The sequence below is a fragment of the Ixodes scapularis genome, unplaced genomic scaffold (genome assembly GCF_016920785.2).
Source record: "Ixodes scapularis isolate PalLabHiFi unplaced genomic scaffold, ASM1692078v2 PGA_scaffold0__279_contigs__length_252992795, whole genome shotgun sequence".
Classification (NCBI taxonomy): domain Eukaryota; kingdom Metazoa; phylum Arthropoda; class Arachnida; order Ixodida; family Ixodidae; genus Ixodes; species Ixodes scapularis.
The window spans coordinates 170776638-170920816 of record NW_024609835.1 but is presented as its reverse complement, the minus strand read 5'-3'; the positions used below and the strand labels follow the sequence as shown (position 1 = coordinate 170920816).

Genomic DNA, 144179 nt, shown 5'->3' with positions numbered 1-144179 from the left:
GTGCCAACGTTTCGGGGGTCACGCTGGGAACCTGTAGATATCAAATTTGTGGGTGTGGACCCAGAATTTTTGATTTTGTGAGGACATTGCTTCTGGACGCGGCCGAGGGCCGCTAAGTCTAACCGACCGGGCCCGCCGACCGGGGAACGTTGACGTCGGAAGATGATCGCCAACGTGAGTACAAGTTCTGGAAACACTATCGTGGAGGTTCCCGGCATGGAAGTCGAGCCTGAGGAGTGCGCAGGATGGCTGAATGTTAAAATCGGCAAGAAAAACGAGGTTCAGGAAGCTAAGGCGAGCACGAGGGCCGTTCAGCGAACGATGGCGGCGTCGACTAGGGCGGCCAGGATGCCGGGGATATTACCAAAGGAGGAGAACAAGATTATCGTCAGGCCTCGCGGGGGCCTAAACCTCGCCAAGAAGTCGGCTATTACGGTCACGACGGCAATTAGAATGGCGGCGAGCCTCACGCGAGCCGAGACCATGTACGACACCCAATGCCCGAACGTACAGCAAAACATCATGGTAATCAGTACGCCCGACGACTTGCGAGCAAGGAAATACGCCGGGGTGAAGGAAATCAAGATCGAAGACCGAACCTACGAAGTGAGTGCCTACGCGGCCGCACCAGACGGAGCCTTGAAGGGCGTCGTGAGGGGAATCCCCGTGGAAGACTCGGCGGAAACGATAACGGACAACATTCTGAACGCAAGAAACCCCAAGGCAAGAGCGGCGCAGAGAATCGGGTCATAGACTACCATCATCGTGGTCTTCGAAGGTCCGAAGGTGCCAAACTACGTGTACTACGGAGGCGGGCTGCTCAGGTGTACCCTATACCGCAAGCACTATGAGGTACGCAGGGGCTGCGGAAAGATCGGACACCGGGTAGATGTTTGCCCGACGCCGGAGACCAAGGTGTGCATCGGTTGCGTAGAAAAGACGGACCGGGACCACCAGTGTACGCCGAAATGTAAGCTATGCGGGAGTCCACACGTTACCGGGAACGGAGAATGCAAGAACAAGTTCAAAACGCCGTACATCGTGAAGCGAAGACAATGGGAACGCAGGGAACTAGGACTAACGGCCGAAAAGGCGGGAACGGGGAATCCCCCTCCGAAGAAGACGGCGGAGGACTTCCCGCAGCTGCGCCTCCGAGACTCGCGATCGCGGACGCCGAAGCGAACCGCGTTTCGCTCGAGAAGCAGGAGCGTAGGCAGCAAGGCGAAGACGTCATGGGCACAGGTGGCCGAGCAGTCATCAGGGAGCAAGGAAATGAAAGCGCTCAAGGAGGCGAACAAGCAGCAGGCGAGGAAGATCGCCGAGCTCGAAGAAACAATAAAGAGAATGGCGGCAGATATGGCGGCGATGAAGGAAAGAAAACAGAAGACGGAAGGAAAGGCTCCGGCAAAGGAGGATGAGGTTTCCGTGCAAATGGTCGAAGAACCACCGGCTAAGCGAAAAATCCCGGATGGGAGCAGATTCCGAAGACTGGAAGAAAACCAAGACCTTAGGCAATAGTTCAGTCCATGTCAGCGCGGGTAGACAGACTTGAAGGGAAAGTGGATAGCCTAGACAATCGCCTCACGTCCATGGAGAACCGGTTCATGGCCATGTTCACCAAGATCACAGAACGACTGGACACCCTAGCAAGTCTCATACCGGCCCAACAATGGCAGCAACGCTAAAGGTGTGGATATGAAACCGCAGGGACCTAGAAAACAAGAAATCGACGCTGCAACAATACGTCCGCAACCAGACCCGCAACCGGACGTCATCATGGTGCAAGAAACCATTAACCAAGAGCCGAAGCTGTCGGGGTACCGGGTCCACGCCAAGAGTCCAGAGCAAGGCCAGCGAGGCATATGCACCTTCATGAAGAGGGGCGTAAACTCGCTGGAGCACGACTGCAAAGGGAATCCCAAGCTCGAGAAGTAGACGGTGGAGATAATCGTCGGGAAAGAAAGCATATTCCTAACGAATGTCTACAGCAACCCGAAGCAGAACAGGCAAAGTTTCAAGCACCTATTCCAGGAGAACTTGAGACGGGCCGGGGAAAGCACCCTGGTAGTAGCAGGGGACTTCAACGCCCCGCACACGTACTGGGTCCACAAGGCGGTAACAGTGAAGGGAAGAAACCTGCTGCAAGACGCGACCGAAGCGGACCTACAACTGATCACGGATCCTCAGCAACCCACCCTAATGGGAAGGAAGTAGACGGACCGAGACACTACGCCCGACCTGGTCTTCACCAACGAGGGGGAAACCACCTGGATCAACACGAAAGAAGACCTAGGAAGCGACCACTTTATCGTGGAGATTCAGATCCCGCTAAAAGGCAAAGCGGGAACCCGCAGGAAGCTAACCTTTACAGACTGGGAGGTATTCAGAGAGGCGGCACCGAAGGGGGAAATCACCGACATCGAGGCCTGGACGAAGAAACTGCAGCGAGCGGCCACGGACGCCACGCGGGAAATAGAGACGACCGAAGACACCGACGGGAAGATGGACAGCAGGCTAGCACACCTGATCGAAGCCAATCAGTCTATCACCAACCAGTGGCGGCAACAGAGGCTCAACAGAAGGCTTCGCAAGAAGATAGCGGAGCTCAATAAGAAGATCCAAGAGCACTGCACGAAACTCTCGTCGCAGCAAGGGGACGACATGTGCCATAAGGCGGACAAGCAGATGCACAACGGGGCGACGTGGCGGCTGCGCAGGCACCTGAAAGACCAAGGGTTACCAACATAACAGAATGGCCGGCATCGTCCAAACAGCTATCAGGGAGCTGAGAGAGGAAGAAACCAAGAAGAAGCTGCGAGAGAAATACCTTTCAGAAACCGAAAAAGTGGTACACGGGAACTACACAGGAACGGAGAACGAGAAGCTAGACAGAGATCTGGAGCCCTGGGAGGTCCGAAATGCCCTCCAGAGGGTGAACGGCAAGTCGGCGGCAGGATAAGACAAGGTAAACAACAAGACTCTCAGAAACCTAAGCGGTGAGGCGGTGGAGGCTCTCACGGAATACTTCAACGAGTGCTGGAGAGCCGGGAAGCTTCCGAAGCAATGGAAAACAGCAAAAATGATCCTGATTCCGAAGCCAGGGAAGCCACCGGGCATCGAGCACCTAAGACCCATCTCGCTGACGTCTTGCGTGGGCAAGGTGCTAGAGCACGTACTCATGAACAGATGGCAACGATACCTGGAAGACGAGGGGCTCTTCCCGAACACCATGTATGGGTTTAGGGAGATGCTCTGCACGCAAGATGTGATGGCGTGAATCAGGAAAGAGGTGGTCGATGCGAAGAACAGGCGACGAGCACTGCTAGGCCTAGACCTGCAGAGCGCCTTTGACAAGGTGAAGCACTCGGCCATCCCCCAAAGGGTAGCAGAGCTAGGCTTTGGCCGGCGAAGCTATGACTACTTTAGAGACTTCCTGACGGGCCGGACGGCAAAGCTACAAGTCGGAGAGCTAGACATCGAGGGGAGATAGCTGGGGAATGTGGGGACGCCGCGGGGATCCGTCATTTCTCCGCTCATCTTCAACCTGGTCATGAAGAAGATTGCGAGGCGACTCGAAACCCAATCGGTCCTCCACACGATCTACGCCGACGACATCACGCTGTGGTCCTTGAGGGACGAAGAACAACAAGCGCAAGACGAGCTGCAAGAAGCGGTGTTATCCATCGAAGAAGAACCGGAGGGCACGGGCCTGGCCTGCTCTTCGAGCAAATCGGAGCTACTCATGATCAACCCGAAGAAAAAGACCTGGGACCAGCTAACCGTCCAAACAGGAACGGGACAGGTAATCCCTGGAGTCAAGAAGATCAGGATCCTGGGCCTGATAGTAGACGAGATCAGGAAGAACTTGGAGACGGTACACAAGCTAGAACACAAGACAAATGCGGCAATACAGCTCGTCAAGCGGGTGGCGAATCGCAAGGGGGGCATGCGGGAGAATAGTCTCATGCGCATGGTCCAATCCTTTGTGATCAGCCACTTGGCCTACATCACAGTCTTCCACAACTGGAAGTACAACGAAAAGAAGAGACTGAACTGCATGATCAGAAAGGCCTACAATAATGCACTGGGGCTCTACGCCAGCACGAACACGGAGAAGATGGAATCGCTGGGGGTTCACAATAGGCTGGAAGAGGTCATCGTGGCTCAGCGAACGGCTCAGGTCGCCAGGCTAGAAAAAACGAGAACGGGAAGGGAAACGCTAAGACAACTGAAGATATAGGCCCAAACAGGCCCAGAAGATCGACAGGTGGACTCGACGGCGATGGGGAGGCTGGATATTCGGCCAATACCGAGTCACATGCATCCGGTACACGACGAAGGCAGACGCAAGGCGAGGGCCCAGGCCCTCACCAGGGGACACGGGGAAGACAGCGGCACGGTCCACGTCGACGCAGCAAGACACGGCGACCACTTCGTGGCGGCAGTGGTGCGTGCGAAGGACGGTGGACTAGTGACAGCGGCAAGCATCAGAACTCAAGAAGTGCGCGTAGTGGAGGAAGTGGCCATCGCACTAGCGGCCTCCCTGCCAACAGTGAAAGTGGTGCTCAGTGACACTATGAGGGCGCTAAGAAACTTCATGGCAGGACGAATTACTCAGGCCTCAGCGAGGACACTGGACAATAAGAGTTGCGGGAAAGTAACACTTAAATGGTACACTGCTCACGAGGAGGGAAATGCGGTGGCGGACGCCATGGCTCGCGCGTTGGGAGACCTAGCCGGCAGCCAGTCATCACATTACGAACCTCGTGAGTATGGAGAAATGCTTAGGACATTCAGGCTAGATAGGCAGCCTACTACCGGCACCACACCCCAACCTCACGAGGAAAGAGGCGGTGGTGTTTCGACAATTACAAACAAGATGCATGTTAACCCCAGTAATAGAGAAGCATATTCTCCCAGACCTATTCCAGGACGACGTGTGTAAGTTATGTAAAAGCGACAGGGCAACGCTTCCGCATATCGCGTGGGACTGCACCAAAAGAAGACGGGAAGCAAGCCAAGAGGCGGACCTTCCACCGGAACTCAAAGACGCCACCGAAAGCGACAACTACGAGGTACAACTACAGGCCGTCCAGCAGATCGCGGCACTCCTAGAGAGGCAAAGTCCTCGGAGGGTGCTAGCGACGACGTGAGGCCGCGTCCGGTAGTCTAGGGCTACTGCTGCAGGCTCATTTTTGAGCCTGCAGCAGTAGCCCTAGACTACCGGAGTTTTACACACACACAGGACGCCATCGGACGTGTGTCTCTCCGAGCGGGTTCTGTGAGTGAAGTCGCCATCAAGGTGGACCTTAAACCAAAACCACAAGTGACATGCCAAACAGCTAATCCAAGAAAATATAAGAACAGCGGGCCTGGGAACCGTCCGAGAAATTAGATATAGCGGAAGAGACGTGCCCAGGATGTTTTGGAAGTATCTTAGATTGCTCGAGGGAAAAGACCAGAGTGACGATCCTTCAAGAACGTGGACGAAGGGGGCCAAAGCACCCGCCGAGAAGAGACGACACGCAGCCTGGTTGTGAGGGTGGACGATGACTGACCGGGGCGGCGTGCGCTCCATGGTGTTTATTGCCGCGAGTGACCAATGTTGCCCGCCGAGCCTGGCGGCCGTAAACGGGTGGACTGGAGGGGGCGCTATATACTTGACACATTCTCTCCCCCCCCCCCCCCCAAGTTTGTTTTTCTAAAAAAATAAATAAATAACAATGCACACGGCCGACCGATTTTATGACTGATCGTGCCAAGTCCTGGCCGGTCGACGGCGAAGGTTACCCCGGCGACTAACCGTCAGGTGGCCTATTCTGCCATGTGCTCCGCCTGGTCACTGGTGTCGACGGGCCAGGTGTGGCAACACCGGGCGCTGCCTGAACCGGTCGCGCTCCATCCGGTGGAGCCACAGCGACCGGATTTGTGAGTGGCACCGGTCCAACTGGTGCCGAAGGACTGGCGACGCTTGTCGCCTCCGTGGTGGGTGGCGCTCCACTGGCCAAGTCTGGTGCTGTCGTTGGTCCCCCTGCGGGCTGGTCTTCCGAAGCGACGGTCGAGGGTGCAAGCCAGGTCCCGGAGTGAGGCTTGGCATGGGCGGGGTGCCGGTACCAAGTGGTCAGGCATGCGGACAAGTAGCGACGAGGCGCTCGCTGGAGAGACAACATGTCCGGCGGACCAGGGCGGGCCAGGACGGAAGTTCCCGGCGTAGAGCGACGCTTCCGGCTCCGGCAAAGGCCCGGGACGGCACCCTCGGTCAGCAGCCAGCGTCTGCTTCAGCTGCTTCAGGAGCGCCATGGACCGGAGGTCTGGATGCAAGACGTCCAAGGGGGTCTTGACCATCCGGCCCAGCAGAAGTTCGCAGGGAGCACGGCCAGTGACCTCATGGGGTGTGTTCCGGTACTGGAACAGTACCCGGGCCACCAGCGTCCGGAAATCCCCGGGCTGGCTCTTCTTGTGCTTGTTGTTGATTGTCTGTACCACCCGCGCTCGGCTGCACCATGGGAAGCAGGATGGTACGACAGAACCAGCATCCGGAGAACCAGCATCCGGCGGATGCCATTCTTCTGCAGCCAGTCCAAGTACTCGGCGCTGGCAAAAGCGGGACCATTGTCAGACAGAACAATCTCCAGCAATCCCTGCGCCGTGCAGACCTGCCGCAGGGCCGCAATGGTCGCGCTTGCTGATGGAGTGTTGACTGGCAGTGCCTCCACCCACTTTGAGAAGGCGTCCACTAACACCAGGAAGTAGTGACCCTTGAAGGGTCCCGAAAAATCTACGTGCAGGCGGGACCAGGGTCTCTGTGGGAACGGCCAGGGGGTGATATCCACGTGACGCGAGTCTCGCCGCTGCTCCTGGCAGATCTGGCAGGTTTGCACCATGTAAGCGATGTCCTGGTCCAGACCAGTCCACTAAACGAGCGACCGTGCCACCATCTTGGTGTTTTCCACGCCAGGCTGCCCCGCACGGAGCAACTGCAGAACCCTGGCCCGGAGACTTTGCGGAATTACCACCCTGGAACCCCACAGCAGGCAGCCCTGCTCCAAGCTCAGCTCAGCGGCCTTGTGGCTGTAGGTTTGGTGACGCAGCTCCTCCCCTCGGGACATCGCCCTTACCACCTGAGACAGGACTGGGTCCCGGCTGGTCGCCTGCGCCACCGCAGTCCTGGTAAGTACCCCGGGCTAGGCCCGCTCCAGCAGGAAAACCTCAGCTGGCTCTGGAAGGGCAGCAGGCACCTCCGGCAGGGGCAGGAGGCTCAGGGCATCGGCAGGTGCTAGGTCCTTCCCCGGGCGGTAGACCAGCTTATAGTTGTAGGCCGCCAGCGTCAAGGCCCAGCGTACCACACGAGGTGAGGCTTGCACTGGAACTGCCTTGTCAGGCCCCAGCAGCCCCAACAGTGGCTTGTGGTCCGTGACTGCGTCGAATTTCCGGCCCCACAGGTACTGGTGGAAGCGCTCGATTCCGAACATGAGGGCCAGGCCTTCCTTGTCCAGCTGGCTGTAGCGTTGCTCTGACGCATGAAGCAAACGAGAAGCAAACGCCACAGGGCGTTCCTGACCATCCTGACCCCGGTGCGATAGGACGGTTCCAACCCCGTACGGTGACGCATCCACGGTGAGGACTACGGGATTGGCCGGATAGAAGTGTACCAGCACTGGAGCCTTGATGATTAACTCCTTGCTGTGCTGGAAGGCCAAGTCCTGTTTCTTCTTCCAGGCCCACTGCTGACCATCACAAAGCAGACGATGCAGCGGCTCTAGATGCGTCGACAGGTTGGGCAGGCCTCCTCCTGTAGAAGTTGATGAGGCCGAGGTAGCTCTGAAGCTCCTTCTTGTTCTTGGGCTTCGGCGCCTTGAGCACGGCCTCAATCTTGCAGGGTGCCGGGGCCAGCCCGGCCTGGGAGATGATGTGTCCCAGGTAGTCCACACTGGGGGTCAGTAACACGCACTTGTCCAACCTCAGCTTGAGACCGGCGTCCTGTAATCGTGTCAGGACTTTGCGCAGGTTCTGCAGGCGGCCCCCCTCGTCTGTACCGGTAACCAGGATGTCGTCCAAGTACAGCGCCACGTGCCTCATGCTCCTGAAGAGGTTGCCCATCTCCCTCTGAAAGATGGCTGGGGCTGAGGCCACGGCAAACGGTAGGCGCGTGTACTGAAAGAGCCCCATGGTAGTCGAAATGGTGACATACTTTCGGGTGACATCCTGGTATGCATCTCGAAGGTCGAGCTTGGTGAACTTCCGTTCCCCGGACAAAGCCGACCAGAGATCTATCCGAGGCAGCGGATACTTCTCGACGGTAGCGACGGGTTTGATGGTGACCTTGAAGTCCCCGCAGATCCTGACATTGGCGACGAGGAACCGTGGCACTGGAGGCGAACAACGTGCACGGTTCGGCCCACGCCGCCGAGAGTCCGAACACCACCCCCCACTCCTGTCGCCATGCCGCTGTACGGGAGGCTCGAACCGTTTGAGGGAGATGGGTCCGCCTGTCCAGTCTCCAAAGAATAAGTCCATGTGTTCTTCCGGGAAAACGACACGCCCGAGGCGAAACAGCGGAACATCTTGGCCAGCTGCGGGACCCGCGTCTACAGTCTCCTGCTCGACCTCCTCAAGCCGGCCACACCGCACGTGAAAACGGTGGGTGAGCTGCTCGCCACGCTGCGCTCGCACTTCAGCCCGGCGCCATCCACGCTTATGGAATGGTTCCGCTTCAACAACCGGAGCCACCGGGACGGGGAGACCCTCGGGCAGTTCGTCGCTGCGCTACAAGGGTTAGCGAGTACCAGCGCCTTCGGCGGCCAGTTGGACTCGCTACTCCGGGACCGTTTCGTCTGCGGCATCAACAACCCCGCCATGCAGACGCGACTCCTGAACCTCCCCGCCCCCTCGCTGGACGACGCGGTGAAGGCAACGCAGGCGATAGAAGCCGCAGCAAAGGACGCCAGCGAGATTGCCCGTGCGGCCGGCTTTCCGCCGACGGAAGCAGCGCAAGCGGCGGTGAACAAGATGGCGGCCAGGAGCGGTGCCTGCAGCCGCTGCGGTGCTGCCCACTCCTCCTCACAGTGCCAGTTCGCCCAAGCAGTTTCACGTGCGGGAGAACCGGGCACCTCGTACGTGTCTGCCGAGGGGGGAGGACGAGCGGCGGCCAGCAGCAGCAGCAGCATGGTTTAAGCCCGGGTTCCAGCCAAGCCCGCGGCCAGGGTGGCCGTCGCAAGAGAACGCGGCGCGGACGAGCGGCACCAGGCCCGGGTTCCTCTTCAGCCAGGGTCCACGTCGTGGCCGAGGAGCCGCAGATTTTCAACGTGGGGCACACCAATAAAATTTCATCGTCTGTGCCACCTTACTTGGTGTCTGTCGAAGTCCGCGGCCACCGCATCACCATGGAGCTGGACAAAGGGGCCAGCGTGTCGGTCATGACCGGGAAGCTGTTCAAGCGAACCAGGCAGGTGACCAATGTTGCCCGCCAAGCCTGGCGGCCACAGACGGGTGGACTGGAGGGGGTGCTATGTACTTGTCACACCCAGGAAGTGACTATAGTAGACGGCAACGCGTGCAAGCCACCAGAAAACCTTGGCAAACACCTAGCAGCGCATCTGACGGTGATCTTTGCCCCTGAAGAGTTGCCCACACCACGACAGCACTGGCTTGCTCAGAAACAACCGGACCCCAACGAAGAGGGGGACATCGGCAGGGTGATGGTTGTTCGAGCGCTGGCTCACCTGGAAGGTTCTACCTCCAAAAGACTAGAGGGGATCCCGGCTAGTGTCCGCAAGTTCTTGGGAAAGGATGCGATGATGATACATGTTCAGAGCGATCCTCTGGGGATAAAACACTGTGAGTGAAGACCGGCGGCTTGGTCGCGTCTTGCTGATCCCTAAGAGAGAAGGCGACAAACAGTACCTTAAAGATTATCGGCCCCTGACCGTGACCTCTACGGTCTACAAGACATTTTCCCACATAATTAAGGAATTTGGACCCCCCAGCATGGGCAGAGAAGAACGAACTGCTCACCGAACTCCAAGGTGGGTTCCGTAGGGGACGATGACTGGAGGACAATCTGTTCATTTTCACGCAATGCGTCGCAGTCGCCAGAAAGAAGGAAAGAAGATTATTCTGCTGCTTTCTGGATGTGGCCAAGGCCTATGACAGCGTACTGCACACAGGACTTATGAAACGCTTGGAAGTGCTTGGTTGTACTCGTCAGCGGCTACCTCTTATACGGTGTTTCTACTGGGGAAATCAAGCAAAGACGCAGTTCAACGGGGCCGAATCAGTGCTGGTACTGTAACAAGAGGCTTTTGACAGGGGTGACCGCTTTCCCCGCTTTTACACGTGCTCTATGTGTCGAGATGGGAGGAACGCCTGTTCAAGACGAACCTAAAGGGTTCTCAATGAAAGACCTGGAAGACGTCTCCAAGGTGGAGTGGGTGCTGCCGCGGGCTTCACTTATGCGGAGGATACTGTATTGGTTGCATAAAGAGTGGAGGACCTGCAGAGACTGCTAAGTATATGTGAGAATACGCTGGGCTTTAAGTTAAACACCAGGAAATCATCAGTGCTTCAGTTAGCCGAGCCAGAAGAGGCTTTACGGAACAGTATGGTACGGAATGGTGAAACTGTACAGGTACAGGAATCGTACGAATTTCTGGGCGTTCCGCTGACTAACAAGCAGGAATACCTGGCCGAACATCACACACATCTCAAACAAGTAGCCATGCGAGAAAGGAACGTCCTCCGAAAGCGTAATTTGTGGAGCTGCGATTGTTTCTTGGTTACTCGCGAATTTTCGGAAGGGGGTGGTGGTGCCTGGATTCACCTTTGCTAACGCAGTTCTCTGCATTCCTGGCACCGTCTGGGAAGTCCTGGAACGTCGACAGCTAGAGGTTGGGCACCAGGCCTTGGACAGTCTTGGAATGGTAGCCAACGAGGCAGTGCAAGGGGATCTTGGGTGGTCGTCCTCTGAGGCCAGGAAAGCAACCAGCGAGATTACCAATGACAGCCGTCTCCGCCTCATTAATCGCAGCCGATGGGCCAAAGAACTCCTTGTCTACACATGTATAACAGGGGTGCAGACCTGCTGGAGGAGGCGGTTGTACCAGCTGGAAAAGTACGGTCTCTTCGCAGCCTCTGTGACCACCACACCCGATAACTTGGAGCGGGATATACGGACGAAGGTGAAAGAAAAGGAGGCGCTTCGGTGGGCAGAGACGGCGCAGTCAAAATTGACGCTGCCTGTTTACCATCAACGGAAGAAAATTTCTGCGTAATCTGCACTCTATGACAACAGCTTGGGCAGCCGCGGGCTCTCTGAGGCGCTTGCAGGAGCGCTACGAACGCTGGAGTACCGTCAGCGCTACGACCACATGACAGTATCCCCAGTGTGGCGAGTGTGTGGTGAAGCAGAGGAAACGTTTGAACATGTCGTACTACTGTACGCCGGACTGCAACCGGCATCGTCAGCGGACGCAGGCAGACAACCCGGGAGTGATCCATAGTGGGGGCGCTGGGCTTAGAGCCTATTCCGGAGCCTGTGAAATTTGCATGTAGAAACGTCAACAGAGTTGACGCTACGCCGAACACAGATCAAGGGTGGGGCACCAAATAGCGACTATTGAACTGGTGGCTAAGGATTGAGAAAAGGGGCCACGTAAACCCCACAAGCTAGGTCCCAGACACCATGGGACCGTCCGATTTCAAAGTAAGAGTTGCAAATCATCATCATCCTTACCATCATTACATCATCGGTCATAGCCTGCCCTTTATTGTGCGACGGCGCCCTCTGATGTCTGCGATAGGTCTAACATAATAAAACTTTGTACCGATTTTAAAAGGCAAATCGGATCCGCATAAATGCAAAGTTTGTTTTTCTTTTTGTTATGCTTGGAGCTCATGGATTAGGTTAGGACCATAAATATACTATCACAGAACGTGGTCTAGTCTCTCTTTACAAAATGCAAGCCGTGGCGAGTCTCAGTCATCTTATTATCACTTCGCAGCTAATGAGGTTGTCGCACTAGCCTATAAGAACGTCGACGTACGAACCATGAAGCAACGAGCGCAAACACAATAACCCACGCCCTGTTTTTTGTTTTTTTTCCCCACCTTGTCAAAGACTATAGTACTTGTCCGCTAAGACCATCAGGACCGTTCTTTTCGCAAAACTTAATGTTGCAAACTGAAGTAGGTTGTACTGTTCTTCGGAAGAAGGGTAATTGACTATAGCCAACTGCAAAACAAAATGGAATAAGAATTCGGCCGGCTTTTAACGTCGCATTTCCTTTTGCTTCAGCGCGAAGCTATTTTCCGTACACCTTCGATTCCCTTATTCTTTACATAGAGCAAAAAAACACACACTAAAGATAGTGCGAACGTGACCGTCGCGTGCTACCAGCTACTGACACGACTATATTTTACCGGGCTCAATATTTCGCAAATTTCGCAACATGGTGGTTTCGAGAATGTTTCGCCGGCGCGAAATTTCGATTGTATGCGTTGCAATTAGAAGAAATGTTTGCAAAATAAGCTTTTTGAATGTTTTTTTTTTTTTTTTAAGTCGCGAAAAGAAGAAAATTAGGTTATTGCGAAAAAGTTGTTTACAGTACATAGAAGGCTGAAAACAAGGATGCATGCATGTTTTTTACGTGTTTTATTTGTCATCATCATAAAACCAGTACTCATCTAAAATATTTGTAGGAAAATATCACTAACTTTACGCAGCTCTGTTGTTTTCTGCACTTGCTTTTGTCTATTTTTGAGACACGGTTGTAAATGCTACCCACCCGGTCTGCCGAATTAAGTGGAAGGTTGAAGTCACTCGACGCCAAGTGTGTTCAAGAGCGCAATACATTAAATGCTGCCTCGCAACTGAGCACAAACGACCCCACTGGTAAATTCTGGTGGTCAATGTTCGTCAATATTTTGCCAGCTACCCGAAAATAGCGTTTCCGTGATCAGAGTCAAGCAAGCGCAGCGTTTGTTGTGAAGTTTTCAGGCAATCGCCGGCAACATACAGGAGCTTCTTTTTTTAAGAGCTCTAAACGACCGGGCCAGCGGTCAACATCTATAGGCCGGTTTGCTAGAAACAGCATCTCAGCTGAGACTGGTTGAAAGAAAGCACCGCCAAAGCAGCGCACGAGCTCAGCGGAACTCAAACCGCGTCCCAAGACGCTCGCGCGCCCCAGCCTTTGCAGAGCTTTTCAGCCTTCGCAGTGTTTTCTTTCACCCAGTCTCAGCTGAGACGCTGTTCTAGCAAGCTGGCCCTGGTGTCGTCTCGTTGGATTTCTTTTTAAAGGAGTACAGGGGAAAGCCAAGCTGTTATGAATCATGCGTGGAGTTAGTGGACATATAATGCTTGACCCAAGCCAATCTGTTGAACCAGTCTCTAGAGTGGTGAAGTGGTGAAGGTCCTAAAGTGGAAAGTAAAATAAAAAACGGTAGATGGCAACTCCCTCCCAATTACCATCGCTGATATTAGCGTTTCTAAACAACTAGGAAAAGCATAGTCGATTATTTTATTTTCAGTTGGCTAGAATTTCAGGTTACCACCAGAACTGCAGAAAGGTGCCAATCTACAAGAAGGAAAATGTGGATGATAATAGAAAAATAACGTGGGAGCTTCGAGGCTGGATGCAAAGACTTAAGAAGAAAAAGCACCCGCTCTAACTCCTTCTATGATCGGCCTATGTAACGGTTCTTAATTATGGTCATTAGGCTCCTAATTCATAACTACAGCGTCTGTTGTTGTTGATTTTACTACTTAATAAGTTATTCGTGGGAATTTAAACAAAAGAGTAATTATTCTAAATTATGTCTGCCTAAATATTAGCCTATAGGTAGGTATCTGTGTTTTCGGATAAATCCGAAAAAGTCCAAAAAAACACTTGCCGGTAAAATTTCCTCAGATTCGGGTTTATCCGAAAAACTTAGGATGTCGAGGTTCCGATGGCAAAATAAAAAGCAAGAAAAGGGAGTGTTTTACAAATACAATTTACAAGCGCACATGGTCAGTGGCGCTGGGAAGAGGCCAATTTAGATTCCTTTGAAATCTCGGGACCACTGAAAAATGGGGGTTTACTTTTTAGCCCGTCAAGGTTCGTTAAGGACAACGGGTCATGGCACCTCTGGGTCACGACCAGAGTTGTACGGTACTGAATAGAACTAATCAAATTACTGGTAATCGATAACTTTTTGAAGTTATTTTTCATTCGGTTGATTACTTTTATTACGTAGTAATCAAAGGAGAAAACTCTTTACTTTTGGAAGCAATAAAATTACTTGCATCCCTTACCACTTTTCCTACACTCCCCCCCCCCCCCCCTCCACCCTCCCCCTTATCTCCGCTTTGCGGGTTTACGACGACTGGAAAAGTCACCACATTTCGAGCTAAAAATTCTGCATTATGTTTGCTTTATCAGCTTCTAAACGCTGAGGATCACAAAGAATAAAACCATTGTTACCGAGCTCTACGAATGGAAGTCAGGCTTTTTGTCTGGGTAATTCACAAAGTAGTTTGTTTGGTTCCGAGCTGAGACAGTCAAGTTCCGCGTTCTCTACAATAACTTTTCAGTGGGAAGTTCGATGGTTAAAGAGAATACTTGTCTTAAGAAGAATCTTTGTCAACTGTTCAATCCAAATCTGGCTCAAAGCATATCTACACCAGTCTGCCCCCAAGATAACTAAATCCAGATAATGTTTATAATTACGTTTATAATTACGTTTATAATTACGTTTATAATTACGTTTATAATTACGTTGACAAAGCACGTAAGCTATTTATCACACCCGTGTCAAAGGGATTGTCCGGTCAAATTTTGTATTCGAGAAAACAATTTAATATCCTTGTTATTGCCTCGAGACGCATCGTACGTGCAATATCTGAATTCTATATGCCCCTCTGCATGATTAATTGAATTTATACTGCTCCAATCGCACTCTAGCGTAAACGCTGCTTTTGGTGGCAACATTGGAGCTCTGACGTCACACAACACAAAGCGAGCATTTCTGTCTCGTCGTTTGCCTGCAAGTGAACCCCTCAACGTGCTTCGTTTTTGTGGTTGTGTTCGACTTGTTTTGTGGTTGGGTGAGATTTTTGTTGCGCGGTTGGGTGCCACAACCACGATAGCAGAGAGTCGCGACAGCAGAGCGAACGACAGGAGAGCGCAGCAACACGAGAGCGCATGTCATTAAAGCGCGCGTCACAAGAGCGCTCAACAACAGCTGCAGTCACTATACTCCGTTCATCCTTAAGCCGAGACTGCAGACCAACTAGAGTCACTAAATGAACTGCGCTTAGAGTATTGGCACTCTGTTCCTCCGGTATTGTTTTGGACGCCGCCATACTGGTGCTTAGTAAAGAGCAGACTCAACTGCCAATCCTCATAATTCAAAACTTTAACTACCTCAGCCTTAGATTTGGTGTTAGGAAGCCCATATAATCTTGCTTTGCTCGATCGCCAACTCTCGAAACGTTTGCGGGTGACGGAAAAGCGTTTTCTGTGATTTCAGGTAAAGCGTCAGATACTTGGCAACCCTAATTTTAAACCGCAAGATGGATAAGTGTCGTTACTCTGAAGCGTAACTCATTTAGTGGCACTACAGCCAATGCCACAAGCACGAGAGCTCGAGGTCGCTGTTTTGAAATGTTCTTCCGTAGAACGAGCACTCGCGATAGAAATGCACGTCTCAAAGCCAGGCGCGCTTGTTAGCTTGCGCTCGTAGCTTTGGCCGCAACCTCAGAATATAAGCTGCCTTTCCCCATGGCAGAACGTCCAAGTATTGAATCCCCTTCTGTAGTAACATGGGTTGTTATACATTGGATTATCTGCTACGCGACAGTCAGCACTGCAGAATATGAGTGCAGATTCACATTTCGTCATTATTCAAAAGAGCGAACGGAATGATCTCTAGCGCGTTCCAAATTCGACGTTTTCCCGACGTTTGCCAGAATTAAACATTATAATGATGTAACACTTGCGCGGACGGTGGTACTCTCCTGTAGCATTACTTTTCATAAAAAACTCTAATGTGTTTAATCCGTGACAAATAGAATTTTATTGGGAACGAAAGTAGAGATCGAGTTCAAAAGGAGCACTCTATAAGTGGCAGTGATGACAACCACGTGGTAATATATTGCGTTAGGATAGACAAACAACAGAATCAATTATCTGAAATAGTGTGACTGCATTCCGCTGCGTTCTACGTGCTTGTGCCACCTCGCCCGGCTTAATTTGAGAACTCAGTCATTTAAATGACATCAAGCGTTCGAAATGCGACTCCCATTGGTGTCGAAAGCTCAGCTCCGTGAAGAAAATGTGTTTGAAGAACCCGATATCGATCATTACCAAAGCGTGCACATCCGCTCTCGTGACGCACGCTTTATTAAAACGCGTTCTCATGTCGTGCGTTCTGGTGTCGCGGCGCTCTGCTGTCGAGCGCTCTGTTGTCACGAAGTTCTGCTGTTGTGCGCTCCCCCGTCGGCGCTCTAGTGTCGTGCGCTCTCGTGTAATACAGCCGGCGGCTAGCCCCTTGCATCTACCCATTATACTTCTAATTAAAGTTAGACCCTCTGACGCCCCCTCCCCCTCTCGCCGTCTCCTCTTTCTCAGTTTTTTTACCTATGCTTTCCCATTAGGTATCACCTGCTCTGTTTGTTTGTTTTTCATTATTACAGGAATATTCCAAGGACATGATCCAGGCTTAAAATAAAAGACGAGCTCTTGAATTCCAGAATCTGTAAACACAGACATTATACCCCAAGCAAGGCGGTGGAACTACCGTTCTTACTAGTATAACAGTTCGTACGATGCTGAAGTGAACAAACCATAATAACTTACTAAACTTCAATGTTTGGTCCAGGCGAAAGATTAGCACGCTTATTGTTTTCATGCCTCCTTCTCACGCGTCCGGGTGAACACCGAGGGTGAATTTGCGTGAACAAAATGTGTGCACCCACGTCATCCCCTTGTTAATAAGATATAATAAATCACCTCAAAATAATTACAGTTTAGTTTTAAAATGTGTAAAATTAACAGTTTTACATAATATTGTAAAAACTTCATCTCTGGATACGCTGTCCCGTGCAAAAACATTGAACTCTCAGACTTCCAATGCCTCTGTTCATGCCTGATACTAGTCTGAATGATTTGCAGGCGTAGAGGTGCCTCTTATGTCTACACAATATACCTAACAAATGAAAATGTACTAGAACCATACTGCAAGACTGCCTAAACTTTTAACTGCGATACCAAACAAACGCCTAGAAACTCGGCCATGAATCTACCAATACGTTCGCAGCTATGAATGTACGTTATTTAGTGGCATATTTATAACCCGTATTAACGTTTCTCAACAAACCACATTAATCGCCATATATCTAAGTAAATTTAGCACTGTAATATATTTGAAATATATCAATACGCTCTGAAAGTTCCTACTTTATTGAAGCCTTAAATCTTGCCCATACAATATACAACGACTGAATATTATTATTCTTTACCTTTTTTGGTGTGTGTGTGAGTGTTTGTCTTCCAGGTTAGGAAATTAAAGTTTAAGCTACGCTCCCGTTTCCGACATACCGATTATAAAAAAAGAATTAAAAAGTTGCTATAAAGGATTGCCAAAATTAAATGTACAAAAACAATTGAACGCAAACCATTATAGTGATTCACAAGATAAGAACGGCGGAGAGGAGTTTGAGTTGTCCCGCCTCCAGCGCGAGCATCTCCTACCTTCGACAGCGCTTCGATGTCTCGTGCACCTCGAGCACGCGCGCGCAACCACAGCACGACGGAAGGCACGGCACGCATGCTAGAAGCCGGGCGTGCGAAAGACACACGCCCTGCCATTCTCAATATGTCAGTGACTACGCAGTATCTGATGCTCTTTCACGTGTATCTCTGAACAGCAGAGAAGAGCAAGGACTCAGAAATAGCGATATTGTCACGAATCAATGCGACGAGGAGACGAAGAGTGAACTGAAAATAAAGGTTTAATGGACGAACTTGTGCCAACCAAAAATAAGTAACGAAAAAGAGTCGAGGCAGTAGAAGAGCAGGCGGCGAATCGGCGGCGAAACAGAGAGCGCGAGCAAGACTGACTCGACAAGGTCGCGGGCAGCTGCTTATCTACCGTGCGTCACTATCTCGAAAGTTCGGCAAAGAAAGTTCAAACGTCGCGCGCTCGGGGCGAGGATGAACTGGCACTTTCAAGAACAAGCAAGCAGGAGCAAAGTTACGTCTGGTGCGAGAATGAACGCGAATCCTCTAGAAGTCCGTGACCGAGCGTTTCTTTATCGACCACTGCGGGCGGAATTATCTCACCTTTTAAAAGTGCAACAAAACAGAAATGGCTAAAACAATTTACGGTGAAACAAAATAAACATGCGGTGTCACAATCCTAACGCGCGTAGAACTGCTTGAGTCGAACTATGTGGACGACTTCGGGTCGTGGCTGGCGACGTCCTGATGGTCGGGTTCGGTCGGGGAGAACCTCGTAGTTAAAGTCCCCAAGGCGGCGAATGACCGTGTAGGGTCCAAAGTAGCGTTTTAGCAGTTTCTCGCCGAGTCCGCGGCGGCGAATGGGTGTCCACACCCACACCCTGTCTCCGGGCTGGAACTCCACGTCGCGGCGACGAAGGTTGTACCGGCCAGCGTCGACACGTTGCTGGTCCTTTATGCGAAGGCGGGCCAGCTGGCGTAAATCTTCTGCTCGTTGGGTGACCAGCTGGGCGTCGTTGGTGCCGTCGTCTGTCGGTTCGTGGGGCAGCATGGAGTCGAGCATCGTCGTCACATTCCTGCCGTGCACCAGCTGAAAAGGCGTAATCACAGTGGTTTCTTGAACCAACGTGTTGTACGCAAACGTGACGTAGGGCAACACCTCATCCCACGTCTTGTGTTCCACGTCCACGTACAACGAGATCATGTCGGCGATTGTCTTGTTTAGTCGCTCCGTCAGCTCGTTGGCCTGTGCGTGGTACGCCGTGGTCCGGCGGTGGTCGGTGTGGCTCAAGCGGAGTATCTCTTGTGTCAGTTGCGCCATGAACGAGGATCCTCGGTCCGTAATCAGGACTTGGGGAGCGCCGTGCCGGAGGACGATAGACTCAACGAAGAACTTGGCTATTTCATTCCTAACGAGCGTGTTGGTACGATGTACTAGATAACAGAAAGTATAAAACAGAGAGAGGACGAAACACAGACGAGTACATTCTTTCATGAAAGAATGTACTCGTCTGTGTTTCGTCCTCTCTCTGTTTTATACTTTCTGTTATCTTGGCTATTTCCACGGCGGTCCCCGACGGGAGTGCTTTTGTCTCAGCGTACCTGGTGAGATAATCAGTTGCCACGATTGTCCAACGGTTTCCCTGCGTTGACAGCGGGAAAGGTTCAAAAAGATCCATTCCAATCTGCTGGAATGGTGCAGTCGGGGGAGCGATCGGTGGCAGGAGACCTGCCGGCTTCGTCGGTGGTTTCTTGCGTCGTTGGTATTCGCGACACGAACGGACGTAAAGGTGTACGGTCTTCGGGCGCTTGGGCCAGTAGTATTTTTCTCGTATCGGTGCAAGCGTCCTGCTGTAGCCAAGGTGACCAGATGTCGGGTCGTCGTGGCAGGCTTGGAAGACCTCGTCTTGAAGACTAGTAGGAATCACCAGGAGCCACGTCGAGTTGCTATCCCCGAAGTTCTCTTTGTAGAGGATACCTCTCCGGACGGCGAATCTTGGCAGGCCACGTGAGAAGACTCGGGGAATCGTACTCCCTAGGCCCTCCAAGTGGTCCATCAGTGCGCGCAGCTCAGGATCGTCCCGCTGGAGCGCTGCTATACCATGAACGCTCACTGCGCCAAGAAAGTGATCGTCGTCGTCTTTGGCACAGCCGGTAGCTGACTCGACGGGAGCTCTGGACAGGCACTCGGCGTCGCTGTGTTTTCGGCCCGACTTGTAGACCACGGTCACGTCGTACTCTTGCAGTCGTAAGCTCCACCGAGCGAGGCGTCCCGATGGGTCCTTCAGGCTCGCTAACCAACACAGCGAATGGTGGTCGGTGATCACCCGAAAAGGAGTCCCGTACAAGTATGGGCGGAATTTCGTGATGGCCCAGACGACGGCCCGACATTCCTTCTCGGTCGTCGAGTAATTGCGTTCCGCGTTCGACAGCGTCCGGCTAGCGTGCGATCACGCGCTCTGCACCCTCTTGTCGTCGGACCAGTACTGCTCCGAGTCCTGTATTGCTGGCATCCGTGTGAACCTCCGTTTCGGCAGATTGGTCGAACTCGCCGTGAATCGGTAGTGACTGAAGCCGTCGCTTTAGTTCGTCCAATTCCCTGTTGTTCTCCACCCCGTTCGTAATAAGTAACGAAAGAGAGTCGAGGCAGTAGAAGAGCAGGTGGCGATTCGGCGGCGAAACAGAGAGCGCGAGCTAGACTGACTCCACAAGATCGCGGGCAGCAGCTTATCTGCCGTGCGTCACTATCTCGAAAGTTCGGCAAAGAAAATTCCAGTGTCGCGCGCTCGGGGTGAGGATAAACTGGCACTTTCGAGAATTTGGAGAACAAGCAAGCAGGGGGAAAGTTACGTCTGGTGCGAGAATGAACGCGAATCCTCTAGAAGTCCGAGACCGAGCGTTTCTTTATCGACCCTGCAAGCCGCCCGCAGGGTCGATAAAGAAACGCTCGGTCACAGACTTCTAAAGGATTCGCGTTCATTCTCGCACCAGACGTAACTTTCCGCCTGCTTGCTTTTTCTCTAATGTGCCAGTGCATCCTCCCCAAAAAAAATAATGCCGCTCGCAGGGTCGATAAAGAAACGCTCGGTCACGGACTTCTAGAGCATTCGCGTTCATTCTCGCACCAGACGTAACTTTCCTCGTGCTTGCTTGTTCTCGAAAGTGCCAGTTCATCCTTTGCCGAACTTTCGAGATAGTGACGCACGGTAGATAAGCAGCTGCCCGCGACCTTGTCGATTCAGTCTCGCTCGCACTCTCTGTTTCGGCGCCCAATCGCCGCCAGCTCTTCTACTGCCTCGACTCTATTTCGTTACCTATTTTTGGTTGGCACAAGTTCGCACATTAAACCTTTATTTTCAGTTCACTCTTCGTCTTCTCGTCGCCTTAATTCGTGACATTTTTCTGGTGGAGGTGCGGGGTATGAAACCCGTGCAGCGTACCCCTACAAGAACTCGGTCAGCAAGCCCCATTCCCGGACGACCTTCCGTAGAAGACTCGGAGCATCGTGCCAGCCGCCGTTTTCAAGGGCAAGCTCCTGAACTCGGGCCACTCCCGGCGAGGACAAGGCAAGCGATAACGACGATGGCTTCCTCGATGGCGCCGACCACAGTAGCACCCCCCGTAGTTTACCTGCCCGTCGCCCCTCGGCCTCCGACGCCTTTCCACGAGGAGATCCACGAGAACGTCGAGGACTGGATCCAACACTACGAGCGCGTGGCACGCCATAACGGAAGGACCGCCGAGCAGTACCTGCAGAACCTCTACTTTTCGTTGGAGGGTACTGCGAGGATGAACTGGCACTTTCGAGAACAAGCAAGCAGGAGGAAAGTTACGTCTGGTGCGAGAATGAACGCGAATCCTCTAGAAGTCCGTGACCGAGCGTTTCTTCATCGACCCTGCGGGCGGCAATATCCCAAAAAGAAGATCCCTCGAAAGTGACGGAGGAATGACAACGAAGAAAAATTAAACAATAAAATAAAACGTGTTTTGAGTCATGTTGATTAGAAACCGGCCGACGGTACTTCGAAAGACCCCTTAGCAAGAACACAGGGTCGGCGCGTTTGTCAAATGCGTTGATCAAATGATCCTGCACCTCCCCCCTCCCCCCCCCCCTCCCCTTTTCTCCCATCTCAAAAAAAGGTTACAATAAAAAGTAGGTTTACACACTAACTTCAGCGGGTATACGTTAGCTAAAATATTTCCTGATTTCACGTGACCTATAGTTTATATTAGTGCAAAATATATTATTCTTAACTATGAGTGCTACCTTGTTCCTAACCTAGTGAAAGCGGAGGCTTGAGAGACGAGTGCGCGCCCAGTGCCCCTTGAAAGTTGGCTTCCCCTCTACAGGAGTGGTAGCAAGGAGCAGCAATCTTCGAGAACATCTACGCGGAAATAATGACATTGAAATAAACATTTATATGCCCTTCGTTTCAGGACCTTAGTCCCAGGTAAAAAGTAGCCTTACTTTAGATCACTATTTTTAATGTGATTTCGGTATACAATCTATATCCTGGATAAGGGCCCATCTGAGTGCGCGCGAGCAGTTTGTTGAAATTGGTGGAAAGTGTTCATCCTCTCGCAGTTTGTATTCTGGTGTACCACAGGGCTTAGTGCTCGGGCCCTATATGTTTCTCATTTATGTGAATGACATAGGCAATAATGTTCACCCATCAATAAAGGTCAGACTTTTCGCGGGCGACTGCGTTTTATACTCTAATGCAGTGGTTCTCAAATGGGGTTCCGCGGACCCTTTCGGGTCCGCGACGGCTTTTTAGGGGTCCGCGAAGCCCTGCCTCATCAGTCAAGCCCGGCAACTAAGATTTATTTTTTCAGGTATAGAAGAAATGTTTAGTCTTCGGGCGAGTTTCCTCGTGTGTATATCAATGAGAGAGTTCTACTTCACACTATCCCTTAGTCATATCAATTTATGAAATCATTATCATAATTAACCTATACTTTCCCCTGCCCCTCATCACGAATGGGGTGCTCAATGATTTCCGCCGATCCAAAAGGGGTCCGCGAAACATCGATGGTTGAGAACCACTGGTCTAATGTAACTGAGCAGAACGATCAAGAAAATTTGAATTCGTCATTACATGCTTTATAAAAATGGTGTCTGGAATGGGGACTGAATATTAATTACCAGAAATCAGTAGCAATGACAATAACCCACAAAAAAAGAAATTCTTAAATTTCAGTATGAGATTTGTTCCACCCCCCTAATTAAAACAGACCAAGTTAAATACCTAAGAGTTCAAATAACACGGGACTTAAAATGGGACGCGCATGTTAATTAAGTGTACAATATTGCTCGCCGAAAAATGGGCTTTCTGAGGAGACAGTAAAAAAGTACAACACTAGAATACAAATTAACCGCCTATAAGACATTAATTCGGCCTACGTTAGAATACGCAAGCATCATGTGGGACCCTCACCAAGTATATCTTTCGTACGGTATAGAAAAAATTCAAAACTGGGGCTTAAGATTTTTTTTTTCAAAATAGAGGCGCGCGGAGAGCATTGGGGGGTGGGGGGGGGGGGGGGGGGGTCCGATTTGCTTGTACAATCGAAAATGCAAAGTCTTGGTGTTAGACGGATCATTGCGCGCTTAAAGTTGATACATTAACTTTATCATGGTCACCTTAAAATGAGAGCACATAATTATTCGAGGAAACCACAGTCACTCTAATCGAACTAACCACAGTAAAATTGTCAAACTGTACATCAGCCATAATGACACGGTCAAGCATTCGTTCTTTGTTCATAGCACTGAAGATTGCAATTTGTTGCCGGAGGAATTAATCAAAATTTGCGAAACGCAGTCGTTCGCAGATGGCTTGACTAAGCACTTCTAGGAAATCTTATAGCCAAAATGTAATTGATTTTAACATGTAGGATATCCTAAAAATTCATCTTTTTGTGTATCAGCATTCGTTGAATGTAATCTGATGAAATCATGTATTTCTGTACAGTACCCTTTGCTGAATGAGATGAAACATTACTTGGTTAGATTTTTAATGTACTATGTTCTCCGTCGTAATGTATTTATGTATTGTCGTCTTTTTTTCTTTTTAGCGTTGTATATGGTACTACTATATATTGTTGCCTGTAACCTGCCAGGGCCTGAGAAAGGCCTGCAGTATTTTCAAATAAATAAATAAATAAAATTTTAACACTGTATGGTTTTGTAACAACTGCGTTTTGTAAATCGTATAAAAAAACTTATGTTTTAGATGTTTTTTTATAGGATGTACCACCTTCAAAACTTAAATCCCGTGTGTGCTTTAGTTTTTATAATGGAACTATGAGCCAGACTAAAAGATATCGGTAATAATGAAAAAACGTCAAATTGTATGACTATTCAAAATCCGTTCTCAAGTCAGTAGCTGTATGTTTGTTCCTACTTCACAAACAACTTTTTTTTTTCTAAACTCTTAGGCGCGTTGAACCGCTATGTTATATTGCACTCGCTGTTACATAAACTGTGCTTGTTTGTTGTCGCTGTTTTTTTTTGTTTTTTTTGCTGTTGTTGTTGCTTTTTTTTAGAGAAACAGAACAGTAACTACATAGAAAGTACCCAGTATCAGGAAATGGCCGGCAGTGGAAACCCTTCCTCTGACACTCGGAAACTCCTGAGGAAACCAGCGACTTCCTCTGGAGATGTAAGGTCACAATACCAACGACATTTCTTTTCTTTTTTTTTTTTCCCGGAACAAACATTTACTTCTGTAACTCTCCGATTTACTTCTCCCGCGACCTTTCGTTGTATAAGTATAGATCTGCAGAACGCGTCCGTAGTTTTTGTCTGTCCGCGTGCAAAAAAGAAACTTAATATTTTTTTTTTTACGAAAACAAAAATGAAAGAAGCTGAGTTATAAGAAGCGTCAGTTATGGAAAGAAATCTGGAAGAAGTTGGACAAAAGGGGAAAAAAAACAAAATCGAAATCATCCCAGCAAAAATTTTGATCGCAAGAAAGCGTCCTTTCGTTTAGCCCCCCAGGGGGCCCTAATGGAACTACAACTGGAACATTCACCAAAAAAGAATTCAAACTTTTCGTACTTTTATTTTTCCCCTTCCACTGCACCTCTACTACTACTGCCAGCACCACCGCCACCCGAGTATTCTTTCTGCGTTTCCAGCGTCCCCTTTCTGCTCGCCTTTCCCTCTTTTCCCCCACTGCGATGCAGACCTCTTCCCCTCGAGCTCCCTCCTTTTGTCAGCGGAATCCCTCCTCGTCAGACGCAAAACTTCCCTATAACAGAACGCTTTCGAGACACCGGAAGAGAAAGAAACCGGCGAAGGAACGAACCGAACGTATTTCAGAAATAAAATAGCACAAACCCGGTGGAGAAAAGGAAAAATCAACTTTAGAAATAAACCATGGAAGAAGTTGGAGGGCACGTTGTGCCCTCTGGTAAGGAAAGGAGGAAAGCGCTCCGGAATCCATTATGTCGGCCATTCTGGGCGACGGGTCGAGCCAAGTCGAGCCAAGCTCGAACGTTAGGCGGCTCGCCCTTGGCGCGCGGTGCTGCAGGCAGCGCAGCACGCGTCAAAAAATTGAAGGAGAATGGCTAGTCGGATGGTTGACACACGGCCTCGGAGCGAGAGCAAAAAGGGGTCGAAGCGAAAACATGGCGGGAGGAAAAACGATGAGCGACACAGTATACCCAGGCAGCGGAGAGAGGCCGGCCTGATTGATGGCCCATCGTGATGAATCGTAACGGCCCCGCGTGGAAACGGACGAAAAGCGATGGAAGACGACAACGGGAGAGGCTTCGCGACCGTCGCGAACGATTGGGGAGCTGTCTGTCACGATTAGTCCTATTAACGGCCGCGTCCCTTTCGGTCACTCTCTCTCGGCTGAAGCCACACCAGCCACATTCGGGACGGATGCGCCTTGTACTTGGGCCAAGCTGCCGAGCACGAACTCGGACATAACCACAGGTAGTTTTTCCGTTTACACATACGATGGTTTCAAATTGTATTAAAGCATTTATATAATTGTGGTTGTTTTCGTTGCTGTTGTTGTTGTTATTTCACAGCTAAAATACAATACGCACCGTCAAACGCTCAGTCTTCGTTCAAATGTACCGCTAGAGGTCGAAACCTGACGCCAAAGTTTCAAAGGGGGCCGTTGTCTGATTCAAAAATCAGAAATGATTTTCTGAAATTTCCATCAAGAAAATGGTGAACCACCGAAGCCCCCGATTACGTGGAGACAAATGGCGTTCGCTACAAGAAGCGGACCCCTATTTTCTCAGTTTAAATTTTCGAACATTGCTTATAACTTTCGAATCAGAAAACGGCACGCTCTGAAACTTTGACATCTGGTCCGAACCTTGGGCGCTACATTCGGGCGAAGACTCAGGGGTCGGCAATGTGTAGTCTACTTTTCTGTAAAAAGAAAAAAAAAAAAAAAATATATATATATATATATATATATATATATTATATATATATATATATATATATATATATATATATATATATATATATATATATATATATATATATATCAACGAGGTATAGGGCCTTAGAGTGATAAACTGGCAGCTGAAAGTGACCCCCAATTGACCGCCGCCATGTTGTACAATTTTGACCACTAGACACGTGACCAGGCAAAATCTATGACGTAACCAGACCAAATCTCTGGCGTCAACGATAAGATGGCAGCGCCCAGTGCGTGTCGGAAGCGTTGTGGGCGTTGATCGGAGTGTGTGGATTTCGTGTGCGGAATTCGGTTTTTCAGGGTTTTGTGTGCTCTCCCGCGTACGAATAACATGAAGTACGAGGGAATGAGGCTTTTCTTTTTTCATTTAATTCAGAGTAAGCCAGATTCGGTACACGGGCTCGGATCACTACCTCGGACATCGCTCGGTCGTTCGAGTTTAATTAAAATATCCGCAATCGTTAACCACGGGAGCTCCTCCATAATCGCTGAGTCGAAGAATACGACGAACCCATCCGGAACGCGGAGTCTAAAGGTATGTAGGACGTAACCAGAACGCGGAGTTCTAACGGTACGGCGGACGTGCCCGGGCAATTTTCTTAGCTCGACGGTCAAGATTCGCATTTGAAGCAGCGAGAGAAGTGTTGAAATCTCCGAATTGCTCAGTGCTGAGCTAACTACGGACCACGTCACTATGTGATCCGTAGTGACGTGAAAAAGACCAACGGCGGTCACTCCGGGCGGACGGCTGCTCCCGGCCGCCTGCCTTCTGTGAAGGGGCGACAATCGTGTAAGCAGTACTGTACCAGCTTCTCTTACAGTTATGTTGTTCTCGAGCAGCTTCCCGATCACTAAACCCCGCAAACGCGTGCCGAAATTTTAAAAGGTGTCTGCCAACCTGGAAAGCCTTGAACTCCCAGGGAATTTCGGATCATCTGGGAAAGTCAGGGAATCATTCAAAAAGTGGGCTAAATAAGGGAAGTGAAAGCGGCATGGCGGTTGCTCGGCGGCACGGCCATGCTGAATGACATTGCCGAAATGTCATCCTTCGACTCAAAAACTCAAGGAATTTGATCAAAATAGTCAGGGAAAAACTTGGAAAAGTCGGGGAATTTAAATCAGTAGTTTGTTAGACACAATGTTTGATTTTCTTAGCACTCCACGCGTTTTTACAGACGACAGGCACACGCCCGTGTATCACACGGCAGCCAGGCCAAGCGGCTGCCAGCCACTTATGCAAGGTCGATAAGACGCAAGCGTGGGACGCTTTCGGACTGCTCTAAATACACCAGCGGGAGCGTCCGGCCGCAGTCCGACTGCCCACGCTAGGACACCCGACACAGACTCCGCGTCCTGGGTACGTCTGACGTATCTTTAGATTTTGCATCCTAGGTACGTCAGACCTATCTTTAGACACAGCGCCTGATAATAGTAGTGAATAGGGTCACGTTCAGTGCGCAAGTCACTTTATTACACTCGGCGAGCGGAATTCCATTCCCGTTGCGCAGGTAGTTCCCGAGCTAGGCGTGCACTTGAAGACTATGTTTCACTTTTTCATAAAGCAAGCCTTGCGGGACCCCTCCGCCCTTGTGCACCCATTCGCAGGTCGTGTCGCCTTTCCTCACGTAACTCCCGCAAGTTCAGTGAGTTGCCGAGCCACTGCAGCCCCGGCGTCGCTCGGTACACACAAGAGGCGGCTCACGTCGGTCGTCCAGCAGCACACTGGAGGGACGCAAAGCTAGCAGCCTCCTTGGTGCACGCAAGACGAGGCTGAGCAGAGCTCCAAGCTCTTCTGACGCAGATGTGCACTTCAATGAGACCGGTGTTGCACCCCGATTCCTAGAGATGTGGTCGCACTGGCAGTCTTGTTGGTCCTTGGGGGCCGTCGAGGAGTGCCAGAAAGCAAAATTCCATCCTTCTTGCGCAGGTAGTTCCCCAGCTAGTCACTTCCTTGACGACGTCGCACCCTCTCTGGAAGCAAGCTTCGGGATGCTCTTGTGCACCCATTGGCAGGTCGTGTCGCCTTTGCTCACGTAACTCCCGCAGGTCCAGCGAGTTGCCGAGCCGCTGTAGCCCCGGCGTCGCTGGTCGTGCATCAACCACCGCTGCCCATTTCCGCAGAGTGCTTGGGTGTGGTAGCTTGACGTGCTTTCGCAGAAAGCTGTATGCCTTTGCCGAGTAAAAATGGAGCGTGAGGGCAAACTTGCGCAAATCCTCTGTACATGCATTGTTGTTGCGCCTGACTCTTTTTAAGACGAGGTTGCGCATTGTGTTGGTGAATGCATTGTCAAGTATGTCAACTGCTGGCTTAGGAAGTCGTGTCCTCAGTTCACGGAGCAGCGTGTTCAGCTTCCTAATCCTGGCCGTCTTCCGATTGATCTTCTTCTTTGCCTGTTTCAACAGTTTCCTCGCCTTCTGCAGCTTTTGCCTACTCGTGGCCAGGACCCTGTGCAGTCGTGGTGACACAGCTGCGTACGAGTGGTCACCGAAGGAAGTGTTGCGTCGCATGAACACAGCTTCAGGGGGAGTCTCTGACGTCGTAGCCTGAGAGGGGGAAGTAACCAGCTTTACACTGCTTCCAGAACCAGCAGCAGCTTGGGCCTCTCCTGGGTTTGGCTGATCAGTCGTCGATCCAGGCTGCCTCTCTGGAGGGTGAGACCTGTCAGCAGAACAACGAGCGGTGACATTCAAGACTGCCTGTATTCCACAAGACTGTGTGCCAGGGCATGCACTCTTGGCAGGTTATACTGTGCAGTGTGATATGTGACCACAGCTTTTATGCGTTGGCCAGAACTGGCACTGACCCACAAAAGGGGGGTGCTGGGAGCTCTGGCTTATGAATAGGGTTCCATGTTTTGGGTGTTTTTTAATTTGTGAGTATTACCTGGCTCAGTGAGCAAAAAAAGAGCCGTGATCAAAGGGTGCAGCCAAAAGCCGTAACCAAAAGTTGTGTCCAAATGCCGTGACCAATGCGACGCAATCCAAGGGGAAAAAAATAAAAGAAAAACAAACAGCTGTGCTCACGTTATCATTTTCGTCACGTGACTTAATTATTAATCACGTGATCGAACAAAAACTAAACCTAGAAATAAAGTATCCCCTGCCCTGGTTTCGAACCTAGGCTCTCATGATTGCAAAACTAGTGTGCTATTCGTTGCGTCAACCTTGTTTTTTTTTTCTTTATTGGACACTTTTGCACAGTTTATTCAACACTCATTCGTCGCAAATATATGCGATGACAAGAATTTACCGCCCAGCCTCTTGCGGGCGCACTAAAACTCCTTCATATTTAGGAGATCATCGAAGAGTGGTGCCCAAACGGGCGATGTTTCTTCAGACCGACAGAACACTGATTTAACTTGTGCAACCTCCTCGATGAAATACCCTCTTACTGTTTTGAGTTCTACATCTGCATGTCTGTGGGCCATACGGGATTTCCATATGGAATAGAGGCCTAACGCAAGGAACATGTCGTAGGGCACTTCATCGCTCTTATCTATAGGAAGGTAAGGAATCGTGTGGGGCGTAACACACAACTCTTTCTTTAGCGTCCGCTGCAACACGTCCCAGAAGAACACTGCGTCCCAGCATAGTATAAACACATGTTCCACTGTTTCTGGCTGCTTGCACAATATGCAGTTAACAGACCAAGGAACAAATATGCCTCTGTCTCTAAGCCATGTCTTCACAGGTAACGTGTTACTGTGAAGTTTAAAGAAAAAACTTTTCACGGCTGGAGGAACACACATTTTCTTGACACGGCAAAGAACATCCTGGCCAGGCCTGTCACTACACAGCAAGCGATACAGCGGTGGGGGGAACAGTACTTCGATAGGGTCTTGAGACAGTTTCTTCCTAGTGACAGTACTCAGGTATTCGATAGAAAACCTGGCCTGTAAAAACAGCGTTGCGTCTCGGACCTCTTTTAGAAATCCAAATAGGTGCGTGTTCTCATCGTGGTTGCTACTCACTATTACAGCTGGTAAAGAGCTTGCAAGTTTTGTTTGTATTATGGTTCGTATGAATGGGTGGGTCTGATCTCGCAGGAAAGCAAACCTCGACACAAGCTGTCGAACGAAAAGGTGCGAAAGTCCGACTCCGCCATCCTTCACCCGACGGAACAGATTGTCTCGCTTCATTTTTTCCCAGCTCGACTTCCAGAGGAAGGTAGCGAAGACCCTGTGGAACTTTGGTACGCTAGTGCGTGCACAATGCATTACTTGTAAAGCATACCATATCTTTGCTACCAAACATATATTGCATATTGTTGCTCGCGCAAATATTGAGAGGTCTCGGTTCGCCGATTTCGTAGCCTTTCTATTTAAATCTACAGCCTTGTCTGCCCAGTAGTGTGAGCTGTTCTTAAAATGTTAAAGTGGAACGCCTAGGCACTTGCACGGCGCGCTAGTCCAATTCATATTTTGGTATCTATCTGGTTTCGTCGCCCAATCTCCGTACCATATTCCGCAACTTTTTCCCCAATTGACAACAGCGCCTGTAATATCACAGAATTCATTAGTGGCTGCAATTGCTTCGTTGACACTTTGTTTATCCGTACAAAATATGGCGACGTCGTCGGCATACGCCAGCAGCTTGATTTCCACTGATTCTAGTGCGAAGCCGTGAATCATTTTACTGTTTTGAACGTTTAAACAAAGCGGTTCTATGTACAACGCAAACAACAATGGCGACAGTGGGCAGCCCTGTCTCACAGAAGATAAGACTGGTATACTTTTAGTTACCGCGTTATTTATAATTAATCGTGTTACGCAACCTTGGTAGGCCATCTGCACCCCCGTCGATATTACTGTGCCTACTTTGACATGTGCTAGTATTTTCAGCATTACGTCATGCCTCACGCGATCGAACGCCTTTTCAAGATCGATCTGAATCATGGCAACTTGCCTCTCAGAGCCAGAGCAGCATTCCAAAATGCTCCGCGCAACATGAACATTAGTTTGTATCGACCGACCTTTTATGCCGCACGTTTGATGGTCCCCTATGAGATTATTGATCACATTTTGAAGTCGTCTTGTTATGATCTTTGAGAATACTTTATAGTCAGTGTTACAGAGTGTTATCGGTCTGTACCCACTCACTTGCCGTCGTATAGCTTCATCTTCAGATTTCGGTATCAGTATTGTGTGTGTCCGCGTGAAGGAACCAGGCAGCCGCTTTTTCTCGTATGCCTCACGAAAGACCTCCAATAAAAGGGGGCAAAGGTCGTTTTTAAACGTTTGGTAGAATTCAGCACACAGTCCGTCAGGGCCTGGTGCTTTCTGTCGTGCTAACGTGTCCACTGCATGTTCTACCTCTCCTAGAGTAATATCCCCTTCGAGCCAGTCTTTGGTAGCGTTGTCTAACTGAGGGATACGTGAAATAAGGTTATCCAATTTTGAGTAATATCGTGGGGTTGGACGTTCTCCAAACAAATTTCCGAAATATTCGACAAATGCTTTCCTAATTAACTCCTGATTGTTGCTAATCGTTCCCTTATATTTTACTCCGCTAATTTCTTTTGCCTTGGCGTATTTTCTTTCATCAGCCAAAGCACGCTTTGTGGGTTGTTCACCTGCGAGATATTTTGCTGACCGGGAGCGCACCACCGCGCCTTGATATAATTCATTATGAAACTTTTCTAGTTCTGATTTTATGTATTTTATGTCCGCTGTATGTGGACACCTATGTCTTCGCACTCACTGCTACAAAGCACCTGCAATTGTTTTTGGAGTTGGCGTTCGCGCGTTCGCGTATTGAACTTTAGGCTCCTCGATCTTTCTATGGCAATCTGTTTTACCTCCTCTTTAAAGTTTTCCCAGTTTTCCGCAAAACAACCGTTTTCCCACGAAAGTGTTTTTAAACTCTCAGATACTTTAGAAATAAACTCTTTATCTGTGAGCAGTTTTGCGTTCATCTTCCACAGGTGCCAATCGAATTTCGGGTTATTGTGTCCCCTTCCTCCCACCATGACAGCCACCAGGCAGTGGTCCGAGAAAAAAACTGGTTTGATTTCATATCCGTGCAGATAACGCGTTATGTCAAGTGACACATATATTCTATCCAAGCGCGCCCGCGACGCCCCTTGAAAATGAGTATACCGCAGTCTTGTGCTTCGAATCTGCAAGTCACCTACATCTAATAGCCCTCCGCGCTCAGTTATCTCGGTCAGTGCTGCACTGCTTTTATCGCTAACCGCGGATACCGGGAATCTATCGTCTTTGTTGCAGACACAGTTAAAATCACCCAGCAGCACAACTACTTTTTCGCACTGGAGATAAATTTGCACGTTTCGAAAGAAGTCCTCTCTGTCTTTAGGGTTGTTTGGGGCGTAGACGCAGGCTATTCGCCACTCTTCACCATATAAAGCGAAATCGCAAATAATCATTCGACCTTGACTGTCTGTTTCTACGCGAACATTTGAAAGAGGTACACTTTTCTTCAAGAACAAAAAACATCCGGCCGACAAACCCATTGCGTGACTAACGCATACTTCGTACTGGGCAAGAAATGGTCGCAATGCAGGGGCTATAATCTCATCTTCGGCCATTTTAGTCTCCTGAAGTGCTAAAAAGTCGAGACCTTCATCAGAAAGAAGCCTCTGTAACTGATATTGTTTTTTTTCTTGAGCTAACCCCACGAACATTCAATGTTGCAAAACGTAATGGTCTTTCTCCGCGATCAAACATTCCCATCTTTCTTAGTCTTGTATTTTAGTCTGTTCCAAGATTTGGCCCCCCCTATACTACGTAATGGTTTGTCATAGTGACTTGCCTTCCTACGTTTCTTGAACACGACTAGTGATCAGTCCAGCACTGTCCACCCTTTATCTTGAGTCCCTTCGCTGACGAACAGTTGACCCGATTTGGTTCTTGGAGGCTGACCGCAGCCTCTTTGGCGGTTCGGTGCGCTTTGCTGTTCTGTCTGTCGCTTCCAGTCTCGTTGGTTCACCTTCCTCACCGTGTGCGGTAGGAAGGGATCGCTTGAGGGGTCCATCTAAACACTCCATCGCCTCGTCGTTTCCGTTGCCGTCGCTCGTGTCTTGAAGGCCACTGGTGCCTGCACGGGGGGACTTGGGTTCGCTCGGTGCCTTGACTTTGGGCTGGCCGATACTTGTAAGAGAGCAGACGTTCAACTGCGACGGAGTTTCTCGTGGTTGTTGAGGGGCCACAGGTAGGGGTTCCCCCTCTCCGGTTCCTGGCGTCTCTCGCGCTGCTTCCTCGGCCTCGTACTGATCCATTGTAAGCTCCATGTCTTCGTCGTTTATCGTCGCATTTACTGCAGCGGCGTATGTCTTTGTACAGTCTTCCTGGGTGTGCCCAAAACGTCTGCAACTGTCGCAACGTGAGACCCGGCACTCCTTTCGGATGTGCCCAGTCCTGCGACATCGCAAACAGAGCGGGGGTCGACCGGGGGCGACAACGAGCACCATACCCCCTGCCAGACGAATCTGATGCGGGAGGCTCTCTATGGTTTTGCCTTCCTTAAGAGTCAGGCGTGCCAACCTTGTCGTCGACTGGACGCCTTCAAACCCTTTCACGTGCCACTTTTCTCTCGTGACTTCCTCGACCCTCCCGTAGGGCTCGAGCGCTGTTTTCACGTTGTCATCGGTCACGTGGTAGGGGACCCAGTGGAGTCTCAGACGTACCTCGGTCTTGTCAAAATCAATTACGAGGCAGCGCTTTCCTTTCACGAGAAGTTCCTTCGCACTTGCCAGCTTGTGCTTGGCGGCTAGGGAATGCAGGGTAACCATCCAAACGTGGTTCATCTGGTACGAACCGCATGCCGCAACTTCCTTGAGAACTCCGACGGTTTCCAGGCTGTTCCTGAAGTCTTCGATGCGGTACGGCCGCCCAGAAATATCACAGTGTAGAAACACAGAATTAAGTATGTTAACTCCCATTGGAAGCTGGGGCAAGATGATTCGGTAACCTTGTTCACGAGAGTCTGATGTAGCACCGCGGCTATCAGTAGCCGTTGATAACGCTCCGCGGGAGCTCATGATTCCCGTCCGCTCGCCTCGGCAGTCGGAAGAAGAATCCGTCAACCTTGCTCATTGACGTCAATATAACTCGGCCAAAGGTAATGTTCACGCATTCTCACATTATGAAAAAAGCTGAGGTGCTTTTGTAGTTTTATTTTTTTTTTTTAATGGGGGTGATTTTTTGGTGCTTATTTGTTCTCTCGAATTTTGAGTTTTTCGGTGTCTATTTTTGATATCGACTAAAACTCGGAGTGTCCCGGTACTTATGTGGTAAAAGCAAATGCATGTCTGTGGCGTTTCTAGGAGACACAACATGATATGCACTATTCATTGCTAAATGGAGCACATAAAAACTATTTCCAAAGAAAAAGAGCAGCCTCGCAGACAGTTCAGTGCGGTCGGTGTTGTGGTTCAACAAAAGTACAGACGTTTATCAAGGTTCCCTGCCGTGGAAAGTGCAATTTCTCTTCAAAGCGAGCTCAATTCGGGTTCTTTCGGTTTTTGCAGATTTCAAGAAAAATCGTTTGGAGGTCATATTTTTATGTATATCAGTATATACTGAAAACACGTAACCCACTTATGACTGAATAATTGTAAAAAGCATACAGCATGCTATGGAATTATTATAATGGTGGTGGTTGAAAGTGTTGCAAAGAACCTGAATGTTTTACTCGAACCTATCAACTTGATCCCAAAGATGCCACTTTTCTAGTGTTTCGTTGACCACCACTTTCAGATACAAGAGACACATCTTTGCAAATTGTGCAACTAGTCGCCCGAAGTGCCTGAAGACTGGAGCTGGTTACTTCCCCCTCTCAGGCTACGACGTCAGAGACTCCCCCTGAAGCTGTGTTCATGCGACGCAACACTTCCTTCGGTGACCACTCGTACGCAGCTGTGTCACCACGACTGCACAGGGTCCTGGCCACGAGTAGGCACAAGCTGCAGAAGGCGAGGAAACTGTTGAAACAGGCAAAGAAGAAGATCAATCGGAAGACGGCCAGGATTAGGAAGCTGAACACGCTGCTCCGTGAACTGAGGACACGACTTCCTAAGCCAGCAGTTGACATTCTTGACAATGCATTCACCAACACAATGCGCAACCTCGTCTTAAAAAGAGTCAGGCGCAACAAAAACGCATGTACAGAGGATGTGCGCAAGTTTGCCCTCACGCTCCATTTTTACTCGGCAAAGGCATACAGCTTTCTGCGAAAGCACGTCAAGCTACCACACCCAAGCACTCTGCTGAAATGGGCAGCGGTGGTTGATGCACGACCAGCGACGCCGGGGCTACAGCGGCTCGGCAACTCGCTGGACCTGCGGGAGTTACGTGAGCAAAGGCGACAAGACCTGCAAATGGGTGCACAAGAGCATCCCGAAGCTTGCTTCCAGAGAGGGTGCGACGTCGTCAAGGAAGTGACTAGCTGGGGAACTACCTGCGCAAGAAGGATGGAATTTTGCTTTCTGGCACTCCTCGATGGCCCCCAAGGACCAAAAAGACTGCCAGTGCGACCACATCTCTAGGAATCAGGGTGCGACACCGGTCTCATTGGAGTGCACATGTGCGTCAGAAGAGCTTGGAGCTCTGCTCAGCCTCGTCTTGCGTGCACCAAGGAGGCTGCTAGCTTTGCGTCCCTCCAGTGTGCTGCTGGACGACCGACGTGAGCCGCCTCTTGTATGTACCGAGCGACGCCGGGGCTGCAGTGGCTCGGCAACTCACTGAACCTGCGGGAGTTACGTGAGGAAAGGCGACACGACCTGCGAATGGGTGCACAAGGGCGGAGGGGTCCCGCAAAGCTTGCTTTATGAAAGAGTGAAACATAGTCTTCAAGTGCACGCCTAGCTCGGGAACTACCTGCGCAACGGGAATGGAATTCCGCTCTCCGAGTGTAATAAAGTGACTTGCGCACTGAACGGGACCCTATTCACTACTATTATCAGGCGCTGTGTCTAAAGATAGGTCTGACGTACCTAGGATACAAAATCTATAGATACGTCAGACGTGCCCAGGACGCGGAGTCTGTGTCGGGTGTCTTAGCGTGGGCAGTCGAACTGCGGCCGGACGCTCCCGCTGGTGTATTTACAGCAGTCCGAAAGCGTCCCACGCTTGCGTCTTATCGACCTTGCATAAGTGGCTGGCAGCCGCTTGGCCTGGCTGCCGTGTGATACACGGGCGTGTGCCTGTCGTGTGTAAAAACGCGTGGAGTGCCAAGAAAATCAAACATTCTGTCTAACAAACTACTGATTTCAAATTCCCCGACTTTTCCAAGTTTTTCCCTGACTATTTTGATCAAATTCCTTGAGTTTTTGAGTCGAAGGATGACATTTCGGCAATGTCATTCAGCATGGCCCTGCCGCCGAGCAACCGCCATGCCGCTTTCACTAGTCGTCTTCCCTTATTTAGCCCACTTTTTGAATGATTCCCTGACTTTCCCAGATGATCCGAAATTTCCTGGGAGTTCAAGGCTTTCCAGGTTGGCAGACATTTTTTGAAAGTTCGGCACGCGTTTGCGGGGTTTAGTGATCGGGAAGCTGCTCGAGAACAACCTAACTATAAGAGAAGCTGGTACAGTACTGCTTACACGATTGTCGCCCCTTCACAGAAGGCAGGCGGCCGGGGGCCGCCGTCCGCCCGGAGTGACCGCCGTCGGTCTTTTTCACGTCACTACGGATCACATAGTGACGTGGTCCGTAGTTAGCTCAGCACTGAGCAGTTCGGAGATTTCAACACTTCTCTCGCTGCTTCAAATGCGAATCTTGACCGTCGAGCTAAGAAAATTGCCCGGGCACGTCCGCCGTACCGTTAGAACTCCGCGTTCTGGTTACGTCCTACATACCTTTAGACTCCGCGTTCCGGATGGGTTCGACGTATCCTTCGACACAGCGATTATCGATGAGCTCCCGTGGTTAACGATTGCGGATATTATAATTAAACTCGAACGACCGAGCGATGTCCGAGGTATCGATCCGAGCCCGTACGAGAAGCACGGGACCGAATCTGGCTTACTCTGAATTAAATAAAAAAGAAAAGCCTCATTCCCTCGTACTTCACGTTATTCGTACGCGGGAGAGCACACAAAACCCTGAAAAAACGAATTCTGCACACGAAATCCACACACTCCGATCAACGCCCACAACGCTTCCGACACGCACTGGGCGCTGCCATCTTATCGTTGACGCCAGAGATTTGGTCTGGTTACGTCATTAGATTTTGCCTGGCCACGTGTCTAGTGGTCAAAATTGTACAACATGGCGGCGGCCAATCGGGGGTCACTTTTGCCTGATGAACGGTATACTAGTTTATCACTCTAAGGCCCTCTACCTCGTTGATATATATATATATATATATATATATATATATATATATATATATATATATATATATATATATATATATATATATATATATAAAACTGAGAAGAAAAAAAAAACCCTTAGTGAAAAACAGCAACAACGGACGATTTAATCTTCGACGTTTCGGCCGGAGTCAGGCCTTCGTCAGTCTTCCTGACGAAGGCCTGACTCCGGCCGAAACGTCGAAGATTAAATCGTCCGTTGTTGCTGTTTTTCACTAAGGGTTTTTTTCTTCTCAGTTTTATACCCACGCCTTCGGCCTCCCGCCACCATGCCCGTTATATATATATATATATATATATATATATATATTTTTTTTTTTTGTTTTTTTTTTTACGAGGCATTTTTTGCATTTTGCTTGTGACAGTGGCTTGTTGTCGGTTTGAATGAGTTGGTGGCCGAGAAACCGGTCAAATTTAAAAAGAAACAATTGTGTAACATAGGTGCACCAAATTCCAGGGGATAGTTTTATGACCAAATGGGTAAGAATGTATATTGAACAAACGCTTCACTCCTAAGAAAATATTTTGCCACAAGTCACTTAGGCATTTTCTCGGAAGTCTCAAGATCTTCCTCTCTTATTGCAATAGACGGCGATCTTCAAATTAGACACTCAGTTTATGTCTTCGGGCGTATTAACGAAAACGTCCTATAAACTTCGGCTATATCAAAAATAAAAATTAATGCTTTCTGCGTGTGAACCTTCCACGGTTTGCAGACGAGTCGCTTTACCGAAATATGGCTAGGAACTGAGCAATAATGACGTTGACGTTCTGCTACCCCAAATTAATTCTACAGTACAGAGATGCAATATATTGAAGAAAATAGTCGGAGCTGCATACCTTTCTAGCGTAAATATTGTCGTATATTCCTTGCTAAACATAATCAATTTTTTACAATTATCTGGATAGGATATCGTCTTTCGTGTATCTTCGTTATCGTTGTCTTTACTGGAAAACCTTAAGCGGTTTCTTATTCAAAGGGTAATGAATTACCACTAGGTGATTTTAATATGCCTGATATAACTTAACCGTGTTATTAATAAGAAAACTCTCAGAGAGTTGATTGACATATTCCTAGATGTGGACATAAAGCGACTTATTAACAAGCTAAGCAGAATTTCCACTGACCCACAAATCACATAGGGTGACTACAACAAACCTAGCGCTGTAAAACGAGCTGGAAACATGGGTGACTGTACGTAGAAAGTTCGAACTTTCACCCAATGTGCATTGAGGTAATGCATTTGACCTTGTGAAATCGTGAGGCGGGGCTTCGTCCCCGTGAAAACATTAGACCAATAAGCTTGCCTAGGCTAACGGCGGACATGCTCGCAATCGGCCCCAAAAGCGTGGCGCCATCTCCCGATAGACAACGTGAGCAGAAGACGCACTCTGTGATCTGCTCGCTGGGCCTTTCGACAGATGGCGCCACAAGTTACATGCATCGCTGACCCAGTCGTCTGTGAACATTTAACGAACACTGACTGCGGATGCGAGCGCTGTGACTTCAACAAGTTTCTTGGTCTCATTTTATATAAGAGGAAAACTACACCTTGAAATTCTACACTGTAAAATCTACAAGCAAAATGCCCAGTCAAAAAACGTTAGGGATTTTTTTTTTCTTTTTTGTGCAGGCGCCGATTTTTTTTTTTTGCTCCTTTTACATAGCTAGTTCAGTTTTAGACACCCTATAGATGGTATTTGGGCCACTTGTGGCCGCCATGACAAGGGGCGGAGAACACTTCCGGTTTGGGTTTTGCTTCCTAGGGCAACGTTACCACTTTGTTTCGTGTCGTCCGCAATTAAATCATATTATCTTTTTTTTTTGTTACATTTCTCGCTTCCGCGGGCTTTTCGGAGTGTTGTAATGCTTTGAAATTGAGTGTACAACGTTGCTATGTCCGATCTCCAGAAAATAAAAGACGCAGCGAGCCGCGGTCGTCGAGCGCGAACAGACCCAGACGCGAGTATCGAATTCACGCTCAACAATAGGACGCTTAATTTTGAAATCAAAGATGCACACATCCGACTTTTCAGGACAGCGAAGATGCTTGATCGAACGAATCACCCCCCCCCCCCCCCCCCCACACACACACACTTGAGTTCTTATGCAAATAAAAATTGATCGAAAGATTATTCAATATTCGCTCAAATATAAATTTTTATTTTAGTCTGAACGTAGGATCTTTAACAGAGAACAACTTGGTACTGCATAAAATATGTAATACATAAAAAAGGTTTTTATCGTTTTTTTGTTGCTTTTTTTTTTTTTAGTTAGAGCAGAAATAATTGCTGATGTTAACTTTCGTGTGCGTGCATGCTTGTGAACACACGGTTATGTGAGAGTACTAAACAAACTGCAGCGAAAATCTACGGACAAACTAAAAGAAAAAAAAACACGTAAAATTTGAAAGTTTGTGTCGGTCGTGGACCTCAGAAAGAGACATTTCTTTTCGCATGAAACCGAATCTGGGGTTCGGTTTCGCTTTAATTTCAGGCGTTAATTTTTAAAGTTTAAAAACCAGATATTTTTTTTTTAGCATGAAGTAATGCGTTTGTTTGCGACACGATTACGATATGATGTGAAACCGGTGTTGTAGGCGTCGCCGAAAAAAAGTAACGAAATACGTTACTCGTTATTTTCCAAAAAAGGAACGCGTTACCATTCTCGTTACGACAAAAAAGGACGCACGTAACTTTTGCGTTAGTTTTTAATTGTGAATTAACAGGTTTTACTATTTTGACGCTAAAGGTACGTATAAGCGCCATCTTTCAAAAGCATAATGTCCATGCAGAAACTGAACATAATTACCTTATATTTTTCTGCTTCACTTAAAGGAGCTGTGCAACAATTTCGGGGCTTTGCTTTAATTATTGCGGAAGTTGATGCCTGACACTTCTGAAGTGAACTACAGAAAACAGATTTTGCCTGGATACCCTAGCTCTTATTTTAAAAAAATGAAAAGGATCCAGGTTTTTGCCGCCCCTCAACTCGTACGTCGTCTTCCGGGTCACATGCGCAGTGACGTTGAGGGGGTAGGCGCCGGGATCCGGAAAAGTTCTCTCTTTAGAGCCGCCACCGAGCAGCGAGAACTCATCCGCTCGCGACCGCGTGACCACGTGCTGGCGGGTGCCGCGCGAACAATTTGGTGAAAGGAGGAAAGTCTCATCCGGGTCCGGCCATACCCGTCCGGCCCTGTCTAGGGAGGCTCAAGTGAGGGTGGGTGCAACTGCTAGATCGGCGATCACGGGACATGGACGCCATTTAATTGCTAAATTTTGCTGGGAGTTTATGGGGCAAAGGGTCGTTTTCTTTCCTAACTCAGGTCATAAAAGCCCATTAAGGTGCTTGAATAATTTACACAAGGTATAAATGATTACTTTTCCATAGCCACCAGTTTTGTTGCGATAGGTTAAGTATTTTTTTAACGCGAAAAATGGTAAATTCCGCCATCTTGGACGTTGCTGCTTGTCTGGCAACTTTGCTTTCTCCGCTCGACGTTTGCAATTCTCGGAGCGAGAAGGAAGCGAGAGAGGCTGCGCCAAGGCGCTCGTTGCTTGCAATGGAAGGCGAGAGGAGGAAAGGCGCATGGAGCAACAGAGTTGCAACAGAGCGGGCGCCTGCTCTCGTGCAGGCAACACTGGCGCATATCCTTTCTCGAATCCTCTCCCTCAGGCGCCGCCATTCAATTGCAAACGCTCTCCAGGTTTTGAGTTGCGCCCACCCTCACTACAGCCTCCCTGGCCCTGTCTCGCTCCCCCTCCGGCTTCTGGCGGCTGTTCGCAATAGCAGAGAAAGCTGACGGTTTTGTGGACCTAGGATAGATGGCGCCACTAAAACTCCGTATAATAAAAGTTTTGTCAATGATACCAGGTTTTTGACGCATTTATATATATAATGGAACGGCAAGATTTATAGAAAAGTTACCTTTTATCGAGCAGGTATTCGCACAACTCGCTATCTTTCAAGAAGGATTGCCAGTGACGTCACGCCGCGTGGGTCTCATGGCCGCCGCTCGCGGCTGCAGGTCGGGGAATATTCTAAGTTTTGCCTCGCTATTAGGCGGCATAAACGCAACATTTCGATGAAAGGAGGTGTGTTTTCTGTCATTTGTGACAAGGTGAACAATATCAAAACAAGAGGATGCCAATTCTTTCAACGTTAAAATCGTTGCTCAGCTCCTTTAAAGGGACACTGAAACCTTCCAAAATGTACTTTTTTTATTTTTTTCCAGGTGACTTATTATTGTGTCAGAAAACTACTCAATCAATATTTTGCTACAGCGTCGCGTAAATATTTTAATAAAGTCAGAAAATACAACTGCTGGAAACCGAAACCTAAAATGGACTGGGGAGGAAGAAGGAATATAGAGGAGAGTGATAACGGAAGTGACTTGACCGTGACACTTTTTTCTTTCCCCAAACAACGCACTTGCAGCGTTTTAGAAGCCAGAAAGAATAGGTATCATATTTCTTTTCTATTTTTAATATTGTGCGCGTGCCTTCGAAAACCTACGACTTTGATTGTATTTGGTGGTTGTGTCAAAACCATAAAAAAGCAGCACGTCGCTACGGAGGAGAGAGTGCGTGAGCGCGATTCAAACCGGCCAGTTCTCGATCGGCTTTTTTCGGTAAAAAAGAAAACTAATTTCGAGCAGCAAAATGCTTTCTGGGTAGTTGGGCTTTCATATGTAATGTACAAATAAAAACCCTGGCTCAGCATAAATAGCCTGTGAGTGTCCCTTTAAATACTCACAAAAAAAAAACGCTAAAAAACAAAAAAAAAAAATTCACGTGGCTCGTCGCCTAGAAACACGAATCAAACTGAAATGTAATCCCTGTAAGTCTTGGTAAGAATATATGTAACGAGTAACGTAAAAACGTTGCCCGTTACTTAAAATTAAAAAAAAACGCAAATACGTTATTCGTTACTGCTTTGAAGAATGTAACGTTTACGTTAGTACGTTACCGATAAAAATAACACGTTACCGGTGAAGCCGCTACTTGTAACGCGTTACCACCAACACTGCGTGAAATAGCCTAGGTATTTTTTTTTTTTCGATTTTGCCACTCACCCACGTCGACAAACATAACAGCGCTCGCGTGTCTTCCCAAACAGAACACCTCGAACAAACGCGACATGTCCCCAGGAGGTGTTCGTAACAAGTCGGACGCGAAACTACTTTTCTTACCTTCTCACCTCGGAATCTAAAGTAGCCTTTTTGACATCTGCGTCTGCACCTGTATCCACGTGAATATCACTCACGAGATCGCCGCGGTGGGTCGACGTTATCACAATCACGATATCTCCACTCATCGTCGAAAACATGCCGCTTGATTTTTTTGCGTGGAACCACACTGCGACGGCTTTGTCCCAATCACGATATCTCTACTCATCGCCGAAAACGCACCGTTCTTTTTTTTCCCGGGCGCGATCGAGCGTCCGACAGGCGTAGCGTAGTTTCGCTTTGGCTAGCTCGAACACTTGTGGAGACGCCGCGCAGTGGATGAAGCAGTGTTGTTCTCACACACGCTCTCTCGAGTGCACGAAAAACACGAAACAATTACGTGCCTCGGGTGATTCGTGGGCGCCTAACTTTGTTGTATGTGTATACAAGTTTCCACTGGGCCGTCAGGTAGGGTCACGTAGCTTTCGCCACAGAGGCCGAAGAAAACGAGATGCAGTGCTTTTTCTTGGCGCCGTATGGCCCAGAAACACACAGCGATCTATCTTACGTCCGGTTTTCGCCATACTTTTTCCCATTTTCTGCCCAGAAAAACTTAAAATGTGCGTTGCTCTTTCTTGCTCATTGAAACACACACAAGAAGCTGGTTAACCGGAAGTGATATCGGCCACATAAACTTCCGCCAATACTTGTTTATGTTTTCCTTGGAATACCCTGTATACTTGTTCTGTGCCTAGCAATCCCAAGTTTACGAGTTTGCACGCTTGCCTCTTTCTGCAAGCGGTAAATTTGTACACTAGACTAGCATCGAAAACTACAGGCGAGCCAATATTTCTGCGATTGCATCTAAACGGTTTTCCCCTACGTGTCGTAGGGGAAACCCGTTTACATGCACTTCTAAAACAAAGTGAGTTCAAAACATTTGAAAGCGAAACATTTAGGACCCCGAAAATAAAGCGGACGAAGACCGAAAATGAATTCTTGCTTATTGTCTGCTGTGTGATGACGATCTTCACGAGAACATAAAAAAATGGGGTTAGGTGGGTAAGAAAAAGTGCTGCAACTTTGTGCACGAGGCCTGCGTTCAGAAGTCGACGCTCAATGCCAATACGCAGTTAAAGAACACGTACCACAGGCTAACACGCTCATAAAAAGAGGGAGTTGTCATTATAGAAGACGTCATTATTGAAGACGCTCTTAAAAGGGGGAATATAAACGGGCGCCTCGAGAGCCAGAGGTCGGCGAATAAAGTCACCGGAGCGCAGTGCAAGAGCACATGAAGTATCGGTGGCGCCGAGGACTGCTTCCGGTTGCTAACTTCCGGTGGATGGCCCCCGCTAAAGAGCCTCGTGCACTTCCGGGGACTTCCAAATGGCCCCGAAGGCATCCAGCACGCTAAAGTGACACAGGGCAGCTTTTCTTCGGGAAAGAGAAGTTGAGTTGTCCCGCCGAAAAGCTGAAAAAAGCACGTACGGAACAGTGCTGGATGTGACGAGTTCGTTGCGAAACATTCATTTCGCGGGAAGATTATGATAGAAGCGTGCTTTGAGCGGCTGGGGTCGAACCGTCACTCTGATGTTCTCATTCACCCAGTTCGATGTTGCCTAGCTGGGCCAGAATGAAGGAATGATGTTGTTCTGTACGACGCTGAAGCTTGAACAGCATTTAGAAGAACATCGACTTTGAGGTCAAAGATGCTTTGACGGTAAAAGTGAAGCACCCTAACACAACTTCTGCCCCCCCCCCCCCCCCTTTTTGTTTTCAATTCATTTTTTTTTTTATTTACTCCCATTTCTACATATGGGTGACGGAGACAGGGAAAAAAGCTGCAAAATGTGCAGCTTGACAAAGCCCCTGCCCCCTATCGGCAGATCGGCAGACAGGAAACGTTAACAGAAACATTTTAAAGGCGAAAAAACAAAACAGGCAGTTCTATGCAGGAGAAAAAAAGTTTAAAAGTTAGAAGTGAATATTGTGCGTATTGTTTTCTTATTTAGTGCATCAAGACAGACATGGTGGTCTCTTAAAAAGTTCAGTAACGTTGGCAATGTATGCTGTAACATTTGAAGCCCATAATTTGTTTTAGGACGAGGTACTCTCGGGGACCCGGCGCTACGTACTCCGTATACCGTATTCTTAACACTTAGTCTAGAAAACCGCAGTAATGGGTGGTTAAAATACTTAAGGGATAATTTGTAATATTCTTGTATTTTTATTACTTTATGCTTACAGAAAAGTGGATCGGTGTGTGCGTAATACGACGCATTGGCTACGACTCGAATTGCTCTCTTCTGCAATAAAAAAAGTTTATTAAGGTTTGTACTGGTCGTGGTTGCCCACACCAGGTTACAGTAGGATATACGAGAACTGAACAATGCATTATAAATTAAGAGTTTAATACTAAATGGTAATGTATGGCGATGCTTATATAGAATTCCTACGATATTTGAAAGCTTAAGTGTAAGATTTTGAATATAGGAGTCCCATAACATATGTTCATGAAAAATTATGCCTAAAGTTTTGCCGGCTTGCCGAACATTTTGTCAAGCCGGCTTCATAGTGATCAACGGAAAGTTGTGTGTGATATATAAAACGTTTTTATTAATTTAAGTACTGATTTATTTACAGTTTTACTAAAAAGCTTCAGAATCTCATTTTTATTTTATATCAACAGGTATTTGTGAATAATAAAAATTTGTTGATACCGTTCGATTTAAAAGTACGTAGCACAAAATGTATTTTAGGATAATTTGCTTGCGGAGAGCGAGAGAGAAATAAACAAGAAACGTTTATAATGGCCGCAGTTTTATTTTTGTTTGTCCAATTTATTCATTTACGCATAGTATTCATCTTCATAAGGAGTGAACAGAGTGTCAGTATAAAATCAATAACACTTTCTTTTAAATAACAGTCCAAATTAGGAGGCCTACAACATAATTTCAAGGACTATTGACTAAAAAGAACAACAACAATTCAAGAAAACTATGAACACCACTAAATATACACAAAGTCGCACGGGGAAACTGCTCAAAAAAACAAATAAAAAGAACAGACGTTATTTACCGCTTTTATCGGTGACCCATGATTAAAACAGAACAAACAACTTAACACAACCGATTTTAAACATTAAAGTTTAATTTTGTCCGAAATCTTGAAAACAGCCCGAAATAAACGAAGGACAAGAGCGAGAAGTGAACGAACACAACGCTGACTGGCAACTGAAGTTTATTCTTGCGAGGAACAGAAAGGAAAACATAAAAGATGCAAGATAGATAAAACATTATCCACCCCCTTGAGGCACGCCTCTTGACACAAATTTGCCGAAATTTTTGATAAAGGACACAAATCGTCATTCGCCTAAAGCCACGGATGGGGCACTAACACACGTGTCCTCTCCGTAGGTACCAACAAAAAAAACGCCTCGTCAATTTTTCTAGTCACTTTGATGTGGTGACTGGTCAGAATCTTAATCTCCGTGAAAACCTGAGAACACGGAGAACACAAACACCTACCACAATGAACTGCAAGGTGTCTCGACGGGTCGCCAGCTTTGGCGAATGACGAAGTGTTTTTTATAAGAAATTCGGCAAATTTGTTTAAGTGTTTAGAGGCGTTTTGTAAGTGTGTGGATAATGGTTTATCTATCGTTTATGTTTTCCTTTCTGTTCCTTGCAGCAATAAACTTCAGTTGCCAGTCACGGTTGTGTTCGTTCACTTCTCGTTCTTGTCCTTCCTTTATTTCGAGCTGTTTCCAACTTTTCATCATGCACCAACTAGCCCAACTTCATGCCGTGTTAAGTTTATCTGCCTAGTTGGTCAATGCAATTTTACGCGGAAGGTTATTTTTAAGTGAAAATTGTTTTGGGAGTAAAAAATAATGCTTTAAAGGTGTCGTTAACATATTGTCGGACATTAAGTTGATGTTTAGGAGCAATTTTTTTATTTCCCTTGAGACGCCAAACTTTTTTATCTCCAGCGTAAAAAAAGAAGTGACGGGAAAGCTTACAATTATATTTAAACCGAGCTTTCCGGGACATGTCAAAAGTAATGGAAGACGAAGTTGGTTCAACATATCTCAAACAAATTAATGTTTATAAAAAAATATAAGAAAAACGGAGCACCCCTAGCGGCGCGCCACCGGCTACGCGCATGCGCAATGGGGTGTGGTCAAGAAGCGCGCCGTCGCCCATAATCAAACCATTGGAATGCCATGTTCGGCGTCGGTGTGAGTCCTCATGCTCTCTTTCTGGTTGCAAGCGCTAATACTGAGAGTTCCGAGCAATGTCCATTTTAGTTGTATCAGCGAAATTAACGAAGCTTCGCAAACCTTCGTGTCAAAAATGTGGCATGCGGTGATTCATTCCGCATGGGTGTCGCAGAATGGACGCTAAAGCCTGATTCCTGAGATGAGATTCTGGTCGTTATTTTCAGTCGCGACGTCGCTCGATGTACAAAAGAAGCGTGGACGGTAGTTGCCATGCCCGACATCCATACTGAAAATGGCGCGCAAAATCGGACTATGTGAATCAGGCGGGTACCAGACATCTCATCGAACGCCGCTTATCGAAAGCCGTTTCATCGAATAAGGAGCGATTTCATCGAACGGTGATTCATCGAACGCCGTTTCATCGAATTTCATTTCACCGAATTTTGGAGTATTATAGTTTTTTTAGGTGCTTTACTCTCGCCTCTGATTTGTTTTCACGGTGTTGTCGAATCACCAGAAGTATAATTACTATCCTAGTCAGTAGTCAATTCTTTATCAAAAGTTTGGTTTTCGAAAGAATAGAACGTAAATATTGAGTGGGTATACGCTACTTACTGTTTTCAGGTAAGATAAGCGGCTGTACTCCACTACCTTCTTTGTTCCCTATTTGTTAACGCTTGATAGTTACATCCGGAAAGGAATATAAATAACAGAACGGAAAGCCGGGGTCACCCTGCTCATACACCATACAAAAGACAGTCTGCAAACATGATTCACCGCAATATCCATGGTTCGAATGCCGCGTGCCAAATTTCTCCTTGAACTCATTGCCACGCGGCATTCGAAGCACGGATCTCGCAGTGACTCGCATTCGAATCTGTACGCAGACTGTCTTTTGTATAATGTATAAGCAGTATGACCCCTGGCTTAAGGGCGCAAGTGGGTCGGTGCATACTGAACATTTTAAAGCAGCACGAGACTAAGGAATACGAGAGGTGATACCAAGAGAGACGTTTTCATTTTCTTCTCTTTCGCATTCCTCAGCCTTGGGTTTCTTCAAGATGTTGAATATGCCTATTCTTCGCTGCATCTTTTTGACTTTTGTGTTTACCTATTTAGCTGTGTTTCTATTCTATCCTGGAATAATAACTTTTGTTCTCTTCTAAGAACGTAGGCTGAAAAGCCGGCAAGTACACGGCTCTGCCGATTAGGAAGAAAAAAAAAGGGGGGGGGGGGGACGTCTTTCTTTTATGCGACATAGAGGCATGTCGCTGTTTCAAGGGCGGCTTCGTGCTTGCAACAGAATGTCTCTTCAAGGATGAAGACACACTCTTGAGGGATACATTCTTGACTAAAACAAATATGATTAGGTTGTTTCTTTTGAAAAAAAAAAGTACCTTGTACAGAAATCTTTTAGCGTACTGACCAAACAGCTCCGTTCATTTTTTAAGCAGTCTTCTTACCATTAGTCATCTATTCTTTCTTAAACTTCAATGCATATATATAGTGAAATAATTAGGAACCAGTCCCACTTGTTTACACGCTTCTTCCTAATGATACACAAGACAATCTTTGACATACACTTAGACCTTGGTCTAAGACGAATTATGGACATCACCAATTAGCAAACTTATTGCCGGATTTCTTAAACAAACATCCAGTCGTTACGGATATAATTATCGATTGTGCTTCAAAACATAGATTCAAAAATAGAGTAAAACGGTACCCACTGTCATGTCCGCTTGAGTAAAGACTTTCAGATAGTGTTTTCATTGCTTTTGAGTTGTATCACATGGTTCATTGTGAATTTCAAAAGTGTTAAAACAAGCACGAACAATTGTATGAACTCTGTACAAAACATACTGTTATCATAGTTGATATCCTATTGCAGTGGTTCTCAACCATCGATGTTTCGCGGACCTCTTGAGGATCAGCAGAAATGTTTAAGGACCCCGTTTGTGCTGAAAGGAGAGGAAAAGTATAGGTTCAATATAATAATGATGAAATAAATGGATATAGCTAAGGGCTAGTGCGAGGTAGACCTCTCTTATTGACATACTCGAGGAAACACGCCTGAAAACTTAAATATTTCCTCTCGACCTGAAAAAAGACAATTTTTATTGCCGGGCTTGACTGACGAGGCAGGGCTTCGCGGACCCCTAAAATGCCTCCGCGGAGCCCTTTTTGAGAATCACTGTCTACTGTATCCTTTTGTATTTCTTTAATGTGTATTGTTTTTGTTTTCGCCTGCTGAGCAGTGTAAACAGGTAATTCGCGAGCGACCTATAGGGTGCGCCACCTCCGAACAAACATGGCGGCTGGGAACAGGTTCGGTCGGGTCGGCCGGACCAGCTGAACGAAAGGCGCATTATATTTATCAGATGTTCTTGGTTTAGTGCCTTATCTTCTAGACGCTTTAACTGCGACGGCTAAATGCAGCCGGTGGACCTAAGCTGCACAGCGCAGTTTTATTTTCCCAGTGCGGTCTATTATTTTCATATCCAACCTTTGTTTCGGAGATTTCAGTCGAAACCGAAACAATGGGCTCCGGAGTGGCAGTATTTAGCTCTAATCAATTATGAACAGATGACAACGGCGGCGACGGCTACTGAATTCTGCCACCGAGCGTAATTTTCAGCTAGCTCGCTTGCCTCGACAATGCGATTTATCTGTCCTCGAAATCGAGCATTCGTACGCATCCGCATTTAAGAAACGGTTTCAGTCGTCAGCAGAGACAAATATACAGGCTGCACGAAAATTACGAAGATTAAGCGGGTGGTTCTTGCCGTATCCGAATCCGTATCCGCAACGCCGTATCCGGAAGATTGAGCAGGTACCTTGCCGTATCCGCAACGACCCCTCCCGGGGGGAGGGGTCGTTGCGGATAAGGCTGTTAAATTTCTAACTGGGTCCACTTGGAGTCTAAAACTACAACTGGGATATGCCGGTTCCAGTTGGGAGCCAAATGGGGACCTAACTGGGAACCCACTTGAAGCAAAGAATTGTAACTGGGATTTATTTAACTCAATTTGTAATCATGCATATGCTTTTACATATTATGCATTTGTTTTTTGTGTTCATTTTTATGTGTGGACTACACTTACATACACGAGGCACCTAAGAGCCAGATTTAGTATTTTCTTCTCAGGCTGATTTTTCTGTAGGTGCTGTCACTTGTGCCTTCCACCTAACCGAGCAGTTCGAGAAAGGTGTGCCCACCCTATGACACACTCACGGTTAAAGCTCACCGGGCCACTCGGTCACATATGCTGTCTGGCCCTAGTCTCTGCAGTAGAATGCATAGAGTGTAATCGCAGCTGGTGATGGTCGACTCATTCAGTGAGCACGTTGCCCTTGCCGTCCTGTAAGTCTATTAAATAGCAGCATATACTCTCTCCCGCCCCAACATCCTAACGTGCTGCCCCACTTTACATATCTGCATTTAGTTAGGCTGAAACGACTGTTCAGTTGCATATAAAAATATATGCTGGAATGTTTCTTTTTAACCTGAGGTTCAAAGATCAAACACAGGTTTCAAAACAGGACATTTTCCAAACATTTTGAACTTTTTATGTTAAGATATTCTATTATTTTCTAACTTTGCCGATTTCCGGACTTTCAAACCTGATAAGTTCTAAAGTTTAGAAAAACTTGAACCCTTGGAGATGCTTAGGATATATGTCCAATTTCTCTGAATTACGCCTCAATCATACCTCCTCCACCTGTTTTGAACGAATACTAACTATAACACATTATCGATTTCCGTATTCATACTGTGCATATTCGTCCAGCATCAAAGCAATCAAGTAATCTCAGTATAATCGCTGCAATCCCAATGCCATGTTACAAAGCCAGTGATTAATGGTAGCAGCGGTACTAATGACTCTGTAGCGGACAAGCCAACTGGGCGCAAAGGAGAAAGAGGTGGCACGCGGGCAAGAAGGTTCGAGAGGAACACACCAACGAAACAGCACTGCGATGTATACTGATGTAAATATTTACATCAATATATACATCGAAGCCTTGTTGAAAGCATGGGCAAAGGACGAGATTTCCACCATATTATCCCCATACCGCCTTGCGGCTTCCTAAAAATTTACACTTTTGCTAGCGGCTTTTGAGCAATGTCAGTTTGGCTTCCTCTGATCTAGGCCGACCGCCTATAGGATGACCACCTGTTGCACAACCTTTTATAGAAACATTCGTTGATTGACCAGTTGATGCGTACGTCTAAAATTTACGGGTTCTTCCTCAGTACTAACTTGGTTTTCATAATTTTCAGATTGTTTTGGAGTGTCCTGACAAAATGTTCCAAACACCTTGATGCTGACCATGATGATTGCATTTTAAAGACAGAGTCACACACAAACAGGCAGAGGATTATTGCTATAACTCCTATTAATTATGTCAAAACTGAGAGCCTTGCAATAATAATATCAACAGGAAACCCTGCATGAACTTTACGCACATTAAGGAAACTAAATCTCAAGGGAAATTGTCTGGAGTATTGCGAGAAATTCCCTAGAGTCATGTGCACTTCTGTTTCCTGCGTAATCATTGGTTGGGCCATTCCCCCATACAATCTCATATCGTGACATTTGGTACAATAACCTTGCATGAATAATTTTTTCTGAACCTTTTTAGTACATTTTATATTACCTTTGGTCTCCTAACAAGATCCTGATCATGTGACCCACGGCTAGACTACATTATTTTGCAATACTGCTGTTTATTCACTCTACATGATCCACTTAGCTACGCACACTTATATTTCTGCACTAAATATTTTGTTTAATTTCTCTGCTTATTCTTCCATCTCATTTTCCTCTATCCCCCCATATATTGATAGATCCTTTCTTTTTACCCTCCCTCTACAATCTTTCATTGCTTAATCATTTTTCACACATAGACCACCATTTCACACATAGACCACCATTCACACAGACCACCATTTGTTGAAGCGACCTTAAATTTTGTAAAATTCTTCAGAAATAATTTGTATGAAAGGGCAAAGCCTATTTGCCGATCAGTCGAGCTGGAGTTCTATGCGAGCTAGGTTAGCCTTTGTGTCTATGCAAGGGAATGATTGATTAAACTAATGAGTGACGGGATAACTTCCCGAATGTAAATACTGTTTCAGAGGTTAGATGGTACAGAATTGTGGAGAGATACCTTAATTAATAAATGAACTCTCTAAGTGTAGGAACTATTAAACAGGCAAGCAGTATAAAAAAAAGCATTATTCTTGTACATCGTTGCTTATGCAACTTAACAGTTCTACGTCTCAAGTGTTCCTCACCACTGAAAGTTTTATGATTGTTACTGTTTTATACTGATTTAATAAATAAAAAATAGCTACACCACAATGTGTTTTCTTTTACGTACGCATTGTATGCTGAGAGCAAAGTCCTGGCTGAAGCTAAGACGTGTTTTGTACACCATTTATTTGTACTAACCCTATAATTGGGAGAAAACATGTGCTTCATCACAAGAGCAACATTGCTGAAGTAAAGGTTTCAAGACACAAATACGATTAACTCAGAAGTCTGCTTGCCCCTGACAGGCATTCTTCTATGACATCTGTGCAGTAAAAATCCCACAAGCGCGCTTGTTATTACAAACCGCACGCTATCCAAAAAAGCAAGACCCACAAAAGCGGTTCTTCCTACAAGAATGTGCCTTGTGGAATAGTTTGAAACTCAGAAAAAAAGCTTGAATCCTGGAAGGAGGGCTTCCCCCTTCTATTTGCTGTACGGCGGGAAAGCTGCGCGCCAAGCAACCCGCAAGTGCTCTTCCAGCTGCAGGTATTTTCCTTGCGGGAAAGCGAAGAACCAGCAAACGAACTTGTGCCTTGCAAGGAGATGGGAAAGCAGTAGACCTAACATCCCATAAGCGCGTTTCTCCCTGCACCACTGTTTTGCAGGAAAGCAAAGAAATCCGATCGTGCGCTTTACCCTACGAAACTGTGTACTGCGGAAAAGCAGCCTAGAAAGACTTCATTATCTACATTTACTGCAAGAAATCCATACTCAAATCTCGGCCTCCAAAGAGCACTTATGGCAATAGTCTGCATTGATTGACTGAACATGACTTTATAATAAACCAAATTACAGTTATCTCAATGGCAAAATAAAGAAACCAAAAACAATGATTTCATATAAATTGCTCTCAAAATAATATTTCGAGAGAAATATTACTTCTCTCCTAATACTAATTATACTAGAACATGAAAGATCAACCACAGATATATACTTCAGTCTGTCTTTCTGTTTTGATACCTCTCTCTGCAGGTATTTGAGTTTGTATGCATGTTCATGCACGCATAGTTTTCTTGTTCTTGACTCTACCCTCCCCTTGTTTTGCGATACTTGAAGACTGAGCTGAAAATGAAAGAGAGTGCTCACTTCGCCAATTTACTTTTGCCTCGAATAAGTATTATATTTGCTTGGTATCCTCATATCTACATTACTTGATAATTATTTTACATGGAATGAAAAAACGTGCCTGAAAATAATAAAATGCTTGAGGTTCCAGTAGTAAAATCAATGTTTTTCAAATATCTTGTATAAAAATGTTTGATTTCAATCAACATGCTAAAATCGGTATGATTAAAATCATACTTGGGTATAGTGATTCAAATACAGTAGTTGAATTAATGTAATTCACTTCCTTTACTGGTAATTTGGAATTGTAATTAATGACTTTCGGACAGAAGGAATTGCAATTATAATTTATTTACTTTCTAGCATTAGTAATTACACACTGAGGTACAATTACAATTACTTTTGCAAGGCTTTTCAGTGCCAACAGAACCTCTCTGAAAGTCTCAGCGTTCGCACGAGAGGCCTAGCGCTCGGTGACATACTCGCACACACACACACAACAGAAATAGCATCGCATTGTTTGTTGCTTACACTGTGGGCTTAGAGACAATGCTCTTTGGAGCCCACCTCAATGGCACCGTGTGGCGCCGTCTGCGGTGCAAGCAGAAAGCAATAGCATAAACATGCCAATATATTTAAAGAAAATAATTGAGCTTCAGCTTTCAGTAGAGGTTGAAGATATGGTGCTGGCAAAAAAGGGCTGTCATTTGTGGCCGTCGAATTAGGAGGGTCAGCAACAGGGTTATAATAATCATCTTTATATTGGGTGGCCAAAAACAACCACATCACTCTTCCCCGTGGTGCAGCAGCACAAACAATAACACCAGCAAAAAAAAATTCTAAACACACATAAAGTCAATAGACAAATGTAAGATTATCCAAAAGGTGATGGTACATTGTAACTGATGCAGATATATAAAGGTAAAGTGGAGCGATGGCATTATATAATGACTGAATCCGAGAGAGATGAGGTATTGCACAGTGAGCAAACATAGAAGCATAGAGAATGTCTAGTTACACATGAAGGAGCATGAAACAGTTCAGCTTTAGTTTGCCTGTAGTTCAGTTTACAAAGGCATCGGTGGACATCTTCAAAGACTCCCACTCTAAAATTACATTCTCGACACTTTGATATCACAATATGGCGGAAGTGCCTGCAAGAAGCAGGAACATCGTTGCATACAGCATAGGCTGTAAAAACTCTCTATTACCCATGTGCAATAGGTGTCTGTTGCCTGTAGTAATTACCTTACACGTGCAATGTGCAGGAATTTGCAGCTCCCGTGTCGACCAAGGCAATGAATTTGTGACTCAAATATGAATGTCTAGTTTTGTCACTCCAATAAAAGAAATTTCCCTGCATCTTGTGACAGAGCAACCTGGGCTCTGGTTCACTCGTTTCCCGCAGTACGGCACCCAAGCCCAAACCCATGCCATTAAAGAAAGAAAATTGAAAGGGCACGTGAAGTTTCCTGGTAGAAAAGCAGCTTTTCTGCCAGGATATTAGAACCCAGTCGTCTGGTAGCTGTGATGCTTGTTTGAATAAATCAAACAATTGTTAGTTATCTCGGCCAGCAGCCGCAAAGTAGGATGACTGAAAGTATCACGTGCTTCGTCAAAGTATTAATTTGACACCATCTTGTTCTCCCGCCTTAATACTGCTGTGCTGCTTCCTGGTACTGGCAGAACTCAGAGTGGAGCTTCCAGATGTGAGAACTATATTTCCTTTATCCGGACAAGCGGTGAGCGAGAATACCAGAATATAAAATCTTCATCAGATTGTTTAGCGTGGTATATCGCAAAATCAAAATACCTCAACAGATGAGCAGGAGGAGAAACGAAGGAGAAAAGGATCAGGGGACAAGGGGGGAGCACGGGAGGAAGAGAGGGTACGGATGAGGAGGGGCATACCCTACCCTCCTCCTTATCAAAAGCTGCACTCTAATTCGGCATTACAGGAAGTTGTAAACGTGTCAAGCTTAATACTCTGCGACAGTGCATTCGTGTAAAGCTTTTCCTTATTGCATCAGTGCACGCGGAGAAGCGCATGGGCTCTCGCAGTGAGCCTTCCCATGTTGCACCGGTGCATGTGGAGAAATGCCAGCACTCTTGTGGTTAGCTTTCTTTCATTGCTCCGGTGTACGCAGTGAAGCGCATGTTCTCTCGTGGTAAGCCTTCCTATATTGCACCGGTCAATGCTGAAAGCACCAGCTCCCTTTTGGTAACCTTTCCCACGCTGCGCTGGTGCACGCAAAGAAACGCCAGCGCTCTAGTGGTTAGCTTTCTTGCATTTCTCTAATGCATGCGGAAAAGCGCCTGTGATCTCGCGGTAAGCCTTCCCACATTGCATCGGTGCATGCAGAAAGCACCAGTGCTCTTTCGGTAACCTTTTTCGCCTTATGCCGGGGGCACGCAGAGAAACGCCAGTGCTCTCGTGGTTAGCTTTCTTGCATTGCACTGATGAACGCAGAGAAGTGCCCGTGCTCCCGCGGTAAGCCTTCCTACATTGCACCAGTGCATGCGGAAAGCACCAGCTCCCTTTTGGTAACCGTTCCCGCGCTGCGCCGGTGCACGCAGAGAAACGCCAGCGCTCTCGCAGTTAGCTTTCTTGCATTGCTCCGATGCATGCAGAGAAGCGCCGGGCATTCTTTGTGGAATATCAGAAAAAGGGTCCCATGTGCACTAGCTATTGTTGGGGCAGGATTGATATCAGATGCAGTGTGTTAATGTTATTACTAAGGTATAAGACAAAGTCGCACCCCACCAAATGTAAGTGAACGACATCAAAATGTATTTGTAATGCAAAACAATTTATTCACATTATAACACAAAAATTCCGATTTCCCCATCTCACTTTAGACTCGAAAAGAATCCTCGGACTGTACAGTATTGCTTAGTTGTTAATGTCTTCAGAGCCGATTTGCACAAGTAGCAACTTTCTCAGTCTTCGAGGCATCAAGCTTGCCTCATTTTCGAAGCCTTGTTGTTACCAAATGTGAGGCCCACAAACGTTTTGCTATAATTTCCCCAGCCGTCGCCTTGACATAAAATAAAGGCAATCTCTACAGAATAACTATGTGGTCAGGTTAACAAAACTCTGCTGGAAAAGTCTGAAAATTCTGAAGAGACAACTAGGTAGGCATCCTGAGATAATGCAGCAACATAACCTGTTTGGCACGGGAAAGATGATGCTATAATGTTTTTTGGATCAAGAATGTCACAATTGGGAAAGCAAATAAGCTTTCTTTTTTTTTATTTCACCATAATGGATGCTGAATCTATCATCAAAAATGATACGTTAACAATATGCAAACAGTGGAGAAATAGCCCATAAGCAAACACTGCAGCAAATCAGCCTGCATGGTGGCTCACGTGCAGCAGAGTGAGACAATAAATCATAGCCAATATTGTAAGCTTAAAAGGCAGCCTTCTGTTCGAGACTTCAAACCCGACAAAATCATTAGCCTATGCGTAGGCCTGGTTCGCTGCTTCACACAACACTCTTCAGTAAGTTCGTTCTAACACGAAAAAGCCTGGTGGTCCATGGGCACGAACGGTTATCCTGTGTTAGGAAGTTGCTTACACAACTTCATTGGCACAATATGGTCCAAGCTTTTGTTGCACCATTAAACCCCAATTATCATCCTACACAACTTCCTAGCACAGAACATTTCTCTATCCGCCACCCGAGAACGCGCTCCCTAGAGCATTCTCGGCTGGCCAAGAACCTAGCCGAGACCTAAATTAAATAAAAAAAGATTAAAAGCATCATACATCAACAGTGAAAACTTAACATTATTAGAATAAAGGGCCATGTCATGTTCAATACTTGAGAAGTTGTAGAGCTAGTAATGAAAAAGTTAATTGACAAATTTTAGCTAATCAGCCAACTGACTGGGATGAATATTTCACCATTCAATGTCTGCAGAGCTCAAGAAATGGATCAATTAACACGGTATCAATACAATGGTCATCTCAATTAAAAAAAGTAAAACATCTAGAGTCAATATTACAAGACCAAGGTGGCCACTAGAAAAAAGGCAAAATTACGTAATTAGTTAGCTAAGAAACAAAAATTATTTAATTAACTTTTTAATTTTTCACTTGAGGACACATATTGCTTTTGGGGAATGGACCTTTTTCAAGTAACGAGCGCCGTCTGGGGAGTTGTCGGCGAACTTCAATAGAAGAGCAGCCCAACATGCTTCCGCCCGTCAAGACGCATCAGCATTGTGCCATTGTATCGGTTTTCAGTGCTTTTGATACCTCATACTACCGATACTAAAAAACAAAGCGTCAAAATAGACTAAATGCGCACAAAGATTGATGCTGACGATTTTGCAGGGCACCGCGTACCGGTGTCCTGTGAAAATGGCAACAGCGGGAGTGTATGCATGCGCAGAAGCTTACTGAAAAAAGGTCCATTGAAGCTTAACCTCAATATGTTCAAGCAGTGCAGTCAAATTTTGATGAAAAAGTTTCTAGTAGGTGCTACAGGGTCCAGAAATGGCACCCTGATACACGGCATCAAACTGAACCTGAAACACTGTGCAAGAGCGCCAGTGAAGTCATTCTTCCACTCCTTTCTTTGCGTACTTGCGGCCTGGCAAGTGGATTGGCATTATTGCAGCCGGCTCCGTTCGAGCAAGTGGAGCCAGCTGCGGTAGCTCCGACCCACGTGCCTGCGCCTTGACATAAAGGTGGTGTCACTGGCACTCTTGCCCTGGCATTGCCTCCTTGGGGTCCTGCTGGATCCTGGCCCTAGCCATCTTCTCCGGGATGTTCCGCACTTGCTTGGCCATGAACACAGTGAGGACCTGCACACAGTACTTGACATCAGCAGCAAAGCTGACTCTCAGCCTAAGCTTTTCAGCTGGAGCCCCCTGAGTCGTTCAAATTGTTAAGGAAGAATTCACAGATAAGGTGCTGTGCCTTTAATCTTTACAAGACACCCATGCGAAAATGTCTAACTGGAACCGGTTGGCATCTCAACTGTTTTCAACTGGTACTGGCTGATCCCAAGTCGGAATCTGCTGGGACAAATAGGAGTCCAACTCGGACTAGCTGAAAGGTCAAATGGCTTGAATCATTCCCAATCGGGAGTCAACTGATTTGACCACTCCCAATTGGGAAACGGGTAGGGCTGAACTGGGACCAGTTAGTCCAAGTTTAAACTAGTTGAGATGCCAACCGGTCCCAGTAAGACATTTGGAGTTGGAGTTAAAATGTTTTTTTTTCATCCCCAGTTGGGGTAGGTACGCACTTCGAGGACAGAAAGATGCCTTTCAGCGATCGGAGGGCACCCAGGGAAAACCAGACGGAAGAGAAAACCGCCACACAAGGCACAATAGTTATAATGGCGGGAAGTCCACCTCGAAAATGTTTGACTGTTGTGACTTGCTGGGTGGGAGTGCTGCCGCGTCCTATCAGCACTTCACCTGTGCAACGCGGAAACATGGGTGAGCACCTTTCTTCACGCAAGGGGGAGAAAAGCTGAGGACTTCACTGATGCTGACAGATGCCAGCGGCTTATCTTTCACCTCGCACGAATGCTAGCACTGAAAGGGCGATTAAATCGTCGCAACTGGCTCACGAGACAGCTGAAGCGCGTGGGCATACCAACCGGGAAAGCAAGGGCGCGCTTGCCCCTCCCCCCCCCCCCCCCCCCACCCTCCCGTTTTCAGTAAGGGGGGGGGGGGGGCGGCAAGGCATGTGTTTTGTCCCTCTTGAAACAGCAGCCACGGGGCAGGGCAAACACTGGCCGGCGGCGCCCAAGGGATACCAAAGGCACCGCCCCCTGCCCGGGGGAGGGGGGGGGGGGGGGGGGCGGAGGGGGTGTGCATGGTCTGGTTTGCTCCCCCACTCAAAAACAACTTGGTACGCCGCTGCTGAAGCGTTCCTCACCAAGCTGCTCTACGATTTCTTCAACGCGGAAACGTGGACTTTACCAAACCTATTATTTATTTTCATCCTCGGTTTTTGACAATAAAGACTGGTCAACCTTCCATTTTGTGCAGTGTTGGATCCAACCAACATTCTAGCTCGCCACGTCCGCGGTTCAATTTTCAGGTAACCTTTTTACGGCAATCCTGGCAATCGTTGCCGTCCTATATCGCGCGCTTTCGTGCAGCGGTACAATGCACGCTCGTACACTCTAAAACCGGTCTCTCATAAAAAACGCTGTCCCTCTGATTTTAGAGGGGACAACAACGCTTTCAGGGGGACAGCTCTTTTTAAGAGGGAAATTGAAAAATAAAATAGCAACATCTAGAGGGACACAAACATATTAAGAGAGACCAAGGAAACCGTTTCGTTAGTCCCTCTGAACAGGAAAGACCGACAGAAAGATTCACGCGTCTCCCTTCATATTAAAAGGGGACTGGTCCCTCTTAACTGGACCAATGTAGTTCGGTCAGGAGGAGAGGGGCAGGCGCACTAATCCACGGCAAAGAGTTCGGACGGTGCTAAGGCTTCGCGCCAATTCACGGAGAGCTGGAAACGGTCGTTGCCGGAGAATCGCAAGCGTCATGCTGCCCGTTTGACTTCCTTCGGGTGAGTAATCCTGTCATATTGACGCTTTTGTTTTGGGTGCATTGCGGGTGGGAATAACGAGCCATCAATATTTTCACGCTGGCTGTGAGATGTACGAGATCTGCATGTAGAGTAAGAGTGTTCAGCTGCAGTCCGCGGACGCGGTCGCTTCCTGGATCTGCTCGTTCAGCTAGCGTCGATAATCGTTTGCCCTGACGTGAGCCGCCGGGCTGTCTTTCGCACAAAACACTTTTAGCGGGTTAGGGTGCCCCAAGGTGTACGCGTCTGTCTTAAGCTGGTGATATCAGACCATTTTCTGCCCGACGCTTTTGTCTACTTTTTAATTTCGGACGCGCGTTCGTTCTTCTCCCAGCTCGAGCTGTTAGCTTTGGCACTGCTGCGCCGGCATTTCATTACCGGCAATTTCCTTGTATTTTATCCGTGAGCGTACACTGTCGGCATCGAGTACTACAAAGGATGGCATCACCCTCCCTAAGGCAAAGCCAGCATAAAGGCACCCTAGCTGGGGCAGTCAGTGTTTGTAAGCTTGGCTCGCCGATTTCTTTCTCGGTGTGCACTCTAAATGCTTGAGGTTGACCGCCCGAGAGCGTTGATTGACGGAAACAATGTTGGCGATTTTGCGTTTGTTTGCTTTCAGAGTTCATTACAGCAATTTACACTGCAACGTTATGTTGTAGACATCGTTAGCGTTACAGTGATTATGAACTTCTTCCTCAAGTGGGAGGCGAGCAAAAACTCATAATGTGTGTGTATGTGTGTGAAAAAGGGGGAGGGGGGTGGACAAGCTTCTAATTCGAGCCCCACAGAAAAAAAAAAGAAAAAAAGTTGTTGTTTTTTTCTTTCGCGCGTTGCGTCGGCGTCGCGGCGTCTGCGGAAAGAGGGGAAGGGTGCCGCGTGTCGTGATAATTCGGATTGACCACACAGGGAGAGACAGAACAGCACCAGCGAGCTGGGTTAAGCACGCGCCCCCAACTGGCTGCCCCCTCTCGGGGTTTTATTGAAACGCATAAACCTGATTATTACCACATCCCCCTTTCTCTACAATGGGCTTGAAACTAGTTTCTGAATCTCTGCGGCCGAATGATTCGTCGCCCAGCTCTAGTGAGAGTGTAGGGCTCCTCTTCCCTTGTGCCGGAGTCGACGACAGATTCTTCCGGAGCGAGAGCCGGAGCTGGACCTCCCTCTGGATCAAGTACCTGTTCCGATGTCGGAGTAGATTCTTCCGGACCGAGAGCCATAGGTGGACCTCCCTCTGGGTCGAGTACCTGTTCCGATGTCGGTTCTTTGTCCTTAACGCACGGGGTCTGGACATTCTCGCCTGGATTGATCACTTGTTCGCATATCGTTTCTTCGTCTCCATTGTATCCGGTTTGAGCACTCTTTCTCGGTGTTTGTGCTGGGACTAAATGGTAGGTATTCTGGACGAGTTGTCTAGACGGTGTCTCCACCACGAAGGATCTAGGGTTGTTCGTTTTCCTCACAATCTGCCCCGGCGTGCCAGGGTCTCTGACCCAAACAGAGCCACCGATGGACGTCTCCTTGTGGCAGCTTACTCCGTGCCGTTGATTGTATCCTTGGGCCTGCCTTCTTTTCTCTTCCTTATCTTTTCTTCGGAAATCCGCGTGGTTTGGCATTTTAGGGGTTAACATGGATGGCAACATGGGCAAAGTTGTACGTAGTTGCCGTCCCATGAGTAGTTGAGTTGGACTATATCCGCAGGGGCCTGGTGTAGTTCTGTAGATCAAAAGTGCCAGCTCTGGGTCTTCGGCCTTTTTCAGGATGTCTTTGGCAACTTTTACCATGCGTTCTGCTTCCCCGTTACTCTTGGGATAGTGTGGGCTGCTTTTTATGTGGCGAATCTGGTACTTTCTTGTGAATTCGTCAAAACTCTTGGACGCGAACTGCGGTCCGTTGTCTGACCTGAAGACCTCCGGTATCCCATGGCGGGCAAACACAGACTTTAGGTCCGCCACAATCGCTTCCGATGTTGTTTGCTTCAGCAGACGCACTTCTATAAATCTGGAGTAGTCATCTACAACTACAAGGTAGTGCTTGCCGTTCAACTCAAAGAGGTCGGCTGCAACACGTTGCCATGGATAGTCGGGGAGCTCCGATGCTATCATAGGTTCCACTTTTGGGATGCGCTCTTGGATGCAGCTTGTGCAGTTGGTAACCACTTCTTGCAACTGAGTGCTGAGTCCTGGCCACCACACTGACATTCTTGCTCGTTCTCTGCACTTGGACACTCCTTGGTGCCCTGCATGTAATTGGCACAGCACTTTCTCTCTCAATAACTTCGGGATTACTAGCCTATTGTCTTTCACGAGGAGATCGCTCTGTACCGTGAGGCTGTCTTTATTCCTGAAGTAAGGAGCAATCTCAGGTGGGATGTCCGTCTTGTGGGGCCAGCCCTTTGCACAGTACTCTCTTAACTTGCAACATACAGGATCTTGACTCTGAGCAGTGCGTATTTCGTCCAGATAGTGACTCGTAGCTGGCAGGAAGCTTGTCACAAGCTGGACGTACGCCTCTAACTCCTCTTCCATCTTCTCAGGGGGCTCTACTGGGGATCTCGAGAGAGCATCTGCCGTCCATAAATCCTTCCCGGGTACATGTTCTATGGAGTAGCAGAAACGCATGACCCTGAGCTTGAACCTCTGGATTCTTGCAGGAATGGTATTCAACTCTCGGTCACCCAATAACGCAATTAGGGGTTTGTGGTCCGTTTGCACATGAAACTTGGTTCCTATCAGGAACTTTTCAAAGCGTTCGCATGCCCAAGTGACCGCATAAGCCTCCTTTTCTATTTGCGCGTACCTTCCTTCCGTCTCACTCAGTCCTTTGGATGCAAAAGCGACCGGGCTCACCAGTCCTTGTCGATCCTTCTGCAACAGCACTGCGCCTAGCCCATACGCCGAGGCGTCTGCCGACACTATCAGCTGCTGTCGGGGATCATAGAGTGTCAGCGTTGTAGCTTCCGTGATGTCTCGCTTCACCTGGTCGAATGCTCCTTGCTGCTGGGCGTCCCAGTTCCATTCTGCGTCCTTTCTGAGAATATCTCGAATGGGTTTTAGCTTCTCCGACAAGTTGGGTATAAACCGTCCAACCTGGTTAGCCATGCCGATAAACTGACGAACTTTAGTAACGGTGTCCGGAAGTCCATGATTGCCTTCACTCTTTCGGGGTCTGGCTGGATCCCTTCCGCACTCAGGATGTGTCCCAAGAACTTCAAAGATGTTTTTGCGAACTCGCACTTGTCGTTAAGTGTGATTCCCGCAGCATTCAGTCTCGAAAGGACCTCCTCCAGCCTCTCGTCGTGTTCTTTGAGATCTCTTCCCGTGATCAAAATGTCATCCATGTGACACAACACTCCAGGTATCGCCTCAAGAACTTGATTCATACGTCTTTGGAAGTGCTCAGGCGCCGAGGAGATGCCAAAGGGGAGGCTTTGGAAACAGAACCTGCCAAAAGGGGTTATAAAAGTTGTGAGCAGCTGTGAGTCTTCAGCCATTTTCACTTGCCAGAAACCCGCTTTGGCATCCAACTTCGAAAAAACCTTAGCGCCAGCGAGACGCCCCAGTGTTTCTTTTACCGACGGGAGCACAAGCTTCTCCCTTTCGATGCACTTGTTGAGGTTTGTCAGGTCAACACAAATCCTGACTTCCCCACTTGATTTGGGGATCACCACCATAGCTGAGCACCAGGGAGTCGGTTCTACGACTTTCCTAATAATGCCGTCTTTCTCCATCTCCGTCAGCTGAGCCTTGACCTTATCCAACAAAGCCAAGGGCATTCTCCGTGACGTGTTTACTGACACTGGGCTTGCACCTGCCTCGAGCTTGATGAGGTAGTCACCTTTCATTTCCCCGAGACCCTTGAACATTCCTGGGAACTTTTCTTTGTACTTGGCACCTGGGTCTGCTGTAACCGCTTGCAGCAGCTGTACAATCTTTAGACCCGTACTCGCCCGACGGCCCAGCAGAGGTTCTTCCAGCCCTTGGATAACATACATCTCATCTCGGACGCTGTTGTTTCCACAGCTTAGGGTGGCTTGAACCTTTCCCAACACCTCCAGTGGCTGTCCGCCGGCACCGTAGAGTTTCACTGCAGTGGGTCGTACTGCACTCACATCTCTAACAGCCCTCAGTGGCACCGCATTTACATCTGCCCCGGTGTCAATCTTGAAAGTGATTGGCTTTCCATTGACGCTGAGCTCTTTTCTCCATACTGATGCACTGCTACCCTCCTTGAGTGCGCCCAGTGACAATCTTTCCAGTAAAGGTTCATTCTTTTCTGTGGTGACTTCACGTAGAGTTTTCTTGTAGCACATCTTTTGCCAGTGGCCTTTCTTGCCACATGAGTGACATTTGGACGTGGATGCTGGGCAGTTGCTCTTTTTATGAAAGCTTTGTCCGCCGCACTTCCCGCAACCGTGTAGCGGGCTCTTCCACCCCGCAGTCTCGTTTGTTTGGTCTCCGGAACTGGAGCGGCCTTTACTCGACGTTTTCCGGAGGGCGTCGACAGACAGTTGTTCTGCTGGGTTCTCCAGGCGCACGACAGCCTGCTGACTTCGTACGGCTTCCTTTTGTCTCGCCTTTTGTAACGCCTTCTCCAGGGTGAGTTCGGGATCAGTTTGTAACGTCTCTGACAGGTTCCCGTCCTGTAAGCCGACCACCAGGCGGTCGCGCACCAATTCTTCTTTGAGCGCTCCGTACCCGCAGTGGGCCACCAGTCTGTGTAGGGCCGTTACGAAGGCCTCGACGGTCTCGCCAGGTTCTTGCTTGCGTTGATGAAACCTCGCTCGCTCGTAAATAACGTTTCTTTTTCCGATGCAATGATTTTGGAATACTTCCAGCACCTTTTCGAAGTCCACTTTGTCTTCTTCCGTCAGCGTTGCTGCGGCGAGTATGTCCTCGGCATCTCCCCCTAGGCAGTAGATTAGAGCGTCTACTTGAGCTGCTCCTTCTTCCTCCATGAGTCGCGAGACCCTTCTGTACCTGAGGAAACGACTGGACCAGGCCGTCCACTCCTCTGGGCGTTGAAAATCGAACGCCGTCGGTGGCGCGAAACCGAAGGCTGGCCTGGTTTCCCGATGCTCGCCCGCCGCCATCTTGACCGGTTGCGGTTAAGTGTTCGCAGCTAGGCTTAGCTCTTCGCCTCTGACGTACCCGGACTTCCCGACCGTTTCCTTTCTTCCCAGTCGGACGCCTCCTCTGCTGTGACCGCCGCTCGTCACGCCTGCCCTTTTCACTGCTGTGGCCGCTCGCATCCCACTTCTGACACCATGCCGTGATAATTCGGATTGACCACACAGAGAGAGACAGAACAGCACCAGCGAGAACCTGATTATTACCACACCGCGATGGCCCTGGAGTACATTTTTTTTAAATATTTTCTTGCCGTACTTTTTTGTTTGTTATACTTTGACGGTCGCGGCAGCAAAGCTACCGGCTTTTTTTTTTTTTTTTTCTTTTTTTTTTCGGCGCCGATCATGTTTTTGTTTTTGGAGATTTTATTTATCATGTTTATTATGCTCTTTGTTTTCTGTAGCTGATTGAATATCTTTATTTCTGTGTGGTACATCTGCGAAAAATATATAAACAGAACTTTGCTTTTTCTTCTTTTTTTTTTTTCTTAGGCGCTTTAGCGCTAGGCTGAGTATGGGCGTTAAATGACTGACCGTTAAAAATATTGTTTTTAGAGTGAGGCAATGGCAACAAACGTCGACATGAAGGGAATCAGACGGGGGTTCTGCTCGGATTTCTCGTGTACAGAGCTCTACCGGGACCCTCTGCACGGTGGAACGCACCACCCTGAGTGATGAGTCTACTGCGGCCACTCGCACACGGCCCACAATGAACTCGGTAATTATGAACTTTTTGTATTCTGGTATGTAGCTAGGCTCTATTTACGTTCTGTTGGCATATGCGTTGCTCCTGAAAAAAAGAATAAATGAATGACTTGCGCCGAAATGTCTACAGAACTATATTTTTTTTTTTTTATTTGATTATGTTGCTTTTTAAAACATGCATTAGATCTCTTCTGCAGCTTCGAGCCGCAAATGCAATCCCTGCTTGCCAAAGCACATTGGACTTCTAATGTTCATCTACTTCTAAATCCGTTTTCGTTTTGTCTTGGTAATACAAAAACGATTCGCGTAAATTACTTAAAACAGCAGTCTGTTCTCGTACCAAGTATTAATAGTAGCAGAAGTTACGTCATAAGCTAATGTCACTCGCTATTTCATCGTATACAGATTGGGCTCCGAATCTTTGAACTGTTTGCACTTTAAATTCGCATTTGTTTCCTACCGCCTGCTTGAAAACAGGAGAAAGCGCTTCATTACCTTCATTCTAATTCCAACTCTCTGTATATAAAGGGAAACAATATGGTCTTTCATTCAACTAAAGGTGGATGCACAGCTTCGGTTCCATAACACGATCGTCACCATGCTGAAGAAACTGAAGGAGGTAAAAGGGGCCTTCCGCGGAGACAACCCAACAACATTCTTGAACATGAAGACCATTCTCCGGTCTCGATTGGCCAGAAATCCTCTCATCGCCTATGGTATGTGAAAAAGCGAATGCAAAAATAGAAATGTAAGTTTGACGCTCACGCTTTTTTTTTTTTTTTTTTAACAATTGTGGCTTGCAGGACGATTTTATCCCTGACGAAAAAGTTCCAGGACCCAAGACTTTCTTCGGTTCGGAGAAACGGATCGTTTCTGCGAACTGGTCAGTGAAACTCTCCGCTAGCACGACTACGGAGGGGGCACCAGTCATGTGCTTATGGGTGTATTACATAACGGGACTCTCCTACCCCGTGGCATGTGGACAAACCCTTGGACTCCTCTAAATTCTGCTCGTTGAAAATCAAGTCTTTCGATTCTGTTTATATCGGAGAAGCTCAGAAAATTGCTTATGGCCGTTCGAAAACAACAGGAATTCCGAGCTTTTTCTGATGACAAGAGACGCCGAATAATTCGTTTTTAATGCTATGAAGTAGGTAACTACGCTCCAAAAAAAAGCACAGGAATCTACTTTCCCGAACAGCACTTGGAAAGTCAATCACCGTAACTCACGGAAGCAGCTCAGTGAATCATGATACCGAAACATAAGATTAGACAAAAAAAAACCAGTCTGAGTTGTGACATTAAGCAATGCAAAACGTCACGCTTGTTGTGGTTAGTGTCGCAACTCATTGTTTTGGTATAATCATATGTATCGGCATCTGCATTCGCTGAGCTGCCTCCGAGAGTTATGGTGATTTTCTTTCCAAGTGTTGTGCGGGAAAGTAGACGCACGGGCTTTTTTTAGAATGTACTTATTTTTTGTGTTATCCGCCAAAAAAAAAAAGTTTTTTTTTTCAGCACGATTGTATTGTTATTGTTTATGATAGGCAAAAGGAGTCACTTTGCAGCACGAAATATTTTGTGTGATTTTTCCAAGAAACGCCAATTTGTGGCGTCGTTCTAGCGGCATTTTTATCCGTAAAAGCTACCAGATCATCGTTATAAAATTACTATTTTGATAAAGACATTTCAAAATATTTTCTTGTGTCATGGCAAATAAAACACGTGTTTACTCTTAAAGATTGTTACTATTTTATTTAACACATATACAGATCAAATTTCAATTCTGTTACGCAGCACAGAATAACTTTGGTTAAACAATATCAGCGAAAGTGCGAGAACTGCATCACTGCAGTGCAGCATGTCAGCTGACAGTCCAAACACGAAGGAGCAGAAATTCTACGATACAATAAAATAGATAACCTAAAGTCGGGGTCACGCTGCTTATACATCATACAAAATACATTCTGCAGACATGTTCCGGAACGAGTCACCGCGACATCCGTGCTTTGTATGCCACGTGACAAAGCAACCTCTTGATTCGGTTGCCTCGTGGCGTACGAGGCTCGCATGTCGCGGCGACTCGTTCCGGAACATGTCTGCAGAATGTATTTTGTATGATGTATAAGCAGCGTTACCCCGACTTAAGGGGGACTATACCCCTGCATTTTAAGCGGGCCACAGTCCCTCCAAATTTAAGGGGGAAAATATCTAAAAAAATGTCCCTCTTACCAAGACACTCTGACCTCAAATTTAAGGGAGACGCCGTTTCGCCTACTTTAAGAGGGCTGGTGTCTCACTTAATTAAGACGGAGAATCTCCAGGTAATATTAAGAGGTCTGTCGCCCCCCTTAAAGTTAAGTGGGAAAAAATCGAAGAAATGTCCCTCTTACTAAGTGGGACAGGGCTTAGAGTGTACCTTGTCGCCCATCCGGCTCGGGTGGACGTCGTCGCGGCCGATCCACTGGTGCCACTCGTCAGCCAGCCCGTCGAGGAACCTGAACCTTTCCCTGCGACACGACTTCCGCAGCAGCGAGTTCACCTCTCGGTAGCGATTATTCAGAGCCTGGATTTCTGCAGCGTGACTACGCTGGTATTTCAATGAGCAAGACCTATTCTTCCGTTTCGGGAGAACGGCAGAAAAAGCGATCGCCTCACTGGATTGCGTTCACAGATCTGGGCAGCTAGACGACGATATTTGTCGATGTACAGGCTTGCACTAGTATTGGAGTTAATAGTGCCGACGTGCAGGATGACAAGATAAAAATCGGGTCGCCTCTCAGACGCCTGGGAAAACAACTGCTCGATCCTAACGCCACTAAACGCCGCAACCTCAACAGTACTCTGGTGCAAGCACTTCACCATCGAATCGCCGGCTACCAAAACTCGAGGCATAAATGCTAAACAAAACGCTTCAAATAGTGCGAAAATCAGTCAAAAAAGCTTGCGTGACTGGAGCCAACGGCAGCGCGGGTGGGAAGGAATGGTACGGTACAGTACGGATAGTACGCGGCAGGCGCGTACTACCCGTACTGCACGCCTACAGGGCCAGACGCGAGACGCACATGGAGGGCACGTTTCATAACAAAGGCAACATCCGGGGCCGTGGATGACCCATTACTTCCGGCGTCGGAGGAGTGATTTCCACATGGCCGTCTCTCCTCCGACGGGTCTACGTCACTTCCGGCGTCGGAGGAGTGATTTGCACACAGGCCTCACTCGTCCGACGGGCGTCGGAGGAAGCACTTCCTTTCCCTTTTCCTCGTAAAAAGGGGGCTTCCCTTCGCCGGAGATTATCTGTTTGTTGAAAGCTTCAAGGACGTCGTGGAATTAGAGCGTGCTGGTAAAGTTACATGAACGACGAGGATGTTTTATCCTGTTTTTGTCCTTCATGTACTACTCTTATAACACCTTCAGGGACGTCCTCGACGGATCGACGCTCCCCAATTACCCCCGTCTCCCTTGCCCCCGCCTTTCCCTTTCTTTTAATGTCGCGCCGCATTCACTTGTTTGAGAAGTATCTCATCACAACACCAGAGCCGGATTAAAGCATTTCGGGGCCCTGGGCTAAGGACACTTCAGGGGCCCTAATGATGATGATGATGGCGACGATGATGATGATAATGCGGTCTGGTTAAGGCAATGAACCTGGGAAATACTGCAGTTTTCTTTAGTTTTTAATCAATAGAAAGTAGAGTCTATATTTTTCAGTGTCATCGACACATTCATTACAGCTCGCGTTTGATTATCGTCTAAGGGATAACTAGTTGAGATTCGATTGTCAACAATGATCGCTCTGCCACGTAGGCATAGACCGAAGTGCAGAACAAAACCTTTCCATGAGAAACATATTTTATTCAAACAATCACGCTCGAAATTGAATGAAAGTGCAAAAAGGTACCGCAAATATACAAGTTTTAACAATATTTCCAATGCAGATTTTTGCTATACAATGCGTACATATCGCATATTATACACAATCCAATGATATCTGTGATTTTCCAGTTTCCCTACGTTGCAAAGGAACGCAAAGGGCCATCATGTTGGAGCGTTTTACTTGTCTCCGAGTAATAAAATGAAAGAGGGAATAAACAGCAGTGTTTGTCACAGGTGTCTTAAATACAATAATTATTAACACAACTAGCAAAAATCTGAATGCGAACTAACTTTACATTCAAAACAGCATCCTGCGACTCTTCAAGCATGAAAATTCAGATATCGTCTCGTCGAAAGATATCTGCCGCAATATATCCCTTTCAATAGACGGTAGCTAGAGAATTCAACTTTTCCTCGCTGAGAGTGGAGCGAAGGCAATTCTTAATCGAGCACAACTTCGAAAATGACCGTTCGCTCTCGCAATTCGATACAGGAATACACAGATATATTCTAAGGGCGATGGAAACATTGGGGAAAACGCTTACAATGTCTCGTTCCTGTAGAAGTTGTAAAAGTCCTCGTGCAGTTATATCCTGTAAAACGCAACTCTTCAGATAGTGCGAGAACTGAACGACTTCAGTAGAAAAGGTCGACTCAAGATCCTCCTTGTAGGTTTCAGCGAGCCTATCAGCTTGCTCTCTTAGTTCGTCTTCGCTTCCAGTTTCCCTAAGAAGTTTTAACAACTGAAATTTTTTCACAGAGATCGGTATACCCGGGTTTCCGAGTCCTCAGCGCTGAGCTCAGGTTATCGAGAATTACGTAAAACGTGTCTACCTCGAACCTTCTGCTACCATCTGCCCTCGCATCCTGCTCCACTGCCGTGAGTTGCCTTGAGGTGTCTCGAGTGAGTTTACCTTGGTAATACTGCTCTACGCTTAGTGCCATTGCCTTTTCCTCGAAAGCTTCAAATTTAGGCCGGAGAGAACTCACGAACCCGTCAAGAGAGTTCAGCAGGTCAACAGCCGTTGATAGGTCTAAACCTCTGAAGTGCGACACTGGTCTTGTCAAAACGCTCCAGGATCTCGTTCCAAAACGTTGCCATAAACGCCGTTTCGAGCTTAGACAGCTTCTTGAGAAGAGATCGCGCTTCAATGCGAGTGTCGCAGGTCTCTTCTTTGTCGCTCATCATAGTCTGCAGACAATTTTGAAAACGCCTGAAGTTGTTTACAATTCTTTGCACGAATCAGCGTGCCTTGACCACCTCGTGTGAGATAGGCTTTTCAGGACAGATGGCTTTCCTCCCTGTTCTAGACTGTTGATAAAACATCTCCAGCGCTTTGGGGAGGCAGAAAAAAATACGTACAACTTCTGAGTAAGGATAAAAAACTTCACTGCCTCCGTACAACAGTCAACACTCCGAGTTCCTACTAGGTTTAAAAAGTGACCCGAGCATGGAACATAAACAGCAAGTTCGTTTTTCTCTTTTATCTGGGCTTGGAGACCCTTATACTTCCCTGTCATGTTGCTGGCATGGTCATACGACTGACCCCCCCAGTTACCAATTGAAATGCCGTTCGTATCAAGAAGGGATAGTACTGTGGCTAACAGGTACTGCCCAGTGTGCGCTTCAATTGGAACAAATCCAGAGAACCTCTCGTGAACATTACCCAGCAAACAGTACCGAAGTACAACAGACAACTGGTCAACATGGGAAATGTCGGGAGTAGAATCCACAATCAGTGAGTAATATTTGGCACGTTGTACCTCCTCGACAACTCGTTTCCTTACGGTCTGCGCCATCAAATCAACAAACTCGCCACAAATAGACTTCGAGAGATACGACGGGGGACCTTTTCCCTTGTTGCCATAGCGAGCGATGTGATCGCTGAGAAAGGGGTCAAATTCCGCGATCACTTCAAGGATCCCTAAGAAATTCCCATTTCTAGGAGAACCGAACGCTTCTTCGCTGCCCCTAAATACCAGGCCTCGCTCAGCCAGCAATCTAATAACTGCCACGAGGCGCTTCAGTACTTCTTTCCAGTAAGCGCGTTGGGTTACAAAGGGTTGAACTAACTCTTTGTCAATAGTTGCACGAGCAGTAGAGCGAGCTAGCCACGCAACAACAGCATTTCGATAGTCAATGCTGTCTTCGTGGGCTCTTGCCTTTTCTTCAGCCTTTTTTCCAATCACAAAACCCATCCGTAGCAAAAGGACTGTTTGATGCGGCGAACAGCTTGCACATGAAACAATACACAGACCCGTTGGACTGAGAGTACAAGAGCCAGTGTCGCTCAAATACCTCCCCGTTAGCGGCCTTCCTCACAAAAAGTTGAGGGGACAGATATCGTTTCTGGCTCGCGTACTGTCTCTCTGAAGTGGGGTAATATTCCGATCGATTTTGAAAGTACTGCGATCCTCTCTCGATACACGCGGTTCGAAATTTGTCAGGCACAGTATCAGGCCACTTAGCTGGATCGCTTTCAACGCTGATGGATCCTACCTCGAGAGGTTGCGGAGTCAAATTCACGCACTCGTCAGAATCGCTGGGCGGTGACGCAACTGTTCTTGCGACATCCTCACTTCCATAAAAAGCGACCGGCTCCAGTACAGTTGCCCGCAGACAGTCTCCGACGCCTGTGGAACACTGTTCAGCACGCAGTTGGAAGGGCTCCTGGACCTTGAGACAATTTCCAGTGTCTGTGGTGGCGGGTTTCTGGGTGGTCCGTGGTAGCAGAGGCTCACGCGTCACAAGAAGGGGGCAGGGCAGAGGAGGTGGATCAGTTTCTTCACCAGTTTCTTTGGCATGATCGGTGGATTGCTGCACTTGGGAGCCAGCTTTTAGTTTTGGTGATCCCGATGGTAGAGGCTCATTCGAAGATGTCTTAGGGCAACTGGCTAAATATTTAGTCAGCTTTGGCAACCTTTTCTCACTTTGTTCCCTCTCGAACTTCGTTTTTCGTTTAGCAGCTCCACTCAGATACTTAAGACCTGACATTTGGGCTCCGACTTGGAAGGATTTTTCCCACCGGGAAAACAAGGCCTCATCATAGCGAGTTTTCGTAACTTTGAACAAAACGCTAAAATATGGTCGGTGCAGACGAACGAAGTGATATGATTGGCTACATTCTACTCTCACTTTCTGGTTCAACAAAATTGGCCAATCTGCAACTGAAACGTAAAGTCCAGTAAGTATAAGACCGTCACTCATAGGCTGTTCGAAGAGTTCCCTTTCTTTCTTTTATTTCTGGGAACCCTGAAAATTACTACCATGTGCTGCTTTTTCTTAGGGGCTGATGGTATCTCTACAGGCTTGTCATAGGCAGGGCTTTCAAGCTCATTGTTACGGACAAAACTGTCGCTTCCCTAAAAAGTCCTGTATCGAAAGGAATTACTCCGCGCCACCCGGACTCAGCCTCTCGCGAAGTGGAATCATGTGTGCATCCTTCGGCATAAACAATCGTGCACTTGCCTAGAGGGCCACCATTGTTCGTAAAACTAACGCTCCGAAATAGCCTCAAAATAAAAAGATTTACCATTCTCGTCTGCTTTAAACTAGAGAGCACTCCGGCAAGACCACCGCGGAGGCGGCATGCAGCTTTGTTCCCTTCCCCAGCAGCGTCGAAGGCCGCACTTTCAAAGTGTAAGCGCTGCTCAAAAACACGTGTTTTCGCGCACGAGACACGAGCCCGAGTAGGGTGAAGGGGGAGGTGTTTATGACATTTCCCTTCTTGATAAAAAAAAGAAAAGAGGAGCGAAAACCCCAGATCGTGGGGCCCCTCGCAGTTTTCTTCGTTTGCTCGAAGCCGCTTTCAAAAGAAAGCGGACAAGCACCCTCAGGGGCCGGTCACCCACCCAAATGGCCGGCTTAGTACAGGGACAGGCGGGTGTGCTACGCGAAGTGCGCGTTCCCTCTTCTCGAATGCTGCGGCAAAGCAACATCGCCTTCCAAAATATTTTTAAATTTCGGCTTTTTTTTTCTACGAGCTGCATGGGGGCCCCCAGAGGGTCGGGGCCCGGGGCTGCAGCCCCCTTAGCCCCTACCTTAATCCGGCCCTGCACAACACCCTGCGCAGGCATGGACGAGTACAGGAGTATGAAGGGCAACCTTTCAGGGAAATTCGGGTTTAAAGTAAACTCCGCGGGCGAAGTTTTTGACTTAAAGAAAGTTCACTGCCTCATTTGCAAAAAAAGCTTTCGCATATAGCGGAAGTGTAAGCTCGCTTCAATACCATCTCAGAGCTAAGCGCCCAAGCATCTCGCTGCAACAAGAATCATCTGCAAAAAAGCAGACGACCATCGACATTTTCTCTTCGAGGCCCCTTTCTCTGAAGAAAGAAGAAACTATTGCACAAGCCCTTACATCTTGGCTTGTTTCTTCTAGCCGGCCTCTCAACATTGTGGAAGATCAGGGACTAGCGAAAGTTCTTCAGATTGCCTTGGATTCTCCGTCTTACCAGCCGCCGTCCCGTCGTGCAGTGAGTGCCAAGGTGGATGCCCTGTATACCTCAAGACGGGAGGGTCTTCAAGCAGAACTCTCGGCAGCCAGCTTCATCAGCTTAACAGCGGACTTCTGGACCTCCATAGCCAATGACGCCTACCTCGGGATAACGGCGCATTGGATCGACGATGACTGGATGCTTCGATCGGAAACATTGCAGGTGAGACACGTACCTGAGCGCCATACAGCAGAACAATGTGCCAGTGAAGTATTGGAGACTGCTACATATTGGGGAATCGTCGAAAAGGTAGAAGCTGCCTGAACCGATAACGCTCGTAACATCTGTCTTGGGGTGGAGAGATCAAACTTTCAGAGTCTGAAGTGCGCAGCTCACACGCTACAGCTGTGCAGCGTGACGGGCGTGAAGCAACTGCTAGCCGCCTGTCGTCGTACTGTGGGTCACTTTAAACACAGTTCGAACAACCAGGCCGTCCTTTCAAAACATGCCGCTGAACTCGGAGCACCTAAGAAGAAGCTTCAGCAGGACATCGCAACACGGTGGAACAGCACGTACATAATGATAACCAGCCTGCTTGAACTGAAGGAGCCTTTGCGTCGCTACATGGAGGACAGCAGTACCATTAGATCGTCGATTCCCCGCCTCACAGACGTCGATTGGGACATGTTGGAGTAGCTTCGGGAAGTTTTGAAGCCCCTGCTCGACATTACTGAGCTCCTTGGAGGGGACAAGTAGGTTACTCGTTCTGTACTTATTCCAGCCTTAAAACTGCTTAAGAATAAAATGAAGACAAATGACTGTGACCCTGCCTTCATCTGCCGCTTCAAGGCCATGCTGGTGGACTTCAAGGCCATGATGGTCGATGAGAGGCTTCGCGCGTGGCCGCGGTACAACGGCTATGAACTGGCAACGTGTCTCGATCCTCGTTTCAAGAGACTCGCATGCATCGAAAAAGATCGCCGCGAACTTGTGTGGGAAAGGCTTTCCCAGCTTACACGTGCGTCTTCGGACGATTCTACTGATCTCACGCCCAAGAAAAGAAAAAAATACGTTTTCTCGGAGGAAAATGAAGAGCCCACCACCTCCTGCCAAGTGTCGCTTTATCGATCGATGGCTGAAGTGACGCACGATGAACTGGACCGACTACAGTGGTGGCGAGGTCAGGGCTCCCTGTTTCCTCAAATTGTGCCAATTGTGAAGAGTGTGATGTGTGTCCCAGTCACCTCAACGCCCTGCGAGCGTCTGTTCAGCGCAGCAGGGATGATCGTCAACAAACAAAGAAACTCGCTCCTGCCAGAAAATGCCAACAAACTTCTTTGCCTCCGCAGCTGGGGTTGTGATCTGTGAGTGTGTTACATCAACATTTATTCTCAATTAAGTTTGTATATATGCGCCGTTTATCATACAATAAAGCAAATTGTAAGGACAAAATGTCTACTTTTGCTTTTTACTAAAATCAACCGATTAATCGGTTAATTAATCGATTAAAGGGTGGCGATTAATCGGGTTAAAATTTTTAATCGACGCCCAGTCCTAGTTCTTACGAGTTGTGAATGCGAAAGCAGGCGTGCCGTTCTTCCGCTACCGCGTTCCGTTTGAAGCGTATTTCCGGCGGTCGTGCGAGCGCTCTCCCAGCTCTCCCTGGGCGCGCTAACCTTGGACGCTCCGTGTTAACGGGGCGCTAACGGACACGCAGCGCCATCGCGTGAGTGGTCGGGGTATTCACTGGACGCCATATTTGAGGTAACTGCTCACAGCGCACGCCCGGAAAGAGTATCCGGTCAGCTCTGGGGCAACCGCACGAGAAGAGGGGAAAAAGAAATCCTCTTATCACCGGGACTCTCCTTTGTGGGTCCCAGGCTTCCCCAAACGTCGCTATTCTCCCTCTAGAAGATTATAGAAGATTAACTTGCCACTCAAAACTCGTACAAAAGCATCTTTCCCCTCTCTCTCTACCCCCGTGGTCAGGAAGCAGCAGCGAGCTCAGCTATGACGGCCAGTGAATACTCCTCGACGCGCGCCAGCCAATGGGACTGAAAGCGAAATCTATCAACTTTACTCCGCTCCTTTCGGATCGGGAAAACTATGTGCCGTTGTCTAGGGTTTTCATGTGGTTTCATAGCGCGCAGCTGGCTTCACTTGAAGAAATGACTTAATAAATCAATTTATGTTGGGATTTTACTAATAGCACATGGTTAAGTGGGCCAAAAAGAAAAAGTTGAAAGTCAAAAGCCTGATTTTCGGTACGAAAATTTGAAAACATAGCGGACTATTTCGTACCTCCTTCCCTTCGTGAGCTCTCTGCCTTTTCACTGTGATACATCCGCGGTCCCCGCAGCGCGCCATCGTGCCCAAACGCACGTCACTCGACACCGGACCTCACTTGTTCCCTTCACCCTTAAGCTGACATTGCGGTGGAAGCTACGCGCTTGCCGAACCAATCAGCCGCCTCCCTTTCATCAACTGACCTTATTCTCTGGGCATGGGTATGCGCGAGAGAGCGTGATCCCGCGGCATAAGTGTGGCTGGCCCAACGAGCACGTAGCTTCCACTGCACTGTCAGCTCTTGGGTGAACGGGGTGGGGAAAGCAACTTTTGTCTGAATTTTGAGCAACAGGCTAATTTTCTAGGGGGAGAATGGCTGTGTCCCGGTACACACACGAGAGTCCGAGCAAAAGGAAACGCCCCCCTTTCCGTCTTCTTGAACTGTTTGGTAGAATGCGCGATTTATGAGTTCAAAAGGAAAGCTAAACAGGAAAGAGTTGGAAAAGCGTTTCGTGACCTTTGCCGCGCTTCAAACTGATGACGTCGGCTTGCTATGCTTTCGCATTAATAAAGCGAAAAACACCGTTGGTATCAAACAAGGTAAAGAAAGGAGTGAACAAAAACAGCACTTTGCTCCGACAAAAAGGTTTTGAGTTCTTGTTTTATTTTGTCCTGTCTAATGTGGGGCCCAACCTCCGCACATGGTCGAACTAGGGTGCCTTTATGTCCCGCTTGCGAACATGAAGGCACTCTAGTCGATCCCGCCGTATTGTTTACAAAATAGCGTAAGCTCTTTTTTCGCGAAAAGTATTTGTATTTTTGCAAATACTTTGTAGTTACTTTAAAAAAAAAAAAGTATGAATGTCAAATTTGGGGGTTTTACATGCCAAACCAACGACGGGCACCTGGCACGCCCCAGCGGAGGACTGAGGATTAATTTCGACCACCTGGGGATCTTTTGACGTGCAACCGAAAGCTCGGTTACCACGGCGCCTTCTCCGCAATAAGCCTCCGTCATATTGCGGGCAAAAAAAAAAGTATGTAATTGCTATTTACTTAAAAATATGTAACGAGTTACAGTTAGAAGTTACCTAAAAAAAGTAACGAGTTATAGTATTGCGATTGTATCCCGGTACTACCAAAGACTGAGGAGAAGGTGGCGGTTCATTCAGTTACTTATCTCAACTTGGAATTCGTATTTTCTTAATGCTAAAAAAGTAATGATTATTTAAGTACTTTTTTCCCGATCAGAGTAATTGCAAAACTTTAAATTATTACCAAAACTACATACAAACTTGAAAGTATAAAACAGAGAGGACGAGGACGGGAACAGGACATCTTTCCATACTGTTTACTTTCATACTGTTTTATACTTTCAAGTTTGTATCTATTAACCAACACGCTCGTTTTCAACTGTACCAAAACTACTTTTGCAATTTTTTTTTTTTTTTTTTTTTTTTTGTAATAGCGGGAATTTTAAAGACGTCCCGAACAGGAAGAGAAAGAGCTGGGCGCTTGACTCATTCACACATTCACCCGTGCGCGGGGCGTTGCTTTCGTTGCTCAAAGAATAACGTCTCAGCGATGACCGTATACCAGGGCAGCAGTCCAAGCCACAGAACACGCAGTGTGTCGCACCCTCCAAAGCACGAGTGCGTTGTCTTCTCTTGTGAAGAGGGGAAAAATAATAATTATTCAGGTTGTTATGTATATACTGATTATCTAACTGTGATCTAACCCGGCCATTTCCTGGTTTGAGCTTCCACTCAATTTTTTCGTGCCCACGAAATTATATCATACCATTTCTACTTTAAAGATATAAAAATGACTCTTAATGATCTCCAGTTGTAGCAAAATAATAAAACGATGGACTTGCATTGTACTCAGCTCGGAAATACAATCAATACATTTCGTGAAACGAAAGCACAAAATGTGACGAACGTAAAACGCTGATAATGAATCATCACACAATGGGTAACAAATGTTATATTTTATGGAAGTGCTGTCAAATCAGCAACAGTGAACGTGCGTATCACTTAAAAGAAACTGGAAAGTAATTGCTTTACTTTAGAATATAATACACAATTGTAATTAATTACTTTTGTTGCAGCAGTCATTCCAATTTTAATTCACTACGTCTGCAGCGAAGTAGTATGCTTCATAGTTAATTACTTTTTCGAAGTACAGAGTTTCAGTAGATCGTTCCGATACCTCCAATACCGATATGATGAATGCGCAAAGGCGTCGGCGTAGTATCGGGTATCATTATTGGAGTTAAAAAACTACTAAAACTCCCTCTACGATCAGTCCCTCAATATTTATAATGCTGCACAGAATCCCTGAAAAAGTGAATAATGAGCAAATCCGTGTGCAGCGTGAATTGCATGCAAGTTTCCATCGTCCACGTTTGATTAAAATCTTTGTGAAGGCAGACTTTATAAAAACATCCACAAAACGAGACAAAAACTATATTTCATCTCGCACAGGTTTCGTTTGTGGTTTCAACACTAGTGGCGCTAAAGTCTTCGACAATGGGCTTCACAATATGCTGCAGAATGGTCTCCGTTTTCTGCGCCTGGTCACAGTCAATGCGGCTCTTGGAGATGTGGATCGGTGGCAACACAAATTCCCCACAGTCACACTTGGCACCAGTCACAAAGTCAAACGTTCCCAGGCGAGCATTGCAGCTTGGACAGTACAGCTTTCCCTTGATCCACTCCCCCTGTCAACAGAGACGACAAAGGATAAAAAGTCACTCAATGCTGGCATAAAAATAGTTGGCTGAAAAGAGCCTTTAACAAGTGACAGGAGAAGTGCATCAAATTAGTGTTCCCATTCTGAATGCAAAATAATTAATCAATCATAATTTCATACATCGAAGTTTTAATCAGAAATGATTAATTTTTATCATAAAAAATAACTCAGCAATAAAAGTGAGTTTATGCTGTGAAATCTGCCAAAGCATTTTTTTCAGGAAAAATCTTTACTAGCTTTGCTATATTACTCTACATGTCTGTTCCAGTATTCTAAGAAAAAGAGGAGTGTTGGAAAAATACCTGTCTTTATTCACTTTCTTTAACCTTGGTGGGAGTTGGTTCATTTACAAACTGCTACAATGGTTATCCTTGGACAAAGTTGACAAGTTTTATTGTAAACCAACCTTGTGGACATTATTTAACTGTTTCTCATACCCGGGGAGACTATGCGAGATGGAAAGAGCTGAACAATACGCTGTTCTAAAGTTTTTCACATTGAAACGTAAAAATCAAAATTAAAATTTTGCCCATGTTTGCAGCGGTAGTACACTACCAAAAGGCACGTGCGACGAAAATGCTGCCAAAACTGAAGAACTCATGCTTCGAGACATACAAACAAGAAACAAATATGTATGAGTGACCTTGAGGACTGACAAATGATACACAGCATTACTCACAATTTAAACATCAGTAGAGTCGCATCAAAATGGGTGTCCAGAATACTGATGCCTGTTTGACGCTACTGACAACTGAATTTTAGTTGGAAAAACACAAACATATATACACACTTGGTGATACCTTACTCAGAACAAACCTGAGTTCCTTATCTGATAAAACAAATGTAACATTCCATTACAGCATTCTTTTTATGACAAATATGACAAGTTGAAAGAGCTCACAAAGAGAAGAACAGCGATCAGTTAATACTGACTGCTAAATAAAGTGCTGTACCCCAAAGCCCTTGCTCTCCTAGACAGTTAATCCATGAGAGTCCTACCACCAAGTTACTTTCTTTTCTGGGCCAGAGAAGTAACATGCTGAAATACCTAAATAAAATTCATCTTAGAAGAGATGGTTAGCCAACTGCCATAACAGCAAAAGGGAATCGTGATGTGATCAGTCGAAGTCATTCAGGAGCACCTTTTGGAGAAACCAGAAGTCAATTTTTGAGCAGCGAACAAAAGTTTTGAAGAGCAAGGATATATTTTATTTCATTCATTCCACTGCAAAGACTACCTTAAGATTCATGTGCTTGACTGTTCAACTAAATGTTATGCCTTCTTTGTCTCCTTACTGCTGTGCAACCACTCAATAGCATCCATTGCACAGAAATCAGTCTGATACCCCCAAACTCTCCGCAAGCTGTTCAGTTGTACTTAAAAGCACGAAAGACGCAGCAACAAGAATGTTGAGATGGGAGCCATAATTGATGCCTAATGTAAGGCCCATTGTAGGAGCCACTTTTGAAACATGCCGAGTTAAATGTAGGACATGAACATCATCTGCATGTGGTTATTACAGGTATAGAATCAAAGGTAAACTGATTAGGTATTCCACTGGAACAATGCTGGAATAGAGTACCAAATGTTGAGTACCAGATTGGAAGTTTTGATGAAATTCTAAGGGTGCAAAAAAGCTGCAATTCTTAATACTGTTAAAAAACTAAAAATATCTTGTAATTTTATTATGCACATCAAAGGCATCATACAAGTGCAGCTCTATGATGATGTAAAATCAGCATGTAAACCGTAAATGTGCCTTAAAAAGTCAAGCTAAACTCGCCAAGGTTATTCCCAAGATTTGATTTGTCTACAGCCAAAGCTATTTATTTATTTATTTATATGTAAAAGTTGAGAGGTGTCCCCCAGGGCTCTCTCTGTGCTGGGTCCTATGCTCTTTCTGCTCTATATAAACGACATCATTATTGACATACAATAAAATATAAGGTTTTTGTAGACAATTGCATTATGTATAGATTAATTACTAATTCTAGAGATGTTATAAATTTACATGGTGATCAGACAGATTTTTTGTATGGTGTGATACCTAGAAGACAAATTTAAATGTTAAAAAATGTGTACACATCAATTTACAAAGAAAAAAATTCCATTACCTCTGCTTACATAATGAATAATGAAATAATTAAAAATAGCTCAAGTGTTGAATATCTGGGTGTTCTGTTATCCAGGGATGATTTATCATGGAAGGGACATGTTAAAATAATAGCTCTGAATGCCATATGTACGCTAAAGTTTATACAAAGAAATTTTCAACAGGTTTTAAGACAAGTTAAGGAAACCTTATACTTTACATTCATTCGTCTGTGCATTGAATAAGCTTTAAATGTCTAAGATCCGCATCAAATTTATTTATTAGACAAACTTGAAAAAATACGAAATCAGTGTGCTAGATTTGTATTAAACAAATATGAAGTTGGAGGGAGTGTCACTAACATGAAGGAAATCCTACACTGAGAGAAACTGAGTGAATGCAGAAAGCTTTTTAGGCAGAATTTTTAGGTGATATCTACGACAATAGACTACTAATCAATAGAGATACTTTTTTACAGGAAGCTTTTTATGTGTCAGGAAGAACAGATCACCCAGACCCCAAGTCAGGCTATACCCTGTCACACTGATAATTTCGCTTATTAATTTTTCCCGAAAAACCATTGAAGGGTGGAATAGGTTGCCGATGAATGTGTTCAAGGCAAATTTTCAAAAAAATGTTCTCTGGTGCTCAACAGTGTTTTAATATTATATTAGACTTCATAAAAATATAGTGCATCTTTGTTTTACATCTGTTCCTAAAAAAAAAAATTATATAACCTATTTTCGGCAATGCAAATTTTTCAGGAAATAAATAAAAGAAACTACTAGCTGTTTTATGCACTCAAAAACACCAGACAAGCAACAAGAGTGTTACGATGAGAGTCATCCTTTTTGTCCAACAAGCTCCGCTGCCGCAGTCGCTTTTGAACGACATGTCTAGTTCGTAAAAGATGGAGCACAGGTATCTATAAGTGGTAAGTTTAGATATGAAACTAAAGGCAAATGTAGTTGTGATGCACTGAAATGATGTTCGAATAATGTAGTTCGAGAACAAAATCAAACCTTTTGCTCAGGTTATGCAGGCTGCAATGAAACTACAATTGTCAATCCAAATGAAGAATGATTTCTGATTTAGTGATGAACATCAATGGCACATCTCATGCATAGTTTTGGCAATCCAAAATAAGTGAGTGCAAAGTGCACCCCTTTCAAAAATTCAGCTGAAATAATTAACTAATTAAGGTTATTCACTGCCTTCCATTCATCCACTACTAAAGCTGGTTTATTTTTAAGTCTTAACGACATCACCTTCAAACAGGTTAAGGCCTGTATAAAAATGGCAACTGAGTATGGTATTTAAAATATATATATATATGTCAAAGCTATAGTGCCATTCCAGTACACATTTTTTGTTTAAAAATTATGTTTCTATAGCCAAGTTCTCTCCAATCTTAAATTTTAAAAACAAGGTCACAACCAATTATGCACGCAACTCATCAGGATAAAGCAGTCGATATAGACTGGTCGAACATTTATTGTGACAATTTGACTGCAAGGCAAGTTGTCCCATCAATATTTCCCAAATGTATTCTTTTTTTTTCAGTAGTATATTGTTTTTGAGGAGTGTACTTCCCATCAAGCGAAGAGAGATATGCAAAAGTGGAATGTCTACATCACGGTGTCACTTCCCCGCGGTGCGCCAAAGCTTGGTGAGAAGCGCACTCAGTGAAGCTAACTAACTCCTCCGAGCAAACCACGAATAGTGAGAAGTATTGCAGAACTTCCGAATACTCTTAGTATTCTATACAAAAATACAATATAATATTGCATTAGTGTCAGCGATAATCAAGTTTAAAAAATTCGCACAAATTTACCGTAACGATCTGCCAGTGCTGCAGGTCCTGAGATCATAATTTCACATGTAAAGCTATCACTTCAAAACACTCGACGCCGAATACGCTTTATGCAAGGATACGATCGAGAAGACAGAAATGACTCACCCCGTCTAGCTGGTCTGTCACCCAGCCTGGCAGCTCCTCCTCTCGCACGTACCAGACAGTGTCGATCTTGTTCACCGGGCACGTGAAGCTAACGCGGCCAGACCACTGGACACCATGTGATGAAACAATGTTGCTGCCTGTAAGGAGTGCCTGACGGCACTTCCTGCACCGGAAACCAGCCTCTTCTCCCATTCCTAAAGTTCCCTCCCTTCAGGATGCTGCACGAAAGGGTGCCATAAAGAAAGCGGCACAGGTAATCCAGCAATCAAGAGCACAAATTCTCTTAAAGGTATTCGTCTCGAGATCGAACCGTGTCGCCACCGTGCGGCCGAAATTGGAAACGCGCGAAAGCGGGGATACCGCTGTGCGTCTGCTGCTACGGGCGCACGCTCAGAAGCACGCATCTCGACGACGCAAGCCCGTTTCAGGCTGAGCTTGACATTCCTTATTAAATGTTTTATGTTTTTGTAGCCGTTTCGTCTTACTTAAGGCTGTGTTGCATCGTTTCCCATGCATAGAAATTTAGCAAAGCGATTATTATTAAGTCGGAAGCTTCCATAAAAAAATCCCACGTATTTTTGTTACCTCGCACAAACCGTGACTTTCATAAAGCATTGAATGTTGAGTGGGTCTGTGGTTTGATTAGAAAATTAGCCTGACTGATCGCTATCCTTTAATAGACTAATCAGTCAATAAATCCGTATGTTGATTTTTCACCGGTCATATTGCGTGAAAGACGTTAAAACTATACATTGTTTTACTGGTTTTACTATGTCATAAATGGCATATTGCATTCCCATTCTAAACCTCACGTTGCGAGCCCTACATGCATATCAACACGAGAAGCCTTTTTAAATGAAGCATCTTTTGAAGTTATTATTTAAACAGTATAATCACCTTCAGTAAAATGACAAGCACGCTGAAGTGGTTTACCGTGCAAGCCTGTGTCACAAAAGAAATAAAGACGTCAAAAATATTAAAGCAGGTATTATTTACTCCTTGTTGACTTTCTCCAGAACAAGAGTCCAATTAACCGGCAAAAAAAATTGCAATCAAAGCATTACTTGAATAATCTGAAAGTTAATCGATGAACTGCCCAATCCCTATATACGTTAGGTGAGGGCGGAGGCTGATCGGAAAGTCTCGTGAAGGTTGCTAGCCCTCATCAGTAAAGGAGTATCACTGCGGCCGATACTGTCGGTGTCGTGGTGCGCGTCGTTCGTTGGGGTTGCAAAGTCTACTGTATTTGAATACAAGATTATTTAGCCAGAAATTTATAGTATTAGCCTCTTGACATCCGCAGCCCTTACCAAGAAAATTGAAGCGGGTGAACCCACACTCCCGAGAAAAGCATTTAATAACAGGAACATTGCTGCGTAGCTGGGTTACACTTGTTTATTTCGGTCACGGCAGATATATTAGAACAGTCTGTTCCACTTGTTTCAGTTGTCCTGCCAACCGTGCAGTTTGCAGATCTTAACTAGAAGAGACACACTCCCCTCATCGCAACGCAGTAGATTTGTTCAGACTCCATAAAACTTACCTACACTATGGTACAGTAAAAGGGCAGAGGAACTCAATAGCATGGTAATTTCCAACACAGCGCTAACTTATCTTCATTCTAAATATTTATATTACTGCAAAAGCTAGAAGTAAAAAAAAAATCATAGAAGCTGCGATTTCACAGTCCACAGTACCGGTATTATGTTATCTGGGTTGGAATTTATTGTTTTTTTTTTCCCACGTTGATGAACCGATACATTTATTTTAAAAAAAAATATTTAACATAAATATTCCAGTTCAGCCGGAGACAGGCATCAGTCGTGGTGATCCATGCTTTCCAACGTCTGCCTAGAACAGACGACGCACCCACAGAAGCGATTATATAAATTTAGGCCGCACGCTGGCAACACGATTCGATCTTCACTGAAGCACCGAACAGTACCACATCCTTTTCCGCTAGAATTGATTTCCCACCAATAGTATCCGACAAAATAAACGCAAGAATCTACGCCGTCTCGCGCGTGAACGTGGAGAGCCTATGGGGCGGCCGTTCTCCTATCCCCGATTTGATGATGATGATAGCGCGACCGTAGCGCCACCTCTAGGTCGATCTCGAGGCCAATACTACAGAGATTATTGATGCGTCTTTTTAAAGCATGAACTTGACCTTCTTTCTACTCATCAAGGCGCCGAGGACCTGGCACTCGCGATTTGCACAAGTGCACTCGACGCACTTGTCACTCGAAGCCAGGGATACCTCACAGGACTCGCGCACCCAAACCAGTTTTGAAAATGCTTCATGTGGCTGACTGCGCACCTAAAAAATTCAAAATCATCATAGTATCAGTAGTAGGAACACGTGTGCAAAAGCAAGCGATAATGGCACGAAATTTCGGAACAAGCGAAAATCGTTCCGCTGTTTTCGAAAAATTAGGGCATTTGCTGAACACCATAATCTAAAGCCTACTTACTGCACATAAAAGGCGGATATGATCATGTTGTGAACACAGTTGCATTTTCTCTACGATAATTATTCTCACGTATGGTAGTGGCATGTATCTGTAAGAAACAAGACTAATGCTATACGTACGACACCGTGCACCCAAACGGAAATGGCTATACGCACGACGCAAAACTTGTTGGGACTCGAATAAAACGAATTGTCAAAACAAGTTTTTGAAGCGTTAGCGTAGCCTAGTGGAAAGTTGCCCGCTTCATAACAGTCGACCCAGGTTCGATCCACAATGAGCGTAGTCATTTTTTTTTACTTTTTTTTTTTTTTTCTTTGAATCTTTGGCGATATTTACGACATCTCTTTTTTGCAATTTATCACTGAAAAAAAGAAATTTCATCAGTGAAACTTTGCTGAACTAAATGGCATGGGACTCCTTTTCCGGAGGTGTAATGGGGGACAGCGGGGCTCCGGTTGCCGGCTGGACGCTGCAAAGCGGTGTGTACAACGGCACACAGCGGGTTAATGGATTTGTAATTAGCAGCCGCAGACTGTCACTGCAAAGCAGCATGAATGCAGGGGGGGGGGGGTAGGATAACACGCTCCCCAGCAATATCTGCACCATCCGAAAAGAGGGACGCATATCTCAACTGCAAATTTCATGCTATTTGTGGCTGCTTTTCTGCGCGCGTTCCTGGTGCAATTCTGGTTGCGAAGTCGCTTATCTGGCGAAAGAATGTCACATCAAGTACAATGGGCGGCTACAGAACTTTTTCCAGGGGGGGGGAGCAAACATATTTCCCCCCCCCCTCCTTCCCCGAAATATCCTGGCGGCAACACCATGAAAGTTTGTTTCGTACGCTTGGACTGATTATAGTCCAGAAAGTTAGAGCAACTCTCTGCAGTCACCTCGTCCCACATCCAACGCACTAAAAGTATGTCAATAAAATTACAACCTACAAGATTACATAAAGGTTCGCAGTCATCATTTCAATTCTGTTGACATGAAATTAGACAGCTAATATGACTTGAAACCTATACAGATAATGCCTATCTCCTTACTTCATGCCTTCGGTGAATAATTTCCGCACCAAAACGTATTGCCAGTTCCTTTAAACCAATGGTTACGAGATTGTTATTGCAATACAACTGTCTGTATTCCTAACCTAACATTGCCTTTACCGTGCTACATATTGAGCATGTTCGAATTATGACCTAAGTAACCCTGTGAAAGAAGATAATAAACTGTAGAAACGGCAAATTCCCACAGCACACAAAGAGACACTTCATGCTATTACGCAACATAGCATACAATTTATTAAATGATATGTTTATAGAGTGCAGCTATCTTGTTCCACATACCGTAAAATACCGGGCAAGCGCCCACTCAAACTTTGGAGATAATTGCAAAAAAATGGGGGATGGGCGCTTGTCCGGTCATCAATTTTACATATACACGAACTCATCTCTGTTACGTCACGGCGCGGTGGTGGCGCATCGGACGCACTTCCGGTCCGGGGCTGTGGGCGGAAGTGCCCATCTGAGACGTGTATTCCTGCGTTGTTTTGAAAGGAACCAGGCCAAAACCTGCCTTCTTGTCAAAATGCTGCGACTGGGGCTGTACCAAAAGGGTCGAGAAAGGTTTGAAGGTCAGTTTTTATGCGCTCGGTTCGTCCGAGAACGTGGATATGTGCCGTGAAAAGGGAAAACCAGACGCCGTCGGACCACGATTGCTTGGACGGGAAGCCTTTTGGGTTGAATTCACGGATACTTCTTGCCATCAGATTTATTTTGTTCCAAAAGGAACGCCGGAAAACCATCAAGTTGTACGACCACCTGCGGACTACGTTCACTGCGTCTTCAAGTTCAAACGGTCGCCTGATCGTTCGAACTGTCGTCTGCTCTATCAAACGTTCTGCTTGTCGTCTGCTTTTTTAGAGGACACCGGTACGCAGACCAAACGTGGGCCCGGTACTTGCGATAAGAAGTAAGTGCAGGCCTCAAAAGACTCAGTTTGAAGGTTGGTAAGCAGGCTCGACGTAAACAGTAGATACAAGGTGACGTTGATCATTGTTACCAGTGGCCATCACCGACTTGTTATGCCTGATTCACTTGGTTAGATTCTGCTTGCGATTTTCAGTATCGACGTCGACCATCTCAGCTACGGTTCACGCTTTTGCAGTCCGAGCGACGTCGCTACTGAAAATTGCAAGCGAAATCTCATCAATTTCACTCACCAGCTCTTCGTGTAAACTACTGGAACATATAATTTCTAATTACATCAATGATTTCCTCGATAAACATGAAATAATCTCGCCTTTTCAGCATGGGTTTCGAAAGGGACTTTCTACTACTACTCAGCTCATTTCAACTATTCATTCTTTTGCTTCTATAGTAGATAGGCCTGATCAAGTCGACGTCATCTTCCTTGATTTTAGCAAATCATTCGACAGAGTTCCTCATTCCGGTCTTATATACAAACTAAATGAGATTGGCCTTCCCAGCACAGTTGTTCAATGGATTTCATCTTATCTTCAAATGCGAAAACAATTCGTCGATGTAGTCGGTCACCATTCTGATCCTCTTCCTGTAATTTCGGGTGTTCTGCAAGGGAGTGTCCTTGGCCCTCTTCTTTTTTCAATTTTTATTAATGACCTCACTTTTTGTATGGATAAAAGCGTGAGTATTCGTTTATTTGCGGACGACTGTCTATTGTTCAAGGATATTAACTCTACTAGGGACCAAGTTGTTCTGAACGAAAGTCTTAATGCAGTTTCTAGCTGGTGCGATCGTTGGGAGATGAAGCTTAACCAAGAAAAGTCGTTGTACATGCGCATCACTAACAAAAAGTCCTCTCATCAGTATGAATACTTTATTGGTGATAACTACATCTCTCGGACGATGAGCTTTAAATATCTTGGTATAACAATTTCTAGCAACTTATCTTGGTCTTCACACATTGAACACGTTTGTGCAGCTGCCCGTCAAAAACTAGGTATGATAAGGCACAAGCTTAAGCACGTGCCTTCTCATGTGAAACTTGTAGCCTATAACACATTGATAAGAACGAAGTTAGAATACGCCTGTACAGTCTGGGATCCATTCACAAAAAAAGATATCAAGATGCTGGAAGATGTTCAAAAGCAAGCAGCTCGTTTTATATTTAATCGCTACCACCCGCATGACTCACCTGCTGCCTTAATTCAAAGTAACAACATCATCTCTCTTGCATCACGAAGGAAGCTAGCTAGACTAAAATTTCTTTATCAACTCTGGTTTAAAAAACTCCGGCTTGAATCGTCGTCCTTTCTCCACCCATCCTCGACTAGGCGCACAAGGCATGACCATCCGCATAAAATAACTCCAGTATTCGCTCGAACAAATGCATTTAAATACTCCTTCTTTCCCAGAACCATAACAGAATGGAACAACCTACCTCATCAAATATTTATATCTGACAATGTTTTGGAGTCGATTGAGCGTTTGTTTGATGTGTAATTCTTTGCGTTGTGTTTTATTTTCCTGTTCCCCACTACCGCCACCCCTCCCAACTTCGTTGTGAGCTATTACATGTGCTTTATTACAATTTTTGCATAATTTTCCCCTGTTCCCCTCTCCCATTTTACAGATTACCTGGTGCTGGGTTTTTTTTTTTTTTTTACTCCACTTTTGTAACCCCCAATCCTGCTTGGGCCGCAATTGGCCTGCAGTATTCCTAAATAAATAAATGTGAATAAGGCTTTAGCGTACATTCTGCGGCGTCCACGCGGAATTAATCGCCGCAAGTCAGATTATTCACGCGAGGTTTTGCGGTGTATCGAGCCTCGTTAATTTCGCTGACGCCGCTCGAGTAGTCAGACATCGTTAAGAGGACGTAGAATCAACAATTCTAACGCAAAAAAGAGCGCGGGGACTCACACCGAGGCCGAGAACATCGCATTTCAATGGTTTGTTTATGGGCGACGGCGAGCTACTTGCCCACACCCCCATCGCGCATGCGCGGCGCCGGTGGCGTCCGCTAGGGGCGCTCCGGGCACTCCGGTTTGTTTGTAAACATGAGTTGGTGTATAAATGTACTGTGCATATATTCTCAGATCTCAAAAATTTGGTAATGGGCGCTTAATGTGGAATGGGTGGATGGGCGGTATTCTACGGTATATTCGGGCGCCTCACAATGTGGAGGGCACTTTCACACGACAGCACCTGCAGGAAAGATCAGACAAAGCTAAAAACGAACACACGGTATTCGCTAGGTCGTTGCCAAAGAATGTAGCCCTCAATGGACAGAAAAAGCCCACATATCACAGAATTGAACAAATTGGTTTCCAGCTTAAGATCGCAAGGGTGGTTCGTTTCTATCATAGTGGTTTCCAGCAACGGCCTCCAGCACGCCACCCCTTGCCATGATTGGTCGGTTTGTTGCCATGAAGCGGACATTTGAACATTGGTTTAGGCATCACCTTAATTTGTCGTTTTCTCAATAGCCATTTTGAATTCCCAGATACTAAATAGCATGTTGGGAACAGTAAATCCATAGAATTAAGAATATTTATTTGGTTTGGGTAGCTAAAAAAAAAAAACAACGCCGGAGTACCCTTTAAAGGGATGGTGAATCGAAATTTGGATTTCAAAAAAACAATGCTGGAGATGTAGGCGGGACGCTACAGTCCCTACAACACTACTAGTAAGGCAATATCTCAAATGGACGGCCATATTTTTGAAAAAAGAAGTCGAGATTGAACCAGGCCGACGAGGCGCGTGACCGTCAAGATACCTAGTTTCCTCCTCTCTTTGCTTCGCTCCCTCAAGGCCGCGAGGCAAAGAAGACGTGAGGCCGTTCCCTCTCCTTCTCGGAGAAACATGACGTCAACATTCCTGCCAAATGCGCCTTTTTTTTTAAAATACGGTCATCTGTTCGAGATATCGCTGTATGAGTGATGTTTTGGTGTTTGTAGCATCCCGTTGCACGCTTTTGCCACGTGTTTTGGGGAATCCAGATTTCGGTTCAGCATCCCTTTAACTGGTGTGGGTGCAGCCTTTGGTGCAGCTCTTCTTCTTCCTCCTCCCCTCCCCCTCCTCCTCCCCTCTTGCACCCTCCTCGAAATTCCAGGGGTGGCGTGGGTGCCGACGTTTCATTTCAGCGGTGGCTGGGTGCTGACGTTTCATTAACTAGTAATGCGACGCTGATTGGAGAAAAAAATGAAAGAACGTTTATTATGCTGGATTAACTTCGATTACATGGAGAGGTCTCTTTTGAGTGCATTACGTGGCATGTCTCTGGTCGTTCTGTTGAGCGGTTTCTTCCCAGGCAAGCACAAGCGGTGTCTTCCTCCCAGGCAGGCGCTATGGGCAAAGTCAGTTCTCGCTCTCGCGAAGCGTAACCAAGCTGCGCCCGCAACCCCGCCTGCTCGCGAAAAGTCGCGTATTGAGGATCCATTCCACATCTTGCCAAGGACAAGCAGACAAACGAGCTGGGCCAAGCTACGCCCACGGTCAATAGTACCTTAAGTGAGAACTTGAGATTGGGCGAGTTGGTTGTTCATGTTTGTCGACGTTTAGAGCACTCAAAAAACTGTCATTCAAGCATTCACACACCCAAAGAACCCTCCTTTCACATAGCGCTCACTAACAACTTTGTATTTCGTGTTTTACTTCGGCTTCTACTTCTTCAGATTTTTGACGATTTGCAAATAGAAAAAGACGACATAAGAGTAAAAATTCCTGTCTAATGCTTAGGCTAATTCGCGGCTAAATAATTAATCTCTTTTCGTGATAATGTTATCGACGGCGTACTAACACATTTGTCCTCTAGTCGTATGATACTGTCGGCTTCGATGATTTCCCTTGTTAATTGGTTTACACTTTTGCCCAACATGGTGCTGTTGTTGAAGTGCGCGACACATCCACAATCCCAACAGGGTATCCCCAAGTGGCCAGAGTTAGCGTTTACAATGTTGTCGGAGTGTTCTCAAAGGCGGTCATTTAAACATCGCCCAGTTTGTCCAACGTATTGTCTTCCACATGAAAGGGGTAATGAATAGACAACCCCCTCAACGCAAGGCACAAAGTTGGTCCTATGCTTCTTGGAGCAGCAGATTGCGGGATCCGAGGGTGTGGTGACGTTTTTGCGAAGACTGGACAGTTTGGTGGGTGCTGAAAACACGATGTCCACATTGACTCTGTTCACTGTTTCCTTGAGGCCGTGGGAAAAATTGTGGATGTAAGGGACGATGACTGGTCTTCGTGTCCTGTTTTTACCGATGTTTGCGGCACGAGCACATTTTTTTACGAAACGAGTGCGAGGAAAATGTCGGTACGACGCAGTCGGTCGAAAAATCGTTCCCGAAACCGGAAAGCCATGCTGCAAAGCTACAGCCTAACGAAGCGTAGCCATCAAAGGACAGGCCGTGAAACAGCACAACCAAATAGTGCAACTTACCAACTTGACAGCACTGATACGACAGATGCGGTGACAATATCGAAAAAATGTGTCTCATGTCTTTTGAATTTTACATTCTCCGGTAGTTAAGAGTAGTTGAGAGTCTGAGCACGCCACAGAGATTCTAAGAAACAGAAGAGCCCTCGAAGTTGAAAACGAAACTCAGTGATGCCAGACCAGCCAGATATTCTCAAATAAGTCGGTCAAATACCAAGATTCCGACGTAACGTAGGTAACGACTAAATCACAAACAATTTCAAAATTTTCCAAATTTAGTAAGATTCAAATTCATAATATAAGTAACTTGTTAGTGTTTATTGGTTATTGGGTTATAAGCTCGCCCATGTTTTCGTCTATGGTCGTTTTCGACTGTTTGGAAACAAGGACACGCTAGGTGACAGGTCAACAAGAATATGGCGGCAGAGGCGCTTGTTGGAAAAACGTGTTCGATGTCATTCGCTCTAAGCGCATAACAACGCGTGATAGAAAGTCTGAAGTCTACACATTTCGAAGAAGACATGAATGGCAACAGGTACAGGAACAACAATCGTTTTGCTCGGCCTCCCAATAATAACGCACGTTGGCGGAGTGACCAATCATTCTCTTGTTTTGGATATCGACGACACGAGTTGAATGAAGGCTCTCCACCGAACGTTGGCAGGAATGAAGCTCTCGTCCGTCGTTCCCCAATGCCTGGCACCGTCGACAGACAGGAGACGAACTTGGTCGGTAATTCCCGCGGTCACTCCCAACGCGGACGCGTCAGTAATGAAGCGTTTCGTCCGACGCGCTTTCAAGAGAATCGACTCGGGTCCCTGTACGATGAGCAACGCGCGGAACGCGAGATGCAACACGAAGACGCGATGTCTGAGGCGATGAAAGCTGCATTCGACACGGATTTCCGTCTTCAGTCTCCAGTCAAAGCGCAGGAGCAATGGCGATCTCAGCCCAAAATTTCTTACGGAAACCTAGCGGAAGCGCCGGAGGTGCCAAAGCGCCTCCCGCCAATACTAAAGAACTCTCACAACCCGTGGCAAGAGGATAATCGTTTTCGCCCAATTGAAAGCCAGCGTAACTCCGCGCAAGCCAGAAACCAAGAGCACAGCTGCAACTCTTTGGCGCAAAATGGCCAGCACGAGCCGAACACATTCCGAGACGCCAGCATGCCAAAGGTTCCTTGGAACCACGCACCCGAAATGCGCCCGGGCCCTGGTTTCATTGAAGCGCCAGAAAACAAACAAGGGCAACAGAGAGATTGGCATCCTTCGTCCGAATGCTTCGACCAGTCTAATAGCAGAGGCTATTTTGAAAAGCTGAAGCACCAGGAATACCACAAAAACCTGTTCGGGAACCGTGAAGCATTACTGAACAACCTTCATGCGAAGCCTCTGTGGAGCGCGGAGGGCAACCAGAACTCCTCGTTTGTAAATTGCAGGGAGGAGCTGTCATTCTCCACATTTGGCGGTGCAAACAGTCGGGGTAACAACTTCCAGACCCAGGAGAATCGCACAGCAGTCAGCAACAACTTTCAGGGTACCTGGAGGGACAAGAGTGAAGGGAACGGTAACATGAGGGGCAACTTCCGCAAGCCTGGGACAGAAAACCGCCGGGGAAACAGAGGCCGTCCTTGCTTACAAAGCGTGGAAAGCTCGAGGAAGGTGGAAAGTAAGCCCTATGCTCGTAACTGGAGCGGCCATCCCCCAAGTAATCCTCCAGCACCTTCAATTCCAAAAGAGCAACAACAGTGGGAGGGTGCCAGCAATCCAAAGGCACAGAAGTCACAGGAGCAGCGGCCGCTCGACGCTCGAGCCATTCTTGAGAGGAAGCGAAAGTGTGCCGCCGAGGAGGAGACCCCAAATCCGCAACCCCCGGTCGAAAACGACTTCGAGGGTGAGGAAAGCTCGGTGCGGCCTGCTTTGCCTCAGCTGCACCTGGGCAGATTCAGCGAGCACTTGGACCAGAAAACAATAAGGGTACAGAACACAGACAGTCCCCGGAACAAGAACACCCAACGTTGGATTGAAAGCCACTTCTCCGAGGTAATTACCCATAAAGCTGTCTCCTTGAGAAACTCACTGCAGATTGTATTGGTTGCAAGCAACCTTTAAACCTATCAGTCCACAATGTTCTGACTGCCCTCTGAGTTCGTACACAAATTGTTTCCTTGCTTTTAGGGTAACGTTATTTTTCAAAACACCTTGGTACTCGCGACGTGATTTGTTGCCACCCCCGAATACTACTGGGGGACCCCAGAAGTGGCTGTCGATGGTGTTATTGATTGTGAAGAAAACTGGGCAACCCTGATACTGTCGTGCTTACGCTTAACTGGAGCGCAGAGTCACATGTTTTCTCCCGAAATAGCTATGCTAGTCGCACTGGGGAAATCAATGACTTGATTCGAGAGTATGGTTATGTCCACTCATTGGGCATGACGAAAGAAGACTGAATGCCAATTAATGATAGAATAATGAATTAATTTGGACTTCTCGAGTCATGGGCCGGAAAGAGGGCGGGGGTGGGGGAGGGGGGGGCGGGGCGGGGCGGGGCGGGGGGCAGGACAGGACTAGAGCACTATATAGCTCCTACAGAGCAGAGTAACGCAATCCTTTGAACCCCGTGTTTTGCCGACAACATGGCCGACAGAGCGGCTCGGCGCAAGTCACGTGGTACTCAGGGTTCCAAGAGGCGGCCCGCCCTATGGGAGAATACATGGAGATCGACACAACACGGCTGATTAAAAAATGAACGGCGAGTTCACACTTTTCAAAACTAGTCTGTCGTGAAGTTAGTAAAGCACTAAACACTTTATCAAAGTTTTAACAATATCGGATGCGTGTGCAAATTTTGAGAAGGCAATTTCCAAGGCAATGGCGTTTGAAGCAGACTATTTTTGCTCGCAGCGGAGATGGGCTTTTCGGGTTGGCCGGAACGGGTCACGTGAATGGTGTGACGTCGCCGTGTCGTCTGCTGCATGATGCCGCTCAGGCAATTTTTAAAAAAAAGTCAGGTCCTTTGCGGGGCACAAAACTTAGCGCGAATTATTCTAAAGTGTTCCATTATTATGTCAAAAATGATTGCGATTCCGTACATTCCCACAATACTGGAGAAAAAACGATTTTCTCACATTCTCCATGCATTTCTGACCGCAGTTGGAACCTCCGGGCGTTCGCCGCTAGTCGCCGAAAGGCGGCGTTCTAGATTGCGCTACTCTGCTTCGAAGGAGCTATATAGTGCTCTAGACAGGACATACTTCACCTGACGAGACCTCGCCACCCTTTTACATTGCTCAGCAGCAGTCTTACACTGCACGTCACCCTTCGGCGACAACCTGGCTTCGGGGAAACGGCAAACTTTTTTTTTGTCCTTCAGTCATGTGGTGTAAGCAAAATTTGGCCACAGTAAGGAAAAGGATTTGATTTGTATTTCTGCTTGCAGAAAGGCATAGAGCACATGTGCACGCATGGAAAAGGATGCGGCTGTCTCTTTCCCGAGAGCACATCATCAGATGCAACGTGTGAGCCCAGAGGCCACTGCACTCCCCTTGATGTACCCAATGCGATGTGACCGATCAGTTTCACCAGCTGCCATTGCCCCACGGTCCCGTGGAGAAAGACGTGTTGTCATGCGTTGTGGTAAAGTGTGACTGGCCTTACACTCGGTAAATACCTAGCCATGGGCAGTAAGGGGTTTCTGGCTATAGACCTTCGTATAACCTCATACCGGCGCATAACTGACGCACCCTTGACCCAGCACATTTCTGAATTGCCCACTGACACAGGGTGTGGGCAAAAAGGCTTGGAGACGGGCATCGTGTGTGAATTTGTTCCGAGTATTTCTTTTTATCATGTTACAGTTTCCAAAATTCTACGGCTTGGTGGCTATCACTGCATCATTGTCGGGTGCGCAAATAATTTTAGTGAGCATAAGAACAATCGCGGAAAGTCCGCCATGAGCACGAGAAGCTGCAGTGCGAGTGTGGCTGCAACGCTATTGAGTTTCACACGTTCCCCAAAGATCCTTATCTATGCAAGTGGACCGATTCCAACCTAGTGCCAGTGCTCCGATTAGGCTCTCACTGCAAGGTATGCTGTTACTCCATCACATAGGGTATGAAAACGTCTCCACGCAACCGCTAAAGATGCAGCTGTCAAATGTCGTTAGCTTATCTACATTATGACTATAAATTTCATGGCTCGACTCAAAAAATTAATTATGAGAATATGCAGTCGTGGGTAAATTACTTTTAAAGAGTAATTGGTTACAGCAGATAGTTTGTAAAAAATGTATTTCAGTTACAGTTGCATAAAAGTGAATGTAATGCATTACCTTTACAGTTACTTCCTCATAGTAACTTAATTACTTCCAAGATACTTTTTTTTTTGTTTTTTTGTTTTTAATTATGAAAACATTGATAAACACACACGATGCCTATGATTTATAATTTTCTTTTAACTCTCAGAAAACTTGAACTTCACTTTTTGAGACATGTATTATTAGCGTCGCACGGCTTTGTTGAATGAAAGCGTTGGCTATTTCAATACAGGACGGACTAAATAATAAATTTATTTATTTGTGTAATGCAGCCGCAAATACTTTACAAATTTATCGTCACTGAATTTTCCCCTATTGATGCACATCCTTTTCCTTGCTAAAGAGGCACTCAACGGACAAGCTAGACGGCACTACAGTACTCGGGAGTAAAAAGCTTTCCTAATGGTGGGAGTGTCGTTGAGGCTAAAGAGCGCTGTCGAGGTTGCAGCCTTCCATCATTCCGTCTCCATGCTTAGCGGTAATGTCCAGAAATGAAATTAAGATCTCACCCTGAGGTGCCTGTGAAGGTTGGAGGAAGAGGACCTCCCAGCTGCGTATACTCTTGCAGTGTTTGCATTTTGCAGCAGGCACTGAAGATATCGCCACCACATTCGAGAAAGTCAAAGCGCAGTTCATAGCAGGGCCACGGTTACACCTGCTGTTCGTCACTCATGACAGCCTCTGGTTTGAGCGATAACGGTTAATTACAATCCAAATATTTTCCTTCTTCTTTGTGACATTCGCTATCACTTTCTCTTTCTTTTATGAGCTTTCTTATTCCCCTTTCTCAGCTGACGGGAAGGGGGCGATACCGATGAATGGACGAGTCTATTACAATAATAGGGAGGGGAGCAGAAGGCTAGAACCATTTGCAAATAAAGTGGAAAAGACCGTTTGTTTACCCTTTGTTTAAAAAAAGGTAAAGAAAATAGTGAGCAATAGCAACACAAAGTCGTCTCGAAGTGTGTTACGCTCTTTGTTTTAATTTCTTCTATGCAACACAGGACAAAAGACTCGATCGTGGATCATGGGCTCACGACCCCTGGGAAAGGGCAAGTCGACCAGTAGAAATATTGTCTCTGGCCCCGGTCACACTGTTTCTACTGGCGGCGACTCGCTTTCACAAAGAAAGCTATTGCCGCGACAGGGGCTCTCGTTTGGCGTAAACAGTTAACCATTAGGTGTCTACGCGTCGCGTGTTTCAGCAAGGTGGCTCTGTCACTTGGCTAAAGAGGTGGGGGTGTTCGATGAGGTCGGAAAGGTGAAAACGGGGCTAGAGAGCCCCGCACGAAAATGTTGAAATAAAGCGAATGCTAAATGCGCTTTTACGCACAATGAAAAATGAGAAACAAAACAGAAAGAACGCCTGCCCTCTGCTCCGGCACTTTGATCTGATAAAAAAGGTTTTGAGTACTTGTTTTATTTTGTCGTGTCTAATGTGGGGCCCAGCCTCCGCACGTGGTCGAACCTGCTGTATTGTTCACAAAATAGGATAATGTTTTTATTTTTTTTTCGCAAAAGGTATTTGTATTTTTGCGAATACTTATTAGTTATTTTCTCAGAAAAGTATTTAAGTTATCGTTACAGTTACTGCAAAAAAATGTATCGAGTTACAGTTAAAAATTACAAAAAAAAAAGTAACAAGTTACAGTATTGCGATACTACCCAAGGCTAAGAATATGTTACCCTATGGTGACAAATATGCGGCATACCACTCAAAAGAAAATTTTGTGCCTCAAAAAAAAAAAAAAGCTAAAAAAATGATCGTTTAATTTTCTTCTTTTTTTTTTTAAGCACTTCGGGTTGGGCGAAGTTTGGGCTTGGTCTCCTCTTCAAAAAGCAGGTCGGGTTTAGGCCAGGTACGGACTCATGGTTAAAATCCAGATGGGCGTGTACTGTGTCTTTATACTAGTAGTTTCGGTCAGGTCAAGCCCTTAGATGCCGGCTCGTGGAGTGCTCTAGTATGTGCTAAAAGAAACGCACACCGTCTTGTTAGGTTATGTTGAAAAGTTAGACATGTTCAGTAACATTGACCTTCCAAATTTTCTTAAAATATTTTTTTTCTTTTTCTTTTGGCCATTTAAAGTTTTTTTTTTTAGATTTTACTTTACTCTGGAAAACAAAAAAGTGAGGGCATCCCATGAACCTGGTACAAGACTGTTTTAGAAACTGAGAAAGCGGTACATATATGTCCCTCTGCCTCACACTAGGTTCTTTGGCTTGCTTAGCGCGGACCCGTCTCGAGGATTTACGACGCCCTGTTGTATTGACACAGTGGGGAAGGCTGATGAGCAGTTTTTTCTTTTCTTTTTTTTATATATTATTTTTGTGCATAATTTGATTACATTAGCAGTTTTAAATCTATGGTACTCAATTGTAATTGTTTTTGTTTGCAGATTATGTTGATTATAGTTAAACAGCAAAGTCGGGCGATTCGTCTGCAGAATTAAAATGAGAAGCTGAACCGAAATCTAAGATTCTAAAAGTAACCCCCATATTAGCCTCCCTCAACACTACTATACCCGAAAACAAAAATCACACACAGGGATAGCGATTGGATTATTATGTTTATTTGAATAAAAAGTTGATCAGGCGAAGAATCGGCCAGAAGCCGCCAGTGCGAGCGAGGCCTTCTGGGACTACTTGGACGGAGCTGACATTGCAATGATCTCAATTCGCATTCTCCTTTGTGGGACTGCCGTAGCGGCCGTGGTGGGCAGGTCTGCGGATCGCCGTATGAGCACACAGGCGGCGCCTGCTTTTATCCAGTATTCACAACTTTAGCCCGCCGCTCGCCCTCCCACGGACGAGCAGAGAACTAGAAAAACAGGAACGGCAGCGGCGGCGGCGTGGAAAAGGTGGCAGGGGCTGTCAGCCTAGATGCGTGAAGCGGTTTTAACGAAAAAAGTGAGCGCGTTAAAATAGGAATTCTTGTGCTCCGCCTCGCAGCAGCGTTGCACGAAGGACCCGGATGTCTAATTTCATTAGGGACTTTTCGTATATTGCATACGCTTCGTATTTCTGGTCTGTGCATGACCGTCAGCTCGATCTGTGCTCAAGGTGACGGCAAACGTTCCCGCTAATAATGTAGAGCTCTAGCGTTCGGTCTATGAAAAGTCTATTCTTTGCCCTAAGTAGGAGAAAACTGGTCGCGCAACGATATGTCGAGCAATACACGTCGGGAATGGGTTTGGGTTGTAGGAACATGACCATTTATTCCAAGCACTTTTAAAACATAAAATATGCATACTTGCTTTCAGGTAATCACAAAGTAAATAAAGAAATGCTCGAAGCATTTTAAGCGCGTCTGTGTTAGCGAGCCATTCGTGACGAGAGCTTAGAATGGGCACTTTTGGCGAGGGGGGTCGCAGCGTTGCAAATCACACGGTACAAAAAAAAAAAAAAAAAAAAATAGGTGCAGTATATTAAAATACACATTTTTGGTAGAGCAATAACTTAAACCCCTAAACACGCCGATTATGGTAATAGGCAGCTTTAGCATAGCGTTACTGCAGGCTACCGTTGGCTGCCGTGAAAACGGCAACGCTATTGGCACGTGCCGAAAAACGTGTTTCAAAGGCGCAGCGCAAGCCTCCGGTTGTAATGCTACACTGCATGGTAGCCCGTGGTAGTAAACTTCCTATCAAAACCGAGATGGTGAGCCACGAGTTGCGAGCCTGTGACATGAATGCATCAATACAGTGAACACTGCTCTTCCGAAGCTTGACGGGTCACCGTGGGCGGCTCACTTTCTAGAGCACTGATGGCGCAAACACGATATCTTCATCACCCTCAAAAATATTGTGCCACAAACAGTGACTTGGCCAGTGCGTAAAACGCGCTCGCCCACCGCAAAGCTTTGCAAGTCGAGGTTTCTGCAACTTTTAAGTATCAGCATGCTCATTTTGCTAACGCGCATCCACATCTCCGCATTGCCTGTAATATGATCCTGCCCTAACCACTTCGCGTTTGCAGGCAAATAAATCATTTCTATTGCACTGACGAGCGTCAGCGAGCAGGCGCACGGGAAACCCTGGAGAATCTATCCCTGTCTCTTCTGCCATCTTGAAACTACCGCCCCACCACCTATAGGGCGTCATACCAGCGACCTCAGGTGTTGAGCACGCAGTCCTAACTTCGCACTCTGTCTGCTAATATGGCTGCGTGTGGCAGCGGCAGCAACGGCAGTGACGTGATGTCGGGAGCACGAACAACTGCCGAAGAAGAGACATGGAGTGGTACTGTACAGCTAAGTTTCGTCCGTGTCATCAGACGAGAGCTATGACGTGATGAGAATTTTTGGGAACTGTTTTGTACCTCCGAACTATGGCCCTTTACGATTGCCAAACGAGGTCCTGTTTATCCAGTTTGTCCGTCCTCACTTCTATTACAAATATTTGATTCCGCTTGCAAAGAAAGAGCAAAAAATATTTAAACATGAGCCAAATGAACGGAATTCATGCATATTGGAAGCGCCAGATAAAGTTGCGGCTGGGGCAGTTCGTGCTAACCAAAGATTTAAAAGAAACGAGAACAGCCAAAGGCTACATACGCTGAATAACACCTTGTCAAACTGTCGATTATGATACATTTGTTTGCTTTTATGGCTGAGTGGCCGAGCACGCCTACTTTTGGTACCGACCTATCCAGAGTTTCAAAGGGATACTTCAACGAAATTTGAAATATTCCCGTCGTGTTCAAAAATAGGTTGAATATGATCCACAATATCCGTAAATGACAATCGCACGTTTGTATTTTGATCCTGGTGGCTGTATTTTTCGTTATAAACGGCCCACTCTGGCAAGCGCTCGGAGAAGGCCCAGCTTAGAGCACGTGACACCCAACGCAATCGTGACGTAGGTCGTCTCAAGACGAGCAAAGCTACGGCGAGGCTGACGTTGAAAGGATGGCCTAGTCGTTCCAGCCACCGCAGCGGCTGCTTTTGTATGAATTTTGAGTGACGGGTTAATCTTCTATAATCTTCTAGGGGGACAATAGCGACTTCTGCGGCGCACAAAAGGGATTCTCGGGAAGAGGGGAGTTCCTCCTTCCCCCTTCTCTCTTCGTGGCCGGAGACGAGACAACCTCCGTCACTAGCTGTCAAGGTTCCTAGACGAGCATTACAAACGAGGCGTTAGCGACATTCACCAGGTGCTCTTTGCTAATCGTTTAATTTGTTTTAAAATTACTTTTTGAGACTTTTTTAACAAGATATTGGTATGTTCCATGTGATACTGCTCTTTTGAACACACATAGACCAAAAAATGAGCGCCGAAATTTCGTTGTAGTATCCCTTTAAGTTCTACTCCTTTCCTGATTGTACTTTTCTTTTTCTAGTTTAATAGAACAGCCATGTAATTTGCCCATCACTGCATCTTTGAATGAAATATTGATTGAATATTTTTTTCTCTTTTGCACCACATGTATTGTGATTGACAATGGGAATTTTTGAGCAAATAGAAAATTAAAAAAAAAAAAAATAAACATTCAACACATTCTGATTCTTTTTTCTTTTTTTCTGTACATACAAGCTATCCAAATCAATAAATGATGGCAGTTGGATGGCCAGCTCATCAATCGAGCCATACTCTGTTTCACCTAAAGTCAAGTAAACCCAAGGCTGCCGGCGTGAGCTCATAGCTTCAGCATATTTTTACTGCCAGAGCGCACGTGTGATGAATGCAATCGCTGCAGCTACTACTTGCGTCTCCAGTGTCGCTATGTGCTTGTTACCAGCAGGGGTTTAACTTGGTTGGCAATAACTTTAGTCGCGGGCAAATGTATGATCACCCGCGCAAGAGACACTTTCAATGCACCGTCACTCGTTCGCGCAACACGTGAAGCCGTTGTTGCTGCATGCACGCGTTCATAGTTTCCACAGTGAAGCAGAAAATGCAAGTACATAAATATTATAGTCTGAAAACAACGAAGTTCCTTGTGCCGCCATATTTCTGAGTTTCAGGCTGATGTTTTTCGCTGGCCAGCTGGGACTTCATAACAGTTTTGGGTCTCTTGGCTCTTCTCATGGTCTCCGTCTACAAAGTCGTTTGTACAATACGGTCGCTTTTGACAAGGACCAAAGCCATCTGTCAAAGGCGAACCACTTGAATCAAAAGTTTCTGCACTGCGAGCTTGTGTGGAGTCGGGCGCACAGGCCTGTCGCTGTATACTATGCCGTTTTGAACAGTTTTGCACAGCGCAATGTTTTGGCATATCTTTTAAGCTGTTTCACACCCGGTGGGTGCCACACGCTATCCTAGAAGCTGCTGCATCGCCACATTCACCGCGCAACTGCCGAGAAACGAGCGGAGCGAGGGTTGTGACATCACAAAACGAGCTTCTGAAAATGCTTTCCAGGTGCACCCTACAGTATCAGTTTTTTTGTTCAATTAAGTTTAGACGGTATTTTTTTTTAAATATCATTTATTAATAAGTGATAGGCTATAAATGCTAGTAGGAACCAATTATTACAACCTATATTTTCGGTTCAGTATCCCTTTAAATTATGATTCAGAAAACCATTTTCTGCCTTAGGTGAAGATGGTGTTCAGTGAAGCCTCGTACCCTTGCCGACATTACACTGAGACATGATTATAGTCAAGAGCTCAAAGTACCTGGTTTCTGGGGCCCTTCCCTCCACCAGTCAGAGTGGTTGCCTTACTACATGCCTCTTGCCCCTCACGGCAGGATGATCCGTTAGAGGCAGCCGTACCTGAGGTACACGAAGTGGACGAGTCTAAGCTGCTGCCTGCTGACGTGCCTTTGGATCAACTGCTGCATGTTGTCTTCCTGGATATCGACAAGAGGAGGTGAGGAGTTCACTAAACGACAACGGCCTTAAGTACTTTGTACTTAAAATGTCCCTGAAAAAAAAAATATATATATATATTTTTATCCGGTCTGATTGGGATTTGGTGTCAAAAAAATAATTTTACGCGAAAAAAACAAAAAAATAAGAGCAAAATTGACGGCGCGAGATTTATTTTAAATTTTGTGCACAAAGTCCATGCCATCACGGAATGGTCAAGCACTCTTTTCACCTTAACGACATGGTTATACATTCTGTCAACCTCAATGTGATGGCCCAAGCAGATCCACCTCTCCTTTACGCTCCCGAAATGCCGAGAGAGAAAACAAGCGGAAAGGAGGTGACTACTGACTAAATCACGTCCCACACCGTCAATATTGCTCTAATAAGGTTGTTTTTTTTTTTGTTTTTTTTTTTATAAAATTTAGTTTTTTGCTTGCATGTCTCAACCGAACTGTTAAAAAAAAAATCTTTTTCTTTTCATGGTCCTTTTAAAAGAAAGTTGAAGAGGTTCTTGAAAAAAAATGAGTTAAAGGTGAATAAGTATTTTTATCCCGTGAACCTGAATATCACGTTCGTTTTCCCCGAAGATGTAACTAAACTCGAGAAAACAAAAAATACCTCCGACCAGTCGCTACGTTGTACTAGTATCTTTCGGCTGTCAAGAGTGTGTCGATCGTGTGGGCAGCTCGTGCAATTGCAAGCTTGCCAGGTATACTCCCCCACACTGAGACTGGTCATGACGTCTTTTTCTGGCCTTTTTGAAAATAGCAGTGCTAAAGACTCCAGAGAGCGGAGATTCCGAAAACTCCCAATGTGACTTGACGCTCCGGGAAGGAGGGCCTTCAGCGGTACTTTGAATGTGATTTTCTGCTGCCCCTGTGCACCAAAGTGAAAAATAACCTCAATGCTTGTGATCTTGGCGGCCAAATGAGAATGATTTAAGTGTTTTTTTCTCAAGTACAGACGCACTTCAGTCCTTCTTTGAAGTATTTGAGTAAGATCAGAGTACTTTTAATTTTACTTTAATACATTCCATAAGCATGTGCATTGTGCAACACGATTAGCTTAGACATGACATGGGCACTTTTCTGGCATTTATTTAAGCAGGGTAGTGTCAGACACCGAATTTAAACAGATATTGCATGTTTGTGCTGCACGTCTACTATTCTTGGAAAATATTCTTTTGGTCCTTTCCTTGGAAATTACAACAGTTAGCTTTCAAGTGCATTTACCTAGAGTCGCTGTATGGGTTCTCAGAGTAACGAAACTTTGAAGGTTCATTCTAGAACCGGGCACTGAAACCGAAACCATGGCGCCGCCATCTTGGGTCTACGCGTCGGCAGGGGTATGAAGGCAATAGTGAGTGATGTACATTGGAGCGTGTTGAAAGAGCTGGTTCATTCCGCGATACGCGGAATAAACCAGCTGTAATTGGCACTCACCTCACAAAGCTTGCTTGTTGCAGTGGGCTCGAAATCTTTCCGTTTTGCTATGGCCAGCCAAGTCTTCTTCCTCTGTCTTGCAGTTGTGTTCTTTCCAAACGGAATCCGGATGAGTCTCTTTCCATCCTCAGACCTGCTGCTGCACCTAAAAGCTCAACAAGCAGGCATTGTGCCACTAAGTACACAACCTCCTTGCTTTTGACGTCGGTAACCGCGTAGAAAAGACGGCGCGTAAACGCGCGTTCAATGAGCAGTTATTTGCTGGACCCAAGATGATGGCGATTAGAGCCGCTTGAAGTGCTGATGGAGGTGAGTCTAGCGGTGCTTGTGTCACGTGATCACTACCGTCCAATGATGCTCACCAAGCCAAAACACGATCGGCTAGAGTGAATATGTTGCCGGCAAAACACAAAAAGAAAAGGAATGTGTTACTCTGGGAACTTGTACAGTGACTCTAGATTTACCTAACTTGATCTATGATAGTGGTTGAAACCGCCGAGGGATCCGCCTTGCTGAATGTCATAAGCCTGTGCTTCTGTTGAAATATTGAGTTTTTTTTTTGGGGGGGGGGGGCTTTTACTACTAGGGCCAATATATTTTTCCATACATCTTTCTTGGGAATAAGTGGGCACCAGGGTGGATTGTATTAAACAAAACAAACTTTGCCTTGCAAGTGCAGTTATGCAAGGAGACAGAGTGTCTTATCCTATTTCTAAGCTAGTTTTCTTGGCTACATTGTTGGCAGGTGATAAGCACTCGGGACATTCCCCGCTTCATTCACCGTCCTCTGCCACAAAACGTTTTTTGGGGTTCCGTGACTTTGCCGAATCGAGATACAGCTCCTAAAACTAGAAGAGAGCCTTTCAAAACGGAATTGCAGATTCCCCAAAAAACGTTTTGTCCATCATACTTTATCCACACTCAAAAGCATGTTTTTCTCATTGTGCCGTTTACTTTCCTCAAAGCGTGAAATAATCCACCAGTTGCTTTGTTCTGCTCCACATACTTTTTACCTTAGTCACCGACAAGGTGAGAACGGGAGGGAGGAGCTTGAGTTGCCCCGCCTCCAGCGCCAGTTTCCTACGACGTCTCGTGCACATTGAGCATGCATGCACAGCCCAATCACGGCGGGAGCCAACAAGCGCACGCTGGAAGTCGGAGCGTTCGAAAGACATGCCCTGCCGTTTGCACGCTGGAAGTCTGAGCATTCGAAAGACATGCCCTGCCATCCTCATTCTTTTAGTGCCTAGGGGGTGTGCGAACGGTGGTTCGAGCCGAACGGCACCACGTGATTCGTAACCCTAACAGCACAAGGGAAAGCCACCACGGCAGTCTTTTTTTTTTAGCAGTGTTGGAGCTGGAAGTGACACTGTGCTATTTGATTTGAACGACTATTTGCACGCCCCCTACTTTTTGCTTGTACTGTATATTGCGGGCTATAGTCCAGAAACTACGCATTTTTGAAAGTTTAAATTTTATGCGGTGCAGATTGTTTACGGTTGCGGGTCTTTCCCACAGCAGGCGGCGGTGGTGGTTCTGCCGCCCACCAGTCTCGCTGACTGTCCACCCCTGCTGCGTTCAACCCACCTCTACATTTTGCCCACACTGAACAAAACAACGATAGTTTTCAAAATGCGCGGCGCCCCAGATTGTTGTGTTTGACAGACTTGCGGGGCACTGCTCATTGGAACTGCATTATCCCGGCAAACAAAATCACGGCAGCGCGGCAGAGAAAGGGCAGCGAAGAACAAAAGTTCCAGTAATTGCCCCCTCCTGCTCCACTCAGCACCCTGGAAATTGTCAGATGTCCTCAACAATTTCCGGGGACAAGCCTGGATGAGGACTATACAGGAATTTAGTTTTTCAATATTGCTCATTATAGTGAGACATGGCGAATTTTGTGAATGAAAGAGTTTAGCGGTGATTTATGTACGATACAAGCTTTTTTGTGAGCTAAGAAAGCATAGATTTGCTCTGCTCTGTATGAGAAGACTTTCATGTCGATTGAGCACCAGGTGCAGTCTATACACGGCGTGCAAACTAGGCAAAAACTTTTATTTTTGACCCCAAGTCTGCCCCTGTGGACTACTATATACCAGGTGCGGACTATAGTCTGGAAAATATGGTACTTTACCCAACACTTTCAAGCTTAAAACGGTAAATGTCGCAATATTCCACAGTTTCTTCGACGAAGTGAAGCAAGCCTTCTTGCCGGGCACCCTCGTGTACCTGTTCTTTGGTGACCCATCCGTGTTGCTGCCCACCAGGGAACATCCTTTCTACAAAGAGAACAAGAACAACTGGATCTACTTCTACCCGGACTGCAGCACCGAGTACGGCTCATACCTCGTGGCTGCACCCGCAGTGGTGAGTGGCACGGCTTTGGCACTCGCCGCATACTGCAGTCTCGCTCATCATTGCCCGAGGCACTCCATCAAGCGGCGATTGTGCGGACATCCTACAGTTGCATTTCGAACGAGGATGGTCCGAGGAAAATTACCCGGCCGAAATGTAACGTTTAGACATCGAGCAACCCCTATCTCTCGATTGACGGCGGAGGCACCCTTCCCCCCGCTGTGATACAATAAAGCAGTTGAGAGGCCTACGGCCCTCTAAAGAATAATTCCCATAATGGTGAGTGATTGGCTCATAGTTGTGCATCAGTGTGCTATTCCATAAGATATTCTGGAATAGCGTTTAAACGGCAAAAGCGCTTTACACGGGGCAGAGAGAGTCGGGAAAGTTTGGGAGCTCAGGGAACCGCCGAGGTTAGTCTGGGCAATTCCTGGGTTCCTAAGAAGCCAGTTTGAAAATCCACAGTCTCGGACTTGGTGGAACACCCTCAGCTGGAGCTGTGGTTTGGTGAGCAGGCATCGTTTTCCTATGCTCTGTTTGATCTTCCGATGGACTGCAACGGACGCACCATGCCATCGAGGCCAATTTGCGAGGGGCGCAGCAACTTACAAGGCACATAGTCACGCAATGTGTTCGCAGCGCTGGATTGTCCGATGTGGCTAGCAGCATCCGTTGCAGCCCGTCGCAAGGTGAAACAGTATAGCTGCGATAGAAGTGCCACGGGCCTTCACGCCAGATTGCACCACGAATGAAAGTCCGCTATATTTTGCGCCGAAGTGTCATTTTTGCTAAGAATTGCGCCACACCTGCGCCGAGAGGAGCTTAGGCGAAGCAAAGGATAAAAACATTTTATTATTGGTTTACCCCACTTTTCAGATAGGTAGAAGGAAAGGAAAATGGCGTCTTTACTCACCGTGTAGGTTTTTTCATCGGCACAGTCAAAGGCTCGAAAACATATAACCACAAACTTAGACACTAAAAGTGCAAGTCACGGGACATCGTGGCACTTGATTGGTTTAGTCGATGAAAGGATGCTTACAGCGAGATAGACGAATAACACGACGTCACTCTTTGACGCTATTCGGTTGGTCCCATCGGCTTGAAGCAGACGAAGTATTGAGATTCCTCTTCAATTGCGCTGGCCGATTAGTGTCCTGCTGGGTTGAACGCAGAGATTGTCTAAATTTCCAGACGATTTCGGCGATGTCAAGATAGAAAAGACGCGAGAAACACAGTTAATTAGTGGGATGGCAGCTACTCTGCTAAGACAAACTAGGGTCTTAAGCTCCCAATGATATCACTCAATGTGTCTTCCGCATGCCTCCGTGCTGCATCCCCGCAGGGGGCGGGGCACCTGTGAAAGCAGGTGTTTGGAGAGTGGCGTCTCCACGGACCCCGAGCCATTCGGGTTCGCCCGCCCACGTCTGGCTGTGTGTGGCTTTCCCGTGTTTGGGGGAAAGGGCATCCTGGGTGGTTGAGCCGAGCCCGGGGTAGGTTTGGACCCTTCGGGGCCCCCCGGGTGAGGCAATACACCACTTCGGCCCCCGCTTCTCGTAGACGGGAGTCCTGGTAAGGCTTGGCCAGGATGATTCAGTCTAGTCGCCTTTTCTTCTACTATCCCCTCTTTTCTCCCCTTCTCGCTCCCTCACTTTCACCTTCTTTGGCGGCAAGGGCCAACCTTGTGTGGTGGCAGATACCCTTATCCTAACCACACTTGGGTATAGCACCTGGTTAAGTGCTAGTAGATCAGTGATTCCAGCAAAGCCCATTTTGTTATGGGCTGCTGACTACTCCCTAAGTTGGGCTCGATGGTGGGCGGCACACCGCAGGTGCCGAAATCCTTTTCCCATTCATATGGGTACCAAAGCTAAATCTTTCCTTGATCGGGCCCCAAAAAGGACCCGTACTGAAGAGACAACATCAACAAGCCTTACCTTGCCAGGCATGAATTTTCCTAAATTTTTAGTAATGCACTCGGAGAACAAAGATCAACCACTTGCAAAGCTTTCCCTGTTCTTGGTCACAAAGACCCTAGAAAATGTAATTGAAAAGTCTTTTAAAGCCAAAAAACTTCCATCTGGCAACCTGCTTGTGGAGGTCACAAATGCTGAGCAAAGCAAAGCACTTCTTGCACTCAACCAAGTAGGAGATTACAAAGTATCAGTGACTCCACATCGCTCACTGAACAGCACGCAGGCTGTCATCTCAGAAGAGGATCTACTTGGAATATCTACCGACGAGATACTTGAGGGACTTCAAGATCAAGAGGTGGTCGCTGTGCGACGAATGACTATCCGTCGCGACGGTGAAGAACGGGACACAAAACACATTGTGCTAACGTTCAACTCGACGACGCTCCCCTCCACAGTTAAAGCCGGGTATCTCAACTGCAAAGTTCGCCCCTACGTCCCCAATCCAAGGCGTTGCTTCCGCTGCCAGCGCTTTGGACATGGGTCACTAACCTGCAGAGGAAAAGCCACCTGTGCAAAATGTGCAAGCACTGACCACCCCTCCGACAACCGTGGCAACAATACCAGTGATGTGATTGCTGTGCCAATTGCGCCAAACTGCGCCGAGGGGCTAACCCTGCTACATCCTGCTACATTTTGCCAAAATATGGGTAATCTGCGCCAAGCCTGCGCGAAAGGAGCAATTTTAGTCGCCTTTCCACACCAAAACTAAGCTGAGTACCATAATTGAGCATGCGTGAGCTAGGTGGCGCAAGCGGCCGCCCGACACAAAGTACCCTGCATCAATGGTCCATCCGGTCTTGCATGATTTTTCCCACCGTCTCTCGTTTCTCGCGCTCGTAAGTCTCGTCTCGCGTCTTTTTAAATTTTTTTTTCAAACATAGACGCGGGCATGTGTGGATGCTCCGACAGTAGCGTACCGGGTACCAGGCCAGCCATGCCGTCATTCTGTGAAACGAAACCGCGTTTTTGCGCGGCGGGAGTTACTCTGTGAGCTGAAGCACTCGCTCCTGAAAACAACGGTCGTAGGAAAACTATATTTGGTCTATGGCTGTCAGTCACCGTGGTCGCGCAACGTCGGGTGTTGCTGTCTCCACGTCGCTGCACACGTGGCGCTTTCTAAACTGAAATGTAAGGGCTGCCGCATGTTCATGAACATTCCTGTTGTTGCTTAAATCATACGCTACTGCAAGAATCCCTCTTTACCTGCGTTTGCTGTGTCAAAGTATTGATTACCTAGGTTCCTCTCAGTAGGCTTCCTTTCGAGAGGGACCCCGGTACGCGAAAAATCTCCCGCGAAAGAGAGTTGGTGAAGAGAAGTGATCTAAAACAAAGAAGGCAATGTATGCACGCTGAACCCGCAATACGCTCTTGTTTTTCTCGAGTTCAGTCATTGCACAAAGCGCTCCAAGAACTTTTTGCCCCTGGCTCGCGATGTCTTGCATCGATGCGCTCAGGTTCCGTTTTTTGTGTGTGTTTAACGTGTACCCTGTTTGAACGCCTTGCAAGCACGTTCCGCTGGACTTTTTTGTCGTATGCTGGAGACTTACATTTTGTTTACAGTTTTGGGAACCAGTTGGCAAAGGAGCGGAGTGACATGGTTTCGGTTTCGGTCGAACAGCCATCTCCGCTCGCGCGACAAAGCATGTGTAACTGCAAGCCTGCCGAAGTTGCCCTCATGTGCATGCGAACGTGATTGCACGACAGAGGCACCAGCCAAAACGCTTGCAATCCGTTGTGTTACGTTTGCTTACTCTTGACGAAAATCGGGCCTTTTCAGGAACCAGTAAAACGGCGGCAAGCGGTTTTTCGGAATTCCTTGGCAACGCCTACAGCACTGTACACTTCTGGGATGTTTCAATGTTTTTTTGAAGACATTGAAAGTTGACATTCATTCTGTAGGCAAAGCGAGGCTTGGAGCAGCCTTGTCGAAAGTTTCGAAAAGCGAAAAGAAAAGCACCCGCTAAGTCTCGTAATGCACCTTTGTCTTGTGTACAATTTCGCATTGCTCTGCAGTAGTTGCGTGTTTCATCAGTCGGAGACCTGCTTCCATTATATTATATAACTAGTCAACCTACTGCTGTGATATTTACTACTAAGCTGATCATTTTCAAATAAATTTTTGTATGTGCAGTTTGGTTCTCATTTATCTATGAGCGATATGAAGGTGAACAGCCCTCTTCTTGTTTTTGTCGCTCCTGCAAGTTTTGGAACAAGCTCTGTTCCAGAAGAGGGCTAGAACGGAAAGTTTAGACCCCAAGCCACGTACCATTTGAAATGTTGAGAGTTAATATAGCTTTAGGGAGCCGTAAAACAGGCAAGAAACCAGGTAAGGTGTTCACCTTCATATTGCCGGCAGGTGTACATATATATGTATTATTTAACTGAAGCATTGCAAAATGTGTCATGCCATTGGCATTTCAGTTACATATTGAAAGACTCCCAGGTGGCCTAACTTGACCATAATTTATTTATTGCGGCGAGCAAAGTGCCCTTCGTTTATCCACCACTTAAAACAAATATTTTTATTTTTCTAAGAATATCTGCTCCAAAAGCCACTTTTGGTGCTCCGACACACTGTTTTGGCTGCTCCAGAAGCCACTTTTGGTGCTCCGACACACTGTTTTGGCTGCTCCAAAGGCCACTTTTTCTGCTCCAAAACACCGTTTTGGCTGCTCCGATAGGTGCTCCAATACGGCTTAGGTCAATCACATCACTGCAATACCCATTTTTGCGTCAACTGCCAGGGAACACACCCAGCATATTCTCGCAGCTGCCCCCTGTGGAAGAGAGAGAAGGAAATTCTCTCACTAAAGGCCAAAGAAAATATTTCTTACCCAGAGGCACGGAAAAGATATTCTTTTATTTCTCAAGGCTCTTATGCCGAGGCCACGCGCAGGGGACCGGCGCGGTCGACGGCGTAAACAGGAACGCAGATTTCAACGGACGACCTCAGTCCCCCTTAACCTCATCCGGAGTGGCACAAACCACTTTAACCCCAAAACGAAATGTGGATCCTATCGCTTTGGGGTCCATTCAAGCGCAGGGTTCCTCAATCCCTGCGCCATCCAAAACCCAGGTGCCTCGAGGTCGGGGACTTCCTTCTCGACCCTCTGAAGGCGCCCTAAAACCCGGTGGGCCGTCGCGGTCACAGGCCCTTAGAGGTCAGCCCGAGGCGGCCCCAGACGAGCCGATGGACAAGAGCGGGCCCAAGTCCAGGGACAACAGGCCCCACTCAAGCTCAGAGTCCTTAGCTTCGACCTCTTATGGTAACACAGATAGGCCGAAGGATACATCTAAAAAGAAAAATACACCCCGCATCAAAATTGATTTTAAGATCTAGATGCATGGTCTTTCTTCTATTTCATGCATGATGGCAGCATTCCTGCAGTGGGACTGTCGAGGACTGCTTCGAAACTACGACGACGTGTACTCTCTGTTAGACCAGCATCACCCCATAGCATTTTGTCTTCAGGAAACACGCTTAAACAATAGTCACTCTAATATCCTAAGGTGCTTTCAGGTTTTTCGCAGGGACAGACCTCTTCTGTTTCACAGTTCTGGTGGAGTAGCTATAGTTGTCCAGCCGTCTACTCCATGTGTTGAGGTCCCGCTGAATACCACTCTAGAAGCTGTGGCAGTTTGTGTTCTGTCGGACTGTTTAATAACCGTCTGTTCGCTTTGCATTCCCCCAAGCTATCCTGTCTCCCGCGGGGTAGTAGAAGACCAGATACACTTGGCTCGATGATAGAGCGTTTTCTTTCCTCTACAGCTATATGCTTGCTGAACAAAGCAGAGTCTACTTATTTTAGTGCCCCCAACTCATTCTTTTACATCTATTGGTCTGTCTCTTTGCGATCCAACATTGTTTCCTTTGTTTTCCTGGGCTGTCAATCCTAACCCCTGTGGGAGCAATCACTTTCCTATCATTCTGAACTGACTAAACCCACCTGTTACAGCGCCTACATAAACTCCCCGTTGGAAGTTTGAGGAAGCAAACTGGTCTGTCTTCAGCCAGGCAACCCAGCTCGCTTGTACATCGCTTAACCCATCCCATCGATATCCAGCGATGAAGTCACCAATTTGCTTAGCGCCGACATCCTCAATGCTGCAATTTTAGCTATCCCTATGACTTCATCTCTCTTACCCCGCCGTCCTAAACCGTGGTGGAATGCCGACTGTGAAAAGTCAAGAAGAAAGCAGAACAGAGCATGGGGCATATTTAGACGTTACCCAACAGTGACTAATCTCATCAGTTTCAAGCGGATGGAGGCTCATGTGAGATACATGTGCCACGTCTCAGAGTGTCGAAGTTTCCAAGATTATGCTTCCTCTATTAATATCACCGCCACCACCAAGGATGTATGGGACAGAGTACATAAAGTCAGTGGGCATTACCGGGCTTACTCAGTACCGCTTCTTTCTGAAAACGGACTGTGCCCTGAAAGCTTAGAACAGTGATGTGATTGCTACGCCTATTGCGCCAAACTGCGCCAAGGGACTAACCCTGCTACATCCTGCCACATTGTGCCAAAATAAGAGTAATCTGCGCCAAGCCTGCACCAAAGGACCAATTTTGGTCGCTTTTCGAAACCGAAACTAAACTGAGTACCATAATTGAGCATGTGTGAGCTAGGTGGCGCAAGCGTCTGCCCGACACAAAGTATCCTGCATCAATGGTCCATTCGGTCCTTGCATGGTTTTTCCCGCCGTCTCTCGTTTCGCGCTCTCGTCGCAAGGAGGTTAGAAGTACTAGGAGAGGGCATGTTGCAATATTGGTGAAGCCTAGCCATAACAAGTTTAAACAATGTTGTGGCCAACGTGACCGTAGATCTCTCTGGCTATTGGTGCACATGACATGTCACGTGTGAGATGGATGGTTGACTGTATAAGGACACCTTGCAGGCTTGCGCGCACTCCGTCCGGTAAGTTTTATCAGACCGAAGGCTGGCTTGTGGTGTATTCTAGTACCCCATAGGTAGACGAAGGCTAGCGACGGTCACGTGATGTGGTCACGTTGGCGTGGTAAGTGAGGAGAGTAAGGAGGAAAATGAGAAAGAGTCGAGGCGTCAAGGGAGCATGGCTTGTGGAGGCTACACGGCTGTCGTCATTCCCTCTCCTACGCTTCTATCCTCCTTGTCTCGTCGTCTGGTCTCGCGTCTTTTTAAAGCATTTTCAACGATAGACGCGGGCATGTCTGGATGCTCCGACGGTAGCATACCGGGTACCAGGCCAGCCATGCCGTCATACTGTGAAACAAAATTGCATTTTTGCGAGGCGCAAGTTACTTTGTGAGCTGAAGCACTCGCTCCTGAAAGCAAACGGCCGTTGGAAAACTATATTTGGTCTCTGCCTGCTAGTCACCGTGGTCGCACAACGTCGGGCGTTGCCGTCCCCACGTTGCTGCAGATGTGGCGCTTTCTAAACTGAAATCTAAAAACTGCCGCATGTTCGTCAACATTCCTGTTCTTTTTTTAAATCATACGCTACTACAAGAATCCCTCTTTAACTCAGTTTGCTGTGTCGAAGTATTGATTACCTAGGTTTCTCTCGGTAGATTTGTTTTTGAGAGGGATCCCGGTACGTGAAAAATCTCCCGCGGAAGGAAGTGAGTGTAGAGAAGTGAGCTAAAACAAAGAAGGCAATGTATGCACGCTGAACCCGCACAGCGCGCTTGTTTGTCTCGAGTTCAGTCGTTGCGCAAAGCGCTCCAAGAGCTTTTTGACCCTGACTCGCGATGTCTTGCATCGATGCGCTCAGGTTCTGTTTTTTGTGTGTGTTTAGCATGTACCTTGTTTGCCCGCTTATTAAGCATGTGCCGCTGGACGTTTTTGTTGTATGCTGGACAGTTTCATGGGTCCATATCACATGAGCGAATGACATTTTAGCGAACAGCGACATTTGAGCGAATTGACGTTTTAGCGAATAACAGGGGCGCGCGTTAACCCATCCGCCGCACTGCACTTACGCCGCTTCGCGGTGACAGTCTTCGTCGGCTCATTACAAAAATGTGAACCCATTTGGCCCACCCGAAAACGCCGCTTCGCGGCGTCCGACTATTCGCTAAAGTGTCGTTCGGTGAAACATGGGCGTTCGCTCAAACGTCATTCGATCAAGTGAGTGCCTCCCGCTGGACAGTTACATTTTGCATGCAGTTTTGGGAACCAATTGGCAATGGAGCGGAGTGGCATGGTTTCGGTCGAACAGCCATCTCCGCTCGCGCGACGAAGCACGTGCAACTGCATGCAAGCCTGCCAAGTTGCCCTCATGTGCATGCGAATATGATTGCCTGACAGAGGCACCAGCTGGGACAGTTGCAATCCATTGTTTTACGTTTGCTTACTTTTGACGAAAACCTAGCATGTCCGGAACCAGTGAAACGGCAGAAAGCGGTTTTTCAGAATCGCTCGGCAACGCCTACAGCACTGTACACTTATGGGATGTCTCAATGTCTCTTTGGAGACATTGAAAGTTGACATTCATTACTAGCCGAAGGCTAAGCGAGGCTTGGGAGCAGCCTTTCAGAATGTTTTGAAAAACGAAAAGAATAGCACCCGCTAAGACTAGTAATGCACCTTTGTCTTGTGTACAATTTTGCCTTTCTCTGCAGTAGTTACTTGTTTCATCAGTCGGAGACTGCTTCCATTTATTATATTACATAACTAGTCAAACCTACTGCTGGGATATTAACTACTAAGCAGATCATTTTCAAATAAATTTTAATATGTGCAGTTTGGCTCTTATTTATCTGTAGCGAGTACACATATATGTATAATTTAACTGAAGCACTGCAAAATGTGTCATGTCATTGGCATTTCAGTTACACGTTGAAAGGCTCCCAGGTGGTCTAGCTTGACCATAATTTATTTATTGCGGCGAGCAAAGTGCCCTTCGTTTGTCCAGCACTTAAAACAAATATTTTTATTTCTCGAAGAATATCTTCTCCAAAAGCCACTTTTGCTGCTCCGAAACACTGTTTTGGCTGCTCCGAAACACTGTTTTGGCTTCTCCAAAAGCCACTTTTGCTTCTCCAAAACACTGTTTTGGCTGCTCCAAATGCCACTTTTGCTGCTCCAAAACAATGTTTTGGCTGCTCCGAAAGGTGCTCCAAAACGGGTTAGGCCAATCACATCACTGCTAGAACAACTGGCAGATCTCCTTGGGAAACACTTTGAACATGTTTCTAGCTCTTAGAATTCTGCAGCTGCTTTTCTGAAGCACAAGAGACAAGCAGAACTTCAATCTGTGCGGACATCCAGCGGAGCTAGAGAAGCTTACAATTTACCTCTCACGCTGAATGAACTGGAACGGGTACTTCATGAAACTAAACCTACGTCTGCTGGACCGAATGGAATTCACTACCATATGCTTACTCACCTTCACCCTTCGACACTCGACATAATTTTGTATTTGTTTAATCGCATTTGGCAGGAGAGTACATTTCCATCATTTTGGAGAGTGGGAACCGTCATTCCTTTCCTAAAGCCTGGAAAGGATGCATCGTGTGCATTCAGTTACCGCCCAATAGCGCTAACAAGCTGTCTTAGCAAAACTCTGGAGAGAATTCTTAACAAGCGACTTATGTACTTTTTAGAAAAAGAAAATATTCTTGATAAATATCAGTGTGGCTTCCGTTCGTCACAATCTACATTGGACCATCTCTTCCGCTTGGAGTCTACTATCCCTGAGGCCTTCGTAAATAAACAGTACTGCCTCTGCCTTAAGGTTGAAAGCTGGGCTAGTTGGTGATCGTTGCACATAATGGAATAAAACAGACGTCGCAAGCAAACTGCTAAAGAAAGTAAAGGGTAGCCAGTCTACACAACGGGATGTGGAACGCAAGCGACCTGTAGTTATCCCGTACTTACACAGGATCTCCCACAATTTAAAAAATGTTGGAAAACGATATGGAATCGCAGTGGTTTTCTCCGCACCACAAAAAATGAGCCAGATCTGCCCCAGAGTTCATGCGAAGGCAGAGGGAATCGCCAGAAACAAGTGTAGCAAGAAGCACACCAGGCCGTTCGTCCCATGTGGCACGGGAGTAGTCTACAGTATCCCCCTCTCGTGCGGCTCCACCTACGTGGGACAAACGGGACGGTGCCTGAATGAAAGGCTCCGCGAGCATAGGTACTCCCTCGGAGCGACAGTGGAAGGACACCTATCAGTTCACTGCAAAGAGTGCCTGTGCGAGCCGTTTTTTAGAGCCACCACCATCTTGGGACGACACAGGGACACAGTGACACGCGAGGTGCTGGAGGCCTTCCACATCCAGAGTAGAGGAAAAAAGTGTATCAGCGCAGCGTCAGTGGCGTTGTCAGGCAAGGAGCTGGAATTCCTGAAGTTGACAATGGGTCCAGCACGTGCCGTAGTCAGCTACAATGGGTGAAAGGTGCGCGTGTGATTGCGTGCAGTAATGTCTTTTTCTTCTTCTTTTCCTGTATATTTTTATCTTTTTTCTCTTTCTCTTTTTCGTTGAGTAAAGAAGCCGTAATTGCGAGTCAGCGCTCTGTCCTGTCTGGTGTGTCTCTTCCTATTTCTATCTTCGTGCTGTTTTATTCCATTATGCCTCTGCCTTCTTCGATTTAGAAAAGGCTTACGACACAGCCTGGCGGCAGGGCATCCTACAAGATATGTATAGCTCTGGCATTCGAGGCAGGATGCTAGCATTCGTAAAAAGCTATTTGGCGATACGTACCTTTCGTGTCAAATTAGGCACTACCTACTCTAGAGAATTCTGCCAGGAAAACAGCGTTCCCCAGGGAGGTGTATTGAGTGTCAACCTTTTTATAATAAAGATAAACTCAATAGCCCGGGCCATCCCATCATCCGTACAGTATTCACCTTACGTTGACGATCTTCAGATATCCATCCGTCTAATCCTGTAACATTGCTTTTTGTGAACGTAGGATCCAATTAGCAGTAAACAATCTGCTCAAGTGGGCTGATCAAAACGGTTTTAGGTTTTCACCAGAAAAAACAGTTTGTGTTTGTTTTTCTCGCTTACGGGGAGCTACAGTAGACCTATCGGTGACCATGCACTCCACTCCCAATTCCAACAAAACCAGAACAGAAGTTCCTAGGGCATATTTTTTATCGTGAACTGTCCTTTCTTTCTCATATTAGGTATCTTAAGGTAAAATGCCAGAAAGCACTAAACATCCTTAAAGTCCTTTTGTTTACCTCACGGGGCTCTGATCGTCTGTCTTCTCCGAATTCACAGTTCGGTGGTTCGCTCACGCCTCGAGTATGGTAGTTGTGTATATGGATCGGCAAGGCCCTCTGCTCTTCGAATGCTTGACCCCATTCATCACCAGGGATTGCGACTGTCTACAGGTGCATTTCGCACGTCGCCTATCCCCAGCCTTTATGCAGAGACAAATTAATGGTCTCTGGAAAAGCGAAGGTTTGCTTTGGGGTTTATGTATTCCCTTAGAATACATTCATTCACCCTGCATCCTGCACGCAAGGTTGCGGAAAAAACAAGATATAAGCTCACCTTTGACAACAAGCCCTCTGTAATCCCACCTTTTAGTATAAGAAATGCAGCCGCAGCAGATTCGGTTGGACTGAGCTGTACAATGCCCATGACCCTCGTACCTCAAGCAATAGTGGTCACAGCTTGTATTACACAGATGGCACCAAGACGGAAACGTTCGTTAGATGCGCGTGGTTGGCCCCTCTGTTCGCTATGCGCAACGAATTGCATATACAGCCACTATTTTACGGGCTGAACTATGTGGTATCTGCCTGGCAGTTAATCATTATAGAAACGAAGAGCATGAATTCAGTTGTTTATACTGATTCACTTAGTTCACTGAGAGCGCTCTCATCACTAAATACCTCTAAACACCCAATAATCATAGAGTTGCAGAATAAAATCATCGATGCTTCCAAAAGGAATATTGAAATAGTCTTTTGCTGGGTCCCAAGCCATGTTGGTATACCGGGTAATGAGGAAGCAGACCTTGCAGCCAGTTCTGCTGGTGACAAAGAAGTCGAACTACATGACATTCCATATAAAGACTGTCACAGCCTTTTAAGGCATTGTGTAAGAGAGAAGTAGCAGCAAGAATGGGACAAAGAAGTAAATAACAAGCTGCATACTGTAAAGCCATTGCTTAGCGAGTGGGAGAGTGCACGACACCGTGAGCACTTCTATGAGGTTGTCCTGTGTTGGCTAAGGATAAGGCATACGCACCTGACCCATGGCCATCTTTTGTACATCTTTTGTGCGCGCGCCTTTTTATTTTTGGCGTTTATATCTCCCGCCGCTCACCTCCTTGCTTCTTTTGATCGGTGACATCAAAAATCGTAAATTTAAAAGCTTTGTAGGCGACATTTCTATAACATTTAATAACGGCAATCGTAAAACATGTTTTTTAACGCAATTGCGAACGCACTAGGCCCCTCTTTTTGAAATACCAAAAATCGGAGTTCGGTGAGATGTCGCTTCCTGGTTTTGTATCCTCTCTCGAAAAACTTGGCGGCGCTCGAGCAGAGGGTGAGCGGCGGGTCGGGGAAGAAACCAGATTTTTCTCGCGGCGGCGCCCTTCTATCCCACCTGCTCACCTCCTCCTCGCTTCGGGTCACGGTGGCAAGGGCGCTCTGCTTCGTAGCGTGAAGCGGAGGTCCGAAAGAAAGTTGAGTTGCTGGAGGCTGCAAAATTTGACTCACTGCACTGGCGCGGATCGCGTGGGAACTTCGAATTCGGCATTTGGAAATTGTTTTTTACTTCACAAATACTCGATTCTCAAGTTTCGAATTTTTTACGGTAACGTCCCGGCATCGTTTTCAATTGTTTCGGATAATAATAAAATATATGATTTTGATGTGTCGGTGCCCCTTTAAGCTTTATTTTTACCTCCGACTTTGTTTGTCAGTTGCGTCACGTGTATATTCTGTATACTGTGCTTAGGGTGCTGTGTCGTATCTATTGCATGTCGTCAGCATCAGTTCTATCATTCTCATTAGACTTCTGTCCTGCTGGAACATGCCGAGGTTCTTGCTTTAGGCCTGGTGACTTTTCTGGGTCCCGATTATTGTGCAATGTCATAATTAACTAAATATTGGATTTATTAATAAAGTAGATGTTTTTATACACATTATATTCTTTTTTATTATTTGTTCCAACTTTCAATTTTGTATTTAAAGGCCTATCTATAGGATTAGTTTGATTTTTTTTAACATTTATATAGACCGAGAACTTTCAATTTTGTATTTAAAGGCCTATCTATAGGATTAGTTTGATTTTTTTTAACATTTATATAGACAGAGCCTCCCCCAGGCTCGGTCTAAAATAAGCCGTAAAAATCGACGCCTGCACATACCAATCTAAACTTTTCATAAAAGGTGTATTTCACAGGTTGTTTTTTTCTTGTAAAATTACGAAGCGTAGCTCCCGCACAACTTCGTCCCTCTTCAATGCTGATCTGAGTTGGGGGAGCCGCGCGATGCGTCGGAGGCGCGGGATTGGTGCGGATGGCCCGTAGAGTTAAGCCCCAAACACGTGAGCAACAGAAATAGTCACGCCGCGATTACCGTAGCAACTGCCACAACTGCTATATCATACCTGCCAAGTTTACCTCATTACCTGGGAGACTCCTGGATTTCGACCATTTCATACGGTTGTACAATTGACAGAAAAATCTCTTGGAAAATGCTAGTCAACCCCTCCCCCCCCCCCCCCCCTTCCCCGCACTTAAACAAAGTTTTCGCCGTCGCAACAGATGGCAGCAGTGATAACAAGGAACAGCCGTATCTCGCTAGCATGTGCAGTGCAATGTTATCTTCCTGTAAATTCATGGTCAATATTTCTTGTAAAGAAAAAATAAAAGATGTTTACGAATATCTGTGATGCGAAATTAGAGCGCAGCTCTAGAAAAGGAGGAGGGAATGGTACGGAGGGGTGGATACGCCCCTCCTTTTCCTCTGTTCCCTCCTCACCTTCGTCGTCTTCCTCTCCTCCTCCTCTTCTGTACCCTCTCCTCCTCTTCCAACCAGTCCCCTCCCCGAACAGTTCCCCCGCTAAATTTAGCGGGGAAAATGACGTCACATTGACCGCAACACACATTCAGTTTCTCCACTAAATTTAGCGGAGAAAATGACGTCCCATAACTTTGTGTCACGTCACTTATGAACAAATTCAGTTTCTCCGCTAGATTTAGCGGGAAAATTGACGTCACGTGACCTCAACACCAATTCAATTCCCCACTAAATTTAGCGGGGCGGTTACGCCGACTGCGACGCCGCTATACGCGAAAACTGGCGCCCCAAAGCTGCGCTCTACAAATTCCCTTTCCCCCTCCACCTTAGGGAAACCTCTTGGATTTGGTTTCTCCGAACTTGGTAGGTATGCTATATTAACCACCGGGGGATGCCTGTTTTCATCAATCGTGTGTTTGGGGCTTTAGACTCTTGCCAGCGGGATTAGGGAAAAGAATATGGTTTAGCTATTTGAACACCTAGGAATATACTGTCTGCAATGGTTGTCCAGCTGGAAATGAATGGCCAGCTAGTGTTCTGCTAACATAGAAATGGTTATGGGGATGCCTATTTGAATCTGCGTTTGTTCGCCTCTAGATTGGCTGGATGGACCAACAGCTACCCCAGAAAGTGAGGTTCCTCGTCCATGGCCACCAAAAGCAGCTAAAGTTGGAAGGCCTGCAGAGGAAAGTGACCTTCTACCCCACATCCAGAACTATAGACGTACACCTTCTCAACAGGATGCTCAACGGAGACTTCGGTATGCAGGCCTCTGTTTTCTTTCTTGACTACAGTGATGTCATTGCTGTGCCAAACCCTGCCAGAGCCTGCTACATTTTTCCAAAATGTGAGGAATTTACAACAACATTGTGTAAAAACTTTATTTCACTTTACTGATATTCAGAAATTAGGCATGTGCAAATAGTGGATTTTGAGTTTGAAGCAAGTCCAAAGCGAATAGCGGTTTTGGTTAAATATTTTTTGCCTTCTTCTACTGCACCATTTACCACTGCACCATTTAAAAAAGCTTTCAGCCTTTTCACTCTGATGAAGAAGGAAGAGCAGCGGAGCTGTAGCATCTGTTCTTGGCGGTGGCTTTCCAAACGAGCGATCTACTCTTCTTTCGCAAGGGAATCTGAAGCGTTCAACGCAGTGAAACTTTAGGCGATAGTGGCTTCGCAGCGGTTGCGGAACCATTCGCACTGCTGCGCGCATCGCCACTTGTTCCGCTATCGCCATCGCCCTTCTTCCTCCGAAGAAAGGTTGCCGCCATCTATGAGCGACGGCGGCAACCAGTTGTCTGGTTGCCGCCGTCGCTCATAGATGGCGGTAGCTATCCAGAGTTCGGTGTCATCATTTCTAATCCGGCAGACACGACCCTGGAGAAGCTAGCCCTTAAAAGGCAACTCCGCTCAATTCCGAAAAATTTAGGCTTCCATGTGATTCACATTCACAAAGCACTACTAAACAACTCTACGTCTTCGGATTCGCGAAATGTGGAATATTATTTGTGTAATCCTAATTTAAACATCAGCAGATATCGAAACCGAAACTTCGGTTGCGTCAGGCAACATTGGTCTCGGGTCGTCAGAGTCATGGCACGTCACGTCGAACCACGTGGTCTTGTGACGTTCGGGAGAAAGCAAAAAACCAAGCGAGGTCTTTTTTTTTTTTTTTTTTAATTTTATTGGACGCGGGCAGGTCGCTCCGCATGGCGTGGACGGTTATGACCCGGGGGCGAGGGGGAAGGGGAGAAGACGAAAGAGGAGAAAAGGAGCGGAGAAACAGACCGATAAGCGCGCAGGGGAGCGCATCCCAGGCACATCCGTGTTATGGTGATCACGTGAACGCCCGGTCAGCCAACACCGGGAGGAGAAATTCATGACGTCATCGTTCAATTTCGCTCTGAGAAGTAAAAACAAACAAAACGTGAGAATGACGTATGCATGCCTCTGACGTAGTGGCTCAACGTTGGCCGCTCCATCTCCGTGGCATTGACTGCGCTGGTGATTGCGCCTCGCGCCTTCTAGAGTTGGCAGATTTCGGCGACTTGGCTCGCTTGAAGGTTTGCTGGCCAGTTTATTAAATATATAAACGAAATTAGATTGTAATATTTGACATGGGGTCTTCCTATATGATACTGAAGAGGGCTACATAGTTTTCTAAATATCAAAAATGAAGCGGAGTTGCCCTTTAACAGCTTCGCTGTAAAATCTATCTAAACTCATGAAGGTTGTTCCCATGCTTTTTGTCCTTTTCTCAGCCAAGTTAATTTTTATTAAACTATATCAACTGTGGTTTCAAAAAGTTCAATGCCTACATTGGGATGGGAAGTAAATGATGCATCTGACATAAAATTAAACCTATATAGATGCCCAGCTATTGGCCTCTAGATCGACCTAGATCTGGCGCTACTGTCGTGCTATCATCATCATCAAAGCGGGGGAAGAAGCAAGTTCGCACCATAGGCTCTCCACGTTCGCATGCGAGACGGTGTGGATTCTTGCATTGATTTTTGTCGCACGGTATAGGTGGGAATACAATTTTAGAGAAAAATGGTGCGGTACCGTTCGGTACTTCAGTGAAGATCAAATCATGTTACCAGCGTACGGACAAAATTTAAATAATTGCTCGTTTGGATGCGTCCTCTGCTTAAAGGGGCACTGACACCCCAAAGGTCGTATTCTTTTTTATTGTCTAAAACGATGCAAGTTGCAGCCATAAACACGCAAAAAAAAACCGCATCGCAAAAAAAAAATTGTCCGCGCGCGCGCGCGCCTTTTTATTTTTGGCGTTTATATTTCCCGCGCTCACCTCCTTGCTTCTTTTGATCGGTGACGTCAAAAATCAGGAAATTTAGAAGCTTTGTAGGCGACCTTTCTATAACATTTAATAACGGCAATCGTAAAACATGTTTTTTAACGCAATTGCGAACGCACTACGGCCTTTCTTTTTGAAATACCGAAAATAAGATTTCGGTGTGATGTCGCTTCCTGGATTTGTGTGCTCCCTCGGAAAACTTGGCGGCGCTCGAGCAGAGGATTATCGGCGAGTCGGGGACGAAACCGGTTTTTTTCCCGCGCCGGCACCCTTCTATCCCGCCTGCTCGCCTCCTCCTCGCTTCGGGCCGCGGTAGCAACGGCGCTTAGCTTCACAGCGTGGAGCGGAGGTCCGAAAGAAAGTCAAGTCGCAGGAGACCGCGAAATTTGACTCACTGCACTGGCGCGGATCGCGCGGGAACTTCAAATTCGGCATTTGGAAATTGTTTTTTTAATTCAGAAATACTGAATTCCCAAGTTTCAAATTTTGAGGGTAATGTCCAGGCATCGTTTTCAATCGTTTCGGATAATAAAATAAAATATGATTTTGATGTGTCAGTGCCCCTTTAAGGCTGACGTTGGGAAGCATAAATCACCACAACGAATGCGTGTCTTGGGGTGAACTGCATTATTTATGATAAATATTTGTTTCTTTTAAAATAGATGCATGTATTGGTTTCCCAGCGTGGGAATTCAACAAAACAATGAATTCCAACCCGGATAGCATATTCCTGGTACTGTGAGCTGTGAAATCGCAGTTTATATGCATTATCTTTTGTAACTTTTAGCTTTTGCAGTAATATAAATATTGAGCATGAAGAGAAGTTAGTGCTGGATTGGAAATTACCGTGCTATTGAGTTCTGCTGCAGCCAATGTTTCCCTTTACTGTGCCATGGTGTGGGAAAGTTTTCCGGAGTCGGAACAATTCTGCTATGTTGCGATGAGGAGAGAGTGCCTCTATGGCGAGACGAGCAAAGCTACGTCTCGCCGTAGCTTTGCTCGTCCCGAGACGAACTACGTCACGATTGCGTTGGGTGTCGCATGCTCTCCGCTGGCTGTTCTCCGAGCGCTTGCCAGAGTGGGCCGTTTATAACGAAAAATACAGCCACCCAGGTTTAAAATACAAACGTGTGATTGTCATTTACGGATATTGTGGATCATATTCAACCTATTTTTGAACACGACGGGTATATTCCAAATTTCGTTGAAGTATCCGTTTAAGGGCGGGGCACAAATTTAAAATCAAGATTTTTTGAAAAAGTAATGTTTTTGAAAAATAATCCTATCAGCTTGTATAACTCCTGAAGAATGCTGTCAAAAAGTTTTATTCCTGTCGATAAAGTATTAAGATAAAGCTTCGTAAAAGCTTTATCATAAATAAAAGTAGATAAAGCTTCGTAAAAATGCTTGCGGTCGCAAATATTGGCCATTGTCAAAGAGCGCTCGCTCCACGTTGCGCTGGACACTGGAAATCCCGAAATTTCCAGCGAGGCTTGGGACAGTAGTGGCCAGTCAGGTAAATGAAGTTTCCAAAATAACACTGGATCAGCGGTGCTAGTCACAGCATACTGGCGGTCACAAAGAAACTCTGATTCTAGGTCACTCAGCTAGCTCTCGTCTCGGAGGACCAGCCGATAGATACTTTTTTAAGGCACAGATCCCTCTGGCAGCTCCACATTCCTGCACGGATTAACAATTGGCACGCGGAACCAGAACGACGATTCATCTATGAAATCTGTAACGTAGTCATCTTGAGCTTTCCGCTTACTTCCCATTCTGGTGGCCTTCTACTCCGCATGACGACGAAGGGAAGCAAGTCTCACAATAAGAAAACCCGCAGACGCGGGACGGACGCGCCTTCTCAAACACGTCTGCAAATGTTTTGGCAGAACAGTCCTTTTATATAAAGCGAAAAAACCCCACGCCAACAAAACCCTTTTTCCGTTTCCCCAAAAGCCCATGGAAACTAAATAGATAACAAGGAACGCATCTCAGTTCTGAAAGGTCAGTAGCCCCGTACGACACGGATGTTGGCAGTGTCTTCCAGGAACCACAGCAACCTCTGAATACATGGCTTGCACCGACATTACTTGGCCAGACATAATGGGGAAAGGGCACGTGAGAGCGTACCCTCCACTGCGTTAATTTTTCCACAAAAGGAGGCCATAAGAGACACAATGGGGGAAAGGCGTGTGAGAGCTTAGCTTCCACTGCGTTAACTAGACACTTTTGACCCCCAGAAAGGAGGGCGGACTGGCGCCACGTGCAAGCCACGTATAGACACTGGAAGAATGCATGATCCACGAGATAACACGTTCGACGAACCTCTACGGGGAAAGGGTTTTGCTAGGTTGGAAACATGCGACGACCGGTGTTTTTCGGTTTTAACCAATTTTGTATTTTCGTCGCTGACGGATGTTTATCGATGTTTTTCGGTTAAAACCGAAAAATACACACCCTATTTATACATAATACACGCTGCAGTGCAAAGGACGATGACAAATAAAAGACGTAGACAGGACAAGCGCTGAACTCATAACTGATGTTTGATAACATTAGTTTATTCGCTGGAAAGGTTGTGAAAGAGAAGAAAGATGTTACAGTTATTTTTAATTTAATTTAAAGGAATGTCAAACTAATTACATAATTAGCCTCCGACTTGTTGTTCATTTTAAAACTGTTACATATTATTAATCACTTATTATGAGTATTGTGATTAGCCCAAATGCAGGAGACATTCAAAGTTTAATTGTTAAAGAAGAAGAGGCCGGTAGCTCCGAGACAATATTTTCATATAAATGAAAGAAGGTAAATCAGACACACCAATTAAAAAAATCAAACTCTTTCGCCGACATGGTTCTTGATGCCAAACTTACGCAGGCCTGCCCAGTGATGTGATGGCTGCGCCAATTGCGCCAAACTGCGCCAAGGGGCTAGCCCTGCTACATCCTGCTACATTTTGTCAAAATATGGGTAATCTGCCCCAAGCCTGTGCCAATGGGCCAATTTTTGTCGCCTTTCAAAACTGAAAAAAACTAAGTACCGTAACTGAGCATGCATGAGCTAGGCGGCGCAAACGGCCGCCTGACACAAGATACCCTGCATCAATCGTCCATGGTTTTTTGCATGGTTTTTTCCGCCATGCCGTCTCTTCTTTCACGCTCTCGTCGTCTCGTAAGTGTTAGTCTCGTCTCGCGTTGTTTTTTTTCAATTTTTTTAACGATAGATGCCGGCGTGTGTGTGTGCTGCGACGCTAGCGTGCTGGGTACCAGCCATGACGTGACGATGTGAAACGAAACTTTGTTTCGGCGCAGCGGGACTTACTTTTTGAGCTGAAGCTCTCGCTCCTGAAATCAACGGCCACACGACGTTGCAGATATGGAGCTGCCTAAACTGAAACATAAGGTTTGCCGCATGTTCATCAACATTCATGTTCTTGTTTAAAACATACGCTGCTACAAAAATCCCTTTCTAACTCAAAGACTGCTGTGTCGAAGTATTGATTACCTAGGTTTCTCTTGGTGGGCTTTCTTTCGAGAGGGACACCGGTACGTGAAAAATGTGTCGCGAAGAAAAGTTGAAGTGAGCTAAAGCAAAGAAGGGAATGTCAACACGCTGAGCCCGCAGAGCGCGCTTGTTTGTCTCGAGTTCAATAGTTGCACAAAGTGACCCTGGCTCTTGATGTCTTGCATCAATGCACTCAGGTTCTTTTTTTCTGTGTTTAGCTCGTACCTCGCCTGCTGGCCTTGCAAGCACGCGGCGCTGCACTCTTTTTTTGTCGCATGCTGGGCAGTTACATTTTGCATAGACTTTTGGCAACCAGTTGGCGACGGAGCGGAGAGGCATGGTCTCGGTTTGGATCGAACAGCCGTTTCGCTCGCGCGACGAGCACGTGCACCTGCAAGCCTGCCGGAGTTGCCCTCACGTGCATGCGAACCAACGATGCGATCATAATAGCTGAGCGGCGTTTGGCAACTTCCGGTTCCTTAGGAAATTTTGTTTAGCTGTTGACAAGCGGCGATGATAATCTGCAAGCCTGTCTAAGCATGGTTCTGAAAACTACAATCTGGAGGTTTCAAAATTATGCTTCCACAGGCTTCCAGCTCATTGTTGTGCTTGTCAATGGCGAAACAAAATTTCCTAAGGAACCGGAAGTTGCCAAACGCCGCTCACCTATTGCACAACAGAGGCACCAGCCAGGACGCTTGCAATTCATTGTTTTACATTTAATTACTTTTGAGGAAAATCTGGCACGTCGGCAATCAGTAAAACGGTGGCAAGCGGTTTTTCGGAATTGCTTGGCAATGCGTACAGCACTGTACACTTGTGGGATGTCGCAATGTCTCTTTCGAGACATTGAAAGTGGACATTTATTACTACCCTAAGCTAAAGCAAAGCTCGTTCCAGCCTTGCAGAATGTTTCGAGAAGCAAAAAGAAGTGTGTCATGTCATTGGCATTTCAGTTACATCTTGAAAGACTCCCAGGTGACCAAACTTGACCATAATTGGTTTATTTCGGCGAGCAAGGTTCCCTTCGCGTGGCCAGCATTTAAAACAAATATTTTTATTTTTATTAGAATATCTGCTTTGAACGCTACTTTTGCTGCTCCAAAACACTGTTTCGGCTGCTCCAAAACACTGTTTTGGCTGCTTCGAAAGGTGCTCCAAAACGGCCTAGGCCAATCACATCGCTGCCTGCCCTTTGGCGTAACCACTTGTGCCTCATATACTTCTCTAGTCCTTCGGTTGTGAAACTGGTTGAGTACTTTCTTGTCAGAAAAAATTGGGGTGCAACCACAGCCCCTCACATGCACGGCTAGATGGCCCCCTGGTGAAGATTTAAGGGATAGCGCATGCGCCCCGAGTCTCACGTTGACACACCTCCCCGGCCGTCCCAAATACACTTTTCTGCATGATAGCGGGATTTCGTCAATGATATTGCAGCGGCAGTCAACGAACTTCGGTGCATGATTGATCTTACATTTGTCATGATAGTCTTGCTGCTTGTTGATCTTGGGACTCGGCCATCTAAGCTTGTCAGGTGCGGTAAGGAGGATTGGTACCTCAAACCTCGCTGCTTTAAGCATCCTAGAAAACCAAAAGTTCCATTTATGCACAACCAATTTACGTATTAATAAAGTGATAAAAGGTTCCAACACTCTTCGTTGGCGCAGAACGACAGATAGCGCTACCGAACCTTGCTGAATACGTTAGAACGACAGACGGCGCTTGTCAGCCACTCGTAAACGATGGGTTCCCTCATGGATGGCTGGCCAGCTGCTCGTCCATGCAGGAACTGATCGCTCGTGAGTGGCTGATAAGCAGCGTCCACCGTTCTACCATATTCAGCAAGGTTCGGTAGCGTCGTCTGTCGTTCTGTGCCAGCGATAAGTGTTGGAATATTTTATCACTTTTTTAATACTTCAATCAGTTTGGCATAAATTTAATTTCTGGTTTCTGAGGATGCTTAGAGCTCGTAGATTAAGTTAGGGCCATAAAACAAAGATCTCGAAAATCACTTCAGTGCTCCTTAACCCTTTCATTGTCACATTTTTTGTCCAAAGACGCGTCCCTGTGGTCGGTTTTTTTTCCTCGATGCGATAGCAAAGAGTATACACTAGTTTATTGTCACATAAAAAAAATGTAAGACTTAAAATAAATAGTACACGACCTTCAAAGCATCTGCGGCACACTCGCTGGAGGCTGAAAAAACAAAAAAGACTAAAACTTCGACGCGCCCGCTTCTGGGACGGTCTAGCAGACGGTGCGGTTGTGTGTCAGACTCCGGACTCCGAACCGAGCTAGTTTCCTGTTGTTCATGGGATGTGGAGCTGTCATCCGGCTCAGAGCCCGAGAAGGGTTCAAAGTCTGAACCCGAAGAGCCATCGCTCCAATTTCCACTACGCTACCCCCGAGCAGCCAGCACGGTCGGCCGTCTCAAAAGTATCACTTGCACTGAGCATCCAGTTTCGCAATTTCAAAAAGCAGCGCCCAAACAAACACGACCGGAGTTATATGGTTGTAGTTCCCTACAAACTCACCAGATGGCAGCAAACTCACCAGCGCAGTGTGACGTCAGAATGCCACGCTTTGATTGGCTCTGATAGAAGGAGAGAGGGCAGACCTCAAAGCAAGCTGCCTTGAGGTCTACCCACTATCCTTCAATCGGAGCTCGGCATTCTGACGACGCCCCCACAACCCCTGCAAAAGAAGCAGACAAACTTGCGCTCTGCACGTAGATGGTGATTTTTGCGGCCACACCGTAAGTCAAATGCCTCACCTATTAGGCAAATTATATCTAAAAACAAAAACGCAAGTCGGAGCGTGTGGCGACTGCAACGGGCACTTGTTAGCTTGGAACTCCGGTTACCTCCTTGCATTCTTTGCAGAGCCCGCACAGGCGGCCAGGACAGGCGTGCCAGCTGGGAAGACGGTGGTGATCAGGAAGAACCCCAGGCCCCTGCTCCCATCCCCTCCCAGTACGACCTTTGTGGGACACTGTTCAAAACAGAAAAGCCCGCCAGCGCAGCCGAGCCCGAGGCAGAAAATTCGACCAGTGATGGCCCCATCGAGCACCACAAACCCACCCAAACGTACCCCCATCGTCCCGCCCAGGCAGCCCACCAAACCAGACGCACCGCCACAGAGGAAAAAGATTGTCTGGTAACTGTTCCCCCTCCCCCCCATCTCTGCAGAGGCATCACAAGTCATACAAGCGAAACATTGCCTCACACGTCCTTTCTCATATTGGACTGCTCAAGCCGAGCAGTTTGCAATCGTGTGTACAGTTTCCTTTGCTTTATTAAAAACAAGTTGTCGCCTTTTTAATTTTTTTTTTTTTTTTTTCATTATGGTGTTGAAACTGTTATAAGAGTTGAGAGTTCATATACTATACGGCATTTTGTGTTTTTACGATCCTAGATTAAATTGAATATTGGTTTCGAAGGGTTGTTTTCAAAATAGCAACACGAAGACTGGTTGCTGGGCTAAACTGACCCGAGTTCATTGTTTGCAGTGTAAGCGAATTTCTTACTTTTTGTAAATTGTTCATTATATAGCATGTTGCTAGTGTTATGAGAGTTGTTAATAAAAAAAAAACATGTTCAAGAGTGCTCCTTTCTTTTCTGAAGAGGCCTGGAGGAGGAGTGGCCCAAAACCATGAAAACTGGGACAGCGATGCTAACTATAACTTTTTCTTAATTAAAGGAGCCACAAAACCAGGTTGTGATTTTGTTTAACTAGTGTTCAAAATAAACACCATATCCATAAAGCAGGCATCAGGTCTTGTTTATACATGCTAGATTTTGCAGCAAGATCACTCTGCAGAAAAATGGGCAATATACAACTATGAGTTGTAATATAACGCTTATTCCTGGAATGATGTTTCTTTATTTTTCTTTTTTTAGATCTCAAACAAGTTAAAAGAAAATTAACTGACTGCATACTTAGCCCCCATTGCTTTCCAGCTTTTAGGCAGAAAGAAAAGAGAGAAAGAGTTGCATCGCTCAACTGTACTCATTCAAATTAGCTTTCGACAAGTTTACAACCAGACTGCATGACAGGTAAAAAGCGTTCTGCCTTTTGTGCCAGTTGTTGACTGTCATTGTTGCTTTCTCAGTACTGCACACTACTACCACAGAATGCATGCAAACAAAAACTCGTTAAAGCACCCTGAATTGTGGCACGGTGGCTATCAGCTAGTAGAGTGACGTTTTATTGACATTGTTTCGCCAACACTGCAATGTTTCACCGAAACAAGCCCATGTTCGTTGCCACATCGTACTGTGGATGTAGTACACTATGCTTACTTCATGATAGGTTTGGTTGTTTAGAATATGATTAGTAGATTAAATTTTGCTTGCATGTATCATTAGCCCTTCCAGTATACATAGTTCTGGCAGATGATAGCCAAGTCTCATCCTCTTCTAGAACAGTGTCCGAAATCCTAGCTCCCAGCGGTAAAAATGGGAAATAATAATCTCAAACTTTGGCTCTTCTGAAGAGAGAGGTTATGCATTAAACGATTTTTTGCTTTCAATGGCACTCTTGGCATTGGTGTCATTCTTGGAGCTTCATGACTATGCATTTACGACGTTCTTGCAGTACGATACGTGCGAAGGTTTGTATAAAGATTACAGGAGGACGCTTAAGCTTAGCCTTTAAGAGCGGAAGTCGATAGCTAAGCATTTAAACTTCCGTTTGTCCAAAAGCCATGTCAGCGTGGCCTAGTCAATAGTGTGTCTGACTCGCAACTAGGGTTGCCACCTGCCCGGACTTTGATTGGCTCAGCCGTTTCTTTCCCACTACACCTTTCTAGTATGCGCCGCCTTTTCCACCACTTGGTGGCGGGTATGTCGACGGGTCATTTCTGTTTCCCTACTTTGTAAACTGCATTTGTTTGTTTTTTTTATCTAAAATACTGAACAAAAAATACTTTCATAAATAATTGAAACGGTTCGTGCCACTTATGTTTTGTGTTTCGACTGAAAAGCTTTTAGCGGCTCCGACCAGTAGTAAGCCCAGGACCCAAGACTTCGCATATCGCGCGCTTTCGGCACCCCGGGATGCCCCCTTGGAATTACGTGAAGCAGCCATCATAAGGTGGCTTCAAATCGTCACTCCCCTCTCTCCTTTGCGCCTTGGCGAAGGGGCGGAGGGGACGCGAAGCGCGGACCGACCGTCCTGCGGCAGGCCATCGCCGCGGGTGCTGCTGGCCCTAGCGACACCACTGATGAGATGAAAGTGTTCGTAAAAAAACGTCCAGTTTAGGCTCATAACGCCGTAGTTCTCAAGGTGGCCTCTTACCACTGTATCATTGGTTCTGTACCACAAGGGATATATACCACAAAACTAAGCGAAAATAACATAGGACTTAGCCGCCAAGGCCGTCGAAACCAGAACCAACCAAATTGAAGCCGCTTTATGGCGCTATGTGTGTCAGTGCCCTCATTCCACAGGTCAGGCACCTACGGAGATGAAAAGGTCTATATTATAGAGTTATTACATTAAACGCTACAGGCTCAGCTGGCGCTAGTGTGCTGTTGCATTTTGAAGCAGACAGGAAGCAGTCGACATTTATCTTCCGGTAATGCATTCCTATGGGAAAACGCAAATGCGTTTCTCCGAATGCTGTCGCAGCGCGACTCCTTAACCCCAAGATAAAGAGAAAAAAATTGTTCAGTGGAGTGTGTTGTCAACATGGGTTGAGCAATCGCACTTTGAACGCCTTATCTTTGTTTACCTTTTTCTTTCCCCCTTATTGCTCCCGTTTTTCTTTTAGAGCGCAGCTCTTAGGCGCCCGTTTCCGGCTTGATCGGCGTCGCCATTGGCGTAACCGTGAGGGCACGTGACCCTCCCCGTGACAGGGGGTCGGTTGGTCGCGTAACCTCAGTTTACCTTTTTTTTTTATATTTTATTCGCTATGAAGTTTACTAACCACTCCCTTCTGTTTTCTCTTTGAATCTAATAAAAGTTACTCGTTACCATTAAAACTGTATTATGTCATTTTTTTTAAATATTATAACAAGCTTTTTAGAGAGTGACAGCATCTGGCGACTTGGTGTCAGCCCATCTTGACCTAAAACAAAGTTCTGTGTCACTCAGGGAGTTTCACAAAAGTACTCGGAGAAAACCTGGAAAACTCTGGGAATTTGAAAATGTCAAGTTGGTAGACACCCTCCTGCAAGAAGGATTTTATAAAATTCAGCAGTCTGCCGTGGATGCCCCTTTTTTCGGCCGCTTTTATGACCGTTTCATGTGGTATGGAGTCAAATGCCTTTTTAATGTCAATCGCCACGATGGTGCGGGGTTGTCCTTTTGGGGGAGTAGATGCTATGTCTCGGTGTGTCATGGCCAAGCTGTCCTGCGTTGAGAGGCCTTGCCTAAATCCTGTTTGCAGAGGGTGCAGTCTACTTTGTGTTTCCAGGAGCCATATAATATGGGCTAAAACCATTCTCTCCGTTATTTTACACAGGTTAGAGGTGAAATAAATCGGTCTTAGGTTTCCAATATCGTTGGCTGGCTTGCCGGGTTTGGTTATCGGAATTACTGTGGAGTGTTTCCACCTTCTGGGTAGGGTGCCTTGTTCCCAAATTTGATTGTACCATTCCAAAAGTTCCTCCTGTTCTTTTTCTGGGAGGTTATTTATAGCAGCAACAGTTACATGGTCGGGTCCCGGTGCTGTGTTGCATTTGGCTGTGGCTATGGCCGCCAGCAGTTCCCCCTTGTTTAAAGGAGCGTCTTCTGGTGCTTGGTAGTCCGTTTGCGATCTTTTATAGCAGGTGCTTAGGGGGGGAGCTTCTGATATTCCAAGTTTGAGAGCCAGGTTGGCTCCCATCCCTTTGCTTTTAGTCTTTCCGCACATCCCTTGGTACGTGCGCCATGCTTTTCCTAGCCCCGTCTTCTCGTTGAAGGATCCACAGTGTGTTTGCCCTTTTTAGCCGACTAAGCTCCAGTATGTATCTTTTTGCTCAAGCCGGTAGCAAGATTGAGCTTGATTTTGAGTTTTTTTTCTTGTTTCTTTTTCCTGTACCGCTGTAAGGCTTGAAGGCGACTGGCCCATAGGTTAAGTAAATGCAGGTCTGGCGCGGGTGCGTCTTCTCGTACTCGATACTCTTCTTTTGCGCCGGCCATGGCCAACTGTATTCTGCGTGTTAGGTCTTCTGTGCTGCTCTCTCCTAGCAGCATTCGGAACCAATCCCATCTAATAAAGTGGACCTTCTTTCTCGCACCCACACTGATGTGCAATTTGATACTGATTAGAAGGTGGTCGCTTCCCATGGGGTCCGGCTTTGTGTGCCAGGTCACCCTTAGGTTCCTGGTTGTCCATGTTCAGTCCGGTGTTGTATCCGCTTCCCTTGGGTTGAGTCCTAGTCTGGTCGGTGAATCCGGCTCGTTACTGAGAAGATAGCTGTTTACACTTGCTGTTTAGGCTTTTTCCGCGTTGGTTTTCTCGCTTATATCCCCATGTTGTGTGTTGGGCATTGAAATCACCGGCCACCAGCGTAGGAATATTGCCGTGTTTCACGTCATCTAACCATGACATGTCATTTTCTTCCCGTCTGTGCGGTCTGATATAGGTATTAAAGATTCTACATTCCTTACCCCCTATTCCTACTTTGACGCCCACAACTTCCTGCGTGTTGTTGCAGAGATGTTGCGGGATGAGTTGTGCCTGGGAGATGTCCTTACTTATCAGCGTTGCTACTGTAGGCATGGGGTTCTCTGGTGTATGTTTACATATAGGAGTTGTAACCCCTAATTTTGATCGAGTCTGTTTTTGTTTTTTGCAGCAGGATGATAAGCGGTTTGTTGTCACCCATTTTGTCCAGTCTTTCCTTGAATTCTGCTTACTTTTGTCAGAAGGTTTGGCAATTCCACTGTAAGACCCATGGAGTCTTTTTACGTTTAGACCTTTGCGTACTGGTCCTATTTATTTCTTGGTCGGTTCATAGCATGGAGGGCCTGCAGAATGCAGTCCAGTGTATTTTCCATTTTTCTCACTCTTTGATCCAGTGATGCCATTCTCTGCGTGACGCTGCTGTTCTGTAGCATTTGTGTCGCCATCACAGACGGTTCATCGTGACATAGTACTGTATCAATTGACGCCGGATCGGGTGCTTGCCTCTTTGGTCCTAGCCTAAGGGGAGCAGCCCAGACCCGTTTGAGGCTTGGAACTGTTTTCAGTTCCACGGTTCGATGCTCTCGGTGGGGGTGGAGGGCCGTTCAAAAAGGGCCTGGGTGTTAGTATTCTCGGCTGTGGACGCCTTGGCGGTATCTGTCTTTTGGGTGGGCCCCTGCAGTTGAAACATTTCCGCAGCAATTCGCAGCCTTCTGCGTCTCCATGAATGTGTCCATAGTTGCCGCATCTTTTTGTGCCAGGGGGCACACATCGGACTTATGACCAATGCGGTGGCATGAGTAGCATACTACCGGTCTGCGTTTGTACTCCATTACATTGAACACTTCACATAGACACGCACATGCTGCGGAATTCTCTCACCTTCGAAAGTGATCAGTACCGTCTTTCCGGATCTTCTTATGATCCTAACTGTCACAATGTTGTTTGTGCGACAGTCTAATTCCTCCATTAGTGATTCTGGTGTTTCATTCAGGTTTTCGCCATGCAGGTATATAACTCCCCTCACTTGGTTGCTGGCGATGGCCATGTACGGTTTCATCTCGTACTTTTTCTCTGCTATTTCTACCGCTCTAATGTTGAGTAGCTTGCTCGTGAGCCGAGGATTTCTAGTGGTGATTGCGATAGTATTCGACTTCTCGTTGAGGTGCACTGTGGAATCGTCCGTGTTCTGGATGCCGGCTTTCTCCATCGTCCGGTAAATGTCTCGTCCGGTGAAGGTGTGAACTTTCTCCTTGCAGGTAGGTTTCAGCACCACTGTCTGAGTTGGGGACCTCCTTTTATCTGCAGGGGCTTCTCTCTGTTTTGTAGGCAAGGTGCTGTGTTTGCATGGATGTGATAGTAGTAGGGGCCATTCTTCGTTGTCATCTCTCTGGCTCGCGTCGTTTGTGCATGCTGTATTTGTTTCTTGTGTACCTGCCTCCGTCCGCTTCTGCCGCACAGTGGAGGGCAGGTTGCGGTTCAAAAGAAACTCTTCGAACTCTTTCTTTTGATTCGAGTACTCCTGAAATGAATTCTTTTGCGTGAGCACCTGTACTAGGAGCTCCTTGTTCTTCATGAATTCTTCAATTGTTTCACGTTGTTTCGTACAGTCCGTTAAAAACTGACTGTCTTGTTGGGACATCTGATGGTAAATGAGCTGACCTGTAACGGCTGGTGGATTGCTGTTGCCTTGAGAATGACTCACGAGAGTCGGATAAGGGTTCGCCGTCGTCTTGCTCATGGCACGAGTCCTTGCACCGTGGAGCTTGCCACTTGGTGTTTTCACTATGGTCCCAGGAAAATCTGGGGGATCATTGCCTCGAGTCTCCGGATAGACATACGAGTCCTCAGCTGCGGCCCCTTGCCGGGGCTGCCTTCTTTTGCGCCAAGATTTGGGCAAATTATCGAACTAGTTAGAAGAGCGATAGGAATGGGGTCCTTGTATTGGTTGATAGCTTGTATTGACATATCATGCTGTACAACACAGACAGACATTGTTCAGTAATAAAATTTAAAAAAAACTCGTTGGCTAAATAAATTGCACTTTTATATAATGTAAATAAAGCTACATAGTACCTGTTACGAGTAAAGAAACTACGCTGATTTCTGTTATTCCCTGGCAAAGAGAAAATATCACCAACGTTTTCTCATAGGAATACACAGTAATGGCCCGTCCACACTCTTGTAACCGAGTACGACCGAGAGAGACGAGACTTGCCTCTTAAAATCTCTTAGGACGAGAGAACATACTGGCGCGCTGGTGCCATCTATGCGGTGACCCTGGAACTGCATTTCACAAGACAAAGGTTTTGCGGTATTTTCAAGGTCAAATGTGCGTAATACCTATAAGAAAGGCTCGTTTATAACGTTGACAAAAGTTTTTCGAGCCAAGAAAGAAAGGATAATGCGCGAGAGAAATAGAAAACATGACGCACCGCCAAGGTTACACTGCTACCCAATAGATGGCGCCAGTCTGTCCTCCCGTTGTAAGAGGTTTCTAGGAATCGCAAGAGTGTGAACGGGCCTGAAGGCTGGAAAAGTAGACAATTTGCAACCGGAAGTCCCGTAGACACTAGCGCCAGCTGAGTCTCTAGCATTTGTTGTAACAACTCTGTGGTCTATACCCTTAAAATATATATTGACCCCGTAAATGTGACATCATGGGTCCAAACAAACCATTGCTAGGGTCACTGTTATGGACAAATACATGTGGCCAGGTTTCGCTAGGAAAACCCGACCGTTCAAAAATCATGATTTAAACTTCTAAAAATCGCAAATATAGAAAGCTTGATTGAATGTCATACAGGTTTCGGCAGAAGTGTGCCGGTAATCGCTTGTTTCTGATATATTTACGACTGCTACTTCCGGTCCTCAAGATGCCTGCAGCAGACCACGAATGCAAGAAGTATGCCGTCTGCCACAAGCCGGCGTTGTCGTTTGGATCGTGTAAATAAAGACGGTATTCTGATATTGCATTTGTCTGAAATATGAGTTTCAGATACCTCTAAGAATTCATAGTGGGGTGCAATGCAAAATATGGTTTATTGAAAGTCCCGGCATCAATCGAGATGATCATCTGCTAAAAGATTGCAGTGCACCGGCGAGAAAAACACTTCAGGCGATTGGTTGAGATCCAAAATTTTGTTTGCGGACTCGTGCTATGCGAGGGTGCTTCGTACCTGGTTGTAACCATTGCTGCGATGGTTACTGCAAAATCGCAATAGACATGCTATTCTTTAATAACCATATTACTTGAGTCCTAGACCCAGAAGCATGAGCTAGTGCCTAGTGTGACAAGCTGCAACTGGGGTCCAACTGGGACCCAACTGGAAATTGTTCCTTAAACCACTTGAACTGGGACCAGTTGGATCCCAGTTAGAAATTTTCACCTCGGTGACAACCTCAATAATAATCACAATAAACAACTTGCCTAGACGGCGTACGATTTGTTTCTCATGCTGGCCTGCACTACGCCGGTAATGCACTTCAGGTCGTCGTCGTAACTGATCTGCACGACGTGGTTTGATTTTACGGCACTTTCACCAATCTGAACCAAGCTGGGTTCTTCACAGAAAAAAAAATGCATATGGCAGACCTCTACGGCCATGGTGATGCACTTGTGTTTGTCGCTCGTTTACCGACACAATTCAATGAAAATGCCCGCTGCAGCAGAGGCCAGCAAATCTATCGTGTTGTCTGCTACCAAAGCAAAGCGGAATGTAATACTTCAAAAATGGCTTTCATTGTTGCAATACGACAGAGATGACAAGAACATCTTCATAATTAGATATCAATAAGTTAGGTTGCTTACAAAAAATTATTTACTTCCTTGTTAAGCAAAAATCTAGCCTAATGTGGAGTTTCCATGCATCAGTCCATAGCAACGCCCCTAGCAACGGTTTGTTAGGACCCAAGAGCCATGTTGTGACGTAGTCACTTACGGGGTCAATTGAGTTTTTGGGTGGGACTGAATTCTTAAAAAGAAATATGGCATACTTGTATGTTAAAACCATAAACGCAAAGCCTTAGCTATGACTACACCCAGCTTCAGCATTTTTTCTTTGCTCATTGACCCATTTTCTTTACCACAAGGCTTCTGGAACACTGCCACTCACCACAGCCAGTATAACGGCACCGGGCTGTGTGAATCGAACACAAATCACGAGTTTCTTGTCAAACAATTTATTATGCCACAGCAGAAAGAGTTCTGTCAAAAATGTCATTACACAAAAACATCTATGTCATATGTACACCTGAAAATGGGCATGGAGAAGCCAGGTTGACCAATGTTTGAGCTGCAACACAACAATGCAATGGGACACCTAAGAATGACTAATTTTCTTAACTGTCGTACACTCGAGAACAAAACTTTACTGGCCAATACAAGTTTATTCAATGCACGATAAACTTGATGCTGGGGTTCGACTTTGCTTCTGACGCTCCAAAAGGGGGAAACATACTGTATGTGACGATATTTCGGCTTCAGGAGACAGGGTTATGGTGGAGGTTTCCAATGTTTTTGTGCCTCTGGTTACACACAAGGGTTTTGTCCCAACAAACAGGCAGCACTAAGAATTCTTAGTGCTGCAGGCAGCACTAAGAATTATACACCTACAACTGCTCGCAGTTGAATATTCCAATGCAAGATATCACATGTGGCAATGTATGACACCGCAATGTAGAAAGCACGTAGAAAACCGTCTAGGAAAAACCCTTTCTCCAGAAGTTCAAAGCAATGTGCACACGCACACACACACACACGTCACATTACTAGAAAAAGGCATTAAAAACTTGCTTGTGTACGTCGAGCACCACGAATGAGCACACCCCAATAAAAAGTTGTCCAAACAAGCTCAACCAGTTCATTCCTGCAGGGAGCATTTAGTAAAACCCAGTCCTCGTAAAATAAAACTTATTGTCACGTGCCGAGCCACATCACTGTGTACGTTGAAGCATTCGCACACAGGCAATCCGCAGCTGAAATGTTGCAGGCACTGAACTAAATCATACAAACAAGACATTAACAGTTTTCAGATGACTATATTAGGCAGCTCATTCAGTTAGTGGAACTTAGGATCTACGAAATTTAAGGTGAACAAATTACATGCACATTTTAGTTCTCACATTGAATAGGTAATACAGTTGACTTCCCATGTTTGACCCATCAAGTTTAATGACAAGACATTTTCAGAAGCCAGCAAAGAAAAAGGGGGCATGAGGAGGGCAATTCTTTTTTGCCTAAATCCTTGCATTTAAATTTAAGAATCACACTTGTCCACATAGAATAGACTTGTCCACATAGAAAAACAAAGATTGTTTTTCTTAAGTAAAAAAAATACATGAAGAGATGACTTCCGGATGATCAGCAGTCTGAGATAAGTGAAATAATTTAAAATATATCCAATTTGTTCCTAAAAACCTAGTACACTGACTGGGATGCCATTTGAAAACTTCAAATCACAGCCCGATACTTTCTCGTGCCCAACTGAGGGACTTGTGGGTCTACACTCCTCATTTTCTTTGGCAGACTGCACTGCATTTTTTAGTAGGAAAACTTTTTAAGATAAGAACTTCAAATCTTGCACACCAAAACTGAAACCAAGCCAGTTTTTGTGGCATAACTATGAAACAATCGCAGAATGAATCTGCCATGGGTGTTTTTGCAAAACATTTTCCCGTAGTTGATAAAAAATATAGTTTAAATTAAGATAAAGCTGCAGTTGCCCTTAAAACGGTCCCATATGTGGCACTTGTTATCCCAAAATGATACAGCTCTGTGTTTATTGCTTGGCGATAAAGCCAAAGCAATCCAGAGGCAGCCAGTGAGTGAAAAATAAGAAAGTTTACATTCAGCTTTATGTAGACCTGAGCCGCGGCGAGGAGCAAATAATGAGACGGCTGCACCCATGGGAACAGTACCTGAAGCCTGATAGCTCACACTTTAGTCCAGCACGCCCGTATTATTTTCTCAGACATTCATGCCTACAGGTACACGCTTCCGTCACTGACCCATTCGAACTGAGCAGCCAATGTAGTCTTGTGCAAATTGTCATTGCAAAGTCAAACAACACGAAATGTTTTCCTCGGCTAGGAACAGGGAACACATTTGGAAGACAACTACACTGCCTGAAATTATCTCCAATGCTAGTGCTATTGAGAGCCGTAGCAGCTTGCTCCGACACTTATTGCACATCCCCGCACATGCAGCTGACCCTACAAACAGATTTCGCACCATTTAAACCTAGAGCCTTGAAGCTGGGTTACTCAAAGTCACTCTGCGAGGATTCAGAGAAGGGCAAAAATTTCCACTTGGTTGGGAACCAGGACAAATAACGTTGCTTCCAAAGGTGCCCCCTCAATACTATGCTCCAAATGACCTTTAAAGCGGTAGTGACACTACTTGTAACAGCTAAGAATTCCATAAACCCCCATTAGCACAAATGAAATACAGGCGATGGTCAGCCACTGCATTTCTCAGTGTCAGTTTCTCTTTTGTATGACTAGAAAGACAAGACGAGGACACAGTCTTTTGTCACCTAATCTTTTCGTTCGCAAGTCGAAGGTCTTGCATGGTCTTGCACGAGACTGAATCAACCCAAATTAAGAGAAGGGAGCAAGTGCTGTAGTGAGCTCTCCAATGGGTCATGGGTGTGGAAACTATATACATGTGAGGGTTTGCAAAATAAATGTTGCATTGTGGTGGTTGATTATTGCTCAATGATAAGTCCCTGAACTCCCAACCAAAAGCTAAACAAAATATTACAATGCACTAAAAAAAAAAAAAAGAATGCTGCTTGCATTTAGTTACTAAAACCATCCACATCTTTTCTAGCACGACGCTTTTGTTCTTAATATTACGTTGTACCTTTAGCATGCAACCTTTCAGACATTCAACTGCTCCCAGAAATTATACATTCAAATGAACTGCAAACAGTCGGCGATTTTACATTGCAACTATATTACAGTGCTGATGAGGGTCCATTTGTAATTTCATCATATCACATGTTTACTTAGCAAGAACAGGCTTTAAAAAAAAAAATCAACAGGGGGAACCTGAAGAACTACAGCCCGCTTCCTGTGGTTAATCCGTGTAGATAGGAAGATCTGCAAAGCTGACTTTGCACAGCAGACTTTAATGTCCAAAGTAACAAGATGATGAGGGAGAGACTAGACAGCACGCAATCTGCAATTGGGCACTTGTTCCTAACAAAACAAGGGTGTCATAGCATTTCCCAAGTTTCATGAGCATGCAGCCATGAGTGCATATAGATTTGAGACAGAATCAGCAGAAGGTCAACAAGGAAGAAGTCATAGGGCAAATAAAAACATGAGCACTTAAATACTATTATCTTGGATGCATATAAAAAAATTGTACAAGACTTCAGTTTGAAAGAAAATTGCTACTTAATCTCCATACCACAAAAACTTCAACACTAATTAATTTAGAAGTTAATGTGTGTGTTATCCTACCATCACTTATCATACCACTCTCATTTAACAATGCTCAAGTTAAAATTGCACTCTAAATAAAAAGCTTTAGTAAAGGTGTTTGGTAGTACAAGTCCAAAAGATATTGGACCTTCAAGAATGTGTTGTGTCTTTGAATTACTACAGGAAGAGAGTCAAGAAGAAATAATAGCCATATTTGGAAAGCCAAAAACTTTTAAAATAGTGCAACTTGCCTTCCCATGTAACCGACTGCATTAGGCATTAGATTAGCCTGGACACTATGTTAGTGATTGGACATTCAAGGCCAGTAAAGCTAATCAAGTTGAGAAATGGATTTTGTGCCCTTATGCGGTTGTATCTGATCGAGGATAAAGCAAGAAGAACAGTGGCTGAAAAAATATTCCATGTATGCACCGTTTCTGTTTACAAACCCACAGCCCAGTGTGCTTTCATCGCTTTCGAAAGTGAGCAAATCACATGCCGTGCACAGCAACGCAGAAAACGTCGCTGGCCGTAAGCTTGTTGTTGGAACAGCGTATACCGGAGGAACCGCTCTGTGGCATGTGCAGAGCAGATGATATTTTTGTATTATTCTGTTAGGGAGCCAGATCAATTTTGTCACCAAGTTCCAAATACAACTAGAAGTATCGGGAATTTCGCCTATTACATCCTAATTTTGACAATGAACGCCGCTGAACCGAGAGGCCGGCTGTCTCACATCTTGCTTTCTCCGATGTGCCCCAATGGGGTGAGATCACATTGACATTGTGCGAAATAGAGAGGAGAAGAGCAAATGGCGGTGGCACGTATCATTTCTGAACAAGTTAAAAAAGATATTAATTTTGCCGGGACAACTTTTTGGGGCGAAATTTAGTGAATAGGTGCCAAAATACCTTAGAAACAAGACTATGCAATCTCCTGCAAAGGTGGCTTGACATCTGGCCTCCTGATCAAAGGTTGCGACCACTGCCCCGGCGTCGCGACAGGAAAGTGTAGGTGCCAGCCTTCCAAGGCAACTTCACTCAATTCTAAAATGTTGGGACAAGAGGCAATTTCACAATGAAAAGTACAAACAAACGACACCATTCGCTTCCCAAAAAGTTAAATATGTAGCATCGTGCGCAGTAGGCAGCGTCTGCACCACTACGACCTGCACGCGGCATTCAAAAGCAGTCTGTATGTAAAACGAGGGTGGAATGACCATGCATCACGTCGGGATTAACGGGGTGAACCTCATCGAGCAGACAGCTATAGTGTGGCATGTATCCAGCACACAGGCGCACACGTATCCCGTGAAGCGCAGGTGGTGCAGACGCCAGCACAAAATAGCAACTTTTCCACCGCTGTTGACTGTACCGCTTGCTACACACCAAATTTAGTAGATTTCGTTGAGCTGATACATCTCCAAGGTTTTTGCTCATATTAATAAAAATTTGGATGAAATTAAGCTTATAATTGCCTTATGGACTTCCTGGGCACACTAAAGGTAACTGCATCATCATCAACACAATAACAAAGAACAAGTGGAGCTGCCCTTTATTAAGTAAACTAGGGGCCTCGGTGTCCGGTCACTTAGGAAGAGACGCTTCTAAAACAGACTTCAGCTGCACAAGAAAGGTGACCAATTGCTCTGCAATCTCAGCCACTTGGAGGGGGTTGACTACGTTCCTCCTCCATAACAAACCATGCATCAGCTAAGAAAACAATACCGGGAGTGTCATTCATTTATCATCTGAACCAACCTTGAAAATTATAAGAGCAAAAGATGGTAGAATTTTTTCTGGCTAACTCTGTCACTTTTGCAATTAACCTTAAGTATGAGTGCAACAAAGCTTTAGCATTGCTAAAAAAAGAGGCCCATAGTACAGTTCCCCCATGTTCGTACGCGTCTTTTTAAGTTCTACTTTTCTAAACAGTGAATCCGCTACACAA

At 46.3% G+C, this 144179-nt stretch overlaps 2 protein-coding genes across 2 annotated transcripts; one reads left to right on the top strand and one right to left on the bottom strand.

The window, feature by feature from the left end:
* Positions 1–78732: 78732 nt before the first annotated feature.
* LOC8042044 (E3 ubiquitin-protein ligase RNF180) lies at positions 78733–92102 on the bottom strand. Its single transcript, XM_002415177.5, has 3 exons — positions 91986–92102; positions 83092–83309; positions 78733–79006 (listed from the first exon to the last, which is right to left on the bottom strand). The coding sequence occupies exons 2-3, from the start codon at positions 83281–83283 to the stop codon at positions 78758–78760; spliced, it is 441 nt and encodes a 146-aa protein (XP_002415222.3). The 5' UTR covers positions 83284–83309; positions 91986–92102; the 3' UTR covers positions 78733–78757.
* A 42-nt stretch (positions 92103–92144) lies between these two features.
* On the top strand, positions 92145–130783 carry LOC8042045. Its single transcript, XM_029979422.4, has 5 exons — positions 92145–94024; positions 102984–103105; positions 106730–106916; positions 121457–121619; positions 130069–130783. Exons 1-5 carry the CDS (start codon positions 92504–92506, stop codon positions 130344–130346), a joined length of 2271 nt encoding a protein of 756 aa, XP_029835282.2. The 5' UTR covers positions 92145–92503; the 3' UTR covers positions 130347–130783.
* Positions 130784–144179: the final 13396 nt, after the last annotated feature.

Coding starts and splice junctions, on each gene's coding strand:
- LOC8042044 (XM_002415177.5), bottom strand. CDS start 83,283: ATGGGAGAAGAGGCTGGTTTCCGGTGCAGGAAGTGCCGTCAGGCACTC. Junction 79,007..83,091: donor TGACAGACCAGCTAGACGGG/GTGAGTCATTTC, acceptor CTCTGTTGACAG/GGGGAGTGGATCAAGGGAAA.
- LOC8042045 (XM_029979422.4), top strand. CDS start 92,504: ATGAATGGCAACAGGTACAGGAACAACAATCGTTTTGCTCGGCCTCCC. Junction 94,025..102,983: donor TTGAAAGCCACTTCTCCGAG/GTAATTACCCAT, acceptor CCCTCACGGCAG/GATGATCCGTTAGAGGCAGC. Junction 106,917..121,456: donor TCGTGGCTGCACCCGCAGTG/GTGAGTGGCACG, acceptor GTTCGCCTCTAG/ATTGGCTGGATGGACCAACA.